This window comes from Pelodiscus sinensis, chromosome 2 (assembly GCF_052426305.1).
Source record: "Pelodiscus sinensis isolate ZL-2025 chromosome 2, ASM5242630v1, whole genome shotgun sequence".
In the NCBI taxonomy this organism is placed as follows: Eukaryota; Metazoa; Chordata; order Testudines; family Trionychidae; genus Pelodiscus; species Pelodiscus sinensis.
This window is the reverse complement of record NC_143053.1, coordinates 100,956,777-101,100,955: the sequence shown is the minus strand read 5'-3', so window position 1 is coordinate 101,100,955 and position 144,179 is coordinate 100,956,777.

The window sequence follows — 144,179 nt, the reverse complement described above, 5'->3', positions numbered from 1 at the left end:
CTGACATTGATATTAAAACCATTAATAAAATTAAAGGTGGACTATCAGAACCAGAATAATATTACAATACTAGCCAATTAGCCTGGCATAAGATGGGATTTTCAGGTCTTCTCTCCTGAGCTCTCTGTCTCTCTCTCTCTTCCTACTGCCTCCCCGCCTCTCTCTCAGCTCTCCTCCACCTCCTGCCTCTCTCTCCATCTCTTTCTTTCTCTTCTCCCCCTCCTGACTCTCACTCTCCCTTTCTCTTCTCCTCCTCCTCCTGCCTCTCTCTCCCCTCCGTCTCTCCCTGCTCCTCTTCCCCTCCCCCCCCACTGTGGCGCTTGGCTGAGTGCTGCCTGCTTAGCCAGGCTGCTGTGAGGGAGGGGCACGGGGCGGTGATGTACACGGCTGGGGCTGGGGCCGGGGCCGGGGCCGGGGCCGTGTACATCACTGCCCTCCCTTTCCTTCCTACCCCAGAGGAGTCCAAACAGCCCCTTGCGCTGCTGGCTCCTCCTTTTAGGCATTCTCCACCAAGAAGCAATAGGTAGAAAGACTGAATTTACCTCTCAGCTGCTTCAAATTAGGGTTGAGGTGTATTGGAAGGGAAGTCTGCACTCCTCAATGCCTGTCCTGTGGATAAAGGGAGAATTTCCTTGTGCAAGATGATTGACACCATAATTACTGTTAACCGAACAATTTTTGCCATCACTAAAATATATTTTTGTTCCACTGTATATATTTCTCTTGCTTCAAATACTTATACATTTAATTTTGGTTTTGATAGTCAGAACAACCAGCCAGGTTTTTATTACACTGTCTAGTAACAGAAGTACAAATCTGCCCATAGATGGAATGATTTACAGCCCATTGATGAGAGTGTAGAGACTAACAGGAAGTTCAGTGAGCTTTGGATCAGACACTATATGAAGTAAGGAGATATATTTCCTAATGATACACCTACAAGGGTCACACTGAAAATTATGAAACTTTAATCTTTTCACAGAGACAGACTTTTAAATAATTGGAGATGAAATCCTGGCTTCAGTGAAGTTAATGGTAAAACTTGTGTTGTCTACAATGGGGCTAGAATTTCACCGGGGCTATTTATATTTTGAAGTACAGATTTTCATAGTCTGAGAGAACATGCCAGGCTGCATTGTTTGTATCATGTATGTGATTTTTAAAAAAATTGACTTACACAAAAATTACTGTGAATGGAAATTCTCTGCCTTGTGTATCACGGTGAAAAAAATCATATTATCTCATATGAAGTAAAATGTTCTTCACTACTCTCATAAAATATCTATTAGCCAACTAAAGTAGATCCCAGCTTTTATCACCTAAACAAGCCAAGGTCATATGTTCAGTTGTTGGATTTAACAGTGAGAAGCAGATATTTAATTTCCCCTGTTCAATAGAGAGGAATGGACATTACAGATCTGTCTCATCTCTAACTTATAAAATAGATAAATCCACTTCTAATGTATAGAATTTTAATTTAAATAATATTTGTTTATGATAAACTTCAAATTCCACATGCAATAAAACAAATGGCAAAATATTTAATTTATTGTTCCAGTTGTTCACCAAAACGAGATTAAAGTACTGGCCAGCCAGTTTTCTTCCCTCAAATTTGGTGTTATTGTTCCCATTTAATACTCGTGGAAAGTTAATAAACTCCAATTAAAGCCCAGAGGAAGCAGACTGAAATAGTTCAGATACAATGCCTTTTTGTGAATGATTTGCATAGAGAACATAAATGTGCAGGAAGAAATTTCAAGCCTATGCCCTGTGTTGCTAATATGCATAAGGATTGATAGCAATCACCAAATGCCTTAAAGAGGATCAAAATTATCTTCAGTTGCTTCTGATCTCATCCAGGGAAGTTCTATTTTGTGTACATGTGGATGAGAACTGAGACAAGAAGACATAAGAGTGACTTACAAAAGTTAAATGCAGTGTGCCCAAAACCAGAGAAGTTGGGACATATTCTCTTCTCAGATCAATAGCCCATGGCTCCAAACTCCATGGCACTCACTTATCCTTGTGCTTATTATATTATATTGCTTAATTCACTTTGGAAGCTAGGGACGCAATCCTGTACTGACAAAGGAGTATGTCTGGTGACTTCAGGTCTTGTCTCTCTTTAATTTCTATGAATTATCTATTAATTTTATTTCCCTGTGTTTAGAAGGACCCATGATAATTTTTGGTTTTAATGTGTGTTCACCCGTCATCGTTTCCAGTCCTTATTGGAGTCAAAGCTTTACTAACATAGCATCCTATTCAGGCACTGGAGTGCTTATTAACTTTGGCTTGCACTGCAGAGTCTTGGATAATATAGTCTCTTATCGTCTGAGTCTGTATCTGTTAGCTGCCGTTCTTTGGCAGGGAGCATGTGGCAGTGCATGAGGCACTGCTGAAGCCATGCGTTAGTCTTTGCATAGAGTCCGTGTGAACTAAAATTGTAGAGAAAGAGGCCTGCACAGTATCACTTCTGAGAAGTCACCTCCTCCCACGTTTTCTAGCCCGTGTACAAATGAGTGGGATGCTCCAGTCACTCTGATTTCTTCATGCCAATGCCTTTTCCTTTACAAGGGCTGATTGGCTTTGCTTTGATCCTCCTGCATTTTACTTGTGGTCTAACATGTCACCTAATATTAACGGAGCCCATAAACTGACCCTGTTCCCACTGAATTTAATGGGAGTTTTACCACTGATTGCAAAGGAAAAAAACCTTTTACCACTGATTTGTTGGAAAAAAACCTTTTGTGCAAGAGCCCTTATTCCTCAAACATGAGGTTTACAGGCTCTTGCACAAAAGGGCTTTTTTCTGACAAATGACCCCATCTACACAGGGCTTTTTATTGCAAAAACCTCTTCCGCAAAAAGGATTGGAAGAAATTATGCAAATGAGCACTCCATTTGCATTTCCTCTTCTGCAAAACACCTGGGCTATGTCTAGACTGGAATGATTTTCCGCAAATGCTTTTAACGGAAAAGTTTTTCCGTTAAAAGCATTTGAGGGAAAGAGCATCTAGATTGGCACGGACGCTTTTCCGCAAAAGCACTTTTTGTGGAAAAGTATCCGTGCCAATCTAGACGCAGTTTTGCACAAGAAAGCCCCGATCGCCATTTTCGCCATCGGAGCTTTTTTGTACAAAACAATACCGCGTTGTCTACACTGGCCCTCTTGCGCAAAAGCATTTGCACAAGAGGGCTTTTGCCCGAATGGGAGCAGCATAGCATTTCCACAAGAACACTGACAATCTTACATGAGATCGTCAGTATTCTTGTGGAAATTCAAGCGGCCAGTGTAGACAGCTAGCAAGCTTTTCCGCAAAAGCAAGTGCTTTTGCAGAAAAACTTGCCAGTCTAGACGCAGCCCTGCAGCATAGACATAGCCACAGGGACATATCCATATTTTCCCCTGTTTAGACTATATTCATTGCCAGAATGATATTTTCGCTTGCAATAATGTGAAATTATTCGACTGTTCTTCCTATTTATGAAGAAAGGCTTATATCCTAAGTAAATTCAGAGATGGAAAGTGTTAATTGAAAAATATCTATCTATTTACTCAGCCCATCAGGTTAATGTATGAGTGCATCCCATGCATTTAAAAATAGAAATAAAATTTTATTTTGCTCTTTTGTCTTATAAAGCCTGAAAGAGATTAATACATTTTAATATATTTATATATGAATATTTGTGTGCTTCTGAAGCCATTTATTGAGAAAAATCAAGGAAGAGGAAGTACCTTTATATTATCTTCTGAAACTCAGTTAAATCTGTTATCATTCTAATCTCTCCAGGGCGTGAGTTCTATAATCTGGGTCCACTTTCTGTGCAATTCCATGAGCACAGCAGAATGCAGCACTCCACTGCTCACCTTGTGGTGGGTAGAAATTTATCTCAACTCTCATCCCCTTATCCATAAGAAACATTCCTGAGGGTATAGGGAACAGAGTCCAAGGGTATGTCTAGACTACAGGGTTTTGTCGACATTTGTGGACATTTGTTGACAAAACTGTACCTGCGTCTACACTGCCGCTGAGTTCTGTCGACATAATGTCTACAGAACTCAGCAGCTTTGTCGATGTCTGTAAATCTCATTCTACGAGGAATAACGCCTTTTGTCGACAGAGTTCTGTCGACAGAAGGTGTTATTGCATCTACACTGTCCTTTGCGTCTACACTGTCATGTCGACAAAGTAGCTTGCTTTGTCGACAGAACTGGATGTAGTCTAGACGCGCTTTATCGACAGTATCTGTTGACAAAAGCCTGTAGTCTAGACGTACTCCAATTGTCCTTAGGTAGAAGTAACGGTCATTTCAATATAGCATCATTGAGTGGACTATCTAAAGAAAAAAAAGGGGTAGTCTTTAAAGATAACTTAGGAAATAAAAACAAAAAAGAGAGAGCATAAGATTCAGGTGTTGAGATACAACACTAACAAATACAGTATCCAATGAAAGGACATGGAAAGAAATCTCTTTTCTTCACCTGTCTTATATAAGCATGCATCACTGCCAAAATCAGCATGTCCATCCACTTGCTCTTCTGTACATCAGCCTTACCACTGACGGGCAAGCCAAAATATAGCAAAAGCTGAAGTAGCGCATGAGACTGTGAACACAGAGGCATTTGGCTACTGATCATTTACTTAGTATTCAGTATTTGGAATCCTTCAGCACATTGTTCATTGCAAAAACATAGATGCTGGATTGATGGAAGTAAAAAACCAGAAAACAAAAAAGAAGACCTTTTTCATTGCCTCATGCTGAATGTTGTTCGATTTGCAACTTTATAGTGGTTTAATTTAATAGCTGAGAGTAAAATAATAATAGTGAATGTTTATAGAAGATTAAAGTAAATTTTGCTTGATGCATGCTCAAGGATGCTATAATTAGAAAATTCAGATTCAAGCTGCCAGTTTGCTGTGTTTTTAATATTTAGATAATTTAGAAAATGACTGAATTTTTAAAGAAAGTTGTATTTCATACTTCATACATTTGCTTTTGATTTCAATAAACTATTAACAAAACATGCAATGGTAGTCTTTGTCTAGGATTAATGCCCTTCTCTCTGCAAAGGATATATTTAGGGCCTGTATATTTTGTAATTCCATTGGTCCATGGAATATGCCATGGAATCTAATCCTTTTTACAGAATTTTTCTTCCGAATTCCTAGTTTCATTGTTAAAAAAGGTTTCAGTATTATGTTGCTCAAAATGGCCCCTGTGTTGGAACCTGGTGGAATGAGAAAGCCTGGGTTCCCCTATTTCATAGCTGCTGGGCAAGGCTACTGCTACTGCAACCAATGGGGAGGGAGATTCATGCCTACTCATATGCCTGCATGTTAGATGTGGGCTAGAGCTACAAAGTTCAGAGCTGAATCTAAACTTTCCCAAAGGCTGAGGTGCTTGGACCTGAGTTTTCAGACTGGGCTAATCTCTATGGTTGATATGAGCAGAAGCATTCCAAAACACGGATTTATGTATGCTAATGTGGAACTTGGAGTTTATTAAAAAAATCACATCAGAAAGGGAGGCTTTTGAGGAATTCAGTTAAGCATGTCATCTTCTCAGCTAGTTTACATATAGCCCATCTCTGGTGCTGAATGGGTGGCATGGGGGAGGGGTGAGGGAGGAAAGGGGAGAACATTTCATTACCTTAACATGTAGGCAAAAAAAGACTTGTATACAAGGAGAAAGCCCCCAGATTAGTTAGCACACCTGTAACGAACACGGGACTATTGTCATTTTCCCTTGTTCTAAACAGACTGGATTCAGCAATTTTGAATTCATGACATTCCCTCTCTCACTGCTCTCTAGCTCATAATAAGGTAGTAGCTTAGCAGCTTTTTTTTTTTTTTTTTTTTTTTTAAATTGGCTGGGAAGGCAGGCAAGCTTTACAACCAAAACAATCAATTTCAAACTGCCGAACCCAATCAAGCTGGGTTGAGAGCCACCCTCTAAATTGAGTGTGAAATTGGGAGATGGAGCGCCCCTTTCCTTCTCTGGAGCTGGCGGAGAAACCATCACTTCCTTTTGTAAGCGGGAGCATTAATAGTTGGGCTGTTCTTGCAGACGTTATGTGCTAACAAAACTATGTGTGCCTGGTTCTGAAGCAGGTTACGGGGGGAAAACAAAGCAAAGGCCATCTGGCTCCACTACTTTGTATGTATAATGTCCAGATACGAATGCTTAATTCACTTGTAAATGTAAGTTGTCTCTCTCTCAGGGTCTGATTTTAATTTGGGTAATATTCCTGTTAATAATAACATCTAATTACAACATCCATTAAAAGTTAGTAACATTAATTTAACAGGGAGAAAATCTAATAGAGTTCTTAGAGCAGTATTGGCATTTTTCCATTAAATTAATGTTACAAACTTTTAAAAGGCTGCCTTAAATAGGCATCGTTAGTGGTGGCAATATTAAAACGAATTAAACTCAGGCCTTTAATATGAGGTGGGAGCCTATTTATAAATCCAAGAAAAGGTGTATGCCATGCCTTCCAATGCTTTTAAAATGTTCAACAGGAAGCACAAAGCAGTGCAAATTTTGCAGTAACTAAAGTTTTCCTCCTAGTAAAGGTTTGGACTGAATTATAGTCTTCTTTTCTTTTCTTTTTTTTTTTACAGTATTTATTGTGTTTACAATAAAATCTTCACATTCCATTCTAGGCTGCTGCTGCTTTTCTGCTCACCAAAAATACCCTGCTGCTCTCACTTTATTTTTTTCTACTGCATCCTCATCAAATTGACACATTCCCTGAGACTGGTCATGGACCTGTTTGTACTGGGCCCTATTATAGGGCTTGGGTGGCGTATTTAAGTTTGGATAAAACACAGCTGAAGGTAGTGTGGCTTAATTTGATGGAGCTTTTTTAAATCCTATGTTCTCGCCTAATTCTTTACCATTCATAAAGTGGTTTTAACATGGCCTGGCCCTATCTATCCTGCCCAGTGAAAAATGCATTAGACACTCGGTCCTGCTCTATACTAGACCAGGCAGATTGGCATAAGGTATACCCATCCAGCTATGCAAAATGCACATGCTCTTGTTGTCTTCCCTTACTCCTTGCAGAATGAGGAGTACTGGACACTGGCAGGGGCTGCCCTCACTGGTTGATTGAGAGGTCTACATTCTTGATTTATAGACCCAATAGAGACAGAAGATGAAAGGATGTGTTGGTGTTAGACATGTCACTGAATGCGCAACAGGAAGGTGCTCAGGAAGTTCTTTCAGGCAGGGACTCTATTTCTGTGGTGTGTTTGAGCAGGTTTAGAACAGAGGTTCCTAGGCATTACCACAATGCAAATAAAACAAAGTAATAATACATACAGTGGTGACTGTAGTGTAACAATGCAAATAGAAGAAGCAGGCACAAAACAAGCTTGCAAAGCACATTTCTTCAGGCTTTATGTACAACAATCATTCTTTGCCATTTCATCCCTTTTTAAACTAACACCATCAAATTCATGGCATATGTGTTATGATTTCAGCTTGTGAAAACTGGTGATCGATCCCCTTTGTTAACTGAACCCTCACTCTGCACAGTTAGAACTTTTTTTCCATTGCTGTTTAGAGCTCTCTAAATTTTTGTTTTCATCATTTAAATTAAATTAAAAACCCTTAACACTAGAGCCAGTCAAATGATTTTTAGGGAAAAAAAACTACATTGTTTGTGATTTTTTGGAGCCATTCCTGGGGATGTATTTCTTGTTCACAAATAGTTACTGAATTCTTTATATAGACAAATTTCAACCAGTGAGGAGAGTGGGAACAATTAATTGTGGCTATTGGATATTTTTGGTGTGCAATTGGTCATCTTGATCACATGAAGTTGTTTCTGTTCCCAAACCAGGTGATAGAAACATTTAAATGAATACCACCATGTTACAAATAATAAATAAATAGCAGAATGATTAATAGCACATGGTTTTGTTGACATGTACATATCCTTGCATTCCTACAGGGGAAATCCATTCCATTCACATTCCAGCTGTGTTCAGTGAGGACAGGATACTGAAATCCACTCCCAATTCAAAACCATGGTGTTGGGCTACTGTATAGCCTCCCCGATATGGGGAAAAGAGCAAGGAAGGAGGTGGTGAACTCAACTCCTTACTCTCCCATGAGAATACTTCTACAACCCAATCTGCTTAGTCATGCACAATACAGCTTGTCTGTTAAGGTCAAACAAAGGGTAGAGAGGGAAGGAGAAAAAAAAAGATGAGGTGGGGACGGGACAAAACAAAACAAAACAAAACAAAAGCCCAATCTATATACCAGCCTGAATACAACTCATTTGGTGGAATTTACACATTTCTGTAAATTAATTAAATTGCTAGATACTGAAGCAATGTACCTCAGCAAAAACTATGCCTTGGAAATCAGGAACAAACAGAAACTTGGAATCAAAACTTGCAGACTTTATTCAGAGTTTACTCAGGCAAAACTCCCAATGACTTAAATGGAAGTTTTGCTTAAGGAAAACCTAATGTCAGATTTTTTACCCCACACTAAAATACACCTTCATGTTTTGCTTATCCTTCTGCCAATCTTAGAAAATTTCAACAAGCAATTATGATTTTTTTTAAATAGAACATTTCATTTCACTGTTTTACCAAGTCTATGTTACTTTGTATGCCTTGTACTATTTCCTCTACCCTTGACAACTTGTATACATTGGGTAAAATCCTGGCCTGATTGCAATCAATGGGAAAACTCCCATCAACTTTAGTTAGACGTAGGCTTTGCTACATCAGAGAAGCAGTGGGCTAGATTCTGAATGAGATTGAGCTCTGACCCACCTTTCTGGTCCTGTGATATTCAGGCCAGCAGAATTGAATTGCCCCCAAACATTATTTGGAACACTCCTGGGAGGGGCCCCATAAGGATTGTTCCTTTGGTCAATGATTATCTGGAGCACTTTAATGTCTTTCAGTCATGTATCCACCTTGACATAATTCCTCTTCACCGCCCCAGACTCCAAGTACTCCTCCAACCACCAATGCAATATGAGCTATGCTGGCTTTACGTCGGTTGAGAATTCCTCTGCTACATGTTTGGAGCAGATAAAAGCTCCCTTTGAATGGCTCTACCAGGATGTAAATTTGACCCACCGTATCAGTTACAATGGTACTGGTAAGCCACAAGGGCTATCTGTGAGTAAGGCTGTCCCTGGAGACTCCATGTATCATCTCCATGAAGAAACACAGAAGCACTTCTCACCAATGTACTGACCAATGACCTCAATCTGCATCCTCCTTTGTGTTTTAAATGCTGCAACTGCTAGTCTGGGCCAAGAGGGTATGTTTAAAAGGGGAAGTTGAAACAACAGGAAAATATAAAGCACTGTAGAGATTTACCTTTTCAGAACTTCAGATATATTCTACTCTGGGATTTTGGTTTGGGTCCATTTCAATCTAGACATAAACAAAAAAGAAAGAATTAGTAAAGTCAGCACCTTGGGGGCCATTATAACAAAGCATCTTCAACTCTCATTTGAGGGGACCTTGTATTCTCCAGGATCAGCCCCTAAGCTTGCATGGATTCTCAGGCAGAACCATCCGCCTTTATCACACATCACTCTACAATACCCTCATACAAAAGTCTGGAATGATGTGAGAAATAACTTAATAATAAAACCTACTGTGAGATTTGTTATTCATTTAAGCTAACGTGCTACTGAATTCCATACTAAAATATAGAGCAACAATGGCTTTTCTTACTGGTATATTACTCAATTGTATTAATTATTGTTTATCATGTGTGTTATTTTGACTACCATCTTTTCTGTATGGAAACAATGATTGTTTATCTGAGTTCACATTAAGACAGCAAAAAAATATGTGTTGTCAATCTTGGTATCATTGTTAAGGAATCATTTCTGACAGCAGCTTCTGTGAGGATATTTTGGAAGGTAAATGATACCTTTACAGTAAATTGACTTTCCGGGGAAAAATACAGATGTACAATATTGTAAAAAGAACCATGATATTTCCTAATGTACGTCATGCTAATTATATTGCTGGTAAAGAATAGTAACAGACTGTATGTTTTAAAATTGTTTGTGGAGACTTTTTTTCTGTTGTTTAAATGCTTCACACTGCATTTTAAAGTTCTTAAACTAGAGGCAGATATTTCTGTGACTAGGGGTCTATTCCAATTTATCTTCTGGAAATAGACATCAAGGGGTCAATGGTACTGGTCATGTGCATAAGATTAAAATGTTTCAAAAAGTGCTTGTAGCTTCCTGCCTTCATTACATGAGTCGGAGTGTTTCCAATTCCCTTTTTGCAGCACAAATCTGATAAGTTTTCAAAATAAACAAAATAGTACAAAAAGGATCCCGCACAAATATTAGGAATAATTTTGATTGAAATTGTGGAACAATATAGTGCTAGATCCTGTGGGCACATAGATGTTGCACTTTTCTTCATTCACAAGAGCAATCACATTGATTCAAAAGGGATCACTCATTCGAGTAAAGACTAAGGATGTGTCTAGACTACAGGTTTTTTTTTTTAAAAAAGTGGCCTTTTTTAAAAAAAAAACTTCCCCTGAATCTAGACTGCTGCCACGTTCTTTCAAAAGTAAATTGAAAGAACGCAGCAGTTTTTTGACTGCAGAAAACCTCATTTTATGAGGAATAATGCCTTTTTTCAAAAGTGCTCTTTCGAAAAAAAGGTGCTTGTAATATAAACTGTGTAATGTAGACTTCCTGGGTGCTCTCTTTCAAAAAAGCAGCTTACTTTTTTGAAAATACTGGTTGATGTCTAGACGCTCTTTTTTGAAAGAGGCTTGCAGTCTAGACATAGCCTAAATGTTTTCCAGATCCAGCCCTTAATAAACACATCCTTTTTTCCCAAAATACAGACCTCAGATTTTGAATTTCAAACTTTGACTTCAGCTTTGGCTGATTTTGTTGAAAGAAAAAGAGGTATACACAATATGAAAATCAAAAAAGACCCTATCTAACTCTTGCTATCTGAATTGGAAATTGAATATGGTCTGAATTCTGTATTTTCCTGACAAAAGTCAGGACATTATCATACTTCAGCTTGGATTATCAAGTCAACTAATTTGATTCACTTTCACAATAAATGACTATTCTTGTGAAAATGTAGCAGTACCAAATGATTTAAATTTCCACTCTTGCAGACACTTTTATAATAATGTTCCTTCTTTTGACTATAGTTCTCTGTGAAATGGTCCCAGAAAGATGATTGAGTGCGGTGGCAAGGGATGATATAAACAGTCATATAACAGCTTAGCAAATCAATCATGATTAACACTGAGTTACTTCCTTCATACAAAGCTCTGAAGTGAAAGATCAAAGGAAAGGATCAGTGGACAATGTGCAGATATGGGAGCAAACAGGTTTCATCATTCCAGGTCTTCCTGAGTCTGAACTAATTTTCTACACCACTGTGTATTAGTGTGTGTTCAGCTTTAGTGGGGAATAAAAATGGAAAATTCCAAGAATGATAAATTGGGAGAATTTCTGTCACAGGTCAAGTATATGCTACATATATGTAGCATGTACATAAGAAAACACACATATATTTATTTTGGTATTTGTGTAATGTAACAGCCCATTTCCCTCTCTTACCCTGCTATCCCAGTTCACCAGTGAGGATAATATCCTGGTTCTTCAATTTTAAAGCACAAGCTTCTTCCCTTTTAGGTAAAGAAGTAGCTACATTTGCTGGGAACAGTTGTGAGGATGAGCCAAAAGAGGCAATGTAAAATGCATTGTGTAAGTATCTGAGGCTCCCAGGAGATCAAATCTCCATATAGATTAGCATGTATTAATCAGCCCCCATCATCAATGGGATTCAGCTTGGTATATCTGATAGCAAAAGTACACACCCTTCAAATCCTGATTCATTATGTATAATAGTAGTAGCTCTTATCCTCTGTGCAGACTACCGTAAGTGACAGACATAATGCAATTGATCTATTTAATATATGCTTGTGATGCCTATGGAATATTCTGGACTTATTTGATAAACTCCAGAACCATGTGATAAAAATATTATTTGATTGTATTACAGTAGTGTTTAGATTCTTCAACTGAGACCAGAAGCCCATTGTGCTAGGTATATGTACATGGTAAGGGTAATTCCGTCTGCAAAGAATTAACAGTCTAAATAGACAAGACAAATAAATGCCAGTAACCAGCTTGACTCTCAGATGGTCTGAGAATTGGGAGAACACAAAAGTAGCTGACAATCCCATTTACCCTCCTTCACTCCCACATTCTTCAATCAGAACTGTGACTGTGAGCTTGGTTCTCAGTCCTGTTGTCAGTTCTGAAGAATTCAAATATTATTGGTGGATTTGTTAATAGTCACATGTTCCCATAAGACACTCAGGAAAAGACAAGAAGGACTATAAACCTGTATATTCATTTCTGAGATAGAGTGGAAAGCAAACAGGCAGAGGATCTCTAACACAATGGGGAAAAAAGCAACAACAGTATGAATCCTTCTTCCTTTGATGGGCTCAGGGAAAAGCTGGATATTTTTCCTAATCAAAGGGAGACCATTACAGAGATTGCTTTCCATGAGCTATTTCAATGTCTTATTTTAAAACACCCTGGGTTGGTATATAACATTTTGCTCCCCTTTAGCTATATCTCTTTTAATTAAATTGTCTAACAAGCAAAAGAAAACAAAAAGACTTTGAACATTGCTGTTGATATTTAGATGAGTAATTTTATTATTAGTTAACTGATAACTTTGGTTTTTCTCTGCACTCTACTGTCCAAACTCATCTATCATTTGGGAGGTAGGGGGCTTTCTAGTAATGTTTCCAAGCACATTAAATTTTTTTCTCTCTACACCCATTTTTGTTTTGTTTAGCAAAATTTAAATCAAATATAATTATTGTTAAATACCTTGCTGCAACAGTACAGCACTGTAATGAAACAGTACTTGAGACTCCTCAGGAGACTCAAAGTTCCTCTTATAAAAGGTATCATACTATATATCTGTTATTATTTTATCTTGAACTCAATGGTCTTGCTGAAAGTTTTTCACTAGTCAGTCTCAGCTCCGCTTACATTCTGGGCGAGATACATTTACTATAAAAAACACAATACATGAATAATCAATTTAAATGTAATTTAAATATTATTATGGGGTGAAGTATAATTAATTTTAAAATCATATTTAGATGTTTTTAGTTTGCAATCTCCTGACTCATTTAATGTAAAGAGAATGTCACGAAATCAGTTAGTGTACATCTATACAGTAGCACGTACCTCGAAATAAGCTATGCAATTTGAACTACGTAAATTGTGTAATTTATTTTGAAATAGATTATTTCAAAATTTGTTGCTTTCTACACGGCACTTATTTTGAAATAAATCACTATTCACTGACTTCCTTAATCCTCGTACAATGAGGTTTATAGAAATTTGTAGTAAGAAGCCCATTATTTAAAATTTATTTAAAAAAACTGGGCTTCTTGTGTAGACAGCACACAAAGTTATTTCGGAATAATGGATGTTTTTCCAAAATAATTCTGCTGTGTAGACATACCTTTATTTTGCATATAAGAGAGGCTTATATTCTGCTCAAAATTGAACATTTTATTTTTTTATATATAAACCATATTTGCCACTATTACCTTGATTACTTCATGAACAGTTTAAAATCTGCTGCTCACAAAAGAATCACACAGAAATGCTAAAGTTCTTATTCACTTCCATTTGCCTTTATCAAACTTCTCTAGCTTAAAAAATTGTGTTACAAATTAGTACACAAATCCTGAATGTTCTTCACAAACAAAAAAAGGCCCCTAAACATTTTGGTTTACTCCTACCATGCACCTGAAGTAAATCCAACTGCTAAGTTTAAAGAGGGATATTTTCCAGTGGTGAATCAATTGCATGGTAATAAATGGTGATTTAGTTGCATAGGTCCATAGCCACAAGACATAATCCCATAATATACCTCTAATAAATGGGGTTAGCAAATAGGAACTGCCAAAAGTTGAAATGTTGCAATTACGCAGAGGCAACTCTAGTATCCACCATGCTGACCAGCTGATACCTATTTGAAGGGATGATGTCATGTTCCCTGATGAAATGCAGTGTTATCCATCTTTTAGACCCTGATTCATACATACACAAACTTATGTTTAACTTTAACTTACTGTGTAGTTTAAATTCAACTATAATAGGACTTATGCCCAAGTTTTATAGGTCAGTGACTTAGCTTGTTCTATAGGCTAGATTCACAAGAGGATTTAGACACTTAACTGCTACTTCAAGTGTCTAAATCCCAAATCAGGTCTCCCTTGGGTTTCACAAAAGCCCTAGGTCCCTAACATTACTGAGCACCTAAGCTTTAGCAGCAAAAGTTTCCCAGACAGCAGTTTCTGTCTCTGTGCATGTGCACTGTTTCTCTACTCACAGTGTTTGGACATCTATGCCCCAGGGCAACACGCTAACTTGCTTATGGAGCCTGTGCTGGGAAGTGTGCTCAGGACTCACCCACAAGATTGGGCCCTATGAATGTGGATAAAGCAGTAGGGGGTGGAGAATCACTGTAGAGAACTCACCTGACTGGAGGCAGATCCCCATTTAAATCCCTTCTGCCAGTCAGGTGGAAGGGTACCTGGAGCATGAGAATCTCCCATATCCCAGGTAGGAACCTTAAAGCACTTGCCAAAAGTTGTGAGGAAGCTCCTCCTGCTTCTTCCCTCTCTGGGTTCTTGCAAAAATGGCACCAAGACAGTGTATGTAGCTGAGAATCCCAAGCAGAGGATGCCCTCTCCTTGCAGACTGGGCATCAAACTCCCTGAGAGGGGCAAAATTTTGTACAACTCCCTAGACAGGGAGATGCCTACCTAGCATGCTAGTTTTTGTGAATCCTATTCTGAGGTGCTTATCTGTGCTCATTCATTATACAGGGAGCCTAAACACTGTCTTTTGTGAATCCCAGTGATTTCCTAGGTACTTAAAAGTTAGATATAGTGACATCTAGGGGCAGCAGGCCTATGTATCATTGTCAGTCTAACCTAGACGTGTTGTTGTGACAAGCACAGGTCAAAAAGTAATAGTTATGAAGAGAAATTGTTGGGTTTTGTTTCAGCAAAGAGAATCTAAACTGAAAATTTGCCATATATAGTGACTGCCATTAAAATGTCATCATTTACTAATAGTTATCAGCAGGCAGCATATAAAATACTGTGGTATTTCTACATGTATAAGAGTAGGCCACAGATTTTAAACTCCTGGCAGCTGGGACTATCTCTTAGTTATAAATTTGTATAGTACCCAGCCTACAATCATGAGCTGATTCCATAATACTGAGAATAATAACACTTTATAAGGGTGCTGTAATTACAGTTTATTTATGTTATAATTACCATGTAATTATATTGTAGTAGCACTTTTTGAGCAATGTAATTACCACTGGATTCCATTATGAGTCTATATGTATCATTCTTGAATGTGAAGTTCAAAATATGAAGTGTGAAACCTGAACTGTGGATCTCTTTATAGTTCTAAATGTACTGAGAGCCATTACTGATGCTCTGGTACTTAATGACTCAGTATTCAAACCAATGATTTGTGGATAGTTGTGTTTGTCCTATAAGTCCAATCCGTGGTTTGTCTTAGAAAGACATGTGACCATGCCATGTGATACTTGAATCCATCTTGCACCTGGTATTTTTTCATGAGTTTGGAACAAAGGGTTCCTGCCCTGGGGGAAAGTCTATTTAAGCAATGGGAAGCAATCAACCTTTGTCTTCAGCTGGCCTTTGAAACTGCTTGTCACACCCTAAAAGGATACAAAGAACTTTGAAGAAGCTATAGACCCAACTCAGAGGAAAGAACAGCTGGAGCTTTTACCTGAAATAAGAACAACTGTTTAGGGAAAGAATTTGCATGTAACAAATTTCTTATTGGATTAGAACTAGTTAAAGCACTTTTCTTCATTTAATTTAGTAACTTACTTTGTTCTGACTGTTTTCACTTGCAATCATTTAAATTATACTTTTAGTGCTTAAATAAAAAACCTTTTATCTATTTTCAAGCTCATTGTAAATAATTGTTACCAGGAGAGGGGGGAAAGAGCAACCACTGTGCATATCTCTCTTTCATTGATGAAGTGGGTGGACCTTATAATCTTTCTCTGTGTAAAAGTTTTACATAGAGTAAGATGGATTTATTTCATGTTTTGGTTCCATTTAGGGGTTGGTTTCCTTGATGCTGAACCTTAGAACTTGATCCTCACAGACCTGAACTGTTTCAGTGTCTGTGTAGCTCTGTGCTTTTTCTGGGGGTGATCAGAGGATCTGGTCCAACAGGACAGAGTGGTCGGGAACCCCGGGAAGCAGGAAAGTGGGCATCAATAGCATGATCAGCACACCAGGGGGCAATCCAAAGGGACTTCCGTGATTCAAACGCATCACAAACACCTCTAGCAATAAATGTCTCCTGCTATATTCTGTTCTTGGCTTTTCTGAGAAGCAGTGGTCTGGTACCAGTTTAGAATCATAGTGACTATTGTGACATAAATGCTTGTCCGTTAGGTGAAAAGAACATTAAGACATTTTATGTAAGCCACTGAACAGTCATCAGAAGACATAAGGGGAGAATTCAGGAGCAATTATGTTGATAACACCTCTCCCAACCTAATAGTTTTATCTTATATACACAGTAAAATGTTTTGTTTTATGGTAACAGCCTCACTTTGCAAAAGCAACATTCCATTGCTAAGCAAATGATTAATGTTTGCGGTCAGTTCAGACTGGGCCAAATCCAGATCAATAATCTGGAAATGAAAGAGTTTCCATCCCACTGACAATCAGTTGAACTGCCAATATAACGTTAAAATAGACCCTATGTGAACCAGGTTTTCTGTGTCAATGTCTGAAGTGGTGATCACTTTCAGCTAAACCTGACAAACACATTAGCATTTTCATTTGCAAATCATCATATGGTTTGGGCCTTTGGGCCCTGATTATCTAAAAGACAAATGCTTTTTTTAACTTCAGATGTCCATAAATACAAGGTCTAGTTCAAACACAATCTGTTGTATTAGATTTCATGACAAGCATAATAAACCTACATCTTCTTTAGCAGCTACATTTGGAATTTTACAGCTGCAGAAGTTATCAGGTCTGGTATACTACACTATCTTCTTAACACATTCATTTATTATGCGCTCCTCTTAAAGAGGAATAAAACTTAAGGTGTTCCCATTTTGGTGTTTCACTTTTATTTTTATATGGCCAAGCACAAATTAACCTGTTTCTATGCTTGATAAAAGATGCTAATAATTTTTAAATGTTCATAAGAATCACCGTGTGTTCATCCTTCTTCAATTTAAGACTATATTTATCTATATTTATTACAGCACACACATTCCTGTTAAAGGAGTTCAACATTTATTACAGATCATGTCAAGTAACATCATGAGTTAATGCAAGCGGATGCACCATAAATGAAAAATTTTAAGAAATAAGTGCCTGAAGACCAAGTAAAATGTATATTTAAAATGCAGTTTAAAAATGATCTATGCACAAACTTCATTACTGCTTAAGAGGAAATATGTAGGAGCTTTTAGCTACTTACAAATAATGCCTAAAGTGTTTGAGGTAGGGAAGAAATGAAAAGGCGCTACATTATTTTAGGTACTATCACTTGAACTGATCTATATCAAAACACAAGTCCATTTACTACATATTATGGCTTGGATCATCTCTTAGAATAGACATACTCATATGAAGAGATATGCATGTGGAAAGTTCCATATGAATGACATCTTTGAGATTTTTTTCTTTGTGGGAATTGAGGAGACAGTCCTCATCACCTTGCTCATGGAATGGCTAACAGTTTAATATATTTTAGATTTTATGGCCAAAACAGACAATTATATGAACAGAATATAATCCCGACTACTAATGTCCTTGGTGCTTTAAAAAGACCAGTTTTACAAAGCTGAAAATCACGATGAGCAAAACTAACAGAGGGTATGTCTACACTGCCACCCTAGTTCGAACTAATGTAGGCATTTGAAGTTGCAAATGAAGCCTGGGATTTAAATTTCCCGGGCTTCATTTGCATCTTGCCGGGCGCCGCCATTTTTAAATCCCCCTTAGTGCGGACTCCGTGCCCGCAGCTACACGCGGCATGGAGTAGGTAGTTCGAATTAGGCTCTCTAATTCGAACTACCGGTACACCTCGTTCCACAAGAAGTAACCGTAGTTCGAATTAGATGGAAAAATGTGGAAACTGATTGCAATCAGTGGAAATTGGTAGTTAGGAATTTCTGGCAATTGCTAATGGGAGGTAACAGTGTCAGTGAAAAATCTGTGGTCAGAGGGTTAAGAATGAAGAATTCTTTAAATTTAGCACAAACAATGATAAACTGACACTGGTAGAGGTTCACTACTAGGTAAGGATGTTAATACTTTCAGTCATGATTTCAGGGATTGTGTTGTACTTTACTCCACAAGTAGCTCCATCTATTTCAGAGGGACTCCTTGCACCACAATTCAGCATTGTTTGGCATCAACTGCAATTTCATATACGTTCATTTAAATCAGTTCATATAGTTGATTTAAAATTCAATCCATTTGCCAGTAGCCACTTTTCTCCTTTCCATGCATGCCATATGAAAATTCTGAGAGTCTGCATAATGTAATAGAAACGGGATAGACCGTAGTCTTTCTGATTATTAGGTATTGCTGTGCTGTGTTTGTTTTAAAACATAAATGCAAAGTAATAATTAAAAGCTATTAAATTATTAAATATAATACTTCAACACTAAGACTAATGTTAATTGGCAGTGGATAGAAACAAACATGCTCCTCTAATTTCCCCTCCCAATCTACTTGCTTCATTTACTTCCCTGCTCTTCCCATTCCTTTACTGTGTTCTCTTAGGGTATGTCTTCACTACAGAGTTTGTCAGAAAAATGGCCATTTTTCCGATAAAACCTGAGTTATGTCCACACTGCAAGTGCATTGACAGAAAATCGAAAGAACAGAGGGGTTTTGCAGTACAGCCTCTTCCCGACTTACGAACCAGTTACAGACCAAGCAATTGGTCGTAACTTGGTTTGTTCGTAAGTCGGACGCCATAAAGTTACATGTGACCACGCTGTTCATAAGTGCGGATCGTGTTCGTAACTCAGAGTCCGCCATTTATGACAGGTTTGGATGTAAATGCGAACCGTTGTAAGTCAACCGTTCGCAATTCGGGGACCGGCTGTATTGGTATTCCTCAGTCTACGAGGAAGAAGTATTTTTGCGAAAAGGCGTGTGTGGACGGGGAGGAAGGTTTTTTTGTGGAAGAAGAGGCCTCCAGGAAAAAGCACAGGTGCCCTGGTGGCCACTCCATACAAAATAATCACAACGCTATAGTTACTATCTCCTGGCCCCTCTTAAAGCTGCAGGCACCCTGGACAAGCCTTGTGGCAGGAAGTCAGACAGATCAGCACCCTGATGGCGGAGCTCTCCCTGTGACAGCCATTGCCAGTCATGTCCAACCCTGAAGCTCCCCGCGAACCTCCTGGTCTTCCCAGGACCCACCCAGGGGGATGAAGAGGTGTTCCCCGTCATGGTCAGGCCCAGAGATTCAGTCCCTCCTCGAGGTGAGGAGGAGATGCTGCAGGATCCCTGGGTCAAGCAGCGAAATGCCAACATTTATGGCTAGATGGCCGCATCCTTGGTGGAGCATGGAGATCTATGGAACAGGTCTGGAGTAAGGTGAAAGAGCTCTGCCAGGGATATGTCAAGGCCACAGAGTGCAGCTCCCGCTCAGGGGCAGGACCCCACAGCTGCCCCCTACTATAGGGAGCTGCACCAAATGTCTTCCCCACCCATTCTGGTAGACTCCGGAGTTGAGACCCCCATCATCATCTGGCTGGAGGTCGCCCAGGAGGAGGAGCAGGAGCAGGAGGGTCAGGGCCAGCTGGCTGTGGCAGAGGAGGAGGAGATGGGCACCATGAGCCTCTCTCTCAAGCTGGTTCCTGTGAGCCAAGACGTCTCCAAGGCCTCCTTGGATGCTGTGGAGGGATCTTCAGGTGAGTGGTCTCATTTTGTCACACACGCAGGATGAGGGAGGTGGGCGCACAGGAGGCGGGGGGAGAGTGTCACTCAGGATGCTCGGGCTGCACACCGTGCTGTTGTCCATGCATGTGCAACCATGTGATGCATTACTGTGTGGCACGTGGACACAGCAGGCAGCCCCTGAACATGCCCAGGATCCTGCTCCAGGCTCAGGAGAGGTCACACACGTTCTGCCATGGGGCAGGGGGGAACCTAAGCAGAGCACCCCATCTGGAAGCAGGCTAGTCACAAGGGCGCAGGCACAACCCCACACAGACTGAGGAGTGTCGCACACAGCATGCAGACATGCCTGCATGTGAGAGGCAGCAGCCGCTCCCACACACAGCCTAGTGACCCGTACCTGTGTGTGCAGACCCCGGGGAGGCCCACACTGCTCCTGGCTCCTCTGCCATCCATGAGGGGATCCCACTGTGACTGAACACTTCCCTTGGCTGCTTGTCCATGGGCCAAGGGGGGCTGGGAAGCAGGCAGCATGGTCCTCTGGGCACGTTGGGGCTCCTGTGAGACAGGGCCTGCTATGCAGTCCACACATGGCCTTGTACCCGGATATCCCCCTCCTCTGGACCGTGGACTGTTGGTCGCCACTCACAGAGGAGGGTACAGTCTCAGGAACAGTGTCTGCAGGGAGGTCTGACCGCCTCTTCCTCTTGTGTGTTCTCCACAACCGGGCCAACTGGGATTGAGGGCTGACCCACACCACCGGAGCCACCCTCCAGATCCCAGGGGACCCGAAGGTGCACCAGGGTCCAAGAAGACCTGATGCGGCAGCATATTGGTGTCCTTCAGGACATCAACCAGAGCCTAGCACACAAGGTCCATGCTGACCTGGAGGGCAGGACAGCGCCTGGGACCAACTCATGCAGCGGTGTGACACCATGTGTAGCATCATGTCACGCATGGTGACATACCCACCTGAGGCTACTGCTCCTGGTTCCAGCCTTCTGCCCCCCCCCACTATGCCCATTCCCCCTCCACCTGCTCTACTACTATGCCTCTGCTCCCTCCCTAGGTGATGCCCATGCCCCTACCCTAGCAATGCCCATGCCCCCTCTCCAAGTGATGTCTATGGCCCCACTCTGTGCTCCCCTGCCAACCCTGACCCTGCTCCAGTCCCACCTCCTATTCCCCCCCTGTGCTCCCCAGACCCTTACAACCCCGACGAGGTCCCCACACCTGAGATGACACCTTTAGCTGCCCACCTTCCCCTCCCAGTTCTGAGCCCCCCTTCCAGTTTTGAAACCCCCCCCCCGCCTACCTTTTCACAATGTTTCATTAATACAGACTTCATTTTTTGTAAAACCGAACAGGTGTGTTTATTGGGGGGTCAGGGAAGGTGGGGAAAGGATAAAGCAGGAAGCCAGAAGCCCCTATTGGGGAGAGTTACTGGGGTCCTTGAGAGAACCTTTCCCTCAGGGCCTGGCAGATGGCAACTGTCTGGAGCTGCTTGAATGCACGGCCCTCATGGCCATCTTCTGCCCCGCACCCCGGGAGGAAGGTATCACATAAAAGTCATATGTGGGTCCTGCAGCTTAGCAGGCCTGGGATGAAAGTTTCCATCCCTGCTGTACCCAGCTTAGCATAGCCTGGGACCCTGCAAGTGCAAACAGCAGCTGCAGGTTTTATCAGCTTTAATCCATGCCTTGAGCTGGGAAGCTACTAAGCAGTAAACAAGTTTGACCTCAGTCTCAGCTCATAAGAGTGACAAGAATGGCATTGAGCCAAGTACACGCATACCCACTAAATAACTGTAGTATAACTAGTGTAGGGAATCTCGTGCTCGCTGAATCTCACCAGGGACCTAGATCTTGAAGGGTGCCCTGGATCCCCCTAGCTGGAGCCACGTCCACTGCGGCAGGGTGCGAGGTGACTGGAATGGGACTTCCCACAGACTGAAGGGGCGTAAGCATTTGCAAGTGCCTGTTACTCTTTTATGCATTGCTCTGCCTATGCTTATTGGCGTATTACTTTGCAGTACTTGTGTAACCATCTGGCAGTATTAAGCCTGTAATAGTAGTGATGTAGTGAGATTAATAAAAGCAACTATCCCTAATTGACTTTTCTTGAAGCGAATCCACAACCTGTTTGGCCCTGCCCCTGTGTGTTGACAGAAGGCCTCCCCGTTCCGCTCCATAATATTGTGGAGGACGCAACATGGTGCCACCACCTCGGGGATGTTGTGCTCCCCTATGTCCAGGCAGGCAAGGAGGAACTGGAAATGTGCCTCGAGGTGGCCAAAGGCGCACTCAACTTGTATCTGGGCTCGATTCAGGGGGTCATTGAATTGTTCCCTGCTGGGATCCTGGTGGCCAGAGTATGGCTTCATTAACTATGGCATAGTTTCATTAACCACAGCATGAGGGGGTATGCTGCATTCCCCGCTATGCACAGTGGCTTGTGTATGTTCCCAACCACAAAGTCCGAACAGGGGGGGAAATGTGCCTGCCTCCAACTTACCGTAGAGGCTTGAGTTCCTAAAGACCTGTGTGCCCTGCGACCACCAAACAAAAATGTCAGTAAATTGTCCCCAGTGGTCAACCAGGGCCTGCAGGACAATGGAAAAGTAGTCCTTCCGGTTAATGTACTGGGCCGCTTGTTGGTCTGGTGCTTGGAGGGGGATGTGGGTCCCGTCAATCACTCCCCTGAAGTTCGGGAACCCCAGGGCAGCAAATACAGCCCTGGTCACGTCCAGGTCTCCCAGATGGATGACTCTCCTCAGCAGGAGGGAGTTGATGGCCCTCGCCACCTGCAGAAGGAGACAAACACACACACAAAACAGAGCATGAGAGAGGGGGTGCCTGAGCCCTCAGGAGGTTCCCACCCTGCTCCCCTTCCCTGCCCCCCCAAACACCCTAGGAGCCACCTCCTATTAGGCTGCTCTCCTCCCCCCCCCCCCCCCAGCAGCACAGCTGTGTGAGAGCAGGATGGCACAAGTCCCTGGGAATGGGGCTTTACACCCACTCCAGCCCCCCAACCTTCTGCCCCCCTCTCCCAAGGATCCCCTTTATCCCACACTCTCTCCCCCACCTCTGCAGGGACTGCAGCCCAAGAGTGCCTTACCTTTATGAGGAGGGCCCCAATGGAGGACTTCCCCATGCCAAACTGGTTGCCCACCAACTGGTAGCTGTTGGTGGTGGCAAGCTTCCATATGGCGATGGTGACCCATTTCTTCAGGGGGAATGGTGGGCTGCAGGTGGGTGGCGTGTCTTTGGAGGGCAGGGGTGATACGGGCACACAGCTCCAAAAAGGTGTCTTTCTACATGTGGAAATTTTGGAGCCGCTGCTGGTCGTCCCACTGCTCCATGACCAGCCAGTCCCACCAATCCGAACTGGTGTCGAGCCTCTAGAAACAACTCTCCACCGTAGGGTGCAGTTGCCGGAGCGGAGCAGCCGCAGCCATAGAGAGGGTCCCCAGAATGAGCTTGGGGTCCAGGTCATGCAGGACCAGGAAGGCAGCTGGCAGAATGTGCTGCAAAAACTGCAGCATGGTCATGTGGTGCCATCACATGCCCAGGGGCATCTCCAGCTCCATGGCACAAAGGAAAAAGCTGTAGCATCCAAAAAAAGAACAGGGAAATCACAGCAGGCGCTGCTGAAGGTTTGCTGTCCCTTGAAGAGGTAGCAAGCACACAGCAGAAGCAGAGAAACGGCTTCCCAGAGGGGTCCCTTTAAGCGTGTGACTCTGCAAGGCTCCGGCACCAGCACTTCGAAGCAACTGGTGACCTAAAGCCCTGGCTGAACTGGTTCCGGGTGGCCTTTTATGTGAGAGAGCATCAGTCTGGACGCTCTCTTTTGCAAAAGCGCATTGCTTTTTTCATGCACTTTTGTGTGTGGACGTGCTCTTGCACAAGAAGATCTCTTCCAAAAAAGGGTTCTTGCGCAAGAAGCCTGTAGTCTAAACGTAGCCTCAATGTTCTCCTTTTATTGTTTTGGCAGGAGACAAACAAATGAAATATACATTAAAAAGACTAATGTTTTCATTAAGATAACAGTCTATATTTGAAAATCATTTTTACAATACTTTGGATTTGATTATATTGGAGGACATTTTAAATAATAAAAATGTGTGACACAGTGGTAATTCAAAGCATTTCCAAACATGTGTGTGGAATAGTTGTCAGGGAGAGGCCTGTGTGTGATGATTATGCTTGTGTCCAAAGGTTGCACATATTTAAAGAGTGATTTTTATACAACATAACATGAGTAAACTTATTTATATTTTAGACAATATTATATGAAAAAATATGATAGATTTCCTAAAGTTTTTCCTTATCATATGATTTGATCAAGAAAACAAGGAAATAAAAAATGGCAATGTTATTATACAAGAAAGAAAAGTAAAAATTTCCCCATTTTCTCCCTCTTATTTCTTTCCTGAGGTCAAAGTCCTTTGGGTCTCTATTATTTAATTCACCCTGTATGAAATTCCAGCAAATGAAACCTTGTCCTGTGTTTGTGGCTAATTATTAGCCAGCTCTAAGCCCTGTTGAGTCAGGTTACAGTGTGGAATACCCATTTCTCAGGAAACTCTCTTTCCTCCCTCAGAAGAGGCCACTCACTGACAATCCCTTCACAGGCTGTGACAAAAGCCTTTCCGCTATTCTTCTTCAGAAGAATATATATTTTACCCTTCTGAGATGAAAAGACGAAGGGGCTCAAGCTAAGAAGAGATGACCAGGAGGCTAGTGACAGCAGTCAGTTGAGATCCTTTCAGAGATGCTCTCAAGCATAAATATTTAATCTCCTTCGTTCCCCCTAGTGTGAATGATTTTTTCCCCTTCAAGTATCAAAACAAAGTTTTTGAAATGCATATAACCCTGATATTTGATCCAGGGCCTCTAAGGGTCAAATATGCACTGACCAGGCTCTTAGAGCCTGCAGAGTTTTCAGGTGGTCACTTTGCACACACCAGGTCATCAATCAAGCAATAATCACCAGGACAAATGGGGGAAGGTGCTGGTACAGATGGCTTAAAAGGCCTGGACAGCTGGTCTACTTCAAGCATCCTTTTTGTAAGTTTCAGCTTTTGGCCCTCCATGTTTAAGGGGAATTAAAGCCAGTTATAAGCTCCAGTAGCTTATCACTGTAGCTGTTTGCTTTTGAAAACAAAACAAATATGCTACATCATACATCCATATTTTGTTTTAGCATTAAAGGTCACATCTTCTCAATTAACAGGCCCAAAAGCTGTTTTGCACTTGTATTGTTATTTGTTCAATTGTATTCATTTGGGATCCTTGCTCTTTTCCTGATCTTGTTCTTTCAATAATTGATTTAGCAGAAAAAGAGGGCAAGGAGGATGTAGAATTAGAGGAAAAAGAGAGAAGTTCACATTTGCATTACTATAGGTAATTTCTCCCAGTCCAGAAACAGACTATGGCAAAGTGCAATGAGCTTCCTAGAGAGAAAAGATACACTCATCTGAAACTGGGCCAAGAAGCTTCAGATTTTGTTTATTGCATAATCATCCTTATGGGTAAGTTAGTAACCATTCTCAAAATGTTGATCGCATCTGTTTATCAAGTAATATTTAGTTTTATTATTAGCTTTTCAAGAGAATAGGAGGAAATGGTTGGCAGCAAAAAGTGTGAAATCATTCTGTCTCTCACCAAGGGAGAAGCAAAATTGACAACCTCCTCCACTCCCAGTATGTCATAACTAGAAATTAGAGCTGCATCAAACTGTTCACTACAGCTGTAAACTCTGGCAAAAGAAAAAGCCCCTCAAAAACTATCTGTCATTTACTTAATAGACTATTTACTGAGAACTGAATATACTGCAATGAAGAAGGGGGCTTTGGAAAAGCCTGGATGAGCATAACAAATTCAGCACTTTCTAGAGGTTAAAAATATTTTAAAGTATACTTCCCTTTTTCTCTTACCATTCTTAGGAGTCACTTGAAAAGACTTCAAATTTTAGAACTTATGAAAATATTGTGTACTGATTTCAATCATCTCTAAGTCTAAAGACACACAATCAGAAATGTAGCTCAGAAATATAGTATGCAAAAATTTGAACCAGAGAGAGATTTGGAAAATTCAAACATAGGAGCTAAAAAGAGATTCAGAAACAACTTGCAGAATGAAATCTGCATTATGGTTTAATTCTATTTAAAACAAAACTGCATTTCAGACTTCTTGCCTTCTCACTACAAGAGAAGGTAGAAGGGCAGGGGAAGGGGGGAGAGAGAGAGAAAACAAGCTTTGAAATACTTCCTGTTTTCTTATCCCCAAAATAAAACAAAAGTAAAACTGCGAGAAAGAGGAAAGCAAGAGTTGTGGTGTTTGAGCTAGACAATTGCCACTTCTTCCTACTTTGCTGGCATTGTTGCTGCTTGAAGTGTCATTGTAATAAGCCCAGAAAAAAAAAGCAAGACATTGTAAAGAAAATACTATAGGACTAATGGTTCTAAATACATCCAGTGAAAGGCCTTGAATGTGACCATGTCCAGTAGCAGTTTATTTCTAGAGTCCATCAATACTATTATATATGGCAACCAGGGAGTGAATGAAGTCTCACTTGTGATGGCTGTATTATGAGCACTTCATAATATTTCCAGCCTTTGCTGGCCTAGCAAGTGGGGTAATAGCTTTGCACCTAGTTGCCATGACAGATCCCATGTGGCAGCGTACTTCATTGCCTCCAGACCACCTCCCCCGTGTGGAAAATATTTTACTCTGAGGTGACATAGGCCAAAAGTTTTGTGGGGGATATATGAGTGACAAAATAAGCTATAGTATGGCAAACCTGGCACCCATTTATATATATTGTGTGCAGTACTTAGAAATGATTCATCCTCTACACGGTGAGACTACAAATTACCATACTTGACCCCAGTGAGTGATCATTATTCAGTGTTTCCTCTTCTAGTACTAGATCCTTCAAGAGGAAATAATCTAGAACTGCTGTAGCGGCAATAGGAATTAAAGAACTTTTGGCAGTGTAGAAGCAGTGTCCATCTCGTTTCAGTTGAACTAAGCTCTTCAGTATTGTGGAGACGGGTTATGAATCCAATAGCAAAACTTCAGAGGGGTGGTAGCAGAGAGGGTCTCGCGTTCAACCTGCGGGGAAAGGGGCGGAAATGTCAAATCCTTTGTCCCCATTACCTGTATCCTCAACCACTGCTACTTTGCTGTTGTTAGGCTGGCAAATTCAGAATCCAACATCTGCAATGCACACCTGGTTAAGGCTGTAACTGAGCCACTGCTGTGTCATGTGCAGATCATGCCAAATGCAGCTGCTTTACTTCAGGTGGGCTAGGCAAAGCCATTAAAGATGCAGACCACAGCATAACAAACCAGGTGGTGCACATTCACAGACAGCGTTGTTTCCCAAGGCATTAACCATGCTGCTTGAAGTTGCCATAGGCTTTGTGGACATTAGTGGTTTAACGAAGCCCTAGAGGGTCTTGGGCCTAGAATAGGTAAAGGCCCTGTAAAAATCTTCCTGGGCAGTCTCCCTAGTTGGGTTGGGGATCCTCGTCATGCCCAGTTTCCATCACAGAGCTGGCCAAATACAGGCAACAGCCTGTTAGTCATGGTAGTTCCACCCCTTCCCCCTCTTTTGTGGGCCTGCTGACTTCTAGGTGGGGGAAAAAGCAAAAGTTCAGGTCAACATGAACCAAGCCCTGTCCTGGGTCATTTAACAGGTGGTGGTGGGGGGAAGTCTGCACTCCAGTGGTGCCAAGGTAGCAGCTCTGTTGGAGCCCTTATTGCTAGGTGGTCGTCAGCCCTTCCCCATCAGACTTACCTCTGGGATTTTCTGAACTCCTTGCAGAGCTGGGAAGTTTCTGGCATAAGGGTTTCTCCAGCTTTTCTGGAAGTTACTCTAGTCTCTCCCTTCTCAGGGCTTCCCTGTTGTGCACTGTAGTGTTTTCTTTTTAACCACCACCCCCTTTATCATTCAAGACTGATAGATCTGGAGGGGCAGGGCAATTGTAGCCTCCCAAGAGCTTTCCCTGTCAGCATGGGTTTTAGATACCTCATCACATACACTCCCCCCCAAATACCAGTCTGGTGAGTTATGTTTTGTGGGAGGCATGTAGTCCTTGTCAGGTGTAGTGTCCATGCCCTTGACAAGTCATAAACATTTTCTGAGCCTTGCTGGCTCCATGGAATCTGTACAGTTGTAGGGCTAGATAGCAGTACATACTCTATTTATGTCGTTCATCATGGGCAGCCACTAGATGGGCATGTGGTTAAAAAGGAGGTCTCTTATAGATAATAATGTAAGGCACCCGCTGCTCATTTAGCAGTCAGGGCCTCCTTTTTAATTACTGAGTATGCATTTTAAAAGAGAAATAATTTCTGGCTTAGGTACCATATGGAATGTTCCTCTCCCAGGAAGATCTGAGAGAGAACTATTCCAAGTCCCATATTCAATGTGTCTGTGGGATATAAACTCCTTTCAAAAAAGTCCTGGTTGAAGAGCACTGTTTTATTGTTCTAAACTCCGTTTCAGTGTTCTAAAGGGTTTATTGCAAGCATCAGACCACTGCACCTTCCATGCGTTTCCTATCCCTCACAAGCTCAATGAAAGGGACTGTGATAGTTGCAAAGCTCAGCACAAAATACCTGCAATAGACAGCCAAATCCAGAAACTGTCTGACTTGCTTCTTGTTTGTGGGCCTCGAGTAGTAGGCCAAAACTTTTACCTCGTCCACACATGGGCATATCTGTCCATGTCCCACCATACATCCCAGGTCTCTGGCTTTATGGTTCTCGATCCTGCACATAGACAGTTAGGCCAGCACTGATGTGCAACTGCAATATAGTGGCGACGTGGCTGCTTCCTTGTCTGTGTATAACCATGCGGTCTAAACAAGCACAACTCTGAAAATCTTACTAACAAACCAGAAGCAGACAAAAAATCCAATCATCCCTGTAAAAAGAAAAAAAATATCAAAACCATGATCATCGTATACCCAAAGTATAAAATGGTACTAGCAGTCCCTGTTATTTTGAATTTAGAGAAGAAGCAACGAACCGCATAGATAAAAAGATAGATGGCTGTAAAGCTGCTTGTTAAGAACAATCTCCACCACCAAAGATAGTCCTCTGCTCATAGATGGAAATAGCACAGCAAGACTGTAGCTTCAGAACATGTAATAGGAAGAATTATAAATACTAAGAATAGGAACTCAAAATGTAGTACATTTGATGGGACCAAATGCTGTTTAGAATGAAAAAAAGCTGAATAAAAATACAACCAAATGGCAAGATGCCACCCATGATGATACCAGGCAACCATGTAGAAAGAAGAGTCAGGCTATTAGTATATTCATCACCACCACTTAAATTGGGATCTCAGACTTATGACCATCTGCATCCCGAATAATTCTACAATCTGACCTACTCCCAGCTGCTGGCATGTGAGTCCCTGCAGCCCAGGGTGTGTGTATGTGTCTGTACTAAGGACATTAAATATCGGTTAATTTCCATTGACTACTCGGTCACTTTCGCATTCCTCCTTGGAAATGTACAATGCAGAACTCCACATTCAGCCTGAGGCCAGTGGGAAATACCCCTGACTCCGGACTGCACGTGGGTGTGCCAGCTTTGACATGTACAAGAGTGCTCAGTGGGGGCTCTTGTGTATTTCAATGCAGACGTGCATTCATGGAGCCTTGGGTCAGTGGGCTCCATGCTGCACTGCCACTTTGAAATGCCACGTGGAGCCTGGGATCAGCATTTGCTTATTGGATAGTCGACTAGTCCTTATCATCCTTAGTCTGTACCCTTCTCCCAAGTCCAGCTCCTGATTCACCCATGCCATCTCTTCCCACCCCTACTCTGCCCTCTCCCCCTATTGCTCCCCTTCCCATAAGTCCCCTCCCCACAGGGACATTACCTCGGGGATTGCCAAAGAGCCTAGAACAGGGAGGTAATAGGGTCAGCAACCCTCCGCTGCATTCACTGTGGCAGCAGGAGCTGCCCGGAAGCAAAGCAATGCAGCAGTCTCCGCTCTGCTGACATCTCCCTGGCCAGCCCAGTTGCTCTGCTTCACTGCAGCAGAGGGAATTGTAGTGCCCAGAGCGGGCTCACTTGGGAGATGATGGAGGAGTGGGACTGGCTTCTGCGTAGCTCCATTTCCCTGTGGCGCCTGCTGCTGCAATAGGTGTGAGGAGACCCAACCCCTACTGTCAGTTTCAGCCTTCCCCGGGCCCCTGGGAAGTCCTGAGTATGGGAGTCCATCCCATCCAGAGAACAGTTGTGACACCACCAAGGGACCCTCCAAAGCGTTGAACCCCTGGTGGCCACACTGAACTTTTCTATGGACAGGATAGCTCTGCACACACCTCTTCCTGCCAACAGGGACATGCCGGCAGTGATTCCGAGTGAGCAGCCAGAAGCTACTCTAGCCCCATTGCGTTATTGGTGGTGGTGGCGGGGCTGCTTAGGGTAGGTGGTTAAATCACCCAGGGGAAGTAGGCAGAGCAGGGGAGAAATGGAGGGGGGGGGGCGCACATCCTGACACACAGTACCAGAAGAACACACTGTGACACCTGTCTCCTCCCTGGAAACCTGTAAGAAGGGGTGCCTGCTGGTCTTTTAGGAAATTTCAGGTAAATTGAGATTAAGATTGAGATCTTAATCTGAATGGTATTAGTGGCACAGACCTAACGATATGACTTCTTTCTGGAGTCAAGGGAATCTGCCAATAACCTTTTGTAAGATCAAGTGTAGATATGAACCTGTTGCCCTGAGATTTTGTAGTAGCTCATTTATCCTAGGTACGGGGTATGCATCAGTTTTGGAAATGTCATTAACCTTAGGAAAATCAATGCAAAATGTCATCATGTTGTCAGTATGTGGTGAAGCCTCATAGTCTTCATCCTAAAACCTATGTGATTCCTCAATCTCACGCAGGACCAGCATCATTTGTAGTTCAGTCTTTATGGTTCTCACATCCTCCTGGGTCAGGGTCAAGTCTCTTTTGGGTGCTTTCCAAATGACTGAGAATATGTAGGAGAAAAGCCTTTATCGGCTGGCAAAGTCAAATGATTTGGTTTGCCCTTAATGTCTCTGCCATTTCGAAATGGCTGGTCCTTATCATTGTTGGAGTCTTGGGGTCTGTGGCAAGGTGAATGGTAAAAATGATCTCCTTATCATGGTAGGTTTTCAGTAAGTTGATGTAATGTATCTGAGGTTCTCTCCTTTCCCCTGGGTTCCATATCTTCTAGTTTATGGGACTAAAATGACACAGTACCTGAAAATCCTATTAATTGTAGATAGACCTGGAGATTGTTTTGGCTTGCATGTCTCTATGGGAATGAGATAGCAAGATGTCTTCATCAGCAAAGCCTAACCTCTAAATTCTATGTAAAAGTTGAGGCTATGTCTACATTACAGAGTTAAAGAGGAAAAATGGCCGTTTTTCCACAAAAACTTGCGGAGCATCCACACCTCAAGTGCATTTTTATGCATGTAAATCTAAAGATTGGAGGGATTTTTGTGCAATTGGTAACCCTCATTCTACGAGGAAGAACACATTTTTGCGCTAAAGCTCCTGCACAAAGAGGCGTGTGTGAACGGGAAAGAGGGTTTTTTTGCACAAGAAGAGGGAAGAGGAAAAAGCACAGGTGCCCTGGTGGCCATTCTGTCCATATCACTACTTACATGCAAGAAAGCATCCATGCAGTCTGGATGCTCTCTTTCACAAAGATGCACTTTTGCATTGTGGATGTGCTCTTACTCAAGAAGTTTTTGCGGAAGATCTCTTCCGACAAAAGCTTCTTGCGCAAAAAGCCTGCAGTCTAGACATAGCCTGATTGTATGCCCCTTGCATGTTTTGTGGTTTTCCATTTTACCCCATCCATCACTAGTAACAAAAATATTATGGAAGCCACAAGACATCCTTCTCTGACACTCTGAGTAACTCTGAAAGGTTATATATTACTTGGCAGGTTGTATTTTCATAGAAGTACTGAATGATCAAAAATTTCAGATTTTTCAGAGATTGCATAGTGAAGTAGCAATTTTAATAAAACCATTTTATACTGTGCCGAAGGCTTTGTGGAAATCTGTAAAATTCATATAAAGTGGTTATTGCCATTTGATGAACAGTTTTATATAGGATCAGCTGCTATTTGATTTCTACATGATTTCTCCTAGCTGAGCCCTACCTGTTCTTATCATAACTTTGAATCTACCACTTTCTTTATTTTGTCTAGAATAAAAGAATAAATACCTCACATACATCATAGAATCACAGCAATGTTGGGGTGGAAGAGACCTTGTCAAGTCAACAAGCCTGGCCACTTGCTCTGATCTAGACCATCCCTTCAGATGTCTTTCCTAGCTGTTTTTAAAAAGCTTCCAGTGATAGAGACTCTACAGCCTCCCTTGGAAGTCTTCTTCAGACCTTAGTTGAAGTTGTTCCTAATATCTAACCTAAATCATCCTTGCTGGAAATTAAGCTCATTACTTCTTCTACCTTCAGTGGTCCTAGAGAACAATTGATCACCATCCTCTATTGAGACAGGCAGAAATTGATTCCCAACCAGTTTTTATACTGGCTGAGGTCTCCTTTCTTTGGCAACTTCTCTACATGACCCTTTTTCTGGGACATGGGAGCTGTCTTCCCATATCTTTTAAAAGGGACCTATCAAAATGTTTACCATGGGCTGACTTATAGATCTCCAGTGGAAGATTATCTGGCTGTGGTGCCTTTCCACTTTTTTTTTTTTTTTTTTTTTTTACCAGTTGACTGGTCTCTTTACTTCTTTTCTAGTAACAGGTCCTGCCTTGACATCTAAAAACTTGTGAACTCTGATACTTATACATATTTATGGCGTACTGAATTCTAAAAGTGTCTGAAGGAGTTTCTTGGGGGACCCCCATTCAGATAAATGGGAGTTCCTGGATCATTCAGAAAATGAAGGCATAAAATATGCTAGTGATCACTATGGTTTTATTTCCAGATTACATTCCAGAAACATCTATAGATATTTCTCATTCATTTTTACTGTTCCTGCTTTCATTGCCTTTATGGACAGATGGACGCTTTTCTGCTGGCAGAAATGACATTTGGACTATATTTCCTATTGGGCTTTGTTCCCTCTTCTGCCACTCCTCTCTCCCTCCCCCTCATCCCCACCGCCTCCCAGACTTCAGTAAAATACACTTCAGTGTTTGGGATTTCCCATTCATCCTTGATTAAAACAAAGCCAGTAAAGTTTCCCCCAGCAAACCATGTGCCTGTTTTAAAGCAGCAGCAGCCACCGGCTATGGTTTTGTTGAGGATGAAAAGAGGGCATCGCAGCTGTAAGGCAGCACAGACGTGTGAAATGGGTTTCACACGCTGCTCAGCTATCAGTGGGGTGGCCATGTATGATTCAGTCTGTATTAAGTCAAAAAAAAGGAAAAGCCTTCAAAGCCATGCCAGCCATCACCTCTTACAAACCCTAAGTACCCCTTTTGATTGCCATTGCTTTGCTGAAAATAACACATTTAGTCATTTGTCATAATTATAAGAGTCCCAATGACATGGAATGCAGGCCCGCCTTTTAATGCTGCCAAGACTGTTATAATACAGCCAGCAGGGGACTGCTGCTGTGAGCAAATCACAACGGCGGTGCCAGTTAAATTCCAACCGAAAGGTCATACGTGACCTTTGTGAGTAGTTCATCTCAAATGATTGATCTGCTAGCAACAAAACTAATAATTACACAGCTCTTCATTTCCATTCGTCTTTGTAACATGAAATTTATCCCAGTGTGAAGTATTCAGGCCAAGTAGGAGTAAATTGGTGAACCATAAACCTACTAAAACCCCACAGGTGCAACTCAAGTCTTCTCTTTTACCCCCTCCCCTCTTCCCACTTTGTGCACATGCTCACACACACAAGCTCTTTCTCTCACGCCCACACCCTCCCTCTGCAGATATTTCCTAAAGACAACCAAACAACACACTAGTTTGGGTTTAGATTTTTGCCTTCTATTTTCTATAAAATCAAAAGATCTTGAGCGTGCTTTCTTCCCATCTCATAAATGTGCTCGTTAGTGCTCGCTTGCATTTTCATTACACATAAAATCTTACAAAACTGGGGGTTGAAATTAACATCTTTTATATGAAGAGCGTGGCCAAGAATATTTTCTTCTGCTTCTCTTTAGGTTAACTAGATATTAGTCTTCCCAGGGCAATTTTGAAACAGATAGGTACAAATGTCTTTTCCTCACATAGAAAAAGACCCTCTGTCCCCAAGAATGAGTTCAGAACCTGTCAGCAGAGTGAGTGCAGGGCTCCCCAGATCGCTGTATTTGACAGAAACCATCAGCTGGAGCCAGGCATTTGCATTGTTCTGGGTGGAACCATTTCATTTTGATGGGCGGTCAGACAGCTTAGACAAAAGATCAACAAGCATTTTCAGGAAAGATCCCATTCTGAAAGGGGAGTACAGGATACACCAGGGGTACCTGGCAAAGCAAAGCAAAGGAGATTGTTTAAATGAAAAAAAAAGTTCCCTCTTTGCCTAATGTATAAAAAGCATCAGAAAACTTGATTTTCAAATGAAATAACATTGACCATCATAAAAGCCCTGAAAGGCAGTCTACTACATTATTACTCTGGGTTTGTCTACATGAACATTTAGTTGGCAGCAAGCATGCACTAGCCTGATACCCACTAACAGGTTGTTAGTGCGCTTTGATCTACTCGATTTGAAATGAAAGTAGACAAAAACACATGCATGCAGGGTTAATGCACATCAGCAGGGCTTACGTGGATAGTTAAGGCACTCACATTATTTCAAAATAACAAAGTGAGCATCCACACAGCAAGTGTATTATTTCAAAATTATTTCGAAATAATGGGTTTGCTATAGTGATCTAATAAACCTGCATTTCAGGAGGAATAGTGCCTATTTCCAAATTGCTATTTCAAAATAGAGCGTGTGTGGACACGCTCAGCTGTGCTTATTTCAAAATAATTGGTCTGCAGGACTTCTCACGGCTGCTCCGGTGGCCACTTTGTCCACACCCCTCAAAACTCTATAATTTCCCTTCCTCTGCAGCCTTTAAGCCCTGGACAGCCTTTTCTGCTGCCACGGCAGACCCCAGTGCTCCTTCAAGGAACCTATGGCTGCAAGCACACCAGCAATCACCTCAGAAGCCCCTGGCCAGGGTCAGAAGAGGGCCCAATCCTGGACTGGTGGGAAGATCATGGCTCTCCTAGAGGTCTGGGGTAAGGAGTTGAATCTCCAGGATCTTCTCCCCTCTCTTATTCTCCTCCCCTTTTCTCCCCCCTCCTGGGTTCTTTCACTAGTCTTTCCCCAGTTATATATTAGCCCAAATAAATATAACAGAGTTTATCGTTAAAAAAGTCTTTTTTATTTGGTCTGCAGGGGAGGACAGGGGAAGGGAGGGGGGAAGGTGTCTGAAACTCTCTGTCAGAGCCTCCCTGATGAGCACAGACCCCTGATGAGTTTGCCGGACGGCAGCAGTGAATGGCTGCCCAAAAGCCCTTGTAAGCTGCTCTGCCTCTGCCCCCAACCCTGGCAGCAAAGTTGTGGAGAACACAACAGGACACTACCACCTGGGGGATGTTCCACTCACTGAGGTCCAGGTGAATGAGGAAACACTAGAATCTCCCTTTGAGGTGACCAAAGACATCTTTCACCACCATGCGGCACCTGCCGAGCCTGCTATTGAACAGTTCTTTCATCGGGTTCAGGTATCCTATGCAGGCTTCATAAGCCAGGGGAGCAAGGGGTACGCTGCGTTGCCTATGATGCAGATGGACATGTTCACCTCCCTAACCCTGATGGAGCAGCCGGGGGAGAAAGTGCCAGCGTGCATCTTCTGAAACAGGCTGGAGTTCCTAAAGACACGGGCATCGTGCACTTTCCCTGACCATCCAACATTAATGTTGGTGAACCATCCCCAGTGGTCCATGAGGGCCTACAGGACCGTGGAAATGTATCCTTATTGATGTAATTGGAGGCACAGTGGTTGGGGGGCCCAGATGAGGATGTGAGTGCCACCAATGCCCCCTCACAGTTGGGTCATCCACAAGGGAAACCAGAGCATGTGGTGTGGTGTTTTCTGTCCCTCAAGAAGGTAGGCAATGGAGACAGTCGTAGAAGGCAGTCCTTTTAAGTACGAGCCTCAGCCTGCTTTCCTGATGCCCTGCCTGGAGTGCTTCCAGTGGTCCTTAAATGCGATTCAGGCACCAGTATGTGTGGACATGCTATTTCAATATAGAGCTGTGCTATTTCAATGGGGATTTGTAGTGTGGATGCAGGAGTTATTTCGAAATAAACTGGCAGTGTATATGGAGCCTTACTGTGCGGCTGATTAGCATGGGATAGATTCACATCCCAGTTTGCTGAGCACTAAATGTTTGTTTAGAAAAGGCCCCAGAAAATTACTTACTGAAGTTTTGGGGAAGGTGGGGAAGTGTACACTTCCATTTATAAGCTAACAGGGAATCACGAAATTTTGAATATCTGATTTATTTAGTCCAAAAGAGAGAAAATTCTGGCATTTGTAACATAATTGCAGTAGAAAACCAGACTACATTACCTGTCAGATTCACCAGTATTTCTGCTTTGAATTACCCATCCAATCCTATACACAACTCTACCGTAAGTATAAAATTATATTTGGTGAGATTCTGTCACTCATTCTGAGTTATATCTTCCTCTATGAGTAGTCCAATTAAAATCAGTCTGCTTGTACAACAAAATAGTACTCTGCATGAGGAAAGGTAGCATAATAAACTCCTATATTATTAATGGGTCAAATCCTTAAGTTCTTACTTTGTTTTTTGCATCATCTTTATTCAGGTAAACTCCAAATTAAGTCAAGTGGGTTTGTCCATTGGTTGAGTAAGGACTGCAGGATATAGCTAGTTGTTAGGTATGTTTGATAAGTGGTTAATTTAAAAGCAGCACTCCAAGTGAGAGAGACTCAACAGAGTATAGCAGATATGGGCACTAGGGAACAGGTCTGATTGATTTTTAAATTAACTCTTTATCACCGGCTCTGATTTTACTGCCCTTTAGCCTTCTGTTTCACTTTTTGCATCATTTTCTTTTTTGTTCCTTTGTAATGACTAAACTTTGCTTTCATTCAGGAAAAGTGATAGCACAATCTCTATGAAGCAGGACATTCAGGCTACATCTATACTGCAAGCCTCTTTCAAAAAAAAGCGTCTAGACTCCTACCAGTACTTTCGAAAAAGCAAGCCGCTTTTTCGAAAGAGAGCACCCAGGCAGACTGGATGCTCTCTTTCGAAAAAGCACAGTTTGCATTACATAGCGCCTTTTTTCAAAAGAGCACGTTCGAAAAAAGGCATTATTTCTTATAAAATGAGGTTTTCTGCTGTCGAAAAAACTGCCACATTCTTTCAATTTACTTTCGAAAGAACGTGGCAGCAGTCTAGACGCAGGGGACATTTTTTCAAAAAAAGGCCACTTTAAAAAAAAAAAAACCTGTAGTCTAGACACACCCTCAAAGTCAAAGCTGAAATTGTCTCTTAAAGTCATCATATAGAGCATGTCTACACTAGAAAATTATTTGGAAATATCTTATTTTGAAATAATAACTGCTGAAATAACTATTTTGAAATAAATTTATTCCTCCTGGTAACAGGAGTTACTATTTGAAAATAACCAGACCTTTATTTTGAAATAATAGGCTTGGTAGAGTGGATGCTCCACTTGTTATTTCGAAATAAGGGGAGTTATTTTGAAATAACTCCTTAGTGTAGACCAGGGCATAGTGTCTAATTAAAGTATTACAGCACCTAATTGGGGTCTCAGAACATGGGGGAGGGAGGAGAAGTTTCATACCATATGTGCTATAATTCACAGAGGTGAATTAAGGACACAGCTTTGGATTTAATTCTAAATCAGATCCTTAATGATTTTGAACCTACTGCACTGTATGTGCTAGTGTTTTATTTTTCTTCAAAAGACAAAGCAAAGGACAATTGTTCATGAAAGCAAAAGCATGGATATCTACCCAGTAAGTACTGGAAATGGTCTATATTTACATAATTTTTAAACACATTAGCTCAATCCAGATAACTGTAGTGCAATTATCAAAGCAGAAACAATATATTGTTTAAATATGAACATCACAATTCTTAAGATATCTGTTGTAATACAACAGAATTCAATTTTCTATAGTAATATTAATATTTAGGGCCAGAGCTTAACAATTATTATAAAATACATGCTGGAAAGAGTCAATTAATGTTTTTAATCAATTCTATATGTGTTCACAGTACTTTTGTTTTCTGCAGCTATTCTAGCAAATGGTGAGTATTTGCAAACAGCAATAATTTTTAGCAAATACTACAGAGTTCTGGAAAACAAACTTCAGATTCAGAATTGTTCAGAACACACGGGAATACATTTGTGAAGGCTAAAGTAAATGATGAATTATGAATTATTTACCCAACTCTGACTCAGGACATATGCTGATTGATTCATCCTCTATGCATCTCCCAGTGATGTCAAAGGAAAATGCATGCATGACTGAGAGCAATCAATGGCCCAGAGTATAAGCACTTTCTAATATAACATGCTACATTAGGTCATGGTAGTATAGTCATAAGTCTTAAGGATCTACATAGATCTAAACCAAATGTGTACTATAATCAGGCTGAAGCCAAACCCACATATCTGGTTGATATGGCTGATATTTGGGGCTTGATATGGCTGATATTTGGGATTTGAGATTATACTCTTGTAAGGAACTCTACTCTTTTTGAATGGACTTTCTACAAAAGCTTTTCATTGAAACAATCCCAGTGGACTATCACCTCCATGATACAGCAGGTCACTGGTGCTACTTCTGAGAATGCTAGTTGTCACTGCTTTGGAAACCCTGAATATTAAAGCCTCTCCCTCTTCCCAGCCATGGGGCCAGATTTTTAACTGGTCATAACTTCACTGACTGAAGTTGAAGTCAGCTGGCTTGTCAATTTATATCAGTAGAAAACCTACCCCCCCAGTATGAGGGCAATCCATGAGCCCGTATGAAATATTTTGTTTCTCTTTATAGTTAACGACAATGAACCCTTGTAAGGATTTTTAATGAAGATGAACAGCAAAGCCTGCAAGTAACTTTTGTGACAGACATTTGGAACGCACCCTCACGAACAAGTCCCAAAGAAAGTACAAGTTCACCTCTTCAGAGAAAAGCTCATTAAAAACTAGCAGATCTCAGTGGTTTTATTGCAAACCAATCAACCTGAACCTGTAAAAGAGTCTGACCTCACCCAGATTCATGGGTCTTCTATTTTTGACTTTACCTGCTAGTGATAGGAATTGATTTCAAAGGCTCTAAAATTAGCTCTGTACATCAAAGAATTGTTATAACATGTCTTAGTAATGTTGCAGTTTTACAGGTTTTGCTGTTCTCTGTGTGCTCCTTAATTGGAAAAGTGTAACCCTCGAATCCAGGAATTGGTGACTGAGTTAACTGTCCTCCTGAAGGGTCGCTTGAAAATTGACTTCCTCATAAGTGAGGCTGTTTCCACAGGAAGCAGGTGGAAACCGGAGAGTACTTCTCATAAAGTTAACAAGGTCACTTTGCTGTGCTTAGGCCTGATGTAATTTAAGTCCCCTATTGGCAGTGAAGGTAGGTAAAACACTTTGCTGTTACAAATCAGCTCTTTTAAATCGGAGGCAGTGATCTTTTGCAGTTTTTAACTCACAAAAAATAGTAGATGAAAACGGCCAAAAAAATAAGAGAAAAGATTTTTACAAGTGTATCTAGAGCTGTGGTGTCCAACACACTAGCCACTAGCCTCATGCGGTTATTTGGATGGTTGAGTATGGCTAGTGGACTTGAATAATGTGGTGATTTGGCCAGTTGAGAATGACTAATTCACAATAGCAGCCACTGATTCAAACTGGTTGGGCACCACAGATCTAGAAGAATATTTAATTTGTAAAGTACAGTAAACAAATGCTTCTTGCATCTGGAGGAAGTAATGCTGTGCTCCTCATATAAACTGTTCACACTGGAAAATATATTATATATTTATAGCATTGCTGACATGTTCAATGCTAATTGGAAATTCAAATGTGTATATAATATATGTGGCAGCAAGCATAACTCCAACATACATCATACTAACATACAAGGAATCCATCAAGAAGGTACCTCGGTGTCTTGTTTTTATCTTTAACATCTTTTTGTCTGTTTTCCTCACAGTTCCACCCTTTCTGCTTCTCGGATGGAAGAAACTGTGAAGTGGTAAAAGGAGGTTGTTCTCATAAAGCTTTGATGACTTGACCATCTGGCTGGGAACTCTCATAAAGGCAGCACTGCAGAGGTTAGGAAGGTCAGAGATTATACAAGCCAGGGGCCAAAGAGGGTCCAGTCACTCCTTCAGCTGGAGCCCAACTCCTATCTGATCAAGTCCATACCTCAGTCATCAATCTCAAAAGAACAGCATCTGAATGGATTGTTGATAAACATCACTTCTCCCTCTCTCTCATTTGCTTTCATAAATCTATGAAACCATAAAGAAAAACTCTCTGCCCGTATCCTGTTGTAATAGCTTCCATCCTTTCCCAGTGCTCCACTCATTAACAAGTGACCTGAAGGCAGGAGAAAAAAAAAAACTTTTGCATAATGGATACTTGATGTTTAGAGACAATAAAAGTAAACAGGCCTGGTTCACTAAAAAAGTGAAAAAAAAAATGTTGTTCTGTCAAACACAAAGATTGCCTGATTATAAAAGTTAGCTGAAGAATCAGTAGATGTTGGTAGCACACTTGGTATTTGAAAATTGTTTTTTGTCTGGAGTATTATCTGCCTGCCTACACACACACACACTCTCTCTCTCTCTTAAAAGATACCTGTAGTACATCTATCCATTATATGTCCACATATGAACGTATCTAAAACCTCTAAATACAAATTTATGTTCTTCAGAGGTGCTAATGTTCCTGGCTATAAGTGTTCAGCATCAGGTTCATGAATTGCAGGCTTCATTAGTCTTAAAATGGTAACAAAGGAAGATGCGTCCTAAAAAGTGTCATCCTTCATCTGAGAGGGCAGTGCCTGACACATTAGGAATCTATATGCTCAATTAACCACTGGCAGGCTCATTTTTTCTGTTTCTCCTCTCCCTCCCCTCCCCCCACTAGCCTTTTCCCCTGATTCCCCACCCTTCTCTCTGACTGGAATCTTCAGTGTTCACCACTGATAGCTCCGACTATATGCAAACGCTCAAATACAAGATGACTTGAGGGATTACTTTTGGCTGCTGCTTGTTTTTATTCTAATACTTTTATGGTGAATAGTCAAACAATTTTATTCTAGTGTTTTGCTTTCAAATGCCAAAAATAGGGCAAAACAAATCCCTTGCTATAAAAAGTTAATTTACAAATTCAAAATCTAACCCCATGATGAACATATTTGGTGATTAAACTGTAATTTGTATTCACCACCCTTGAAATCAAGGATAGTTATTGAGGAAACAGTACTACACCTTCCTAGCCTTATTTTCGGAGAATTTATATGCTAAGGAGTTACTTTTGGAGTTGTTTATGATTTTTTTTTCTGTTTAAAAGACTAATCCTTAATTATTCAGGCAACCTCCCAGAAACATTTTGAACAATGAAAATTTTTGGTGGAGGGAATAAGAAGAAAAGAAGAAAATTTTTGGTGGAGGGAATAAGAAGGGAAAGCCAACAGTTAGGAAACATAGTCAATCAGCACACAGAGTTACTGCCTCTTATGTTACTGGATTTTAAAGTGAGCAGATAGATCATTGATGCACCTACGGGTAGTGTTTGCCCCAAATTCTGTACAAAGTGGGTGATGTGCGGTGTCAAATGAAAGCTTATACTCTACTGATTATGTATATGCTATCCATATGCTTGTATTATTTCTGTATGTGAAGTTATGAATATGGGCTCCATGCTTGTATTGTAAATGTTCTCTGTCTGGGAGAGAGCAATGGGCCTGGACTGCCTATTGTGAGGAAGGATTGTTCAGTAAATAGCTGTGCTAACTAGCACTGCTTCATGGACAATGGCTCTCTGAGTGGCAAATACACACCTGAGGAATGTGTCTGGAAACCTGCAGACTGGCCAGTGCATAATGGCTACTTGCATGTGAAACAGAGCTAGATCACTTGATCATGTGACCAGCTTCAGTTTGGGAGACACCAGGAATATAAACATTCCATGAGACTGTCTCCATCTTGTCTTCAATATTGCTCCTGCTTCCAGATGCAGCTGGGACAGAGAGCTGGGAAGGATTTGCTGACCCATCCCAATACAGGATGTACACCAGAGACTTCAAAGCAAGCAGTTCGTAACATCTATGCTGAAAGCCTGCATCAAGAACCAGGCGATTGATGTATGTAATGTATTCTCCTTAATCTTATTCTCAACCTTTTCTTTCTTTTATTAATAAACCTTTAGATTTTATATTCTAAAGGATTGGCTCTGCATGCTCTTGTGGGTAAGATCTTAAGTGTAAATTGGCTGGGGACTGTGGCTGGTTCTTTGGAACTGGGAGGATCTGTTTGGAGTAGGTGAGATCGGGTTTTATAACCTCTCACCTGTGTGTAAGGCTGGGGGCTGATTGTGGCACAGGGAGAGCTGGGATGTCTGAGGGGTTTTGCTGGACAGATTTGCAGCTGAAGCGCTCTGTGCAACTGGTTTGTGGCCTATTTTGGGAAAGGGCTTCAGTCAAGGACTGTAAGTAGTCCTGGTTTTGAGCAATTCGCCCTGAGCTGACATCCTCAGCAGTGCCCAGACCCAGCCTGGTCTGTCACACTGCCCTACATGGTTACTCCCCCATAAATATTAGTGTACACATGATTAACTGTACAGTCTGTATAATATGCTAATCCCTTCATTCTGATTGGCTGATCTGATTGAAGGACAGTCTGCCAAGCGGTTTCTGAAGAAAAAAGAGGAAACTAGGATAACAGTTTAAAGATATTTATGAGGAAGGAAATGAAGAGCAAGGGTGACAGGGAGAAATCAATTGTGTAGTGTTTAAAAATACATTTGAGTTATGAAGTTTAAGAGAATCATCACATGCCCGTATTTTTTCCTATAGTGAAGAAACTAATCTAAAGTTATTTTTGCACATGTATCTTATTTTCCTCTTTTGGCATTGTCCATGTTGTCTGTATCTTTTTTTTTTTTTTTTTTTTTTTTTGGTCCAGCATGTAACACACATGGAATTGTTTGTTACAGAAAAATAAAAACGTTCTGCAGAAATACAAAAAAATGTTTTGCATTAAAAGTCTTTTAAAACCTAGCCAATAGAATACATAATCCTGTCTGGTTTTGCCTTTCTTTTTGTTTCTTTCCACAAGCTAAGTTGTTACTGTGTGCTGATCTAAGCAAAGTGGCATTTAGGGGCTCATACAAAGCACATTGAATCAATGGAAGGGTTCCCTTCAAATTCTGTGGCCTTCCAATAGGGCCCTTACATACCAAGGTGATAAATATTTTCAAGTACAAGTACAATGTATCGGTGTCTCTCCATTTATTTGCCCTTATGCTAATGATTATAGCAATGTCTTATTAGTCATATGCTCTTGCCTCTTATTGGGTTATTGACACTCAAACTCAGCATTCTGGGAAAGAATTGCTAACTGGAAGCTATAGATGCTTAACAATTGGACAACAACATTACAAATTATCTTTCTCTTTTTAGGCATGGCATGTCTTGGTCTTTAAGTCTTAGGCAGGTCCATAGTTTCCAGGAGAGGAACAGTGTGAGAGGATATATTATAATTTGTATTGAGCTATGAAAATGTAAAATGTCTAGGAACTTCATGCACTCTTAAATAATATATATCACATGTTCTAGGTCAGGTGAGTGGTCTTTCATTAGCTGTGTTATGTTTGCCCAGTGCAATTTTAAGGGGATCAGATCTCTAGCTTTTAACATGTTGAATTATCAAAGCTTATGTTATCTGAATGTATTATTTATGTGAGATCAATCTATTCATAGTGGATCCAATTTACCCAAGATTGGCACCAGATTTGGCCAACACACACCATGGTAGAGATTGCCCTATGATAAAATGTCTACTATAGACAGGTTGCAATGCCTGCAGCCTTCTTTGCGCAAGTATGCCTGTAGCTGGCAGCACTGAAAATGGGGAGCTCTGACTGGGGACCGTGCATGGGGAAGTTACGTATGGGATGTTTTATCAAGACACTGGACAGCGAGTCAAACTATCCTCTCTTTAGGGAAAGTCCAGTGAATGCCAGTTATCAAGGTCTCTGCCTGCCCTCCCCTCTAGTGAATCACTTCTGGGTCCAGCACTCCAGGATGCTGGGATCAAACACTCTTTGTACTGGGCAGCATTAGTCTGAGAGAATCTTACTCCAAATCACTGGTCTATCAAGGTGTCATGAGGTCAGTCTGTAAGAAGCATCTATCTATCTATCATCAGGTTTATCTAGAGCTAAGAACAAAAACAACAGAAAAAATCAACACAATAATTGTGTCCCACCTCCAACTATATCAAATGACAGACTGAGTTTGTGAAAACCACAACAGGGTGATATTTTACAATCTGTAAAACTTTAATGAATAAATGATTTTTTAAATTCTTCATTATTTAATTCGTTCTGGATATAAATGAATTTTTTTTGTGTGAAATTTCTTATTTTCTATATTGCTAATTTTTCTTGAACTATACATAGTTCTTGAACTACACATCCAAAAGTCCACTATAGCTATTAATAACAATTAGAGGTAGCTAAATTCTGAATACAAAATGTACTTATTCAGTAGTGATCCAGTCAAATTCCCAGGGAAGTCATTGTAAGTTTGGTTGGGTTTTGAAACTCTTCTATCGCTTTTTTCTTTATTATTGGCATAAATCTTTACTTTTTTTATAGAGAACAATGCCATGGAGCAGAGTACATTGTCATGATTAACACTGAGATATAATTAACATCTACCTTGTGCAAGACATACTAATTTCCATGTCACTGTTGTGCAGAAGATTATCGATTGACTACAAGCAGAATTCATGCTACAAGTTATGAAAAAATGTTTGCAATGTTTCAAGGAAGCATTTCATAAGCTTCTAATTTGGAAAATCATAATTGTCAAAGCAACGAGATACAAATTCTCTTCTAATATCTGGGTTTCCTGCCAAAAGACTTAACAACTTGTGACCCTGCCACTTGTCACATAAAATTGGGAAAGTGATATTTTGCAGTGTGAGTCCTTGAGAAACAAGTTGATTTGTGTCAAAGAAAACAAGCAGATTACTTACTTAATGCGTCTCTGACATGTCTCTGCTTCTGGTTACAGAAGTTAAGCTATAATTTCCTGTGAGATGTGTGAACAGAAGTAGTTTCAGTCTGAACACTTCATTCTTTTGATTACTGTATAATGCACAAACAATACTTGAAGTATTTGTATGCACACTTGTATTCTGATGCTTATATTTATTATATAAGTATCTACAACAAAGTCTACTTTTTCAAAATATGGCCTGTAAGTTTGCACACATTAATGTAAAATTACTGCCTGTGTATGAAGATATGGAGTAACTCTGCACTAGGCCTGAGTGAAAAGAAGTGATTTGTTAGATACAAATTTGCCTCTTTTTTTTTACTGGTGAGATATTCACAAGCAGATTATGATTTTTCTGAATATATTCATTGTTCGCTTTTATTTATTTAATGACTGACTATCTCAGTTATTTAAAGTTTTAGCTTTAATGGTGATTGGTCATACGAGTAACATTGTTTCTGTTCACTGAATGGATGGCCACATAAATCCTTACCACCCAAACTAAGGATTTAACAAAATACTTCCAGCACCTAAATTTAACAAAAACTCAAGCAGATCACAATGAAAAATTCTTCCTGGTACTTTTTTTGTGGACTAAATTAGGTGTTATCATTCTAGAAATAGTAAGAGTATGGAACTGCTGCCATATGAGGAGAGATTAATAAGACTGGGACTTTTGAGCTTAGAAAATAAATTACTAATGAGGGATATGATAGAGGTCTATAAAACCATGACTGATCTGGAAAAAGTGAATAACGAAGACCTATCTTTCTTCTCATAATACAAAACCTAGGGGGTCAAAAAAGAAATTAATAGGAGACAGTTTAAAAACAAATAAAAGGACATACTTCTGCATACAATGCATAGTCAACCTGTGGAATTCCTTGTCTTGTTGTGAAAAGTCCAAGATGTCCATCACTGGCTATTAGCCAAGATGGACAGGAATGGAGTCCCCAGCCTCTCTTTATCAGAAGCTGGGAATGATTGACAAGGGATGAATCACTTGATGATTACCAGTTCAATTTATTCTCTCAGGGGCATGTGACATTTGCTACTATCGGAAGACAAGGTACTGGGCTAGATGACCTTTGGTCTGACCCAGTATGGCCACTCTTATGCTCTTATGTTCATATCCAAATTTTGATTATCCAAATGTGACATTTACTTATTTAAATGTCTCCCATTTATACTTATTTAGGAACAGAGTAAAGATTAAAATAATCAAAACACGTATTACTCAATTTATCTTATTGTCAGAAAGCCAGGGGAAAAAAACATATCATGGAATCTGACCTCTTCAGGACCAAACGGGGCTAAGCAAGAATGCCAATTCCAAAGTCAAGAACCACTCACCAAGAAGGCCCTGATGCCAGTCCACTTCTGTTTAAATTAGCTGATGAATATCAAGCAAAATGCAGGACAATGTAGCACTTTAAAGACTAACAAGATGGTTTATTAGATGATGAGCTTTCGTGGGCCAGACCCACTTCCTCAGATCAAATAGTGGAAGAAAATAGTCACAACCATATATACCAAAGGATACAATTTTAAAAAATGAACACATATGAAAAGGACTAAGTTTTTCACATATGAAAAGGACTAAGTTTTTCACATATGAAAAGGACTAAGTTTAAAGGTGAGTTTAAAATGATTTACAGGAAAGGAGAGAAATCATGGCACGGAGGTTACCATTAAAATGCTAACATTTGCCAATAGTTATATCTGCGATACCACAGTTCCCTCAGACTTAGAATAGGAGATAGCTGTGGGGTAATTGGTTAGCACAGGGAAACATTATCTCGTTGTTGGCCACCATCAGCATTGCAAATGAAAAAGCAGACTTCAAACTATGGAATTGCAGGGAAAAGTGCAAGAGGAAGCCAATATTAGACAGACAAAGTGAAAAGGCAGGTGATTAGGTGGATATGGCATCAGAGAATTACAGTGGGGTAAGTCTTTGCAGAATATTGGAAGTGAACAAAATTTCTGATTTGAAGTGGGAGATGGGGAGGAAGCTAGTCAAACCAGAAGATGAATGTGATGTGCTTCTATTCCCCAAAGCAGTCCCATCTTGATAGTTTGGACTCCCTGAAATTAAGACAGTAGGAATTAGGAAGACTATAAAAGAGAGAATGGCACTAGTATGACGGGGTGTGTAGGGCGGGGGGGGGGGGGGAGAAGGGAGAATGAATACACCACAAATAAGGATTTCAAGAAGGGTAGGACAAAACTAAGGCTGAAATCTAATAGCATTTCATATGAAGTAGTCAGCAGAATTACAGAGGTAATGGAAGTGGAATGTAAAAGATTTCTGGCCTTGAGAGAAAAATCTGAGTTAAAGAAAGTGATGATAAAATCAGAGAACTAGGATAAAAGTATATTTTACTCAGAAGGTGGACTTCCAACTTTGAAGCATTCAGTAATTCAGAGGTATGGTATAGCTGGGGTGAGGGAACAAGGTCAAAATATAAGAACATATGAACTGCCATACAGGGTCAGACCAAAAGTTCATCTAGTCCAGTATCTTCTCTCTGACAGTGCATTACTAGAGCATTGGGGAAGGGGAGTAGGTAGAACAGGGCAGCTGGCCCTGGTCTACACTAGAGAGTTATTTCGAATTAACAAGGTGAGCATCCACACTATCAAGGTTGTTATTTCGAAAAAAACGGGCTTGTGGTTTTGAAATAATAACTCCTGCTGACGATAAGGAATAACACCTATTTTGAAATGGTTATTTAGCACTCTCACTCCGGCCACAAACCTGACAACTCCACTGCTCCCTTTCTCCTGCAAACTTTAAAGCTGCAGGCACAAGGGAAAGGGCTTGTGGCACCACACAAGCCCTGCCAGCCCCATGCCACACAGCACCCTTTAGTGCAGCCATAGGAGACCCCAGAGCTACCACTGCGCCCCCCACGGCTGCCAGCACCCTCTGAAGCCCCTGGCCAGAGGTGAAAGAGGGCACTGGCTTGAATTGGTGTGGAGACCCTGGATATCATCGAGGTCAGAGATGAGGAGACCGACATTCAGGATCTCTGCACCAAAAGGGGCACCGCCAAGGTGTATTGCTGGATGGCCGCCAGCTTGGCCAGGGAGCAAAGTTCCCACTCTGGGGCAGCACCACACACATGCGGCTACTATGAGCAGCTAGATGGCAACCTGGAAGGGGGGCGGGTCACCTACCTCTTCCTCATCAACTCTGGCCAGGACATGCCTGTTGTGATCCTCCAGGAGGGCAGGGTTGTGGAGGAGGAGGAGCAGCCAAGACATCATGCCTGCCAGCCAGGAGTTTGTCATTAGCCTAGAACCAGTCCCCCTCTCCTAGGATGTCTCCAAGGGCTCAGACAAACCTGGGGAAGGTACTTCAGGTGAGTTCTATAACTTTCCCCCTACACTTGGGGGCAAGCAGCGGGCTGTGAGGGGCTGTTCACTCCTCTCTCAGCTTACTCGACCTGGGAGCTGCACAACAGCCTGTGCACATGGGTGCACATGGAGCACCAGTCCAGAACACTCAGCTCCACGACGCTGTCACACAGGAACCCCTTGGTCCTTCTCACAAGGTTCCTGGAAAGCCCTGCCTTACACCGGCCTCCGTGGTGGGACACCTTCCCATAGCAAGCCACCACAAAGGAGGCTGGAGTCATGGAAACACACAGTAGTGCTGCACAGGGCACAGGCTCATGCCTGCACTCTCACGGGCAGCATCTGCTCCCAGTCAAGTGGTATGATGTGGAGGAAACTGATCTCTAGCATGGGAATCTGCTGGGGGAAGGTAGAGGTGGGGACTCTAGTAGCACTCTCTCTGGCAAGCGGCATCTGCTACTCACATGCACCTCCCCTAAAATCCTTCCCCGTGCTCCAGCAGGTAGAGAGAGACGTTATCTCTCTGTGAGATGCTGCCCATGCTGGACCTGGCTTGTGCGGAACAGGGAAGGACGCCAAACTGCCCTGCCCCCTCTCCCACTTGCAGGTTCCTGGCCTGGTCAGCATCTTCACATGTCTGCTTGTCCCTAGGATATGGGGGGTACTGAGGCTCTCCTGGGATGTCCATCCCATGCAGGAAAGTGCCCACTGTCGATGCAATAGGTGTCCTTGCTCAAGGCACTTCGCCATCGTCTGAACGGAGACCTCGGTGTCAGCTCAGAGATGAGGGCTAGGCTTCATGCACACAGTCTATTGGGATGCCTGCCCTTGTTACTTGTCTTCACAGCTGGGCCAGCTGCAAGCATGGCATCTGCCATCTCCCATGCCATCTTCCCGCAGGTGGAGGTAGACCCATGAGGACCTGGTGTGGGAGAAACCTGAATTTTTTTAAAAAGTGAAAACCTGAAAGCTGTGTTGGATAGTTCATCACTCCACACATGCTACTGTTTAAAGCAGTGAGACTAGAGAGGGAATCAAGCACATCTCAGAGGGGATAAAGACATCACAATCTAGTCTAGAAGTTGCAGAATGCAGCAAATGTTGCAGAGACTCTAAAATTCTCATATCTACCATCCTTGGCACACCAGCAGTTTCCTTGGTTGCAGACATGATGACAGATTTTAAGAAGATATTACTGTGTGTGTGATACAATGATGTATAAAATCTCCTACAGCCACACTGTACCAACAGCAGCCTGAGAACGACAGCATTTTGAAGCTGAAAAAGCCATTTTTAAAAAATAAAATTCTCCCATCATGCAGGAAGGGGCTGAACAGATTTTTTCAACATTTAATTAAAAATCACGTGAGGACTGAGTCTAAATCTGTGAAATTTCATCTAGCAGGGAGAATTTATGTGAAAATGGTGAACCACATTCTGCTATCATTTCCACTGATGTAAATCCAAAATAACTTTATTGTAGCCAATACAGTTTCATTGGGTTTACACAAAATGTAACTGAGGACAGGATTAGTTCAGGGGATTATCATGGAAGCTTGTAGGCAAACATTTGTGAGAGATGATTACAGATTTAATTGTCAAAATCAATAATGATGCAATTATTGGTGTGGCAAATGTAAGGAAAGTCATTCACACCTAACCTGCTGACATCTGATTCCCAATTTCAACCCCATAGCATTCTAACTCATCATCTCCCATGTGCACTAGAGAAGCAGAACAGCTGCTCATCTCATTTCATCTGGAATTCTGCCTTTGTTTTGCCTTGACTACCACAAATCACATAATTACAATGGCCATTCTGTTTGTATCTCAGGCTTACAGAAAAACAGATCCACTTCAAAACTTCCATTTAAAACTGTAGAAAAGGAAATGGAGAACAGCGGAGTTTTTATATTGCTAGCCCAGATTCTCTTTTAGTCTATAATCCAGTTTTACTCATAGTGCTCAAGGTGTTGCATTGAATCCAATGTAACTTGTGGCTATTGTGCTGTATAAAACAAAGAGTGAAGGCCGTTGGTAGTGGAGGTGTAAAAACCAGAGGCAGTATCCACTGTAAGTGTTTATGTATTAACTGGCAGGAAAAGGGCATTGATAGGCAAGGATTGTCAAGATAGCTCCTCTGACCCTTCAGTTTAATCCAAATTAGTAATTAAAGACTGTTATGATTACCACTGCAGTAAACTCTTTGCTAGGCAAATACTTTAAAGCTCTCAGGCTTTAGCTCACCAGCTGATTGCTATTTGGGCAGTAGATTTTCTTCTCATTGCTAGTCTGAATGTGCTCCTTAGATGTGTAGGGGAAAATAAGGCAAACAGCGCAATGGTGGGAAAGAAAATGTTTTAAGCATGGAGTAAGATACATGGCTGATGAAGCGAAATACAAGATTAGAGAAAAAATAAATTTGTTAATCTCAGTTTAAACCCAATATGGTATTGATGTGCTATCTGTCTCTCTGTCTGTCTGTCTGCATATATCAGGAACTGTTTTAAACTGTTGAAGCAAAATTGAGAATGTACACCAAGGACCAAAACAATAACAAAAAAATCACTTCAATATTTGCAATGAGCAGGTGAGGCCTGTCGTTGACCAAGCAAAGCCATTTTGAATAGATTACACTTATAGGAAAGTTCCAGAAATTAAATATATGTAATAGAATTTTTGTTAATGTGTTTGCAAAAGGGAAGTAAAATAATAGTTTTAAATTTGTAGTATTTGAACTTCAAACATTATTCATTTTATATTGAATAATTACCATACATAGTAAATTTGAATCTGAAACTCTTAATGAAGAAAATTAACTGGTGTCAGTTAAATATGAATGCCAAAAAGTTAACTCCTATCAAGTAAAGCTTCTGTAACTCTTTCTGTAACTAATTTGAATTATTTTATGATTTGTAACAGTAAAAATTTTCTTGGCACTAAAATGACAGTTGAATAGGTGACTCAATTTTAATTTTGTGAGCAAATATTTTTTACGAACTCTAATCAAAATAGTCATGACTTTTTTCTGATGAAAAACAAAAATAATTATTTAGACCTTTCACCCAGCATATTCCTGTGTAAAAAGTAGTGCAGTCAGCTAATTTAAGAGGCAGCATTGTTTATTCAAACTTTGTTATCTGTAGGTAATCGTGAAGTATGACTTTATTTTGTACAAACAAATCCACAAAGAAACAAACAAACACTTCAAATTATATAGTGGATAATGAATATATATTTTCATTCTTAAATTAACAATGAGTGTTAGAAAGCAAATACGTTAGGTCCCAAATCAACACTTTTGAGTGTTTTGCTCCTGAATATATCAAATGAACTAATAGAAAAGGGGTAGTGATTAGGACAATGAAACATCCAGTATATGTATCCTTTCCCCTCACAGTGGCAGCTGTGCCAAAAGTGTCAACAGTTTACAGGCTGACTTGTTTTGGGCTCCACAATGTACATATTTAATTGCTTAATTAGGTTTTCCCTTTGACTTGCTCTATGTCTATGAAGTTTTGGAACCTTTAGAAAAGTGAATCTTCAAGGAAATGTTTATGCACACACCTGCATACCTGTGAGAATAGCTCAAAGGACTGGAAATGGGAGGAAAGGAATTTTTCTCACCTGTTTTCCATTTGAACTGCACAACCACAGTATCAGTGACCAATCCTTGTTTGGTAGTTGTTCAGTCCCTTTGAAAGTTTTGGTGGTCTGAGTCCAGTTCCCAATATCATTTAAATAAGCAAGATTGATGTTAACAGGCTTATAGGGGAGTCTAAGAAGTGATTAGCCATGGAGACTGAACCATAGAAGTGGCTCCTACAGGCCAGAGTAAAGAGCCTGGGGGGAGGATAGAGGAAGAAAAACTTGCACTGTAGCTACCTTCAGGGGCAGACTGGCCTGGCAGGATACCAGGAATTTCCCGGTGGGCCATCGTGTCTGCACGCCGTTGCCCCTCACTCCGAGCAGCTCTGCATCCGCGCTGTATGCGGTATGCAGAGCCTGACCCGCCGCCTGCGCTGCGTGCCGGACATGATGCAGGAAGTTACATCATGGGGCATGCAGGAGTTACATCATGGGGAGGGCTGTTCTCAACCCATTTCCCGGGCCTATTTTGATTGCCAGTACACTCCTGGCTGTCTTGGTTGTTGTACTTGATACAGAGATGAAGGGAAACCTTCTGCCTCTGTGCTTTGAATTCATGTAAATTTTAAAATAAAATAAAATAAAATAAAATCCTGCTTGCCAAGCAGGTTTCAGGCTTCCCCAGGCGTGCCTAACTCTAATTATGATGCTAATTACTGTGATTATAAAGAAGGGAGACATATGACTGCTACCTATCTCTGCTGCTGCCCTTAAAACAAATGTAAAGGACAATTAACAACAGATTAGCTACTTGTCTTGGTTTGCCATGTGAGGATGATCATTGACCTTCTCATTTCATCCTCATTAGCGTCTCAGGTCAACAGAACCATTGGTCTTTAATCATCACCCATCATCCCTTGCTTCAACACATGGAAACAAATGATGTGTTGCCAGGAAGGTCAGAGGTCAAATATGAGTTTTGTTGTTGCAGGAGTGCAAGCTAGAGGCACTGGGGTCAACTTTGGGGCAAATCTTTGTGGCAGTCTATTTGAGTAGAGAAACTATTTTGAATGCACGAAGCATGACACCTACTGTGTTTTTGTTTTCTGCTTGCAGCTGGAATTTACTCAAAGATTTTTTTGTATTGGTGTACAAATGCCCAGGGAGAAACAACTGGTGATTTTCTTTCTTTCTGAGAATGAAAGGTTAAGTTGCAGAGCATGGGATACATGTATAAAGTGTGTGGTTTGGGCTTTTTTTTTTCTTTTCAAAGCTGAATGTCGTTCATAAAGTTATGAATGCTGGAAGCTTTTCATGCTGCATCTCTTCATGCTGCTGCTGCTCCGGTGCGACCTTCCAATTTGCCATGGATAGCCTCTGAAGACTGACAGGGCTGAAGACACCCAGTGCCAGTGTAAATGAGCCCCATTCATTTCTTGCCATAGGCATATGGCATGCCATTGTCCTCGGCCACCGAGGCAGAAGTGATGCAATTTGTTGGCATGTCCCGTCACAGCACAAACTATCTATCCCACTGAGCCCCCAGAAAACAACAGAAGCCAGAAAAGGGCAGCCAAAAACTTCACAGCTTTATCACAAGAACACACATGCACACCCCATCCTGAAAAAAAATTACAGTCCTATTTGTGTATCTTTGTCAGGGATCTATATTTTTATTTTCCTCCTACAAGTTCTCAAAAGTTATTGCCTAAACAAAAGAGAAAAGAAAAAGCAGAGTGGTCATAGCTTGTCTTCAACAAAGACGAATTAGGACTCCTGCTTTCTTCTACCTTCCCCTCCATTAAAAAGCATTTTAATCTAAAAATATCTCTAGCAATAAGAGTTCATCACATGCTTTCTGAGTATCATAGTTAGCCAAAGACTACAGAGCTATAAGGCAATCAAATATCATCTCCTTTCTAACAGGAAGGTGCCGGGTGTATTCCTTAGAAAAATGCAAGAAAAAAAGAACCATAAAGCTCTAGGATGGGCAAACTTATTTTGCTTATATTTACACCTGCTTAGGGCACTTTGAGGAGCAATGTTCAATATAGAACTCCAAAATTAGCAAATTCAAGTTACATTTACAAGAAACTAAAAAAAGGAGTGGGAGGGGAAAGGGTGCATCCAGTGAAAATCCAGTGTGACGGTGGAGAATGGAGTGGGCAGAGAGAAAATCAATAGAGAGAGAGTATGAAAAAAAGAATAAAAGGGAAATGGAAGGGAGATAACCACCCCATAACTGACATTCGGTGGGCTTAATTCTGCCGTCATTTAAATCAATGAGAGTGCAATGAAATAAACAGCGGTTATGCCACGTTCGTGTTTCTGAAATGCACTTGAAAACTGAAACAAGTTTGTCAAATCAAAAACAATAGAAACATTTGGATCATAGTAACAAAGAGATGGTATGGTCAAAGGGAGGAAAGCAGTTGATCCAGTATGGTGCATATAGCAACTACCTGTGCTAGTCTGTTTTTTGAAATTATTGTTCCATGCATCCTGCATAATTCAGCATTCCCTTTAATGATGATAAGATGCTTTTAAGTGATTTTATCTTGAGGAAAAGAAAAACATTTATGAGCTTGAAAAAGATTCACAAAACTCCAAAGCGGTTTGAGATATTTCCAAGTACCCAAACTCTGTTGCATTTCTCACGCTTAATGTAGACATGGAAATGTTTTGAACCCACATTTATAGCCACATTTTTGCTCCATTGAAATTCAGATAGATAGAGGTGTTTGCACTCAGATTTCCACTGCAAAGGCTTGCAAAAAGAATGGGTGAATGTGTTTTTGCAGGTGCAAATTGTACTACAAAGTGGGAGACCATCAGTCCAAGAAATGATCTCATTATACCTAGAGTTGGGTCCAGGTTGAAAAGTAAGGTGGAGATACAAATTCAAACACCAAAGGGTGTATTTGGTTGAGCATTTTGTTTCAAATCCATTTCTAATTACATTACTGGGTTTCTGTAAGAGAAGTCATATGGAACATTTAAGTTGTAATGTTCAGGCTTGTTAGATTTAGAAAACAAACCATGTTAGATGTCAGAGTTAATTTCCATACAAACAAAGCATCATGCTCCATATGGTTCAAATTTCCAAATGTTGACTGTAGAGCACCAACCAGGCCAAATGCAAATGTGTGTGTCATGTGGAATTACATGGACAATAATTATTCATATTCTTAATGAATTGGATTTCTGTGATACACTGATTTCTTACTCAAGATTACTTGGAGAGCTTTGCATGGGAACACAGCCTTGTTTGCCTTCTTTCTTCGGAACGGGCAGGAAAATTCAGAATACTGCCTAGAATTAATTCTTTAGAGCTTATAAAAATAATCCAGTACTGCTCCATTTTTTCTCAATTAAAGAGGTCCTACATGCACCTGGATATCTCAATAGTTTGTATGCTCATCACAGTGGATGCTCGGGAAATAACTATAGTGTAAATTACAAAACAGCTTCCATTCGAACTACATTTTTTCAGTTGCTCATAGCTTTTTGAAAGATTCATATTTAAGAGTTAATTTTCCATGCTTGGTCTCTGCCCAAATACAATTTCTTCTGAAAATTCGAGCAAAAAAGATTGAAAAATGAAAATGAAAAACATACTTTTCCCATTACAAAAAGTCTTCTAATTGTGTACTGAACAGCAATGCAAACAAAAAGTCTGGGATCTGAAAAGTAGCCATATAGCATGGAAAAAAGTCTTCAGTGAGGAGAAACACGCAACTTTTTTTCCATAGAATAATGATTTTGACTTGGCTAAGAAAAGAGAATTTGAAAGCTATATATCAGAAGTGGGTTAGGCACTAAAAAATCTTAACTTCCTAAATTAGGAATTGAAATATGACTTAGGTTTCTAAGTTAATGAGGTGCTCACCTGCAGAAAGATACTATGCTGAAGATACACTTTGATGAGTTATTATACTAGATAATAATGAAAACTAACCACCACAATAATATTTATTTTTACTGAATGATAATTATTTCCACTGAAAATACAAGTGTCATGAGAGTGTAATACAACAAAATGTATCTTTATTATGTTTGCAAAATTTCATGCAACCTGTTAGGATAAGCAGATAATTTTTTTTTTTTAGTTAAAAAAACTGTTTTGCAATAGGAGAGACAGTGTGAGAGACCTATTCTGAATTATACAACTATGGAAAATATTTGAATAATCTGTTGAGTAAGGCAAATTGACAATTTATGTTCTCAAATGTTTCGTACACACACACATGCAAAGTGAGGACAGCATCCGCAATGTCACATTCACAGAACTGGACAGGCCAATAGAAAGCTCCCCTCTGAAAGGTACTTTAAAAAGATGTAAAAACTATTTTATACGAGTAATAACAAACTCAGCGCGGTGCATTTCCTCAGGATTAATGGCCATCTGGGGTTTATAGCCCACAGCTGCACCTCAGGCCATCAGCTCCCTCCCAGCTGGTCAGTAATCTTCAGGAAATGCTCTGTGCCGAGGTCGTTATACATTAATTATTGTTCACTAAATAGGAAGAAAAAGTTAAAGAAAAGGTAGGTAGATGAAAGTAGTGAGAATACCACATAAAGCAATTCCAGTTTATAATATTACAGTGAACCAGGTCAGCATCTTCAAAGACCAGCATCAGAATGGGACTTCTTTAAGTCATTTGCCTTGGTACTTTATAACATTTTGACAAAAATAAACCTAGAAAAATATAAAACTAACATGGCACACATTAAATAGATTAAAAATGCTAATAATTGACAGGTTGTCAAACATAACTGTAAGCAGAAAATAATAATTGAGTGGGTGTGTTTCTCATGGGACTCTGCAGGAATTTGTTCTTGGCCCTATACTAGTTAACACTTTTATTAATTTCCTGGAAGAAAACATAAAACCAATATTGATAAAATTTGCAGATGACTCAAAAATTGGGGGACTGGTAAATAATGAAGAGGCAGGGTTACTGACACAGAATGGTAAGGATTGCTTGATAATCTGGACTCAAGCAAACAATATGCATTTTGCTATACCTAAATATAAATGTACATGTGAAGGAACAATGAATGTAGGCCATACTAACACAAAAGTGGACTCTGTCCTGGGAAGCAGTGACTCTGAAAAAGAAGGTTTGGGTATCATGGAGGATAATCAACTGAATATGAGTTCCCTGTGCAATGCTATAGCCAGAAAAGTTAGTATAATTCTTGGATGCAAAGGAGAATTTTGAGTAGGAGTAAAAAGCTAAATTTAGCTCTGGGGTGACTGCTGCTGAAATACTGCGTCCAGTTCTGGTGTCCACAATTCAAGAAAGGCATTGAAAAATTGGAGTTGGTTTAGAGAAGAGTCATGAGGATAATAAAAGGATTAGAAAATGTGCCTTATGCTGATTGAGCCAAGGAGACCACTTTGTCTTAACATTTGGTCTCACTACAAAATATATGTTTGAATGGGGGGGGAGGATGAAGAGAAGCGTATACAGGTAGGCTCCAATTTTCTCACTTTTGCACCTTTTTTCAACTAACAATGGTGGGAAATATTGGTGTGGCATCATGTCAATTCCATCACTGACTCAACCACATGTGAAGGAAAGCCATGCTGTAGAGTAAATTAGATCTACTGTAGTCTATAGTATTACAGTAGTAAAACATCAGTTGATAATGTCCTTCTTACACAAAAGATATTGCATTGAAGGTGATCTATAACTAACTTTGATCTCAATAAGATGGAAAAAGTTGAATTAATCACTGGTCTGGAAGTTAAATATATACTACCCCCCAACCTCAGCCCTGACACTTACACCTGGAGCTTCAAAAGGACTAGTTTCTCAAAGCTGAGGGAAAATATGAGTGAAGTTGCTTGGAGGGAAAAAGTTAGAAAAATGTAAATGAAAATCTTTACAAAGAGTTTATTACATGTCCCCAAAGCCATAATTCTGCAGTTAAAATGTGACAACTTTGGAGCTTTTAAAAAACAATGCAACACTACTAAATTTTGTCTTTAACATGAACACATTAAATGAACAGTAGCATGTACCTTCGTACCTCACTAGTTTGTATGTTCATCAAAGTGGGTTCCCAGGAGTGGGTGTAACTATAATTAAAGTTACAAAATAGCCTCCATTTTAATTACATATTATCAGTCGCTCATTGCTTTCTGAAATGTTCATATTTAAGGCAGACATTTCCATTATTTGTCTCTGCCCAAAGATGATGTCTTTTGAAGGGGCATTTTGGCCCATCCTGGTTCAGTGATGAAGTGAAGGCAGTAATTAAAATTAATGCAATACATAAAAGATGGGAAATGTATAGGGATGTAAATTGATAAAGGTAGTTAAGTCATCAAAGAAATATCTATGACTGTAAAGGCTAAGTACAATAAAGAGGTTTTTAAAAGTATATTAGAGACTAAAGAAGTGTTCCTAATATTTTGAGGCCTGTTACTAGCTGGAGATAGTAAAACTATCAATAAAAGTGCAGAAGAAGCAGGAGTATTGAATAAAAAGCTCTGTTCTGTATTTGGAAAGAAGATTTACATATTTCACAAGAAGATGATGATTGGTCTTTCCAGTTTATTAATAACTAAGGAGGATTGGTCTTCCCAGTTTATTAATAACTAAGGAGGATTGGTCTTTCCAGTTTATTAGTAACTAAGGAGGATGTTATACTAGGTATAAAAATTTTAATCAACAGGCCAGATAACTTGTATTCAAGAGTACTAAAAGATTTGGCTAAGGACATCACTCTCAGCTGATTTAATTTTTAAATAAATCTTGGAAGACTGGGAAAATTCCAATAGGCTGGAATAATGCTAATATGCTAACATTAAAAAAGGGCAAGTGGGAAAGACTGAGATAGCTGGTTAGCTCAACATCAATAAACTACACATTAAATGGGTCAATGACTAGCTAAGAGATCTCAAATGTTAATTGGTTAATAGCAAGTGGGCTATCTCTAGTGGAGTTCTGCAGGGATTGATATTATGTCTAACACTATTCAATATTTTCAGCAATAATCTAGAAGCAAATATAAAGTTGTTGCTGATAAAATTTGTAGATTGCACAGATTGACTTAGTGGTGAATGATAGGGTATTCAGAGACTGATGAAGTCTGTACCCCACGCACATTCTGAAAAGTTTTAATATGGGCCCGAGAGACCAATTAGGCTACCTGGCTGGGCCTGGGGAGTGCACGAAGCTTATTTACAGATGAAACCCTGGAGCTCAGGAGTGGCTATAAAGAGAAGTTTGGAGTGAAATGGGGCTCTGGATTTAGAGTAAGGAGAGACCAAAAAGATCATGCAGGAAGCACAATGGGGAGTCAGTCTTGGGATCCTCCTCTTAATAGAAAAGTCTGGCAAGAGTCTGAGAAACTCAAAGTAGATACTGGGGTAGAGTGGATTCTGGTTGTAATTGGTCAGGATTTGGAATTACAGGGAAAGAGACTTAAAAGGTGTTTAGCAGAGGATATAAAAGGCCAGCCTGGGGGTTCCATTTATACACTTCATCTGGAATTATGTTGGGCAATTCTAGAGGAGAGCACTTTGAATCCTGGTCCTGACAGAAAGGTGCTGAGGACCATAGGGCCCAGAATCAGAGCCAAAGACTCAATGTAAGATGTTGGACAGTTTATTTGGTGCTCTGGACTTTCTGTCCTCCTCACTTCCAACCAAATGAAGACACTTTAAAGTGACCTATCCTGGAAAGTCTAACTAAAGATGCCACAAGTTTCAGGAGCAGATTTTGCCTCCCTAATTTGCACTGAGTGGTATCTTACTCTGCAAGCAGTCCCAGTTTCAAAATAAGGTATTCAACCCAAATGGACTGTGGTGTCCATTCATTAGCTATTTAATGGAGTAAGGAAATCCTATGTGAGGTGGAACTGGAATCTGCACCCAACTGCATCACCAGCCATTGGGCTGTGCTGTAATTGGGTAAAATACTCAACTGTTCATATACCTTTCCAGACACACAGGAGATCTGTATATATGTATATATGTACATCATACTAAGAGCATGTATGTACAGTAGCGAATGAAGGCTTGCATATGGCTTGTATTCTTAAGGGATAGATTTAGCCTTCTCATGTACCTTGGAGGAAGCGGATGGTGCACAAGCTGTACCACCCATGAACCAGCCTGGGAAAAGCACTATGTCTCAGAGACACCCATTTTAGACACAATTCCTTCCACGCTTCCCCCTTGCACCAGGGGAGCTACTTACGTATTTTTGCCCTATTAACAGCAAATTACAACTCCCTCCCCCCGTCTCCAGTCCAGTTGTGTTGACCAGTACACTGAGTTGGGGGGTGGGGGGGGGGGATTCAAGCCTGTGACCTCTTCCTGCTCCTCTCTACGCACCTATTCTGTAACAGGGTTTGGGAGGAGGAAGAGTTCGGCAGCTCCAATTAATCAGATGCAGAGAGCCAGTGTTGTTCTGCGTCTATATGGACACGCAGCACTAACAGTGAATATTTTGTATGTCCCCACTCACAGGTCTCTTTTATTAATGTCTTAATTTTGCTAAAGGTAGGCACCTATCAGTTCATAGGAGTTCCCAATCCTGCCTGAGTCAGTGCAGGTTAGTGCAGCTTAAAAATTTCTCATAGGAACATACGCTCATAAATACAGATCAGTTTTCCCTAGCGAAAACTATAACAGCATATTTTCAAACATATCATAGCTTTGTTTACTCCTAGAGATGTCTGTGTTTTGTACCAGTTAGAGTTAATCTTTAAAGTCTGTAAACAATTTAAAATAAACACAAAGACGTGGCTGAGAACCAGAGTTTTTAATATTTTTTACTATGAAAAATAGATCTAACCTTGCTTCTCCATGCAGCCTATACCTGCTTGAATGAAGTTCAAAGACTGTTCACCAACAGATTGTGGACTAGAGTGAAACACCAAATAGAAAATGGCAGTCATATGAGCCTGCAGTAAATGGACCTGGTGAAGTGAAGAAAAAAAAATCAGAGTTAATTGCTGAAATTCCCCCTTAATCATTTACTTGAAACACAGTGGGAATTCTGGACCATCACATCATAGATTTCTGACACTTGAGCTAAAGGACTAATTCAGGAATATAGCGAATCTGGGAATATAATGAGAAACATTCACAAAGTATGAATTTATTCTAGCAAGCAGTGGGTGCAGTCCAAAAGTGATAATGGATTTTCTGGGTGAAGTATCTGGCTGTTCTAAAGTTCTGCTTAGGAATGGAATGGTATGTTTTCCAGACAATGTGGTCTAGAATAGATCCTAAAAGGCATTCATCATACACAACCAGAATCAGATATGCAAAGGAGCTTATCTCCCATTTCAGTACCAGAAGTCATCCTGCAGGTTGGCATGAAGAGCTCTGAGGTTGCTGGGCAAAACTGAGAACTACGGGTAGCAGCTAAATTGTAGGCTGCATTTTCTGTGTTGTTTATATAATGTAATTGCTGAAGCAAAGCTCTCCTTGTTTTTGTGAGACCCCTCACCATGACGGCATGATACTTGTTTCTTGGGCACAAAAAGAAAGTTGAAGTTTTCTTCTCCATAATCAGAGGGTAGAGAGACTAATTGGGCCTGCTGAAGGAGGACATGGATTCAAATAGTCCCAGCCCTTCTGCAAAGGTGAAACTTACTCTGGAATACAACTGATCCTATTTATATAGAAGTGTAATTCCTCTCCCCTGTATCCATTGGGGGAGGGGAAGGGAGGAGGGAATGGGTGGAAGTAGCACCTGTCACATCTAAGAATTATGATTGTTCATGTCACCTATGGTTTTTCTTCTGGAACTGACTTCTACCACATCAGTTTAAGAGTGGATCATTACTATACATATGATTTAATGAGAAAATGAGGTAATCAATTTTAAACAAATGTATGCGTGATCTTGATGCTGCATGCGGTCAGTCTTATTTAAAGCATTCCTCACTGGTTGGAACAGCTCAGCTATTAGCAAGAGTAGAATGAGTTTCTATATTAAACTACATAAGGTCAGACTGAATCTATCTCCTCCCACTGCTGAAGATGTACTAGATTCTGCCTTCTTTTTTCCATTACAGTGATGCATCAAGTGGCTGCAATAAAATCCCCTTCTCTGAGAATTACTGAATATATAAATAGGGGAAAGCATGTCCCATTACAAATTATTTTAACAAGTTATTCTTGTTTAGATGGAAGCTCTAATTTCTAAGAGACTCTTAGAAGATGGGCAAAACCAGCAACAGGTCATCAATTAAATTATATTTAATCTCAAATTTCAAAAGCCAAAGCAGCTTAAAAAGTTTTTAGACATATACAAGCAATACTATAAAAGGGTTATATTTTTATATACAGTCAGAGAGGGAAGAGGAAGTTAATTTTAAATGAGCATAGTGATTATATTGATGAAAATTACATTCAGCCAAGCTAGAAACCCTGTTTCTAGTAATCCATTTACTGATAAACCTTCAGAGAAGGTATCTGTAATTGAAGCCTTTCCTTAGTGATGGATACTTTTGTTTGTTTTAAACCTGCCTATTAATGTCATTTGATGAGGTTCTTGTGCTATGGGGACGAGTAGACATCATTTGCATACTCAATTTCTAAATGGATTCACAAGTTTTAAAGCAACAACAATAGGCTGAAATATTCTGTCTTTCCCAGTGTCACCATTTTTTCTTATAGCCCTTATCTTTTTAACTGAGCGAAGAGTTTTTAAAAATGCAACAACTGCATGTGCACCATACAAGAGTTGAATGAAGAGTGAGAAAATGTCCCCTAAATATATGCTTGAATTTGAAAACTATTCATATTGTTTATTATTTACACCACAGAAGTGCCTAGAGAAGCTCTTCTGTGCTAGGTGCTCCCCAAACAGCTCTTCTAAGCTAAAATGCTTATGGTCTTGAGTCTAGTCCAGCAATTCATTATGCACAAGCACCGGGTGGATTGCAGCCCAATGTGGCAAATTGCAGGATCAAACCCTGACTAGATAATACATGTCCTTTCTTGCATCCTCTGTCTCCGTTATTATTATTCCCAGTTTGCACACTGAGATCTGTTGGGCTTGCTCTCCCAATTAACTTGTTCCATCACTGACATTCCACTGCTGTTCATGTACATACACTAGACATACACTAACCTTTATGTCCAACTGATGGTACTTACCAATGAACTATTGCATTTTCTCATCACTGAGCTCCATTTACAGCCCACTACTAACCATGGAGGGTGACAGACTTGCCAGGCCTGTGGGAAAGGTGAGGGGGGACAGCTCTGTGCTCCTGGAAGAGGTGGGGACTCTGGCAGTACGGGAGGGGCCGAGGGCATCCAGCCCTCAGAGGCTCCTGGAGTGCACATGTTGGCTCCCCTGCTCCCACAGCTAGCCCTGAAGGCTGCCTTAAGCATGCCGCATGGTGCTCCGGCAACGAGCTCTGGCCACTACTGCTCCTACAATAGGGGCAGTAGCACTTGGGAGCCTTGGGCCCTTTTGAATTGCTGGGTCCTGGGGCAACTGCCCCCTTTGTTACCCCACTACCTCCTTGTTGGTGGGCCTGCTACTAACCAGTTCTTCCAAGGTGGTGTTTAGTGCATCTTTGTAGTCATAACACTGCTCACTCTCTTATGCACAGGATACTGTATTCTTCTATAAAAGTAAAGATATGGGAAGAGGACCTCCCTGAGCTGAGCTCCATATATGGGAGATTTAGTAGTCATGCTACACCTGTAAAAGAAAGCACAGACAGATACTAATTTTATAGTCCTATGTATGCCTGGCAAAGTTATAGAGAGAAACCACTCACTCACCTGCCTGGTTACACCTTAGTGCCACAATTTGTAGAGGTTTATCAATGCTGTCAAAAGTACACAGTAAAATACTTAGAAATAAGAAAGCTGCAACACTGTTTGATAACTCACTGAACATTAAAGTTGTCTGAAGATGATGCTTTTCAGTCCATGATTTTGTTCCATTTGCAAAGTATTTTCAATTATTTGCAAATAATTTTCAATCGGTTCCAGATTCGTTAAGTTCTGTTGTTAGGTTAGTCTGGTTTTAAGGCTCTACGGCAGCTCTCTGCAAGCCACCTGAGTACTCTTTGTAGCAGGTTCATATCAGAAATCATTCATAGCAAGGTAACTTTGGATATTCAACTTAAAGGGCACAGAGATATTACTGTAAATGGCATACATTAGGCTACAAGTTATGTCTGCTCTTTTTGATATCTTGATAGGAAATCAAAACAAACATATTGAGTGTATTCATTTGTTGCAGGCTGCTAGACACACTGCTTTGCAAAAAAAGTGCAGCCACTCTTTTATTATTGGTATTTATCATTTGGTTTTGGTACTGCGCTACTTTGGACCCCGTTGTGCTGGGCATAGTGAACACACATAGTAATGGACAGCTCATGCCCCAAAGTGCGTACTAGCTAAATATGTAACACAGACAAAGGAAGTACTATAGTCATTCATGATAAACAAGTGAAGAAAGTCCACATTCTGCCAACAGCTTTTGTTCACTTGCCAAGTACAATCCCTCAGGAAGAAATTAGAGACACTGGTGAGAAGGTAAAACACTAAAGTAGCTTGTTCCTGAGAATAAGGAAGCGAAGCCCAAATTGTCTGATGGGTAAATATTCCTGAAAAAAACATTATAAACACTATTTATTGTAAGATTTCCAGTATTTCTTTACTGAAGTTAGGATGAATATGATGTGACCTTGGCCTTCATTCCAACAATATTCTGGCCAAAGCAAGAGGCATGACATAAGTGCATTTGGAAAGCAACCAGCAGTACTAATGGGACTATTTTTGAACTTCATAAATATTTGGGTACAGTTTGAATTTGAAGTTCAATTTCAATTTGCTCCAATTTTATCAGAATTGGTAATGAAATGCAAGCTGGTGAATGCAAACTGGTATTTGAAGACTTATATGGCAACTGACTGGCATCATACTTCTTTAAGAGTTAGGTTGGTTCTCAGCAGTCCATGTGAACTTCATTTTCTGTTTTGATTGAAGTGCGTTCTTTATACTCCTGAGTTTCACCTCAAAGGTCAAGTTTGAACAAACCCCAAACTTTCAAAGAAAGATTGTCAAATATCTCTGAGTTTCACATCAAAACACAAATGTCTCCTCACTTTTATGTTTCAGTGTAAGTCTGTCTTGGTTTTCTCAGAATCACTCAACACTCTACCATGCAAATTTGTATGGTTGGAGATTTGTTGCTAATGTTTTACATAGTTCAACTTATCATCCATTACCTACCCCCTTTCTAATGCCTTTCCATTATGTATGTACACTTTCAGGGGCCCTTCTTGGAACAGATTGTCTTTTACCAGATTCTCTATGAAAGGAAAGCCTTTGGATATTTAAAAGACTCCCATCACAAACCTGATTGAGTGCCATTTGTTCTCATTAGAATTCTGATTCTTATTCCTGTTAATCATTTGTCAATGAAAATAACCTATTAACACGCTCACTGTTCTTCCTTTGATCAACGGATCTTGGAATTGAAATAATTTGGAAACCTGATCCATATTTGAGCCTATAGTTCTAAATGTCTATGAATTTCTCATGAGACCACGAACTCTACTTTTGTGGAGTGTGTGGGAAAATTTAACATAGTGTGAAGGAGAACACCTGGATTTGAAAAGCTATTTGATAAAACTAAAGGCAACTTTATCCAACTAAGCCAAGGTATAGAAACCAGTATATTTTACAAATGCTCATGTTTGTCCGTTTAATTGGCAAACACTTTACTTATGTAATGTACAGGTAAATACACTTATGGCCATATCATGTCTTGTATCTGTAAAGAAAAATTGCTTGTGAGCAACATTTCAGCAGCTCTGGGCAACAAAAGGATTGCAATACTTTTTGCAAATCATACTCTTCACAAGTATGCTTGATGAGGTGACTGCAGGAAAGCTGTAGAAACTTTTCCTTCTATCAAACAGTTAATGTGCCACTATGGATTTACAGTCTCACAAGCTTCAGTTCCTGCAGCTCTTCCTGGAATAACTGACTTCCTACATGCACTATTTCTTACCAGAATTTTTGTCAGCTCAGCAACTGGCACTTACACTCACACCTTTTGAAGTCACAAAACAATATTGGATCTTAGTAATGACAATGGTCACAGTCTAAATCCACAAACAATCACCCAAACCTAAGAATTTGGAAGGAGGGTTAAGCATTTTTCACAAATAGATATGTATCCACATTTTATAATGGCAGATAAATACCATCAGACAGAAATAGATTTTGAATCACTATACCTGCTGCTTCTTTATGATGCTGGGAGATAGAGGAGAATGAATTTCTCATGCCAACTCTTCTAGTTTAAGGAGGAAAGAGGAATAACTTGTTCACCTCATCCCAGCCTCATTGCTGGTGACAGGGAAGAAAATTTTAAACTACCAGCTGATCTTTCATCAGTGCGTAAGTATGAAATTTCAAATTTCCATGAAATTTCTTCTCTAGTAGAGAGCAAGAGGAAGAAAAAAAACCCAAGATGCCAACTGACCCTGAGCAGCTGAGGTCACATCAATAGCATTGGCATTGATAATCTGCCTTGATTTCCCTAAATCCAAGATAAGATGGTTTCTAAATATGAACATGGACCAGTACTGAATATGAGATCCTCAACATGCCCATCTTATGCAGCAATTAACTTTTAACTGTTGTATTAGTTAAGGAGCAAGGATAAAAAATGATCAAGCTAATCATTTTTATCTATTTAGATTTTCTTTCTCCCAGTCAGATCTCTGTATGAAATGAATGGGAATTTAGATAATCCCTGCAAGGGAAAGGAGAAGGTGGGGAAGAAAGCAAAACATGGAGATAAAATACGGCCTTTGTTCCCAAAACAAAAATGAGGATGGCAAAACTGAACACATGAAATTGGAAGAGAACCATTAATAACTACATTCTTTATCTTAAAGAGAGAAAAGAAAATGAAAAGAAAAAAGAAACCCAACAAAAACTCATGACCTTGGACATTATCCCTGCATTATCCAGCCCCTTTTCTAAAAGTTGGCAAGACAGTTTGGTTTTCCAACTCTGTGAAAATCTAAAAAATAAAGAAAATGCAGCTACCGTACTTTCTAAGCCCTTGGTAGATATTTTCACTTACTTTGTCATTTTCAGGGGGGAAACAATGGTGGCATCTGTGCCCTGGTGCTAAGTGCTCATTTGCATGCAGAGGCAGAGAGATATCCGTTTATTATCAATTTTATGCATTACTTCATTTCATGGTGTTAAAACAATTACATTCAAAGGGTTCAGCAGTCCACAGCCAAGCTATTCAGTGCTCCAGCAGCATCATATAATAACGTTATTCAGGGAGAGACACATACATCATAGTTTACTGACTTAGAAGTAAAAAGAGAGAGAGAGCTTGAGCGAGAGAGGCAGCAGCCCTTATACAGCTGGAAATAGAATTAGTAAAACATCAGAGTTATTACAATAAGCAGAGAAACTCAGGGCAGATGGAGATAAGATTTATTAACTTCTGACTTACTTTTAAGAAAGTTAGGCCCATTTTCTAGGCAAAACAGTTAACCCTGCCAAATTCACTGCCATATATATCAGCAACTTGTTTTATATAGCACTTTTCATGATCAATATTGCAAAGCTCTGTGTAATCAAAATAAATAGATATATAAAGTACACACCTCTGCTGCAGGGTTTTCTAACACACAGCTTGATATAACAAACAAATGGTGTGGCTGTGAAGACAGCCTTGTACTGAAAGTGTTCTCTACATGTGGTGGATTGGCAATCTGGTCAGCTGGTTACTCCTTCCAAGGTTTAAAGTTTTATTTTTTTTCCTTAAGAGGAATTTACATTTTGGATTGAGTTAAAGAAATGTCAAAAACTGCTTTCTGAGTTGGCCTCATGCCAGCCTTCTCAAAATGATAGAAAAAATGCAGCTCATGTACAAAATACAAATGCATGTTCAGGGTCTTGTTTATTTATTATGAAATTTGCCTCCACAAAGGGAAACTAAACACTAACTGAGCATTTGTTGGGAATTTTTAGAAGTGGGAAAAAAATCAAATCCATCAACTCTTAATAATACTTTATTGCCAGAGGAAAATAAAATCAAAGCTGGCACTATAAAATAAAAAAAGCAATTAGCAACTTTCTGATTGCTATTTCTTTAAGGATCCACCTCAAGAAAGCAATTGAAGCAAGCCACAAGGGAGTGAGGGGAACAACGCCTTTCTGAAACAAAGTAAGAATCCATTGCTACCTAGGCAAATCATAAGTGAGAGCAATTTGAGTGCTAAGGACAACACTTTCCTGCATGACACCGAAAACCATCTGGTTGGGTTCTAAGAATTTCTAAAATGGTCAGTGTTGCCTGCAGATAGGTGGTATGTACATGGCTTACCAATGAGCTAAGGCAGGATTTATTATTTAGGCCTTGATTCAGTAAAATATACCAATTCCAAAAACCATGTAATTTCATGTGCAAGTCCCAGTGCTTAAGTGTTTCCTGTCTAGGGATGGACTTAACAACTTATGTCCTGAATTGAGGCCTTCGTAAGGACACAACTAAGAGATCCAAAATAACTGAGCTGGTGATCAAGATACTCAAAGGGCCACTGTTGAAAGAGCTAAGTAGGTGAGGAGAGCAAGGGCAAAGGAGAATGCTGTTCACCAGTCTAAACAGTGTGCATAAAACCACCTCATTTTTAGAACTAAAGTATCAAGTCTAGGTTTTGTGTCAATAAGATCTAGTTTATATTATTCTACCACACTAAACTTTAGTACAGTGGTAGAAGAAGTCATCCTATTGCCCATCATTTTCTATACATGACTGCCACATACATGTGCAACACTTGAATGTTCAGTGTGTGTGTGCATGTACGTGTGTGCAGGTGAAAAGAACAGCATTGCTAAAGAAACAAGAGAAGTTACACCAGGAATGAATCTAGTCCATTGTGCTCTCATTTATATTAGTGCAATGCCACTGACTTTAGTGAAGCTAAATCATAAAATGTTCAATCAAAATTAGGGTTAATCTGGATTTATGCTGATGTAACTGACAACAAAATTTGGCTCATACTACTTCAGCATCTCTACTTAAAGCAGAGATAACAAGGCAAGTTGTTTGATCTGTATTTGGAATAGCTAAGTGGTAGATTTGACTGTACTGAAAAGAAAAATAACTTTAATAAAGTTATTTTTAAAGGAGAGTGCTCCTTTAAAAATAATAGAGGGCCACTACATTGGCTTTCTTCAAATGCCTCCTTAGAACTCACATTTATCAGGATGCCTACAAACCACTTGACAGAGACTAGGCAGCTGGCGTATTGTGACAGATGTTTATTACTCCAATCATAATCTCCCTGTTACCTTGTGCTCCTTCTCCCAGCCCCTCCCGCCTCTTTGCTTTTCTTCCATTATTGTGTCACTTCACATACTTAAACTATAAGTAAGTTCTTTGGGGCAGGACTTCCTTAAATGTATGGGCCATGCCTAGCAAAAGAGAGTTTTGGTACCCAGCTGGGACCTCTGGGATACAATAATAATTCTATCAGAGTTATTTTGTCTTAATTAAATGTTAGTTGATTTTGGCTTTCAGATTGAAGTAGTGACCCTCTACTGGAAAAGAGGGTGGGAAGGGTGATGAAAGAAGGGATTGTGGCATTTTCACAGTGCTGTCTTTAAAATGAGTGTGTGTGCACACGCGCATGCAGTCTGAGAAAATGATGACATGGAAGCAAAAGAGACCAAGGAAGTGAGAAATGTAGCGCTGTGTTTAACTTCTCCTTTTTTCCCTGCCACCAAATGTGAAGCAATCTATTTAGAATCGCATAATTATTCTGTTAATACAGCATTGTTTTTCTTTGTAGACTCTGTTGCTTTAAAAGAATTATACAGCTTTAAAAAAAAAAAAAAAACTTCAGTAGTTAATTAATACCAGAACCCTGTGTAGTTATTCCCTCTTTAACTCAAAAAGGTCCACATACAAATTACTCCATCCACCAACCTGTATTTAATAAAACTTTATCAAATAATGTGTTCTAGTTTAAGAGGCTTGTAGTATTAATAAAAAGCACTTGTACCACATCTTGACAAGGCTGCTGTTTATAAAATATGTATGTAAAAATCTCCAATCTTTGCCATTCTCAGCAGGGTACAGTCAAACTTTTTTAGTCCATTTACTGTACGTTGCTGCACAGCATGTAGGGCATAGTGCAGCAGCAATAGCAGCAGCAGCTGTTACTATGTTCTGCTCAGACCTATCCTTTGCTTTCAACAGCTTTCTAGTAGTTAAAGATGGTTAAGAAAATTAATTAAGCATTTTACAATACCATGAATGGCCATGATGCCAACCACTCCCCTTTACGTTCCCCCAAAAATACAAGAGTCAGAAAATCAATCATTTATTTACTGAAGGCTACGGATCTTTTGTATGATGGTTTCAGTACGTGCTGATAGTTCACTGACATGTTAAGAGTCAGGTTTCTTAGTGTCCAGTTCTTGAACCAGTTGTGTTTTCTTCCTTAGTTGATTGTAAACAGGGAGAGAGGCCCAGAGATTCTGACTAACCGCTTTGAAAGGGAAGTTAAGTGTCTTGAAGATGAGGCAAGACAATCTCCTAAAATGCTTTCAGTCTGTACGATGCTTACGAGAAAGGGCAGGAAAGGAGGGAAGAAGCCATCTGTATCACTAGAAAGTACATTTCTTTACAAGCTGAGTCTAGCCTTTTTCCTGGAGATTTTTTTTATGTTGGACTCTTAGGGTATGTCTACAGTGCCACCCTAGTTCGAACTAGGGTGGCTAATGTAGGCATTCAAACTTGCAAATGAAGCCCAGGATTTAAATATCCCGGGCTTTATTTGCATGTTCCCGGGTGCTGCCATTTTTAAATGCCCCATAGTTCGAACTACCTGCCTGCGGCTACACACGGCGCAGACTTGGTAGTTCAAATTAAAGCTCCTAATTCAAACTACCTAGTCCGTGTCGCATGTAGCCGCGGGCAGCTAGTTCAAATTACGAGGCATTTAAAAATGGCGGCGCCCGGGAACATGCAAATAAAGCCCGGGATATTTAAATCCTAGGCTTCATTTGTAAGTTCGAATGCCTACATTAGCCACCCTAGTTCGAACTAGGGTGGCAGTGCATTCATACCCTTAGGGTGTGTCTAGACTACAGGGTTTTTTTTACAAACGTGGTCATTTTTCGAAAAAAATTCCCCTGCGTCTAGACTGCTGCCGTGTTCTTTCGAAAGTAAATCAAAAGAATGCGGCAGTTTTTTTGATCATGGAAAACTTCATTTTACAAGGAATAACGCCTTTTTTCGAAAGATCACTTTTGTGGTCGAAAAAGGTTTTCCGCGATCGAAAAAGTGCTCTTTCGAAAAAAGGCATTATTGAACACGAACTGTGCTTTTTCGAAAGAGAGCATCCAGACTGCCTGGAAAAGAAGCGAAAGTACTGGCTGTAGTCTAGATGCTTTCTTTTAAAAGAGGCTTTTTGGAAAAGTATCTGAGAAAGTATAAAGACTACACAAGCAACAAGGAGTCCTGGGGCACTTTATAGACTAACGGATGTATTGGAGCAAAACCTTTCGTGGGCAAAGACCCACTTCGTCACATACATCTGTAGAAGTGGGTCTTTGCCCACGAAAGCTTATGCTTATGCTAACATCTGTTAGTCTACAAGGTGCCACAGGACTCCTTGTCGCTTTTGCAGGTCCAGACTAACACGGCTACCCCTCTGATAAAGACTACACAGATGCTGCTAAGTGTCATGTAATGACATTCCTGTAGAAATATCCTATTTTTGACCTGTAAATACCTATAAATGGTAGATTTTCCATTTTTGATGGTTTAGTGTCAAGACAATGCAGTCAAACACTGTTATTGGGCTAAGTACAAGAGCAATTGGATGAAATTCTGTGCTTTATGTTATTCAGAGGTCAGACTAGGTCAGGGGTGGGCAAAATACAGCCTTGAGTCTGGATCTGGTCCGCCATGCTATTTGATCTGGTCTGTGGCCTGCCCTGCTGCTTCCCTGCCCCAAGGCCAATCGAGACCTGGGAATGGGAAACTGCACAAAATCTTTCGCTGTTCAAAGTGTCTGGTGCTTAGAGGGAGCCGCCAGCCATTTGGAACAGCAAATAGCTTTGCACATTCTCCCTTCCCCCAGGTCCTGGTTGAAGGAAACACCCTTTCTGCTTAAGGCCCTACCCCTTCTGGCTGCCATGAAACAAAGTTGGTGAAGTAGCCCCCCTGCAAAAATTATTGCCCACCCCTGGACTAAAATATGTTATGATCCTTTTTTTGGCCTTAAAATTTATTAAATATTTTAAGTGTTAGTGCTAGTTGCCATTATTCCAGACCTTGAATCATATCAACATCAACAGACAAGCATGTATCTATAACTATAGGCTATTACCATTAGGATTTTATAACACAATTCTGTTTCCACTAAAATAAATGGCCATTCAGTCAATGAGACCAGGATAGAATAGGATATACATATATAGGCTATTGGTCAAATTGTGCACATCTACACTGCACCTGTAGCTCAAAATAAGCTATGCAATTTGAGTTACACAAATTGCGTAGCTTATTTCGAGAGAATTGTGAAATAGGGACGTTTCAGAATAGTGCTCTTACTCCTCATGGAATGAGGTTTTCAGGGACATTGAAATAGTGAACCCGTTATATTTCAAAATAACGGGCTTGTTCAAAAGACGCAGGAATAGTTATTTTGGGATACCAGAAGTATCCTGAAATACTTCAGCAGAGTAGCCATTCTTTGTCAGAGTAAACTATTTCAACTACATTGCAACGAACAGTTACACAAAATTATGGGTATGTCTATACTACAGAGTTCTGTCAGGAAAAAGGCTGGTTTTTTTCAACAAAACCTGAGTAACATCCACACTGCAATCACGTTCTTCTGAAAGTAAATCAAAAGAACAGAGGAGGTTTTCCAGCATTTGTAAACTTCCTTCTATGAGGAAGAAGCTTTTTTCTTAAAGAGCTCTTTTGGAAAAAGGTGTGTATGGAAGAGGAATAGGGAGTTCTTTCAAAAGAAGAGGAAAGAGGAAAAAGCACAGGTGCCCTGGTGGCCACTCCGTCCATTGTAATCAGAGCTTAAAAATGAGATAGCATCCACACTGAATGGATGCTATCTTTCGAAAAAGCAGATCGCTTTTTTGATGCACTGTTGTGTGTGGACACTCTCTTTTGGAAGAAGTTTTTTGGGAAGATCTCTTCTGAAAAAAGTTTCTTCCAAAAGAAGCCTGCAATCGAGACATAGCCTATGCCAACAGTGATCTGAGAATCTAAGAAACATGCATTGCCAAGAGCTATTGGAAGAGTTCTCTGATATTATAAGTTATTTAAATAATAAAAAGAAACCCCAAACATTACTAGAAAGGAATAGTGATTGTATAAAACTTAGCAAAAAGCAACAATAAGAAACACACTAAATTTCCATGCCCCACCTGTCAGAGTTGCAGTGATAACATGGGGTTGTTTCAGAGCACATTTTGTTTACTGCTGGCCAAATCCTGAGGGATGCTAACGTCCCCTCAATTCCCATGGACTAAAATGGGTGCCAATGGCACTCAGCATATTGCAGAATGAAGTCCTTAAATATGCTGTAGTTCAGAAATCTGTCAGCAAAAGAAAAGGAAATGCCATACATATATAGTACATGGATGCTGAGAAACATAAGACAAACAAGAGACAGTCCAGGAATTTATATAAAAATAACCCAACGGTCAAATCTTAAGAAGTGAGGAGAATATGAATCTTCCTTTGTAGTCCATGGGAATTGCAGGTGCACAGCAGGTGTTCAGCTAGTCTCAGAATTTAGTCTTTTGTCAATAAAGATATACTGGCTCATAAATACAATGTAGTTCATGTGGGTATACAACAAATGTTTAGATGAATGAGTCAAGCACAGCACAGACTTCCTCTGATCTTTTGTTTGTTTTGGTAGTTAGCATTAAATAATCATACTAATTGTGAAGAAACATACTAAGGACTTAATCAAAATTGTTTTTATCATGAGTAATTATTTAAAGTGTCCTAAAACTTACAGTGCACAGTTTCCTGTGTGGATAACAAGAAGTCAGCTTTCAGACTGGCCTGCAACTTGCAACGTGAATATATACATACACACAGATAAAGGTATTTGTAGTAGGCAGGTGGCAAGTTGTTAATTCACCCCCTGCTCACTCCTAGAGGTTGTGTGATAAAATAAGCCACATGCTCATGACTTTACTGTGTTTGGTGTTAAAAAACAATGCGATTTCAGGACAAAACCTCCCCCTTGCTAGCAGTTGGCTGAGACATCAAGAACAAGAAGAAGAATTTCCGAGACCTTATTGGCGAACATATGGCAGACTCTGATTTCCTTACTAAATCAGATGATATTACTAGAACTGGGTCATTATGCACACATTGTAATCTATCGTTAAGCCCAACAAAGTAATATTTAGCTAGTGTTTTAATTGTGCTACTGGGATTTATCTCTGCTTTTCTTTAAAAAAAATAGTCAAAAGGGGAGTGGTGAATTTTAATAAAAAAAGGATTGCCAATTTTGACATCATGAAGTCATGTTTATTTAGATAAATTTTGCAAATATACACGTATAACCACAGTAACTTTTTGGCATTAATTAGCAGACATGAATTAAGTTCCTTAATTTTCTTTCTTCCCCTTTCAATAATGTACATTTTCCCTATCTACCTGCACTCAAAACTAAAATAGATAACATTCCTTTCATATAGTCTCACATTTTTGTTCTATAAAGCCCCCAGCCAAACAATCATTACCTATGCTTCTATACAAGTGAGAGAATTGTTGCACTGACAGTGTGTAATACGTACCCAAGCCTTATTGAAAGAAAATATAACATCTTATCCTGAGAATCAAAGGGGTCTCTTGTAATGCCAGTCCATATGGCCACAATCAATTAAAACAAAAATGTAACTTTCTCATCTCCTGTGCTGAATGATCATAGTGCAGGAGTTCCAATGTGGCTGAAGGCGAAGCCTGTGTTTTTATGATCTTCCACACATGGTTTCAGAGGCATGTTCAGGCTGCTGAGATAGGTACTGCTCAGCAGGGAGATGGAGCAGAAGGGGAGGGCGTGGAATTCAAACTGTAGGCCAGTCACCCCGAACCTGTCAGACACACTTATTTTGCAATGTGTTAAGGGAAAATACTCAGACAAATCCCGTATCTGTTTCCAACAGCTGGAGATAAAGAACCCTGTTTTCTTTTCTGTCAGGGTTAATAAAACAAGCAACTTATTAAATAGCATTTTGGCAAACACAATGGATAATGAATCCCATTCTATAGTTAAAGACTTTTAACAATTAAAAAGATTTATGAGCCAAACACTGCAACACATGAGTGCCTAAGGAGTGAATGAGCTCCTGTGTAGCCAATCACTGAATGAAGAGCAGGAGAGATGTACATTCAATGTGCACTTGCCTAAATCAGACATGTTGAGACAAACATGAAGAAAGGTATTCTGGGGGCAAGCAGGAGAAGGAAGAGGGACCTGATAGTTAATGTGCAGCCCATGGACGGCCATAACAAGACTTACATTTCAATCCGTGCAGGATTTTGACTCTTTGATCACTTTGAAATGTATGTGTACATCAAATGCCCTGGCCCCATTGCCCATTGTTCTTCATCAGCTACAGTACAAGTCCAGCGTCTGGTTTGTCAATCATCTGATTCAATGGCTGTTTGCCTGGGAAGCTGCTGACGGGTGGGTGCGGGAGGAAAGGGGGCTGCCAGAGCTTAATTACCGTACCTCATTAAAGGGCTTCTCATTCATATTCAGTAAGGAATCATTCAACCAGACAGATATGTCTTTGTTAAAGAAACTAGAAAACATACTTTAAAAAATGTGTAAACGTATTTACACTTGTTTGGTTAAGGGCTTCTTTTCACTCTATTTAAAAGAAGAGAAAGAAAAAGAAAAAAGGTAAAAAAGGTGGTGGTGGTGGTGGTGGTTGGGATTTGTATTTGTAACCAGACATGCTTTTGGAAATCAAGATACATTTAATTATACTCACCAACTCAAATTTTCCTCTAATTTGTTGTGATTTTGTGTGCAAGATTGAAAGGGTTAAAATGCAGGTGTTTTCACTATTAGAGGTTTGATTCAAAATACATCACTACAAATTCTTTATTTAAGGAAAAAGCAAGTTTCACATAGTTCAGTGTGTAGTTTTATTAAGCATATTTGTCCTAACATGTTTGTATAGTGTTATGTTAAAATAAAATATAGAGCTGGATTCACAGATGATGTAAATCACTGTAGCTTCATTGTATGCAAGAGAGTGCACTTTACTTGAACAGAGGCTCTGGTCCATAGTTTTGTCCTAGTTGGTGATATCCCTTCATCAGTTGATGATTGAAATACTTTGGGGTTTGTTCTTCCATATTCACCTGATATTAAACTTATCTCCCAAATAACAATCAATAACAGAGAAAAGAAAGCAATTACTTTTAAGACTTTTGGCACAAGATCCTAAAACGATTTAGATACAGTACCTTCTCTGGTAACATATACTGCTTCACTGCCACCATTTGTTATTATTAATAAATATTAATATTACAATCATTCACAGACTCCAGTGAGGATTAATTAGACCTCACTTTGGCTTATGCTCTATCTCAGCATTTCTCAAGTGTGGTCACCATAGCCTCAAGCGGCCACAGGATGGAGGGGGCCAGGGAAAATATTAGCCCCTCCCTCCCTGGTTCTCCTGAATAGACTGCCTTGGTGTTGGCTGTTGGGGCCACCAGCAGGGGTTAGGCCTTGTCCTTCTTATGGAGATACCTGGGGCACAACACTGGAGGAGCAAGCAGCTGGTTCCCGGGGCAGTAGGGCTCTGGCTTCTGGCTTCAGTGTCAAGCTCTGATTGCATGACTTCGGGCTCCCTCCCATGGCTCCATCATCTGGCTGCAGGGCTTCAGATTCTGGCTGTGGTGGTCCAAGATCCAATCCCGCCCTACTCACTTCTATCAATCTTTGCCCCTGCTGCCTTCCCCAATCCTTCATCCAGGGCTTAATTTGTCCAAAGGCTTGCCAGGACTGAATAATTCTGCTGTGAATAATGTTACTGGTATGCTTGTTATGTATGTATGGCATGACCATCTCTCTAACTCTGATGGTGCGGTCAGGGAAAAAAGTGCTGGCGTGCATCTTTTGGAACTGGCAGGAGTTCCGGAAAATGTGGGGATTGTTCACCTTCCCAAGCATCTGATGTTGACCTCAGTAAAGAGTCCCTTACAATCTACGAGGGCCTGCAGCACCATGGAGAAGTACCTCTTTCCGTTGATTTGTCTGAAGTGTGGTGGTCGGGGGCCAGGACGGGGTTGTGTGTGACATCTATGGCCCCACCACAGTTGGGGAAGCCCATGGCAGTAAAGCCATCGACAATGGTATCCACGATCCCCAGAGTGACGATCTTCTGTAGCAGCACTTAGTTATGGCCATGGCTACCTGTAGGTGACAGCCCCAACTGTGGATTTCCCCATGCAGAATGGATTCTTGACAGTGTAAGTGTCCGGTGTGGCAGGCTTCCAGAGTGTGATGGCCATGCACTTCTGTACAGGGATGACGAATCACATGAGGGTGTCCTGTCACCTGAGAGTGGGGTGAGCCACTCACAGAGCATGAGGAAGGTGGTCTTCTGCATGGGGAAGTTCTGCAGACACTGCTGGCCATTCCATCCCTGCATGACTATGCAGTCCCACCAGTCTGAGCTCATCTCCCACTTCCAGAACCGGTGTTCTGCTGTGTTCAGATATTGAGGGGCATGTGCAGCAGCAGGAGCACCAGAACCTTCGTAAGCAGGGCCTGTGGTACATGCTGGGGTTCGTCCTGCAAGTCCTGGTCCTGGTCCTGTTAGAGCAATATGCAGGCAGTCTAGAAGTACTGCATCATGAAGCACAGCATGAGGCCCGTGGGCCTGGAGCTGCTTTGCAGCAGCTCTGGCTCCATACTAGGAGTGCTGTTATGTCTGCAAGGGCAACCAGAGTACATTGTGTCCCTTTTGTATCCTGGGATGAGATAGGCAGTGGAGGAGTGGCATTGTAGACACAGCTGTAGAGAGGAGCCCCTGAAAGCATGCGTCGCAGCTTTCCTGACCAAGCAGCCACAGGAAACATCCACCCTCTTGGTGCCCTCCCCAGAGTGTTTCTGGGTGATCTAAGTCTGAGGCAGGCTCCAATCAGTGTGGACATGCTATTTTGGAATAATTCTTACTAATGTCAATGCTTCCCCATAGTGGGGACACTCTATTTTGATTTTGTTAATTGGGAATTACGATGTCAATTTTACTTATTTTGAAATAATTTCCTAGTATAGACATGCCATTGGTGACTAATAATAATTTAATTTTCCTTGTTCTGCTTTTGAGTTTGTATTTGTGGAAATAGAGCAAGCCGTGAAGAAAGAGATGTTGAAGAGACCTGTTTGGTCTGGTAGGGAATCAAATTTCCCTGTACCTCATTCTCAGAAATGGTTGAGTTGTTTTTGCAAGAAATGAAAAATAACATTCAGACTAAGGCAGAAATATGGCATGGAAATTGTACCTTGAATGGTTAAAGTTGGCAAAGCTATAAGCAATCAATTATAGGGTCTTATAAAGGAAAGTGTTTGGCAACCGTATCTATCAGCAGTGCTGTGAGGTCCATCTATAATAAAGTATAACAACAACTAGTAAAATAGTCTCTCTTACTGATCACCAGTCACAAAAAGTTCTTAATGTTAAAAAGTATCATGACTTGACACCAGAGAAAGTACAGTCCTAGCCACAACCACAAAGGCCTAAGTGGAAAACTTGTCTTCCTGAAGACACAACTCATCTCTTTTGCCCGTTGGTGAGACTTTTCCATGCTACAGCCTATTACAAATCATTTTCTCTCAACACCTCCTCCCTCCCCACACACACGTTTCTAACTTGGCATCTAAGCTTTGTATGAACAGGACTTGCTATAGGTTTTGATTTTATATGAAAGGCACTCATATACCACAGTGAAATTGAAGACAGAGGTATAAGCACTAGGGCTATGTCTAGACTGCAAGCCTCTTTCGAAAGAGGCTCTTTCGAAAGAGAGCGTCTAGACTGCACGTTGAACTTTCGAAAAAGCGGCTTGCTTTTTCGAAAGAAAGCATCCAGTGAGTCTGGATGCTCTCTTTCAAAGAAGCCCTATTTACATTGAAGAACGCCTTCTTTCGAAAGAGGAACTTTCGAAAGAAGGCGTTCTTCCTCGTGAAATGAGGTTTACCGCCATCGAAAGAAAAGCCACGTTCTTTCGATTTAATTTCGAAAGAACGCAGCTTGAATCTGGACGCAGGGGAAGTTTTTTCGGAAAAAGGCTACTTTTCCCGAAAAAACCCCTGAGTCTGGACACAGCCTAGGTGTTAGCACCTCCTCAAAATTGTAAAACAAAAGACTGTTGTATACTGCATTACAATGTGCTTTAAATTACATCTTAATCTTCAGTTGCCCAACCATGAAGATGTGTGGCAGGGCCAGATATAAAATTCTACTTATAATTAGTGATGCTGGTCAGAAGAGGAAAATGACTTGAAGATTCGCCATACGCCTTCATTTTACTCTCAGTCAAAGACATCTTAATATCTTTCCTATTGACTTTCTCTCCATTTGAAGAAAACTTTGTTCTAAACACAAAGATGCCTATTTCATTCTCTTTTAATTAAATGGAGTTTGGGTGAAACAACAGTTTGGCAAATGGGGACTGAAGCTGGAAAGAGACATATTTGTGGTTGGTGTGTGGATAAGAAATAGCCAACCAAAACACAGGGATCTGTATTACGGATTTTGACAGATAATAATGGTCGGTATACCAAATCAGAACCTAATTCCCAATAAGAATGTAGGCAGTCCCATAATTGAGATAAGCGCATCCTAGTAGGTTAGTAAGCTGGGTGTCTTGTCCAGCTCAAATATCTCCATTGTAGCATTTTTAACATCTAAAACGTAACATCATATCCACCAATAGAACATACTACATATTTATAATGTGATCAATTTGAGTTCCTATTGGGACCGTAAGTTGGAATTTCCTGATATTTGTGCTTTTAAAACCTCAATTACAGCACTATATTCTACACAGTTTTGCCTTGAATACATAACAGATGTTTATATTGAGATGAATGCTTTGTGGAGCCAGAACTGTCATCAGACCTCTCATAATCACATTTTCACCTATGCATATGGTGTACACCTGTGGCTTGATGGAAATGCTCTCGGTTGCAATGTGGGAGGTTCAAAGTTTTTTATTCCCTGATGTTTTTTTTTCCAGTCACCCTTGACATGGCTCTTATATGTTTTTATATTTTTTTTTGTCAAGCATGTAAAACAAATACAGGAATACAAGAGTGAATAGTGTCTATTTTAAGTCTTCAGCATTATGTGCAGAAAAATCTTTTTATCTTTAATATAATATACAATTTTAAAAGCATAATTTGAATGTATGTTGGAGCAGGCCAGGACAAGGCCAGAGGAGATGTCATAAGACAGAGATGGATTTTACAAAAATACAATAGGAAAAACAAATCCAGAATACAAAGTTAGAGGAATATAGGACACATGTGGGATTTTATGTTTATCTATTTTTGTAAAACAAATAGACCTCAAAATGTGCTGCCACAAAACCACCCTATTTTTCATTCTTCATGTACAGACACACCCAATTCACTGTTAGGGATTCTGGATAGTATATTCCAATAGGCAATTTTCTGTATAAAAACATCTATAATTAGAATTGCTATAAGATGCAATTTAGTACACTGTGTCCTAACAATGCTGCCCTTACGATAGTACAACATATGACTTCATTTGGACTTATCCCACATTAGGGCTGAACTGAGCCTGGAGCTGGCTGCAAAGGAAAATGAAATTGGATTTACTAGTGAATGTCTCTTCAAAGCCAGCTTTTAGTAAAGAAGGCCATACAGAAAGAAACTATCTAATCTCAGTTAGGTTAATTAGATTGTACCCCTTGCATGGGTCCAAACCCTTACACATGGAAGATTTATCTTTGCTGCAAGCACACTTATCTGATACCTGTTCTGCTATGCTGATTAGGTAGCTGCTTATGCCTAAAACCAGCATCGGGACACATCAACACGACATGGAAGATAGACTCTGCTGCAGTTGATTTTCCAGGGTTTGATTTCATGGGTATAGCATAGACTCGTTAGATTGAACTCAAAGGGTTCCCCCGTTGGCGCCCTCACTCCTACTCATTGCAACGAGAAAGGGAAGCTGACAGGAGTGCTTGCTGTCTTCAACAGCCCACTGTGTGAAGGGGATTTGAAATATGTTGACTCCTGCTACGTGATTTACATAGCTGGAGTTGTGTATCTTATTTCTAACTTCCCATATTGATGAGGCCTTGATGAAGAAATACATACAGAGTAATAGTTAATTCTCCTATGTAGGACACATCTACAGCATGCAGGATACTTCAATATCCAGAGAAGAAAAGTTATGAGAAGACAAAGGGTCATAAATTCTGAAAAAAGAGGGAAAGGAACCATAAAAGGAAAAAAAACCTAGAAGAAAAGACAAAGTAAGAAGAATTGAATGAAGCACAAAGACTGCAAAGAGGAAAATACAAACATAAGTGGATGAACCTTGCTTTCCTGCCCATTCTCTTGACACCTTCTCTGAACCACTATTGCTCCTAGTGGCTGGAAGTGGTCCTTGCTCTTGGTATTGCTCTTGGTCCTTGAGGTGCTGCTGCAGCTCGTGGCTTGAAGTGGGTTCCTTCATATATAGAGTTTACAGTTTGGTTCAATTACTCTCTTCCTCCTTCCCCCTGCCCATTATACAAATTGTGCCAATACGTCTGCTATTTCTACTAGTGAAATGGGGTCTGAGTTGCATTTGGGAATGGCTGAAGCAGTGGACACTGCCAATTTCATCTAGGTCATGAATGCAAATAGAGTATGCCCTGCCATTAATAAATGATGAAGTCTTGGTGTATTGCAATACATTTAGAAACTGCATCCTGAACTATTGATATTTTTCCAACTGGAGTATTTTGTCATGATATTCTGGACCATGGGGATCATCCAAAGCCTACTAGAGTCAGTGGGGTTGTTTCCAGTCACTTCAGCGGATTTTGGATCAGGTGCACAGACACAAGCACATTACACAAAGCTTATAAAGTAAGGCTATGTCTACACTGCACCTCTCTTGTGCAAAAGCCTATGCAAATTAAGGTCAGATTAGCATATTGCTGCACTTCGTTTGCATAATTAATTAGGGGCTAGTTTTGCACCAGAGGCTTTTGCGCAAAAAGCCCCTCTTCATTTTTTCAGGAAAAACGGCTCTTTGCGCAAAAGGGGGGTTTTGTGCAAAAAGGAGCCGTTTGCACAGCTCTTTTTTGCACAAAATCCTCTTGTGCAAAAAGGCCCCTAAGTTATGCAAATAAAGGCCCCTTAGTTATTCAAATAAAGTGTGGCTATATGCTAATCTGTACTTCATTTGCATAGGCTTTTGTGCAAGAGAGGTGCAGTGTAGACACAGCCTATGATTTAATTTGCTTAGTTCAAAGACACTCACTACTTTTCTTTTTAAGTGACAGTAGACATCTCTCTGCTTTGATGCAATCACCCTCAATCTAAAACAGGCTTTTTGTACAAACTTCTGATTTATTATTTTATAGTAAAGGCAGTCCCCAGGTTACATACAAGATAGGAACTGTAGGTTTGTTCTTAAGTTGAATTTGTATGTAAGTCGGAACTGGCATCCAGATTCAGCCGCTGTTGAAACTGACCAGCAGCGGCAGAATCGGACACGCCTGGGGCAGAGCAGCTGGGGTGCTGCTGAGTTGGTCCCACAGCGCCGCTCCTCGGTGCTACTGGACCAACCCGGCAGCACCCCAGCTGCTCTGCCCCAGGTGTCCCCAAGTCAGCCGCTGCTGAAACTGATCAGCGGCTGATTCCAGGAAGCCCGGGGCAGAGCAGCTCTGCCTCGGGCTCCCTCTAGTCAGCCGCTGATCAGTTTCAGCAGCGGCTGACTTGGGAACGTCTGGGGCAGAGTAGCTGGGGTGTTGCTAGGTTGGTCCAGTAGCGCTACAGGCGCCGGTGAGAAAAGCCTGCTCTGCTGGGGGGGAGGGGGCGCACGAGCTGTGCTCCCCACCCCCAGCAGACCAGGCTTTTCTCACCATGGAGGATGGGTGCGGCGGGACCGCGGCGCGTCTCGGCGGTCCCACCGCCCGCGTCCTCCATGGTGAGAAAAGCCTGGTCTGCTGGGCACCCACTAGCTGCGCCCCCCCCAGCAGACCAGGGAGACGCGGGTGGCGGGACCGCCAAGACGCGCCGCGGTCCCGCTGCCCCCATCCTCCGCGGCGAGAAAAGCCTGGTCTGCTGGGGGGGGGGGGGGTTGAACCCCGTTCGTAAGTAGGGATCCGACATAAGTCGGATCCACGTAACCCGGGGACTGCCTGTATTCAAAAACATGCTAGGTCCTTTACAGTACAAAATAGTGCAGTATCTTAGAGTAATACAATCGAAATTCATGCAAAACATAATGAAAGGACATCAAAAAAGTGGAGTGAGTCACGGAGGAAATATTTGAGTAATTATTCATTTTTAAGTGTCATATGCCCAATTTTATCTACAGACTAAAATAAAGTAAACTAAGTAATAAAATAGTTCATGAATAAGTCACATTTGCATACAAAAAGTTTGCATGCTGCATGTTGGTCGTTAGCCAAATAGAGCTACACACATTTTCTTCAACACAGATCTCAGAAGTTTACAAGCAAGTTGTCAATTTCCTCCAATTAGATTAAATATATCTCTGTAAATGCAATTACTTCAGTCCCACTCTAAAACTTTTTAAATGATTATGTAAGGAGGTTTGCTTGTCAGGGTTAGCTAGTAAAATGCATTCTGTGCTCTTAAGCTTCTTTTGTGTATGAACAGTTGCGCTGGGGGAAAAACACATTTACTAAAGTCATCTCTTTCAAAAGGAAATCTTACAATGACGTCTTAATAGCATGGTTTTATATGGCAGAGCAAATTTGGTCTATCCCCAGAGGCATAACAAAATTTGATAAAGGCAGGATCCCTTTGATGGTGCTTATCTGTTTGGTATTTAATTTGCAACTTGTTATCCATTATTCATGATGTTTGCCAATGTCTGCTCTGTTTTTCATATATAGTCAAATTAACTTTTTATTAGAACTTGCATGGGAAAGAAACTAACTGATATAAAATATTTTGTATTTTAAAACCCCATTTTTGGGCCTAATCTCAAGGGCAGGGAACACCCAATACATGACAGTAAGGGTATGTCTACACTACAAAGTTAATTTGAAATAACAGCAGTTATTTCGAATTAACTTTAATAGCATCTACACAGCCAAACCGCTATTTCGAAATAAATTTGAAATAGTGGAACACTTATTTTGAATTTGGTAAACCTCATTCTATAAGGAATAACACCAAATTTGAAATAGCTAATTCAAAATAAGTGCTGTGTAGACACTTATTTCGAATTAGGGGGCCTCTAGCCCTTCCCAGTTTCCCCTGGTGGCCACTCTGGGCCACACCAGGAAAACTTCTCTCCTCTCCCGCAGCCCTGGGGCCCTTAAAGGGGTAGACTCTGGCCACTGTGCATGTGCAAGAGCCAGCAGCTACAGACCCTCACCCAGTGGCTACACAATGGCAGCAAGTGGCAGCCAGCCATCCCTTGCCCAGTCCCCCAGCACCCAGGGGCCAGCCAGGGGCCGTAGATGGCACATGCCAACCTGGACTGGTGCGGAGATCATGGAACTCATTGAAGTGTGGGGGAGGCCCCCAATGTCCATGATCTCTGCACCAGTTGGAGGAATGCTGCCGTCTATGGCCACATAGCACCCACCATGGCCTGCAAGGGACACAGGCGCATCCAGGAGCAGGTGCGCCTGAAAGTTAAGGAGCTGTGGCAGGCATATGCCAGAGCCACCAGGGGTGTTGCCGCAGCAGGGGCTACCACCTGCCCCTACTTCCTCGCCCTCGACCGATCCTGGGGGGCGGGGTGGTCCACACCAGCCCGGGGGGCAGTGAGCCGGGAGCTGAGGGCCCTGACCCAGGTGCAGCAGAGGGGCCACCACCAGCTGTCCCGGCACTGGAGTCGGCAGGGTCGTCTGGGGAGGCCATACCAGGTAAGTGCCAGCACTGTCCCCTACTCAGAGGGGAGGTGGGGAGGGAGACCAAGGACCGCGCATGTGGGCCATGCCTCCCATGGACTACGCAGTTACCTGTGCACATGCGGGCACATGTTGTGCCACCCTTGGGCAGGTGGCTCCAGCTGCATGCCACACAGGGCGCCCTACCTTCATACACCCCCTCTACACAGGGGCAGGAGAAATCTCTCCCCCACCTCGGCCGGGTGCGGTCTTGGGGCAGCTCCCACTCCCGGGCAGAGCTGGACATGCCAACCATCGCCTCTGTGCAAGCACATTGGCTCTGATGGTGCAGGGCATGGTCGCCCTCACCTCTCGGGGGGGGGGGCTGGGCATCATCTACTGTGTCCCCAGTCTCTTCTTTTTCTACAGCCACGCCAGCTGCTCGTGCAGGGCGCACCACTGCACCCGGGACATGCTCCCGCAACCACGGCCTCAGCAGGACCACCACCACGTGGCAGGGGTACAGAAAGCTGCACTTGCAGGCCCTGCGAGCCCAGACCCAGATCATGGAGCAACAGGTGCAGGACAACCGGGAGTTCCAGCGGGAGCTGCTTGCCCAGGGTAATGCCATCTGTCACCATGGGCGTGCTGCCCCATGCCGGTCCTGTGCCTGCTGCCCCCCCAGCTACTGTTCCTCCTCCCACTCCTGCCCCCCCACCTCTTCCTCCTCAACCTTCACACCCCCACCTCAACCTCCGCACCCTCCTGCCCATCCCTCCTGCCCATCCCCCCAACTGCAGTGCTGGGAGGCAGTTGGCCCGGAGAGCCCCCCACCCCTGAGCACTGAGCTTCTTCTCCCCCTCCCCCTTCTTCCCCCTTCCAGCTCCCTCCTCTAAGTTTTCCCCCTCTCCTCTCCTCTCCCATCCTCTCTCCTCCCCTCTCCCACCTCCTTTCCCCAGTCTCCCCAGAGGTTCATCCCTCCCCCCCCAGTTGTGTTTAATAAATAAAGTTTCTATTTTTGAAAATACGCATATTTTATTTGATATCAGGAAGGGGAGTCTAGGGAAGGGTAAGTGGAAGGACGAGTGGGAGGAATGGGGCACAGGCCCCCAGTGGGACAGACCGGAGAGACTGTTAGTGCTCCTCAGGGTGGAAGCTCTGCCGCAGGGCCCCCTGGATCCTGACAGCCCCTCGATGGTCCTCCCGGATGGCAGCCTGCAGACAGTGCAGCCATGCTGCTGGCAACGTGTCCACGTGACGCAGCAGAGTCCCTGGGGGCAGGTCTGGTTCCATTTTGCAGAGTGCCATGGTGTCCCAAGTGAGGGCAAGCAGAGCACTCTGAGACACAAATGCTTGGCTGTCCCTCGGCGAGGTAGACCAGCAAGCAGAGAAACCTGAGAACTGTCTGTCCAGGATGGGGTGGGGGGGTCGGGTCCCTTAAAGAACAGACCTCGGATAGCCTGAGGTAGCAGCCCCACACCCTAAGTCCGACCCTGATGCCCTGCTGGCTGGTTCCAGCCAGCCTTACCTTCGATTCAGGGTCCACTCAATGTGGACGCGCTATTTCGAATTAGAAAAACGCTATTTCGAATTAGTTTTTGTGTCTGGATGCATTATTTCAAATTAGCTAATTTGAAATAAGTTCATTTGAAATAGAGCTGTAGTGTAGACATACCCCAGGTTCCAAAAACACTCCTCATCCTGAATGAGTAAAAGGATAGGAAGATGTTGAAATTAGTGAGCTCTGGGTTACACACTTGCATATTCTGTTGCAGGGCTTGCGGCCCATTTGGATTCTATGTAAGCCCCGCAAGACATTTTGTTTACCAATGCCCACACGCAGGGTTGCCAAATTCTGCTGATTTCTGTTTGTATAGTTTTTTTTTCTACTGGTTTCACTAAAGTGACATGCACATAGGGCAAGGGCATGTGAAGTGAGATATGTGCTGAGAATGCACTCAATGTTGGCTGGTACTCCCTCTGCATCCAATGAAAGTGCTGCTACCATTCAGACAATACACCCACAAATTCTAGGTATGCAAGTAGAGTGAGCAAAACTACCCTGTCTCAGGAGTCTGTCTTGGTTACGACAATCTTGTGGCCCAGTGAGATGAAGAAGGACCATTCATGTGTCCCTCTCACTATCCTTGGTTGCCAATTGCTGAGTTGAGAGGATTCTGTGTTTTGTGCATGAACAATGGGATATTAGTGCAGAAAACACGAGCATCCATATATTCCATTGTGCCTCTGAGTTGCATCCTCAACAGAGATTAAACCCAGAAAGAAAAATTTTGGTTTTACCTAGAGTGATCAGATATCCCAATTTTATAGGGACAACCCCAATATTTGGGGTTTTTTTCTTATACAGATGCATACTACTCCCCACACTGTCCCAATTTTCCATTTTTGCTTTGTGGTCACCCTGGTTTTACCATTCACTTCAGTGCAGCCAGGATTTCAGCTAGGAACTCTAGCTCCAATCCATAGATCTCTCAGGTATTTAGGCATCTGTATATGGATCTTTCGGTGCCTAAATACTTTTTATAAGCTCTGTTGGAAGCAGGTGCAAGCAACTATTCTCTGTGGATCAGCTACAGTGAAGATGGTCACAAACACAAAAAGCAGAGATATGTTGTTATGCATACAATTACACTTATCTATATAAGGAAAATTGCAGATATGGTTAATTTAATATCAGTCACAGAAATGTTAATTGACTTAGGTCTTGTCTTTTTAAGAAAGGGCTACATACATGTTAGCAGGTTTCTGGTACCTTTGGAATTTCCATGTTTGGTTCTATTTTTTATTTAATACAACTTTTTCTGGGTCATCTATTTCCATAGTTGGAAAATTGCAGTTAATGTAAATTTCCCTTAATATCAATTGACCCAAGCCCGTAAACATACTAGAAGAAATTACATTAACATCAACTGTCATTGACAATAAAGGCAACTCTAAATGGTTTATGAGCTATTGATTTTTTTTAGCCTTTACATATAATTTGAGTTTCCTCAGATTTAAAAAGCCCAGAACTTTTGCATATCTCAAAGACAACCAAAATGTTTAGAGATGATCATACATGCAGTGACTAGATGAGAATGTAGCTATATTAAAGATGGTATTCTTCTTCTATGAGATTCATCACATACTATGCTAGTATTACTAAGACACATGAGAAAATGGACAAAGCATGACCAAAAATTGAACTTGCATCCCTTGTTACGTTTATTTTTTCAGCCATTGCAAATTTTTCTCTTCTATTTACATTAAGAAGAGAGCCACTCTTTTCTTTAAATGTAAATTTCTCAACTCTCCATCTGCTCTGTTGAAAAAAATGCTGTAAATCTAAGTAAAAGACCTTTGCTGGTTGCCCTGTTAGTTTAGCCAGACTTATGCTACTATTCTAATGAGAATAGAAGAAGTAATTCCCTGCATTTACCTTACCTGATTTTGAACATACTTCTGCGATCTTCTGTAATCCCAGGATTACTGGGACTCTTCTTACTGATGGAATCTACACAAGAAACCCAAATGGATTTTCTTTCCTCAGTCTTTTCTGCACTATGATGTTTTAATCTGTGGTGTTTTTAGTTACGACTTGGATTGATTTGTTCTGCTTTAACTGTAGAGATGAAAGATTTTAAGTGTATATAGTGTATTTAATACCAGCAACAACACTACATCTTATTAAAATGCCCACGTCCCATAATTGTTGCTAGATTACAACATTAAATTTGTCATCTATTTTTGGTAGGCTTGACAAGAAGCTTAGATCTATTGCATGAACAGATTTCTGTCTAACAAACAATACTACATGTTAGACCCAATATAAAGACGCATGTACTTACATTGCCCAGAATGACTCTCACCTGCATGCCCTAGATAGCAAATTGTTTGCAATTAAAATATCTGTTGACAACATCGGAGAACTCTCTTCTGGTGGAGCTAGGGAGTAAATTGAGGGGAAAATTAAATTACAGAGAATACATTTTGATGATAGGTAATTTTTCAGGAGACAATTACAATATAACAAGCATTTTTGGATAATATCAAAACAGCTATCTAAGCAACTGTTTCGGGATTTTCCTAGAAAGAAAATGTGTGCTAATAGTTCTCCTCTCTCCCACTATTATACTGAAAATGAATGCTGTAATATAAATATCTTGTCTTAATTTTAAGTTAAAAATAAAAGCATATCGAGTTAAAATAATATTGGGTACGTCTACACTTGCCCTCTAGTTCAGACTAGGGAGGCAAATGTAGCATACCGAAGTTGCTAATGTAGCATGGAGTTTTAAATATCCCATGCTTGATTAGCATATTCGTGGCCGGTTGCCATTTTAAAATGCCGGTAGCCTGAATTAACTCGCCGCGTGTAGACACGGTAGTCCGATCCAAAACCCTTCCCTCGAATTAACTGTTACTCCTCCTGCAATGAGGAGTAATGGTAGTTCGAATTAGGAGCTTTAATTCGAACTACCTAGTCTGTGACACATGTAGCCGCGGGCAGGGAGTTTGAACTACGGGGCATTTAAAAATGGCGGCGCCCTGGAACATGCAAATAAAGCCCGGGATATTTAAATCCCAGGCTTCATTTGCAAGTTTGAATGCCTACATTAGCCACCCTAGTTCGAACTAGGGTGGCAGTGTAGACATACCCCTTGTGTGAGGAGTAAGGGAAGTCGGAGGAAGAGTGTTCTATTTCGAAATAAGTGCTGTGTAGATGCTCCCAATTTCAAAATAAGCTATTTTGAAATAAGCTATGCAATTGATGTAGTTCAATTTGCGTAGCTTATTTCGAGTTAAGCCCTGCTGTGTAAACACACTTAGATACACAGAGAAAATGCAAATTCACACTTGGCCAAGGAATGACTGCTACTCTGTTACGATTAGGTAAAGAGAGCTAAAATTGGGGGAGAAAACTGCTTAATTATCATACTATGGGACAAAATTTGCAGCCTCTTAGTTCTTCTAAGAGAGGCAAGAGACTTTGGGTCACATGAGGTGAGGGAGTAGACATTTGGGTTATTCTTCTTTTAGGGGATGACAGAGTACAGTTCTCCTTGAGCTACTGAAACATGGCTCCACATGACCTGATAGAGAATTATTGCTGGAGATTGAATGTACGTGAGAAAGCTGCTTAGACAAAAATTTTAATTAAGTTTTAGTCACTAGACAACATGTTTTGTTTTGTTTGTAATCATACTCATCTCCTTTATTCTTTCTTAGTATTATTTACATATGTGTTATTCTTTAATAAACTTATTTTATTTCAAAACCATCCCAGTGCTGTGTATTAAATAGGGGGACAAGTCTTCAGCTAGCCAAACAGAATAGTGTGTACCCGGTCTCTCTGGAGGCAGCAAACTCAGTAAGTCTGTGAGTTTCCAGGGAGAGGGATTGGACCCTACAGAGAGATGTCTCTGGAAATGATTGGGCTCACTGATTGTTACCTGCAATGCAAGGTTTGGACTGACAGTCCTGAAGTGTTTGCTGGCAAGGCAGACAAGCTCTTATGTCAGGGAGCTGCCACTCAGCTTAGCAGCAGCAAAATTCTCACTTACTGAGGCTGAGGGTGTAAAACAAGGACTACTCAAGTAAGATATCACAATATTTAAGATTTGCTAGAGTATCTCAGTACTGAATAGGTAAATTAGCTCTGCCTGTTAATTGGAAGGTTCTGCTCTACACTTCTTTCAGATGGTAGAAAGATCTGCTTTGGCTTTGGTATTTGTCTTCCTCCTCCTGATTGACTTCAGTTATGAAGGGAAATATTTAGAAAACATGGGGATGGCCTTAATTCAGTCAGATTTTAGATTAATCTAACTGTGAACATTTGGACTACAAACTTGACTGAAGCACCCAAGCATGGAACCCTGAAAGTCAAAGCCTCCAAGGCCCACTTATCCAGTCAAAAAATGGAGACCTGTCTTTTAACTACTGCATCATATCAGAACAGCTTGTATTTCAAAGACTCGGCATGAACTCCTCTAGTGCAAGCAACAGATCACAAATTATTTGCAGAAAAATTTCAAACTATTGTGATTAGTTCAATGAAAAAGCTCAGTCTGCTCACAGGGAATTCACGAAAAGAAAGTAAGATGCATTTCTTTGAAAAGGTTATTCATTCTGTGTTTAGTTTTTTTTTTTCTGTGGTCAGACCAAAATGGATGGGACTTCACTATAATTCCTATTGTTAGTGGATGTTACTACCACTCACTAAAGGCCAGATTCTGCCATTCTTACTCATGCTCAGTAGTATCTGAAACTGCAATATTTCCACGAAAGCACTACTCATCTTGAATAAATGACAGAATCTAGGCCTAGTTCGTAGTGCCAACTTGCTCGTTGTTTTGATGCCTGGAATACCTGGGCCCCTGTTCAGTAGCCATCTTTTGAGCACCAAGGCAGGATTTGTGGACCCACAGGCTGTCTAGACTGGCAAGTTTTTCCACAAAATCATCTGCTTTTGCGGAAAAACTTGCCAGCTCTCTACGCTGGCCACTTGAATTTCCGGAAAAGCACTGACGACCTCATGTAAGATCGTCAGTGCTTTTCTGAAAATACTATGCTGCTCCCATTCGGGCAAAGGTCTTTTTCCAAAAGACTTTTGCGCAAGAGGGCCAGTGTAGACAGCACAGTACTGTTTTCCGCAAAAAAAGCCCCGATCGCGAAAATGGCGATCGGGGCTTTTTTGCGGAAAACCATGTCTAGATTGGCCACGGACGCTTTTCCGCAAAAAGTGCGTTTGCGGAAAAGCATCCTTCCAATCTAGACATGCTTTTCCGAAAATGCTTTTAACGGAAAACTTTTCCGTTAAAAGCATTTTCGGAAAATCATGCCAGTGTAGACGTAGCCACAGTGTTTGGCTACGTCAAGGAATGCAACACCAGAAAGTGCTGAGATTTGACATTGGGAAGGAAAGGAGCCAGGAATACTTGAGCGCTTTATTTGTTGATGGGATTGAACTGGGTAGGATATGAGCCCTCCTTAGGCTTACTCTAAAACTAACCATTTCACTTTATGAAAAAGGTATTTTCCAAAGGTCTTGGTTTTATTTGTTGTTTACATTCATCTCCCCTCCAAACGAAGGTGTTTGATTGTACCCATATTTTAATTGCTTTTTTTTTCACTTTTCATCTTCATGTCCAGGAAAACCCATAACAAATTACATATTTTTCCTCTAATATATGTTATGCTCATCCAGCACCACTCCAGCATTCTAACTTGCCTGTATTTTAGGTACAGTAGACTTCTGATAATCCGGAACCTATGGGACCTAGGTGGTGCCAGATTATCAAATATGCCGGAACTATCAGGAGGTACTATAAACTGGTTATATATATACTGTATACATTATATACTGTATATAAAGTGTTCCTAACCCTTTTTATTGTACATACTGTATACAGTATACTGTAATGTTTTAGTTTTTTAAAGCCTTTTTTATCCTTTTTGCTCAGTTCAGCTGCTGCCGCTGTTACCTTGTGACTCATTTTTTGCCGAAGTTCACTCACTAGGCTCTTGCCATTTTGATGCCGGACTATCAGGAGTGCCGGACTATTGGATGCCGGACTATTGGAGTTTTACTGTATATTGGGGTTTATTGCTTAGCCAATGTGGGTGCCTCACAAAGAATGGTCTGTCAGGAACTACAGTACCCCAGTACTACCAATGCTTTCCAAAGTCTCAATAAACTTTATCTACCAGGTGCTTTTCTGTCATACTGGGTGATACGGACAGGGACTAGAGATTTGCCATCATTTTCACAACAGTAAATTTCACTGGTTCCAAGCTTGCTGCAGTTTCCTTTTTATTGCAAATACATCAAACTGTCTCTGATATATCTAGCATGTCAAGGCCGAAGAAGGTTCACACATCAGATGCTGACTTTCAGGGGATGTTTTGAGAAAGGGGGAGAGAGTTGACATAAGGTGCAAGCAGTCATTCAGAAACACTTAACCCATGCCATTTTTATGAGACTTTTAAAAAACAAACAGACAATGGGTGAATAGCTTAGTGGCATCAAGAGATGTGGCAGTGTGCCCCTCTAACTGAATTTAGTTGATTTTAGAGGACCTGCATCTTGATTGCTCTGTAGATGTCCTTCTACAACCCTTTTAACATCTAACCTCTTTATGCTGGAGCTGCATGTTTTGTTGCTCTGGAGATCAACTGGAAATTAATGGTTTAACATCTCATTAATACCAATTTTTATTGAAACTTGCAATTTGCTTTTTGGGGGGGCAGGGGAGAGGGTCCCAATAACTTTTGTTTTCTTGTACCTAAATCAAATTCCATGACTCATCCAAGATGAAAACTTTACCATGTTTTTGAGAAAAAAAAGTGTAATTGTGAATATCACCAAATTCATAGCATGTGGAACTATTTTCCTATGTTGTATTGTAAAGCTGGATTTAAAACTGGCATTTTGCAGCTTTTAATGTATGCTCTCTTTTCTACTCTTCATTCTCAGTCTATCTTTCAACCACTCGTGATTATAGGCTTGGCGCTGATAACCATATATAAAGAAAAATATAGCTTTTATATGACTTAGGACACTGTTCTCTTTCTCTGTTAACTATCTATTCAACAACTTCTTGATTACTGAGCCCAGTAAAATGAAATTTCCATCAGCTGGACAGTATAAATTTTATACTAAAAATTTAATGTAGGCTATTTCTTTATTACAACGACTGTATTCAAGAAGAAAGTGAAGAGCAAAGTGTGAATGTGATTTATACAAAGAAGTCAGAAAAAGTGCCAATGAACATTTTACTAAAAAATAAAAGGGTTTTCTATATTATATTATAATTCTTCCTTTTTTCCCCAATTTCCTGTATAAACCTGGTGTACATCTGTCAAAATAAATTGAAAAGGAAAGCCTACAAATAGCAATAAAAAGGCAAAAGCCTAAAGCAGCTTTGATATAAAGTTAGGGTGGTCATTTGCAGCTATATTTTCTATATACGGCTGGCTAGGGAGGGCATATCTGGAGTTCAGGGCTTCAAGAAAAAATATGATTGTTCTCCCACTGTCTGATATTAATCCATCTTTGCTTTCTATTGCCTCCTTTCCCTATTGAGAATAGAAAGAGATATCCTTGAAATGAAAATGTCTCTCATGATAAGTGTAAAAGGAAGAAGAGAATAACAATGTAAAGACTTTTTCCAGGAAACTCTGTTTAAGTAAACATACATGACATGACCAAAATTAGTTTTCCCCTCTTTCTTTATTAATCTGTTAATTACCTAAGGTCTTTATATAGGGTAGTATCCCAAAATGGGAGGAAATATTTATAAGGAATCTAATTGACAACTTCAATAGGAGAATCTGTTCATCATTCATTCTGGGCTAACAGTATTAGTATAACATGGCATTACACTCTCTTTCTAGGCTCCTTCATATACACAAAAAAGGAGAAAGATATCATAGAATACAAAGAAAGTTACCATTATTAAACTTGAATGAAGTCAAAATCTCATTGGTTATTCTCAGCATCTTGTTTCACACCTTGTTTTCATTTCATTTTATATAAATGCCAACCAGCATCTTCCTGAGCTGACAGCTGCTCCTCAGATAAAGAAATTGAAACAGCATAACACTTAATTACTTCTCATTTCTTCTTCTCTATAAATCTGAAGCTGATGGTGTCAAATTTCCTAGTTTCTGTGCTCTCTCTTCTTTACCACTCCCACCCCCCATCCACTTTGCAGCTAAGAGGTCTGAAGCTCAGAAGCTCACATTTCTTAACTTCTGCCATTTCCTTTTGATAAAGGTAATCCTGTTGTTACCACAGAGGTATAATCTGAAATGAATAAGGCAAAGAAGGAATTTCATAGCATAACTAGGGATAAAGTGAATATATAGTCGATTCTTGTTATGATCGTATAGGTTAAGGACAGAATGGCCTATCCTCTAGTCTCACTTTCTGTATAGCACAAGCCATTAAAGGTCACTGTTACCCCTCTATGGAAACCAATAACTTGTGTTTGACTAAGGCATAACTCGTGTTCCAGCTAAAGCATATCTTCCAAAAAGCCATCCCATCTTGGATTTGAAGACATCAAGAAATGGGAAAAGTAATGACTTCCCTTGGTAGTCTGTTGCAATGGTGAATCATCTGCACTGTTAGAAATAAACACCTATTGCTAATTGGAATTTGTCTGACTTCAGCTTCCAGTTATTGTTCTTGATATGTCTTTCTCTGCTCAATTAAGGAGCCCATTAGCAACCAGTGTTAAAAATATATTAACACATAAAATAGATTAACCGTATAAATATAGTCAATGAGGAACAAGGGCTCAGCAGCTAATCAATTCTATGAACAGTTGTTCATTGCAGAGACTTTACCACACCAAGATCCTCCTTGTGTGGATGCTAGTGTTCTGCAAAATGTTTGCAATGAAATTTGAAACCATGCTGTAGGTAATCATGGCCATACCTCCTGGGCTATCTGTGAGGGAAGCCTGCAGCTCCTCACTGTTGTGACCTTACCCCTGAAACTTATTGGCAGTTTTTAAAGCTCAAACTGCTTGACCAGGTAGAACATCAATGAGTCTCTGAAGTCTGTCCCTCAGGCCGAGTGGAGCATCAGCTGTCAGGCTCTGGCCTGTGGTCAGGGCAGAGCTGCAAAGGGCTTATTCCCCAGATCTTCCGTTAGAGCAGTGCAACAAAATGTCTGTGAGCTCTACTCCTCAATCAGGGTGAGGCATCAGAGTTAGGGGCTGTGGCCTTTGGTAAGGGCAGAGTCCCAAGATATATAAACCTGGACCCTCAGTCAAGGTGGGGCAGCAAATAGTTAGGAGGCTCTGGCCTACAATCAGGAGAGACCAATAAGGCAATCAAGGGGCTCAGGCAGAAGTGAGCACTACATAGTTTAGCATCCTAGTTTAGCAGATTTAGACTATTGAAGGCCACCTGGCCTAAGATGAGGAGGCTGACACCCCAGGTTTGGGATGGTAGGGGTAAAGGGATCTGGGGCTATCTGATTCCACTGAGTCACAGCCCAGGGCCCTAACAATAGCAAAGTAGCAGAGATCCATTCACAACACACTGAGGCTATGTCTGCACTACCCCCCTAGTTTGAACTAGGGGGGGTAATGTAGTCATACGGAGTTGCAAATGAAGCCTGGGATTTGAATTTCCCGTGCTTCATTTGCATAAAGCTGGCCGGTGCCATTTTTAAATGCTGGCTAGGTTGGACCCCGTGCCGCACGGCTACACGCGGCACGGACTAGCTAGTTCGGATTAGGCTTCCTGAACACAAGGCGTACATCTAGTTCGGATAGGAAGCCTAATCCGAACTAGCTAGTCCGTGCCGCGTGTAGCCGTGCGGCACGGGGTCCGACCTAGCCAGCATTTAAAAATGGCGCCGGCCGGCTCTATGCAAATGAAGCCCGGGAAATTCAAATCCCGGGCTTCATTTGCAACTCCGTATGACTACGTTACCCACCCTGGTTCAAACTAGGGGGGTAGTGTAGACATACCCTGACCTAGTGTGAGGCCAACCCTCAACCAGATGGTAGTCTAGTTTCTCTGGGATACTTCCTGCATCCATGGGGTGTGGTACCTCTGTGCTGTAGGTGTCTTCCATCTCCCGGGGTCAGTGGTCAGTCACATCTACAAATGCTCATCAAAATCTCAGTCAGGAGGTGGTCCTGGGAGCTCTGGCTAGTACTCAGCGGCAGAGTCAGCACCCTCTCAGGCTATGTCTACATTGGCGGCTTCTTGCACAAGAACATGTCCACAGTGCCAGTGCTTTTGTGCAAGAGCATCCATGGCAGCGTGGACGCTCTCTTGTGCAAGGAAGTGCTGATGGCAATAGGGCTTTAGCCATAGGGCTTTCTTGCACAAGAAACCCCTGCCGTGCGTCCACACTGCCCTCTTGCGCAAGAACTCTTGCACAAGAGAGCTTACACTTGTTAGAAAAGAGCGTAGCTCTTTCACAAGAAGCCCTCTCTTACCACGCTTTACTGTAAATCATCTTGCGCAAGAGCGGGTGGGCAGTGTGCACGTTCTGCGGAAGAACGGCCATTCTTGTGCAAGAACCTGCCAGTGTAGACATAGCCTCAGTGTCTTAGTTGAATGGCAGCCATGAAAGGTCTGGCTCTTCCCCAAAGCAGCAATGATCTCCCTCAGTATCTAGCTCTGACAGCAGGGGGAGGAGGAAGGTGTCTATCTTCCTTGGTCAACTGAGCTGCAGGGCCCACCTTTTAAACTTCCACTTTCCGTCCTGGCCTCAGCACTTCTGGCATGATGGATGTGGTTTCCTGACTCTGGAGCCCAAAGGGCAGGTTGTGGTGTTCGTGGTCTATCTCTGAAGGAGGATGCACCTTATCGCTACACATGCAAAGTTGCCTATTTCAGGTTACACTGAAAACTCATATCTCAGGACAAGTAACTAATCCCTCAAGTCAACTGAGTCCAACCTGCTGTTAAAGTGAAAAAAGGTTAATTTTATAGTTTCATGTTAAGAAAAGGCCTTCATGGTTTCACATGATATTATCATTAGTATCTAATTTGCAGTAGTGCCATGATATTACCGATGAATTGAGCCTCAATGTGAAAGGAAGACTTGCATGTCCCCGTGACTCTGAGAGCAATTCTGGTAATAACAACATTCTAGTAGGGACACTGATGCCAGACAAATTAAAAGATAGGTGCCATACTGAAGGCAGTCCACCATCCCTCCTGTTAGTGGATGGGGAAAGGGGGTAAGAAGCCGCTCCTGTAAATAACAAAGTTGTTACAGAAATCTGCAATGCTGCTCAATTCAGGACTCTCAGTCCAATTCAGTTTTATTCAGCTAGACCTTGATGAGTGATAATGATGATGACAAATGCCAAAACCCACAAAGAACCTATTCAGCTGATGAATTGGCTCTTTCTAAATCCATTACCAAAATTAGTACATGGAATGTCCTGAAATTATGTGAGCCTGGTAAAGACGTGCAACTAACAACAAAAATAACAATGTTCTGACCTCTTTATGCCCAATGGTAGATCTAGAACATCTTCTAGTCTTCTGCTAGAGGCTAGTGCCAGACTCCTCATTGGGAATGAACAGAACAGAGCAACAGAGAGATCCAGTCCCTGTTCTCCAGCCCCAGATTCTGGCAGTCAGACACTCAAGGACACCGAGAGCATAGGGTTACATCCATTATCATCCATTATACCTCCATTAACTTATACGATTCTTTTTTGAACTCAGTTATACTTTTAACCTTTAACTTCCCCTGGCAACAAGTTCCACAGGCTGACCTGGCACTGTGTGAAGAAGTACTTCCTTATGTTTGTTTTAAACCTGCTGCCTATGAATTTCATTGAGTGACTGCTGATTCGTGTGTCATGAAGTAGGGTAAATAAATTTATAAAACCACTCATGATTTTATGAATATCTATTATATCCCCTTAGTCACCTCTTTTCTTGAGCTGAACAGTCCCAGTCTTTTTAGACTTTCCTCAAATGGAAGCTGTTCCTTCCCCCTTCTCATTTTTGCCCTTCTCTGTCCTTTTTCCAATTCTAATATATTCAAGATGTAGCTGTAGCCTGGATTGGTATAGCGCCATTATGATATTTTCTGTTATCTATCTCTTTCCTAATGATTGCAAACATTGTTAGTAGTTTTTTGACTGCTGCTGCACAATGAGCAGATGTTTCAGAGAACTATCCATGAAGTCTCTAAAAAAATCTTTTTTCAGTGGTAACAACTAATTTAGAACCCATCATTTTGTATCTATAGTTGGGATTATGTTCTGCAATGTGCATTAGTTTGCATTTATCAACTTTGAATGTCATACGTCATTTTGTGGCTCAGTCAACCAGTTTTCTGAGATCTGTTTGCAATCTGTATTGAACCTAACTACCTTGAGTAATTTTGTATCATCTGCAAACTTTGCCACTTCTCTGTGTTTATCCTTTTTTCCCAGATCATTTATGAATGTGCTGAACAGCACTAACTCCTGTAGAAATCTGTAGGGAACTCCACTATGTAAACTGGCTATTCCTACCCCCTGTTTCCTAACTTTTAACCAGTGACTGATTCATGAGAGGACCTTGCCTCTTTTATATTCTGACTACTTGTATTTATTTTATTTATTTATTTATGAGACTTCAGTGAGGCATTTTATCAAAAGCTTTCTGAAAGACTCATTACACTGTACTCACCGGATTATCTTTGACCATATGTTTGCTGACCCCTGAAAGAATTCTAATACATTTCTCAGGCATAATTTCCCATTACAAAAGCTGTGTTTATTCTTCCCCCAACATATCATGTTTATGTATATGTATAATATTTCCATTGTTTACTATAATTTCAACCAATTGCCTGCATCATCTCTGGAGCCTGTTTGTTATTATTATTATTTTTACATTACCTATTTGCCTGACTGATTTAAGTGAAAGGTTATAGACCATTAGTAATTCCGCAATTCAATATCTGAATTGCTTCAGAACATTTGGGTGAATATCATGTCCTGATGACTTATTACTGTTTAATTTACCAATTTGTTCCAAAACCTTCTCTACTGTCACTTCAGTCAGGGACAGAGTCTCTGATTTGTCACCTGAAAAGATTTGTTTAGGTATGGGACTCTCCCTCACATCATCTGCAGTGAAGACTGCTGCAAAGAATTTATTATAATTTCTGCAATGGCCTTATCTTCTTTGGATGTTCCTTGGATATTCCAGCCAATGGCCCCACAGATTTTTTTTGGTAGCCTTCCTCTTTCTGATGTAAAATGGACAGATATAAACTAGCTATAGTAGGACTAAGTGATATGAGAACATTATGACAAATAACTTTGTCAACTGAACATATCCTTCAATATTCTGGACTATCAAAGGCCTAAGATGCAGAGGCATGACATAGTTCTGATACTATTAAAAAGAGTAGCCAAAAGTCTTATATAATGGACATTGGTTTCATAAAGAAGTTTAACAGTACAATTTACACCCAAGTTCCACAATGTATCCATTCATTATTCAGTGTTATGCTCCAACAAATTAAGCTAGTCAAGAGCAAAAAGAAAACATTTGCAAATAGCTAGAGAACATAATAGGTTAGATATTGATATGTCCTACTAAAAATGGGCTATGAATGCTAAAATAGTGAACCACACTAGCAGGAAAGTAATAACAGGAAAACAAAGACGTAGTGAAATGCAATGTGATTTTTGTGTGTGTGTATGTGGGGAATAAAAGACCTGGTCACCTAACAATTGGTCACAAATGGAGAAAGAACTTTAAATTATGCATAGGATGCGTAGTCCTTTGGATGGGTGTTCCACGACCACCACCCCCAAAAGAAGACGATGGGTGTTGGTGGTCGGGGACTCCCTCCTAAGTGGGACTGAACCATCCATCTGCTGTCCAGACCTGGAATCTCGAGAGGTGTGCTACTTACCGAGAGCTCGAATTCAGGATGGGAATGAGAGGCTTACCAAACTGATCAAACTTTCGGATCGCTACCCCTTTCTGCTTCTCCACATGGGAACTAACGATACGGCCAAGAATGACCTTGAGTGGGTTACTGCGGATTATGTAGCACTGGGAAGAAGGATCCAAGAATTCAGAGCAGAAGTGGTGTTCTCGTCTATCCTCCCTGTTGAAAGGAAAGGACTGGGCAGGGATCGTCGAATTGAGGAAGTAAATGCATGGTTGCGCAGGTGGTGTAGCAGAGAGGGCTTTGGTTTCTTCGACCATAGGACTCTGTTCGGGCACAAGGATTGTTAGGAAGAGCTGGGATCCACCTAACAAAGAGAGGAAGGAGCATCTTCGCTGGCAGGCTTGCAAACCTAGTGAGGAGGGCTTTAAACTAGGTTCGTTGGGGGACTGTGATCAAAACCCTGAGGGGAGTGGGAAAGTTGGATACTGAGAAGAAATGCAAAGAGGAATGAGCAAGAAAGGAGGACCCCTGATTCGAATGGAGAAGATAAGGTGATCAACTGGTTATCTGAGGTGTTTGTATGCTAATGTGAGAAGCCTAGGCAACAAACAGGAAGAACTGGAGACCCTGGCCCAGTCCAAGAAATATGATTTAATTGGGATAACAGATACTTGGTGGGATGACTCGCATGACTGGAGCACTGTCATGGAAGGGTATAGACTGTTCAGGAAGAACAGGCAGGGGAGAAAAGGAGGAGGAGTTGCACTATACATAAGAGAGCACTATGATTGCTCTGAACTCCAGTACATAGAGGGAGAAAAACCTGTTGAGAGTCTATGGGTTAAGTTTAGAGGTGCAAACAACAGCAGTGATGTTGTGGTTGGTGTCTACTACAGGCCACCAAATCAGGTGGATGAGGTAGATGAGGCTTTCTTTGGACAACTGAGAGAAGCTTCCACATTGCAGGCCCTGGTTCTCGTGGGGGACTTTAATCACCCTAACATCTGTTGGGAAACCAATATGGCAGTACACAGGCAATCCAGGAAGTTTTTGGAGAATGTTAGGGATAACTTCTTGGTACAAGTGCTGAAGGATCTGACCAGGGGCCCTGCACAGCTTAACCTTCTGCTCACAAACAGGGAGGAACTAATAGGGGAGGTAGAGGTGGGTGAAAACCTGGGAAGCAGTGATCATGAGATGGTAAATTTCAGGATCCTGAACAAAGGAAGAAAAGAGAGTAGTAAAATACACACCTTGGACTTCAGAAAAGCAGATTTTGACTCCCTCAGGGTATGTCTACACTACAAAGTTAGTTCGAACTAACGTCTGTTAGTTCGAACTAACTTTCATAGGCGCTACACTAGCGCTCCGTTAGTTCGAATTTAATTCAAACTAATGGAGCGCTTAGTTCGAACTAGGTAATCCTCATTCCACGAGGATTAAGCCTAGTTTGAATTTACTAGTTCGAATTAAGGGGTGTGTAGCCCCTTAATTCGAACTAGTGGGAGGCTAGCCCTCCCCAGCTTTCCCTGGTGGCCACTCTAGCCAACACCAGGGAAACTCTACTGCCCCCCTCCCGGCCCCGGACCCCTTAAAGGGGCACGGGCTGGCTACGGTGCCCGTGCCAGGTGCAAGCCTGCCAGCACCCAGCCAGCAGACCCTGCACCTGGCACGGATTGAGCCACCCACCCGATGCCCCCCAGCCCTCCCCCTCTTCCCGGGACCAGGCTGGCGGCTCCTGGGAGCTTGCCCGGGACCGCAAGAGGCGGGTACCCGCCTGGGCTAGTGCAGACATCATGGACCTTGTCCATGATCTCCGCACTAGGCACAGGAAAGTGGCCAACTAGGGCAGGAGAGCTGCCAGCCTGGCCACCCAGGAGCAGGTGTGCATGAAAATCAAGGTGGTCCACTGAGACCCCCGACCCTGAGCCCTGAGCTTACAATGGCCGTACTGGGTCAGACCAAAGGTCCATCTAGCCCAGTAGCCTGTCTGCCGACAGTGGCCAACCCTAGGGACCCTGGAGGGGATGGACCGAAGACAGTGACCAAGCCATTTGTCTCGTGCCATCCCTCTCCAGCCTTCCACAAACCTTGGGCAGGGACACCACTCCTACCCCCTGGCTAATACCACTCCATGGACCCAGCCTCCATGACTTGATCTCACTTCCCTTTAAACTCTGTTCTAGTTCTAGCCTTCACAGCCTCCTGCAGCAAGGAGTTCCACAGGTTGACTCTTTGCTTTGTGATGAACAACTTTCTGTTACTAGTTTGAAGCCTGCTACCCATTCATTTCCTTTGGTGTCCTCTAGTCCTTCTTTATGGGAACTAATGAAGAACTTTTCTGTATGCACCCTCTCCACCCAACTCCTGCTTTTATAGACCTCTATCATATACCCCCTCCGTCTCCTCTTCTCTAAGCTGAGAAGTCCCAGTCTCTTTAGCCTCTCTTCATATGGGACCTGTTCCAAACCCCTGATCATCTTAGTTGCCCTCCCCTCTCCCAGCCTCTCTCTTCCCCTCTCCCACCTGCTTTTCCCAGTCTCCCCCAGTTTTGTTCAACAAAGACAGATTCCGTTTTTGAACACAATTGTCCTTTATTTTGTACATCAAGAAGAGGGGCTAGGGAAGGGTAAGTGGAAGGAGGTGAGGGAGGAATGGGGCACGAGCCCTCGATGGGGAGGACTGGGCTTGCTCTGCGGGCTTCTGGGTGTGGAAACTCTCCTGCAGCCCTCAATTGCCCCCTCTCCCCAGATGGCAGCCTGCGGCAAGTGCAGCTGGGCTGATGGCCGAGTGGTGTGATGTGCCCAGTGTGGGTACTCTGGGCACTCCAATCCAGGACTGCTTTGCAAGCGGGGCACCCCTGAGAACTGTCTGTCCGGGGTGGGGGTCGGGACCCTTTAAGCGCAGCCCTCGGCTAGCCTGAGACAGCATCTCCACGCTCTAAGTCCTCCTCTGATGCCCTGCCAGCACTGCTTCCGGCCATCCTTAAGCCCGGTTCAGGGTCCACTTAATGTGGACATGCTAGTTCGAATTAGCAAAATACTAATTCGAACTAGTTTTTAGTTCTAGACGCAATAGTTCGAATTAGCTTAGTTTGAATTAACTAATTTGAACTAAGTTAGTTCGAATTAGCGCTGTAGTGTAGACGTACCCTCAGAGACCTGATGGGTAGAATCCCCTGGGATGCTAACATGAAGGGGAAAGGAGTCCAGGATAGCTGGCAGTATTTTAAAGAAGCCTTATTGAAGGCACAGAAAGAAACCATCCCGATGAGTAGCAAGAGAGGCAAACATGGTAGGAGACCGGATTGGCTTACAGGGGAAATCCTTGGTGAACTTAAGCACAAAAAGGAAGCTTAAAAAAGTGGAAACTTGGACGAATGACCAGGGAGGGGTTTAAATGTATAGCTCGAGAATACCGGGGGGTTATCAGGAAGGCAAAAACGCAAGTGGAATTGCGACCGGGAAAGGATGTGAAGGATAACAAAAAAGGTTTCTACAGGCATGTTAACAAGAAGGTGGTGATCAGAGAGGGTATGGGGCCCCTACTGGATGAAGGAGGTAACCTAGTGACAGATGATGTGGGGAAAGCTGAAGTACTCAATGCTTTCTTTGCCTCTGTGTTCACAGACAAGGTCGGCTCCCGGACTAATGCATTAAGTGACACAAGATGGGATGAAAATGGACAGCCCTTGGTGTGTAAAGAACAGGTTAGGAACTATTTAGAAAAGCTAAACATACACAAATCCATGGGTCCGGACTTAATGCATCCGAGGGTACTGAGGGAGTTTGCAAATGTCACTGAGGAGCCTTTGGCCATTATCTTTGAAAAGTCATAGAGATCGGGAGAGATCCCAGATGATTGGAAAAAGGCAAATGTAGTGCCCATCTTCAAAAAAGGGAAGAAGGGAACTATAGGCCCGTCAGTCTTACCTCGTTCCCGGAAAAATCATGGAAGGGATCCTTAAGGAATCCATTTTGAGGCACTTGGAAGAGAGGAAAGTGATTAGGAATAGTCAGCATGGATTCACAAAGGGCAAGTCGTGCCTGATCAATCTGATTAGCTTCTATGATGAGGTAACCGGCTCTGTGGATATGGGAAAGTCAGTGGATGTGATATACCCTGATTTTAGCAAAGCTTTTGATACAGTCTCCCACAATATTCTTGCCAGCAAATTAAGGGAATGTGGATTGGATAAATGGACGGTAAGATGGATAGAAAGCTGGCTAGAAGGCCGAACCCAGCGGGTAGTGATCAACGGCTCGATGTCAGGATGGTGGTCGATTTCTAGCGGAGTGCCCCAAGGTTCGGTTCTAGGACCAGTTTTGTTCAATATCTTTATTAATGACCTGGATGAGGGGATGGATTGCACCCTTAGCAAGTTTGCAGATGACACTAAGCTAGGGGGAGAGGTAGATACAGTTGAGGGCAGAGATAGGGTCCAGAGTGACTTAGACAAATTGGAGGATTGGTCCACAAGAAATCTGATGAGGTTTAACTAGGACAAGTGCAGAGTCCTGCACTTGGGACAGAAAAATCCCAAGCATTGTTACAGGAAAAAGACCTGGGAGTTACAGTGGATGAGAAGCTGGATATGTGTCAACAGTGTGCTCTTGTAGGCAAGAAGGCTAATGGCATATTAGGTTGCATTAAGAGAAGCACTGCCAGCAGATCCAGATATGTCATTATTCCCCTTTATTAAGCTCTGGTGAGGCCACATCTGGAGTATTGTGTCCAGTTCTGGGTCTCCCACTACAAAAAGGATGTGGATGCATTGGAGAGGGTCCAGCAGAGGGTGACCAAAATGATTAGGGGGCTGGAGTATATGATCTATGAGGAGAGGCTGAGGAAGTTGGGTCTGTTTAGTCTGCAGAAGCGAAGAGTGAGGGGGGATTTGATAGCAGCCTTCAACTTACTGAAGGGAGGTTCCAAAGAAGATGGAAAAGGCTGTTCTCAGTGGTGACAGATGGCAGAACGAGGAGCAATGGTCTCAAGTTGCGGTGGGAGAGGTCCAGGTTGGATATTAGGAAAAACTATTTCATTTAGAGAATAGTGAAGCACTGCAATGGGTTACCTAGGGAAATAGTGGAGTCTCCATCTCTAGAGGTGTTTAAGTCTTGGCTTGACAAAGCCCTGGCTGAGTTGATTTAGTTGGGATTGGTCCTGCCTAGAGCAGGGGACTAGACTTGATGACCTTCTGAGGTCTTTTCCAGCTTTATGATTCTACGATTATGTAGATAGCCGGAACAGGGCAGAAGACAGAACTAACCAGGTAGTAGTAATAGCTAATGTAAGAATAAAAATAAGAAAAAAGAAGAGATCTGAATGACAGAGTTGCCCACATTATAGCATCATCAAATTAAAACATATGACAACACAACAAGAATTACACTAGCAAATAGATACCAAGTACATGAAGATGAAGAAAATGGAACAGTGGAAATCAAATGGAAATGAATAAAGGTGACCATTGATAAAGTGTCAACATATATTGGTCAAAAAACTTGAGGATGTTAAGATTCAAGAAGAAACATGACTACACATCTGAGAACACATAGTAGAAAATAGAAAAAATACAATTAAAGACAAAATCAAGCAAGAAAAATAGCTTGATTCCAGCAGATATGAGGTCAAAAAGAGTGCTAGGACTTTGAATGAAAGACTTTGGACAAAATGACAAGAGATGTATGGACCACTGCAGTACATAATGACATCAAGATACTATACAAGGTCATTATTGGGTTGTCAAGAAAACAAAACAAAACAAAACAAAACAAAACAAAAAAGCTACATCTACGCTGGCCCCTTTTCCGAAAGGGGCATGCTAATTTTAAACTTCAGAATAGGGAAATTCACGGGGGATATTAAAATCCCCCACGGGATTTAAATAAAGATGTCCGCCGCTTTTTTCCGGCTTGTAGATAAGCCGGAAAAAAGCATCTAGACTGGTCCGATCCTCCGGAATAAAGCCCTATTGAAGTAGGAATAAGAGATCCTCCGGAATAGGGCTTTATTCCAGAGGATCGGGCCAGTCTAGACGCTTTTTTCCGGCTTATCTACAAGCTGGAAAAAAGCGGCAGACATCTTTATTTAAATCCCGCGGGGGATATTTAAATCCCCCGCGGATTTCCCTATTCTGAAGTTTAAAATTAGCATGCCCCTTTCGGAAAAGGGGCCAGTGTAGACATAGCCAAACAGTTCAAGACAATAAGGCAAATTAACAATGAAAGTATCAGAACGGTTACATTTACTACATACTGCCATGGGCCATGCCATGGCTTGAGGTGTGCTTTTGCCCCGTGCACACCATGAAACCATTTTTTCTGGAGTTTATATAAGGATGGGATGAGCGTTCTGTCACAAGAAGTGCTTGAACTCATGTTCAAAGTTACCAGTTTAGGCGTATGTTTAAATGGAAAGGAAAGGCCAGATGAATTCAATGTAAAGGCAGTGGGGAAGGCCTGCCAAACCACAAACATAGGCCTACAGAGCTTCCAGGTAATGAACTCCACACTTTTATCCAAAAACAGCTTTAACCAGCTCCTGCAACACTTACTCATGATCTATTGTTGACAGAGATCTTGAAAAGTCCCACCCCAAGTGTTTGACAAGTAACAGCTTTATGATTATATAGCCAGGGGGAATTCCAGGACGTGTCCGGGAAATTGTGTGGATCTGCTGTATCTGCCTTGACCATTCCTGCTTACTGCTCTTGAATTCCTGAATTACACCTTGCCTCCCGATCTCGACCTTGAAACACGACTCAGACTCTAATCCATGGTATTGACATTGGCCTGGAACTTTCCTGGGAACTCCTCTGCTCTCAGCTTCAGGTTTAACCCTGGCTCTGATCTTTAGTCCCAACTATCCTTATTAGGATCCTGACCACTCAGACCACCTTCTGGCCTTTGGTGATGGTCTCTCCTGACCTAGTGCAAACCATATGTCACTCACTCCTGGTCCTGGAATCAGTGACAAAAGAGATGGTACTTTTGGAAGTTTCCATTCAGGACCATCAAGAAGCCCTTTGGTTTAGGATGTTCTTCTTGCCCCACTATGCCATAATACTCATGGGTAGCGGCTCATGAGTTGCACATACTTTGGCATGACCTTTGGCATGCCTGCCTGCATGCACCATCTGACAAAACCCAGACAAAAATGCCCTGCTCCTGGCTCCTAGCCATCAGTCAGGTGGGACTACCACTAGAGTTGATTTTGGCACTGTCCCCCGAGTAGCATGCTTTGCATATGGTGATGTCTTCAGCAAGAAGAATGCCAACACCCTACAACACCAGAAGGATACCCATTTGAGCTGCAAACAGCAGCCATGGTGCCACAGTTGGCCATATCTACTCAAGGGTAGAATCTGAGCTGTTTTTAAAAAAATCTCCACCCAGCTTTGTGCAAACACCTTTGTGGGATATAATCTTTGATTTTAAAAAAACAGGCTAAGCACTTTAGAAAAGATTTAAGTCAGCTGTTCACAATTATAACGATTCAGACTATGAATATAATACAATCTTTCTACAGATGGTGGCTCTTTTCTCACTTGCCACAGAAAAATGAAGAGCAGATAAACATACTATCACAGAGGGAGCACAGCCCCACTTGATGTACAAAATCTCTCTTCTATGTGTCTGACACACCACAGTCTCTGTCTTTACTGAAAAATCAATTCCAGCGCAACTGGTACAGATTTAAGAGCCTGCCTGAGTACATGATGAGCAACAGAACTACACACCCATGAGTAACATGCTAGAGAAAATTCTTGATTTCAAATAGGCTCAAGACCAAGGAAAACATATACTAAGTCTTAAGAATTTTATCTCAAATTGTGAGAATTCAACATGGGCTCAAGTGGAGCAATGAGGTCATGGGTACATGCCCCCTCAGCTGCTGTATGTAAATACTTGATGTCTGTGGCAACCAGTCAGTCATGTATTCCTCTATCCTAATCCTCTGCTATGCATGTGTCAGGGTATTTTGTTCAAATTCAGCTCTCAGGCTCATTGAAGATGAACTCACCCTTCAGCAAATGTCACCAATAGCACAACCAAAGCGTTTTCTCATGATGTGTGCCTCTGTCCCCTGCAGTGGCAATAACTTTTTGCATGATCTCAACATTGACATTAATAGCGTGTGCTGTAATGAAGATGTGATGCAATACAATGGGGTATTTATCTATGTCCTCTTTAAAGTCTACTTAGGCTTTAATGCAGATTTCTCAGAGGCACAAAGGCCAAGAGGCTGAGCACGTCAATGGTTTTAAGAACCAGAGGCTTGGATAGTACTCAGCATCCTTAGCTCCCATTAATTTAATTTTATGTTCAGCACCTTGCAGGATCAGGTCTCAGTGAGACAAACACTGGGAAGCAGCTGCCTGACTAACAACCCTTTGGGTCAATTTACTATCACAAATGCAGCAATGTAATTCGGGAGAATTGCTTCAGATTTACCACAGTTTAAAGAAGATCAGAATCTGGTGTGTTAAGTCCAGTCATGTGACAGGAACCTAGGGGAGAAGAGAAAGTGCCAGCAAATTAACCATTTCCAAAATACAAAAAGTTAGTAATAAAGATGCTAAATAGTTACTTTCTGAACTGCCTCATGTAGGCAATGCCATTTAAGATGTGAAAATTATTTAATAAAGTTGAAAGATTTCTAAGGAAAAGGAAATAAGGAACTTTATCAATTCTAGTCTCTCCAGCTTTGTTGTTTGTATTTTTAAAAGAATGCACAATTTCATGCAACAAAAGTAATTTCTAGTTTGACTAAACAGAGAATCATGCAGCATAGGGCCAGGCAGGACAAACATCTAAATGAAGGAAGAAAAATGCTCACACTTTAAACCAAACAAGTGCATAAAATACATCTGCATTACAAGCTACCACAGCTTGAAAGTGTGGAAGTCAATATTATTATCTGTGAATATGCCAAATAAATCAAAATGAACTCACAGGAAATGTATACTTCTCATGAATTGACTCATCGGTCCATCAAAGACATCACTATATTTTCCAGTTGCCCCATGTAGATTTGTCCCCACTACTTTCTGCCTTGAAAATTTTCCTCTGCCTGTCTCAGAAGGATATCTCATAAGCAGATAACGCAGAGACACGCATACTGTGCTTCATGAAATATATTAAACCTGAATGATGCAGTATATAACACAACCAAACCTACCTCACAAGCCCCCATCTCTTCACTGAGTTGCTCAACTTGTCTAATAAGTATAATTTTCTTTATTTAAATTCATATTAATATTTTCAGATGATCGCCCCACATTTTACATTGCTACTGTGTTACAGGTGTTTGTATTGACAATAAGAATGAGCACTCACCCTGCAGAAGTTGTTAGGGAAAAACTGGAGACCTCATTTAATTCAAACCCACAACCAATCTGGATTAGTATCAAGCTATGATGTCAAAAAATCATATAAAATATAATGGAAATTTAGTAGGCATTAAGCTTGTTGAGTGCTATAGAAATATAATAGAATTAGTTCTATATAAATTACTCTAAAAACCAAAGTTAAAAAGGGCCAACTTTCTGAAATATTTTGTGCCATCCAATGAAATTAGATATAAAAGACAGTACATTGTATTAATGATTAGAGAGCATTTCCAAGAAGGAGAAACCTACCCTAATCCTGATCCAGTTGGAATACTGTTTGGCCAGTCCCTAATAGGAATATAAAATTGCCATAACAGACTAGACTAATTTTCAGCCTATTCTAGTATTCTGTAACCTGCTGTGGCCAGTACACAGTACTTCAGAAAAAAAGGTAAAAACCTCCATAAAGCATCCCGTTAGTTACACAGTGCTGTAAGTGGACGTAAATTCATCTCTGACCCCACAGGCAATCAGCTGATCCCCTAAAGTACAAGATTTGACTACCATGCCATTATCTTTGATTACATAGCCACAAATGTTATTAGTAGTCACAAAAATATTCAGCCCTTTTCTACCGCCAACTCCAGTAATTGTCTCAATGGCCTCCAGTGACAGCAAATTCCACAATGACTATGCTCTGTGTAAAGAAATGTTTCCTTTCATTGGTTTTAAATACAGTGCTCTTTAATGCCACTCAATGTCACCTAGGCCTCCTATGATGTAACAAGGTGAAAAGCAGAAACAGGTGAACTTGATCAGATGAAATAAGAGTCAAGCTAGTCAAACATTAGAAACACAAAATAAAGATTTTTGAGGTTCCCTGAACTGTTTTCCCCATTACTTTATATTGGTGCTTGCATTTGCCTTTTCCAAATCTTGTGAGAATCACACAAAAATGTGAAAGTGCTGCAAGAAGGCCAGTTTTTGTGAGATTCCCAGACTTGTTTGCAGATCAGAAAGGATCAGAGAGCTTGGGTAAACTCGGGAGGCTCCAAATCTCTTGTTCATCATTTGTCCTCACTAATAAAAATGATACTATACTATTCTGACCATTCCTTTCTTAACAGCAAACCATATAATAAATACTGTTTGATTATACAAAACATTTTTGAGGTTTAACAGTTGTGTGTTAAGATGTGCATCTGTCACATGGTGGTTAAACCTCAAAAAACATGTCCTGAATAATCAGTTGTTCATTTAAAGGGAAATGGTCAATGTAAAAACTATATATGCATTTTAAAAGTTTCATCACAATTGTTAGTTATAACCCCTTCATTTATTACTACTGAAAAAGTACACATCTGATGTACTTTTAAACATTTATGATGCCAATTGTTTTTTTTTCCTCTGAATTTAATAAGGAAAAGCTGAATGTATGCAGGTTGTGAGCAGCAGAAACAGAACTGGAATGGCTATTTTTCCACTTGCTTTTTACAGTTAGCTTCACTTTCCAATTTGCATATACAACACCCACTGTACAAATACAGTGTGGTAGTATTTTGGTTACTGACATAGGGAAGAAACATGCAGGCCCCCAAATCCTATGTTGCAATTTTAAAAAGCCACACAGAATCATTACTATTTATCTTAGATGTTGTCAGAGCCTTTATTTTAAACAAAGCCTAAATCTGGTGCCTCAACCACTTCACAACATCCCCTTAAACACACAAAATTAGCCTATTAAAACTTACTGTAACTCCTGGTTACAGTAAACGTATTTAGGATATCTTGTTTTAAGTGTTACCATTAGCTCTTTATCCCTTTAATAAATATAGTGACCTTTTTCCAACTTCTGTGAAAAAAATAGATTGGAAGTTTCAAAGTTATTTTAACACTAAATAGTTAGGCAACCACTGCTACCAAGGCTATTAATTTTGAAATGCCAAAGAATAACAGTTAAGTGCAGCTATGGGGTGCCCCCAAAGAAAGAGAACTTGTATTGCTATCTGAAGTCTTTTTTGGTATGATTTAAAGCACAAATTAAGATCCCTCACCTCTCCTTTCTGATTTTTTAATCACTTTTTTAGAAAATAAGTCATTGGCCCTCTGCAAAGCTCACATAAGTTTGTCGGTAAAATGTTGTTGACTGGTTTTCTTCTTTTTTTTTTAAATTCCATGGAGAATCTGGTTGAGTTCTGCACAAATTAAAAACATAGAGGGAACACTGTTCAGTTTCAAACAGAAGGGAAGTTGGGAGGGCGAAGTGGAGTTTACTGTATAGTGTTTTTTTTTTTAATTTGCCTTGATGGAAGTTGACAGCTCAGCCTGTATTTCAGTTCTGTCTAAGGGCAGTGAAATGTGTGAGAAACCAATACTCTGAAAATTCTCATATGCATATGAAAAATCATGGTATGAAAAGGGGCCAAGGGATTAGGACAAGATAAATTTATACTAAGCTTTACACATTCCATTGACAAATTTGCTGTTTTTGCGTTGTTGCCTCCGACCTCCTGGTTACCGAGGGGATGACATTAAACTGGGAGAAAATGGCTTATTATGTGTGATAAATTCAAACAAAGATGACGCACTTTACCCACCAAGTATATCTAAGAAATTGTGAGGAAATGTCAAGCATTTCAAAAGAAAGCTGCCGTAAATTCTGATGCCGGAGACTTTAACGAATTTCTGCCAGAGTAGAAAGGTCTCTTTGTTTGGACTCAGCTGACACTCAGCGTGTGGAATATTATGAGCTAGGGGGGTCACATAAAAGCTTAAGGAAAAAGAAAGAAAACTGTGGATGTGACAAACTCAGGCACTAGAGGGCTGAGAGCTGGCAGGAAGACTTTGCTTTGACAGAGTTCAGATTGCACATGGAAAATAGGCACTCACATTTCCAAAAGATTCAGATACAAACATTAGATCTTTTAGTCTTCCTACCTCACTCTCCATCCATCTGTAAATTTTTCCTCTCTGGATAAGATTGTTTTTGTGTTTTTTAAAAAATGTACTCATATTTGCTTTATGATTATAGAAAGAAAGAAAGAAAAAAGAAAGAACAACCCCCCCCCCCCAAACCTCTGTCCTGCTGATGTTACATAATTGATGAACAAATGATCACATGTTGTGTCCCTGATTTAGGTCAGGAGGTGGCAGGAGGAGGAAGTGCTGTCAAATGTTCGAAAGAAAAAGGAGGTAGAGGAGTAGCAATGAGACCCCCTGCCACTGTGGCAAATTAGCTATTTCACAGTGATGTTTACACTATATAGTGCTTTTCACATTTTGACCTCTTGGGTGCAGGGGAAGACAGAAAGGGCAAAAATGACAAAAATGATAAGCTAATACTCTCTCACTGCAGTGAAAAGAAAACTGCAGCCCCGGTCCTGCCTCTGTCCTATCAGCAGTTGTAGATAGTGAAGGGTGGAGCTGTTGGCAGCGTCTGTGCACACTGTAGCACATAGATGCGACCTTTTAAATACCCCTTTTTATTTTTAAATGTTACCTTTGAGAGGGGAAACAGCATGACAAGATGCACTTATCTGACATATTTACAGAATATGTAGTTAAATAAATCAGTAAGTAACTGGCAATTCATTACTGAGAGAGATTGCTTTACATTTACAACTTTGTTTTAAATCTAAAATATCTTCCTACTTGTTTATTTGAAGGAAAACAACAATAGTACACCAAAAAACCAACATTCCCTCCCCAAAAAATCATTCCAAGGTGAAGGGCATAAAACCCTGTACCTGCCACAAAAGGTCACTTACACAAATTGCAGTTAGCATGATTTTAATGGTTCCTGCAAGCAGGTAATGTTCTGAACCTGTTCTGAAGAGAGGACATGCACACTCCATGTCCATGTCTAAAATCCAACATTCACTGCCTGGGGTTTGGCATTGTTAAAGTAAGGATGCTGGAGCATAGATTCCTCTATCCAGGGAACCACAGCTGACTTCTTTACATTCACAGAAGTCAACAAGTGCAACTAAATTTGGAACTCTTAACACCTGACAACTGAATGGATCAAAAGAAGAGCCTCTGACTTTGGATTGTGCAAAATTCAGATCCAGAACTGAATTTTACAGCATGCACCCTTCTGAAAATCAAGGAAAATTAAATCCAACACAGCACATTGCCATGAAAGGCAAAGTTTTAAAGTTGCCTCAACCCTGGCTCCAATGTTGTGCCCATATATTTAGCACACACCATTGTTTGCCTTTCCCAAACCTGCATTTGTACTTGTATAGAGGCATTTAGTCACCTACTCAGTCTTTGTGCTCTAATGCCCAATTATTCCCACAAATATGTTTTGCAATTAATGGAAATGCATTGCAGAAACACTGTCTGAAAATCTGCACCCATTTCAAATCCAAAAGGACCTACAACACGATTAAAATAATATGGATCAGAACCACACCTGATTCTACAAAAATGAAGTAGTTCAGAGTCAGGCAAAAATGCCACTCTATCTGACAGTCATTGATGACAATGGGAGCAGTTATGTCAAGACTGAGAAGGCTTTTGAAAATCCCATGTGCAATGACTAACAGCAATCCTACCAGCATTCATCAAAATAATTATAATTTTCCTTTTCTGCTTTATAAATCTAACATTTAAAATATAATGATAATAATATATTTATAAGCATGTTTGCCCATTCAAGAGTTTGTCTTTTATATACTATTTCAACATAGTGTCATTCTCTGCTCAAGAAAATTCCCTTACCACTTTTATGACTTTATAGATATCTGAAATCTGCCTATACCCGAAGATGAATGAGTGTAGAAGGAAGCATAACTGAGTGATATTTGAATGTTAGCTTAAATGAGCCAATAATCTCCACCTGATTTGTACAAATCCTCAGTCTATTTTGACAGAAAATGGTTCTTGTTCAAATTCTGTTAGCTAAAGAAACTTTTAACTCCTTCTCTAAAGGAAGACTTTATATAATAACCCGTTTCTCAACATCTTTAAACACTGGAATATTATTTTCAATTCTTTAGTTCAGTTCCAGCTCCACAACTGCAAGAGCAGAAACATCTGTCATTTTTCTCTCAATCCAACAATCCCTAAAGAGCCTTGTCCTAACAGAAAGAGACAAAAAGGCTGATTCTTATCAACATGTACAGCAAGACTGTGACCAGAGTGTTTTATGCAAGTCAGTCGCTTTGGCATTCGTTCACTAAATCCCTCTTGATCAACAAATTGCAGTTAGGCAGAGTAGGTCTCATTTTGGAATCGACAACAATATGTGCAAAGACTCAGACAACTTCTTGAACCAAAATTAAGTGGTTTCTCTAAGCCAAACAATATTTGTCATTCATTTATTTTATTTTTTGTAACAAACAAGAAACATATTGGGATTTTCTTGGTATATAATTCAGAAAGATACAGCTGTGATGCAAAATCTGCAGAAATATTCTGGGCAAATTGGGTAATGTGGTATCATACCTTTGACGGGGTCATGGAACTAGACGCATCCCTGCCACTAGACCTCTGCATGGAGCAGGGCAAGTTGCTCCCACCCCGGCCGCGGCGAGAGCAAAGCCAGTGGCAGGAGCAGAGCCGGTGAATGGCAACCCATCCCCAGGCTGCGCAGCAGAGCCGGTGAGTGACTGCCCATCCCTGGGCTGCGCAGGCGCGTTGGACTCCGGGCGCTGCAATGCTGACACAGGCGCAATGGGAGGCAGGTCAGGCAAGGACACTGGGGGCAGGGAAGGGAAACGGTCTCCGGACGCTGGCGCAGGGGGAGGAGCGGCAGCCATAAAAAGGGAAAGATGAAGAGGACAAAGCGGGGGGGGGGGGGGGGAGGCAGGGATCGTGGAGGAAGGACTGAGGACAAAAGAGCAGAAGGCAGTAGGAGAAGCCAGGACGCTCAGGGGTGAGGAAGTAGCCCAGGGCGGCCGGACAGAGAACCGCTTGTGGGCTGACGTGTTTAGGTGGTTAGCCCTGTCAGCCAGGTGGGTGGTGTCCTGACGGAGCACCCCCACCTTAGGGCCCTGGGCTGGGGCTTGGAGAGAGGGTGGGCCCAGGCCCCCTCAACTCCCAAGCAGGGTGATCGTGCAAAGAAAAAGTGTTCACGACCACGCTGACTGAGGGAGTGTGGTTGGGAAGTCTGAGACAAGGACTGAGGAGAGGGGGGGCCCCAGGGTAGGGGGATGGACCCTTTCACAATACCATTTTCATCATCCAAAATATTTGTTTTCCTAAATATCAGTTCCAATTATAGGACACAAATTATGTTGCAAGACCCAAGGAGTACATTGCACTCCTTTCCTGTACTCATGGAATGAGAGCTGTGTCCATGGTCAGGTGACAGAATTATCACCATATTCGGCTTAACGGGTGATAGGGATCCTGAATCTTACCTTTGTGGTATGAACAGGAGTGTGCAATAAAACAGCATAGGTTCACCAAGGTTAACTCCCAGTGGGTTGTTGCCACCATATTTACCCACACCTCCACATATAGGGCAGTAACAGCGATTTGAGGCCATTGGGAGCTGTGATCCCCTTCATACCTGCAGAGGTACAAGTAAATACGACAGTGTAGGGGCCTACCAGGGGCCATCCATGGCAAAGCGGATCCAGCTCTTGGACTGGTATTTGCCCAACCCTGGGTAAGAGTGTTCGGCCACAAAATACCAGGGATATCAGCAGATGGGTGTGGAGTTTGTATAGTGCTATGAAGAAAATGGAGAGAAAAATCTTATTGATAAATTGAAGTGGGCTACTCTCTTCCATGAGCACTTTTCTGGAGAATATATACACATATATTATTATTTCATTTCTTCAAACTTCTAACATGTAACTATAGGATCTCATCTTGTGCTCTGAGTGCTTATCCAATAAATTAAAAATAAATGAATGAGTACCTACGAATTAATCCATCCCAAACTAGCTCCACCTTAGCCTCTTACAGAAGATAGGCTTTGCAATATGTGTGCAAGGTTAACAAATCTGGACTCTGCTGGATTAATGCAAGGGGTGAATTTCAAAACTGAAGAGCCCTCACAGATAACACCCTTCCTGCAGCTCTTTGATCTAAACCATTGCTATATATCACAGGAAGACAGGTAACCTGGTTACATACCCGGTAATGTGTTACCATTTAAAACGAACATCTTTAATTCCATCCAGAAGTTTATTGGAAGGCAATGCAGACCATGTAGTACTAATCTAATATGCCCCCTATTTGCAACTACAGTTAGTAAACAGGCTAAAGCATTCTGCACTAGCTTTGACATACTAGTAGTCCCAAAGTATAGCCCCTAGTGGAGTGTGTTGCAGGTGACAAAAGCACAAATAATTGTGTCAGGTAGAACTGAGAAAATCTTTATAGTTAAACTGTAAAATTACAAAAAAAAAGTCATTTTAGGCCAATAAAAAAATAGGGTATGTCTACACTTGCATCCTAGTATGAACTAGGGATGCAAATGTAGGCATTCGAAATAGTCAATGAAGCAGGGATTTAAATATCCCATGCTTCATTAGTACGATCTCACCAGCACATTACTCCAATCAACAGCTGTTTCAAAAGTGAAAGTGCGCGCCGAGACATATTAGTTTGAACGAAGGGGTTTGGTTCAAACCAGAGCCAGTCCAAGGTATGGGCGAGGCAGGCTACCGCCCGGCGCACTCCATTGTAGGGGGCGCTGCGCGGGGCTCCTGGGCTGGGCAGGAGCCGCAGCTCGCATGCTCCGCACACCCAGGGGCGGGGCCGCTCATGCACCGGGCGTCCAGGGCGGGGGCGTGCATGTGTTGCACTCCCGGGTGCGGTGGCGCACTCCCGAGGGCAGCACCGCACTCCCGGGGCACGCGAATGGCTCGGGCCAGCCCTGGCTCCAACTAATGCGTCCTGGTGCACACTTTCACTTTCAAAACAGCTGTTGATCAGAGTAACGCCCTGGCAAGATGATACTAATGAAGCGTGGGATATTTAAATCCTGCTTCCCTGACTATTTCGAATGCCTACATTTGCATCCCTAGTTCAAACTAGGGTGCAAGTGTAGACATACCCTTAGAGAAAAATATTCAATACCATGTAAACAATTCATTACAACATATTTGACACAAACTATTTCGACATTTCAGTTTGAAACAACTGTTTAGTGGCAAAATCTTCTTTGAAGTCAATATTTTTAATCACAATGACTATTTGAAATGACATTTTGCATCTCATTTCATTTTGAAATGACATTTCATGTTGGCATGTTATTTCAAACCAACATTTCATTTAGATTCTTCTCTCACACCAGAGTAATTTCCTTGATTTCTTGATTTATTTCAGTGGAAATTAAAAAAAATCAAATCTTTGATATTAGTGCAAAGTGCACTTGAGAATTTTCCAACAATGGGGAAAATGTATTCATACATCTCTTGCATACTATTATTAAAAATGCTAAAAAGGATTTTACTTATAGTTACCAAAATATTCACTTTTAGGCTGACATCTTTTTATTTTTTTACATTTGAGCAAACATGCGCACACATATAAATGTACACCTCAAAAGCTCAAAAACTTTGGTTCATTTGTAACCATCATAAAATATTAAAATTCTTAATTGAACTGCATCTGAAATACCTGAACTTTTGGGGTCAGCATATCCAAAACAGCAATGAGGAGTCCTGTGCCACCGTGGAGATATATTAGGTCATAAGCTTTTGTGGGTAAAACCCACTTCATCAGATGAATTGGAGTGGAGTTTACAGAAGCATGAATATATATATATAAGGACAACAAAAGAAAGAGGGTACATGATGGTGAGTGCACATACGTTTGCTTCTGTATATGTGCCCTGGAGGGTCAGCTTCCACATGCTGGCACAACACCTTCATCAGAGAAGGAGATGAACAAGTAGGTGTCAGGGGAACATATTTTATGGAGTAATGAAATAATCAGATCAGGCCAATGGCAAGCACAGAATGTGGAGAGAAACAATTCATGAAAAACTAGAAATAAATAGCTAGGACAGGAGACGGGGTAGGAGTGGATAATAGCGGGTTAGAGGAGACTGCTCAAGGTTATGAAGGACCAATAAGAGATGCTCAAGTCATTGATTGTGCTGCAGGTGGAACACATGCATGCTCAAGATCCTTTGTACCTACAGAGAACTGCTTTTCATGCCCTCCCCGACCCACATTCTTCAAACATTCCCAGCAAGTCACAATACCCTCGGCACTCTACCCTACGGACATTTTCCATAACGACAGATGAACTTACAGACATCTATGGGATCCTCATTTCAGAGAGTGCTGCTCACTATCACGTCCTTTGTAAGAAATGTTAATCTTTGTATTCATAAATACAATGCAGAGCACAGTACGCTGCTATGACCATAGGAATATTTTTGTCATCAAAATCTAACTTGCCAAAAAGGCAGCACAAGCAACCCTTTAATCTGCCAAAGGCATGTCCTATGGTCATTCTAGAAATGCTGAGTGAGTTGTTGAAGTGCTTCTTGCTGTTTTCTAGGTTTACAGTGTAACACTTCATAAGCTACAGGAATAAAGGGGTTGGTTGGGTTTCCCAAGATCACAATGGGAATTTCCATATCTCCTATTGAAATTTTCAGGTCTGAAAAGAAAGACTCTGCATGTCTATGCAAGCCAGCATTCCTGAATATATGCGTACCATTCACATTCTGGGGCCTAAATTGGGATATGTGTTTCATCTATCACTCTGCCAGTTAGAAAATCCCATTTCCACAAAACCATTCACTATTTCACACATTGCCCAGAGATACAGTACTTATAGCAGAAGATAATTAATAGCCCTGAATACTGTCATCACTGCAATTCCCATGATAGACTTTCCAACTCCAAACTGACTAGCAACTGAGTGGTAGCAGTCTGCAGTTATCAGCTTCCATGCAGTGACCACCATCTACATTTCTATTCATCTTTAATTCTGGTGTCCTTACACTGCAATACAATGGCGATCTCTCCACGTGCAGTTCAAGGGCGATGGCTTTCCAAGACCTGTTCAATTGAATGCTGATGGTGCCCCCAGTCAGCACTGGTATTCTTCACAGCTGCAAGGAGTCAGGGAAGCCGATTGTTGTGTTTGCTCCCATCAGCCTCCCACTGTGAAGACAATGCCAAGCTCAGTTTAAGGAATGACACCTCTAGCTACATTATTTATACACTATTATACACAATTATACACTAGTAATGCAATACAGAAACTACCAGTAGTCATGCCCCAATAGTAATGTTCTGAGGCTGAACTAGAGGAATCTTGTTTCTAAAAATGAACAATGTTTTAGAAATTTGAACATATTCATGTGCAATTTTTAATTCATTCTCTCCAGACAAACTCACATTCTTTTGTGTTAATGTTCTCATCTGGACATGCACTCAAAATGTACTGGCATAATGGTCGGAGAAAACAAATTTCAAAGTCATATTCATGAGCAATCACATAAATTCAGCTTTAACTTGGCACATTAAGTATATTTTGCTTGAATTCTATGGCCTTTTTACATTAAGAAATATAGCTTGGACTTCAGATGTTTCATATCAATCCATACAGTAAGATATTTGAAAGGATGAGACTATATGCTCAGGCAACAAATACCTTCACTTTCCATGAGGGAAAATGTAACTAAATTCACACTAAAAACTATTCACCCAGAAATTATTCACTCAGCTATCTGCTTACTAATAGAATCATTCCTTTTTTTTATTTTATATTGTACAGATGGGTCAAAACCATCTACTTTGGATGTGTATCTGAACTTCCCTAACACTTGGGGGTATTTGAATCTAGGAATTTGGTGTCATCTGTTATGGATCCACCACTGTAGTCAGTCTGAGACCTTCTAATGACTTTAATGGTTATTGAACTGGTCTCATAGTAACCCCCAGTGAACTTTATCTAAATTTGTTCTTCCCCTGTTTTGAGTGTGTTCTCCTCCTACTTAAGGAGTCTCATATAGAAGTCTATTGATGTGGATAGCTCTTTCTTACCATTAATGTTGAATACATTTTGCCTTAGAATTAGGAATGGCTATACCAATGTAAGGTCTAGAATATTCTTTGGAAATATAGGCTCGCATGTGAATGGTGAATGGAATGGAAATAATGTGCTATAGAGCGAACCTCAGCATCAGCAGATGATTTTCGATAATTCACATCTTATATGGATTCACTGTCTGCTCCTCCCTAAGGATACATCTACACTATGTGGCTACTTCTCCTGAACTAGCTACCTCACATCTACACAAGCTGCCTGTTATTTCAAAATATTTTTTGAAATAGGGGCTGCACTATTTTACCATCTCGGTAAACCTCATTGCACAAGGGTTAAGGGATGGCTCAAAATAGCATATTATTTCAAAATTTGGTGCTGTATAGACACACCAAATTTCAAAATAAGCTATTTCAAAATAGATTTGAGGTAAGATATGCAATTTGCAAACATTTTGAGGCAAAAACATCAGACTGCAAATTCCATTATTTGAACTCCTCTGGATAATATTAACTTTGTAGTTGCCTACTAATACATTCTGTAGCCTAAGAAAAGCATATGTCAAAATCTATGGTGTGCCATTTATAAAATTATTGTTTACTGAATTTTCCTATCATTTACATGAAATTAAGGGCATTATACTTGATTTTCCACATGATCTCACAAATATTGCTGCGAAAAACACCACTTAAGTTGTTGCCAACATGTACACCTAAAGTCCTCCAAAACAAGTTTCAGATTTCCCCTCCAACTTTTAAAATCTTCCTGTCATCTCATCAACAAAAATGAGTATTAGAACACATTAGTTTGAATAACATGCTTTGCTTGCTCTATAAAAATAAATAAATAAATAAATAAATAAATTGATATTGTATCTACATTGTCATAAAATAAAGTAATATATTCTGAAATATATTTACAAATCAAGCCTATAAAATAAAATGTTCAATCTTAGTGTTGTCGTTATAGGAGAGGGAATGGATTTATAAAATACTAACATTGTACAATAATATTAATCAATATGAATCTTACAGCTTAACTAACAGTTCTGAAGTTGAGTTTAATTTAATTTCCTTTTTATTTAATTATATATACATTTTCACCTGTCACTTTTAAATTTAGCAATGAGTTCCACAGTGTGTAAGCTTTGTTCATTCATGTGATTAGAAGTTGAAACATGATTCCTCATTTAGCATGTAAATAATGCTATCCAGTCAGATTGTACCATGCATACTGATGGATATCTAAATGTACTATCAGTAATGTTTTCAAAACCAGGGTGAAACAAGATACTGCAATATAAGCAAAATTGCACGTGCAGATTGGATATTGACCTGCACAAAATTTGAGTGTAGAATTTGATCTAAGAAATTTGTAGACCAGGTATGGATACTTTGAAAATGTTACAAATGTGTGTATTGTAATTATGTTAAACAAAAATCGTTTTCCCAATCAAGTTAAAAAACAATGTTATTATCAGGTAGCTTAATTGAAAGTTCAATGTAAAGGGTAAGATTTTTCAATGCACTGGAAAAGATGTGGCTAAATAATCTTCATTGCCTGGAATAGCTCAACCAAAAGTATGTAACTCAAAATGAAAAGGTCTACTCTGTGATCCATTGAACATGATAAAAGCCACAGCAAGAAATGTGCGTATAGTTATTGTTTTATTTTTTACTGTTTATAATTTTTTTACTGTTTATAAAATACAGGTATGCACAGTGCTTTCCAATTATATGAAACATACAAAGAAGAATTGTCAAGTGACTTAAAAGTATACTGAAAGTTAATGGGATTTGGGCTCTTAAGTGATTTAGGTGTTTTTGAAAATGCCATCCAGAGTCAATTGTATATTTAATCTGAATTGGGCACTGACAATGCACAGTATATAAGTTTATCACCCTTTTTTCGATGTGAGAAATTTTTTGTGCCTCAATGTTTAATGCTCTCTAAGTTATGCATTCTTTCGTTGTTCCAGGAATACAGACTGATATAGTTGTCTACAAACATCTAAAATCAGTTTCCAATGTACTTAGAAATCCTTCCAAACAAGCAAGGATGCACCTGTGGGGGAAATCATGTTCTAGTAAAACCAGTTGCCTATATTGGTTGCCAATATTCACATTCCTAACTTCATAATTTGCCTTCTGAAAATGTTCTCCAGAAGACACATTACATTATCTTTTTCCTTGAATAGTTTAGTGCACATCTCAGATAACTTGATTAGACTCCACAGTGAGGTGATATTTATATGTTAAAACTAACTCTCTGAGGGTATGTCTACACTACCCTCCTAGTTCGAACTAGGAGGGTAATGTATGCATACCGCACTTGCTAATGAAGCCCGGGATTTGAATTTCCCGGGCTTCATTAGCATAAGCGGGGAGCCGCCATTTTTAAATCCCCGCTGCTTTGAACCCCGTGTAGCGCGGCTACACGGGGCTCGAACTAGGTTGTTCGGACTAGGGTGCCTATTCCGAACTACCGGTACACCTCGTTTCACGAGGATTAACGGTAGTTCGGAATAGGACCCTAGTCCGAACTACCTAGTTCGAGCCCCGTGTAGCCGCGCTACACGGGGTTCGAAGCAGCGGGGATTTAAAAATGGCGGCTCCCCGCTTATGCTAATGAAGCCCGGGAAATTCAAATCCCGGGCTTCATTAGCAAGTGTGGTATGCCTACATTACCCCGCTAGTTCGAACTAGCGGGGTAGTGTAGACATACCCTGAATGATCTCTGGATGATGGTGGCCAGTTAAAGGGGAATAGGAGGAATGTATGAAGATTTGTGTAGTTTTTATTTAAATTAGTAGTAGGAAGGCTGGCAGTAGGAGGTTGGAGAAGTTTTTAGAAATAAATGTCTTTTATCAGAAGGATAGAATAAAACTTCATCCTCTCTGAACTCTAGGACATTTCTGATAGCAACCTAGATCCAAACATTATGGTTTAGTCCTTCTCTGGAAAGAGACGCAAACTGGAATCCTGGTCCTGAACAACATTTAACCTAGCAGGACCCCATATTGCCCCAGTTCCTGAGATGCACTACACTCTGCACCCAAATTGCCCCAGCAACTTAATGATCCTCAATTTCTTGTCCCCAGGATTGCTTCAACCCCAGAGGCTCCAGTCCCTTCATCTTTTGCTGGCCCAGACCCCCCACTGAGGGTTTCAAATTAATCCCAAAGTTTACTTTTTATATTTCTTCTGGAAGCGAAGGCCCAGGGCTCCTATTGTCTTTTGGGGTAGATAGCTGGACCTCTGTCTACAGGGACAGTTTTTCTGCTGTGCAAGGGCTACTTCTGCTGATGACACTTCCAAGGAGAAGACTGACTCAAGCAGGTTGAGTATTCCCTTTGGGAAAGAAGCTCAAATATGGGTATGGATGCCCTCTAGGTATCCCCAGGGCCCCACCTGTTAAATGGAATACCCAGCAATCAGCTTCTCCTCCAACTGCATGTGGAAATAGAAAGAGAAACTCTTTCTCCTCAGTTGCTTTTCCCCCTCCCCCGCCCTGGGGGTTAGGTTTTATTACAGAAGGGAGACATTTGGAGGTATCCCCTCAGCCAACTTGGTGCCTTGCTGCAGCTTTGCTTGTAACTTTGTACCCCTCCCATCTATGGCTGCTGCTGCTGCACCTCCAGATGTGGAATGGAGACATCAGTATACCCTACTCCCAGGCCTGAGTGCAGACACAATCCCAGTTCCATCTATTTGCTAGGCCTAAGACTGTGCCCTAGCTCCTGTCCCTGTGTTCCTCAATCCCAGTTAAGGACCTCTTGGTACCCAAAGATCCAGACATTCATTTAATTGGGTGGTAGATGAGGGATGACAGCAGCAATTGGTTTTGTGGAGGGGAAAGGAGTTTTACACAGCTCCAGTTGTGACAGATTTCACTGCTGAGAGAAAGTAAATAGTCTGCATTCAAGAAGAAGTGGGAGTAGGCCTGACCTAGTGAAGGAACTTCATGTACAGCATGGTCCCACTGCTTGGATGGACCATTTGGGTATACTAGTGGTTTCTTTTTCTCATAATGGAAAACAGCCATTCATGAAGCTACACAAAACTTGGCAGTTGTGATCTAGGGACAGTTTGGATCTAAACTGTATAGCTTGGTCCCATCTTTTTGTCTTCTGTATCTAAAATAGATAGTTTGATAAAGCAATAATGTAATTAGCATGATTAACATTAATAGGCATATAAATAATTGATACTCTGATTCTCAGTGCCAAATTTATTTTATTAAACCAGTCATTCTGTAATGTTACAGAAAAGTACAGCATTTTCTCCTGTCAATGCTTTGTGTACAGTTCATTCCACAGTCAAGACCTTGTGTACCTGTTTTCAACTTGGAAGGAATTTTTATCATATGCATTAACTCCTGAAAATAAGGGGTTTTAGTGGAAATGCTATCTTTAAATTAATTATAGTAGTGCTGGCAGGCACCATTATACTAGAATAGTTTATGAAAATTCCCATATAGCAGTAGATTACATCAATTTGTAATATGACTTTTTATGTTATGTTCTACCAATACTCGTAATTTTTAATGATGTCAATGTGACTTACATAAGAATCACTGTGGAGGACCCAGGGAGGCAGCTGCAGAGGAAGCATTAGCATCCATTGTGAACACAAAGTTGAAACTGCACTTTAGTTTGGGTTCTGTGCAGCAGTGTAAAATCTGCTGCATTCAGGCATGTTACACATTCTCAACCACACCTCTCTTAAACTTTCCTCGTCCTGGCTCTTTAAAATACATCTTGTCCTACAAGGAATACCACTACTGCATGGTGAATTCCAGTGAATGACAATAAGTTCTTACCTAAGACACTCCTTCACTGTAGGATAGATGGAATATTAAAGGGATGAGAAGACTGCTCTGTCCATTTTCCAGCATCCTTCATTGCAACATAACTTTCTAGAATCCAACATTTCTATCTGTCTAATGTCTAAGGTGCCCAATCAGCTTGTATCTAAGCATACAAGATTCTGCCTCCCTCCTTACACATATAGAGAAGAACAACCTCTTTGCTATATATTCAGATAACTCGAGTGACTATCTATTTGTATTAGTAAACAGTGAATTATTGCCCTTCTCAGGCCAAATTCACCACTGACATAATCCCTATGACTCCAAGAATGCTGCGGGGAGCACATAGAATAGTAGCCATGTCTACACCCTTTAACTGGGTGAAGTGTGCCCTCCCCCAGTGACACATCAGTTATACTTTCTGGTGCAGGTGGGGATGGAGGCCTCTGGGATATTTTATTCAATGGGCTATACTAGACTCCCAAGATGAAATTCTGGCCCCAATTAAATCAATGACAACTTTTTAATTGACTTTTGCTGGTGAAATTGTGCCCCTACTGTACATGTCCCAGGAGGATCACAAAGACTGAAACTATGCAAAGACTGAGAGAAAGGCTTTTCCATCTTCTTCCTCCCTCACCATATGCATGCATACATACACACATACATACTCAAGAGGCCTAGGACAAATCTACCCCTTTATTGTTCCCCAACAGGCCCAAGGGTGAAGACTTTAAAGGCCTTTTTTATACTTCAATTCAATGACTGATCTTGACTTCTTGCTTAACCCAGCCCTCTCACATATGGATTTTCCTGTTCTAGTTCCACATAAAATGTACACACTATGCTAATAATAAGAATATGATATTATGTTTAACACAGAAATAGTACCCGCCCTACACATCAGTAACCCCTCCACATCTCTGCTATGAATTCATCAAAAAAGACAGTGACAAAACCTCATCTATATTTATTTTTATTAACTCTTTAGAAATAAAAGATACCCAGAGGATGACATTAGTATTTTTTAAACCAAAACTATAGCCAATGTCCTCATGTGGATGGAATTGTACAACTAAGCATTCAGAAAAACCCCTAAAAATATACATTTTTGGATTTTTCCCTCCTAGTGCATTAATGTATGAAATTGGATTAAAGCATTCTGCCATTATTTTAGAGATAAACTGTTAAATGTTTTATACAGGAACATCAAAACCATATATGCTTCAAACACCAAACATTTTTAATGGCTTTCAGATAAAACAATTTATTTATGCAATTAACAACAACATGCAATTTCTAATAATTAGCAGATAATAGTTATCCACAAAGTACTTTATAAAATTGCCTTCTGAACTGCATTCATTCTGTAGAGAATCACTGAAAATTAGACTATAAAATTACTAGAAAATGTACTGCCTTAACAAGAATTTTCTGTGTTCAGTTCCCACTTCAAATTTACGGGCTTGAATATTTATAAATATTTGGTTTCAGGGAAAGACATCAGGCCCTCTAACTTTATCTTTACACATAGAAATTAAAACTCCAGCAGTTTTTCTCTGCAAAATAATATTTATATCACATTTTCAGAAAAAAATGTGGAAAAGTATCTTCATATTACAGTCTTTCTATCTACAAACATCCAAAATTCATAAGCTTGACTTAAACATTATAATAAACGTGGAGTCTATTTTTGAGCATTTAGGGTTCACGCTTTTAAGCTTTTCTTCACAATTATGAAGGCTAGAAATGGTTTCCTCTGAAAATCTTAGTTCAAGGAAAAAGCCCCACCAAATATAATGAGACTTACAATGAAATCATTAGAGTTGGCACCAGTGATTATTGGGACAGATTTTTGTCCCTGGTTAGGCCCATTTAGAGTGCATCCACACTGCAGGGCTTAACTCGAAATAAGATACGCAAATTGGAGCTACGTCAATTGTATATCTTATTTCAAAATCACTTATTTCAAAGTAGGGAGCTTCTACACAGCAGTTATTTCAAAATAGAGCACTCTTCTTCTGATTTTCCTTACACTTCGTACAATGAGGGTTGCAGGAGTTGGAGTAAGAAGTCCTCCAGCTTGACAGTATTTTGACATTATTTTGAAATAACTGCCTGCTGTGTGGACTAAGTTATTTCAGAATAGCACTAGTTATTTCAAAATAGTGTTGCAGTGTAGACGTACCCTTACACAGCTCCTGTTGAGTACACTGTCTAAGATGTAGTCTAAGGCCCTCCAACACAGTCCTTGATAGAGGCAAAATAGGGCCAGAGGGAATGATATGGTGAGTGGCCAACACGTTCTGTAATTCAATTTATGCCAGTCTTAATTATCTGGTATTAATAAATAATACAACTTTTAAAAAATAATAATTTGCATCCATGGCTGAATAAACAAGTTTTGATTACTGCATGCTCAGATACCCTGGATCAGTGACATGTCTTGATTGTTGGGCATATCTCTTCTTGCAATACCGTGTGTTATATATTGTACAATTGGATCTATTGTACACCATTCACCCCAGATAGAGTGAGTGACAGAATTCATTCTGAAACATGTTTCCTAGGTATTCAAGAGAACACTAATCCAAAACTGCTTCAGACTTTGAAGGGCACACTTTATTTATATATTTATTTGTATTTCCACAAAAAGAAAATATTCTTCTCGCGTCAGCATTGCAGTGTGCCTGCCAACACAGGAAGGTCGTGAAATACCATCCTTTCCTAGAAAGGAGTGTCTAATAAAGCCAACAAAAACAGATTAAAATGAAATATTTAAAACAAAATAAAATGTTTCTTTGAAGAAGATGGCAACAATGATGAGCCAATGGTACTGTTTGGAATTGAGGCATTTACTGGTTTTAATTACCCTAGACCTTCTCTGCATTGAAAACTTTGGTATCTGTCCACCTACAGGTTTGATCCAAAACACAATGTTAATGGTTGCTTACATTCATGAGAGAGTATGTCTCTCCTTGGTGAAAACACCACAAAAAATACTGTTTTCAGAGCACTTAACATTGAAGATCATGGAAGCAACTGAGAGATTTCCTGTCTTGGCAGCATGAGTCATCATCTGGAGAGGGAATGGGGGAAAGAAACACAATGAAAAAAAAATATATATATATATACACACCAAAAAACAAAGAAGAAAGATGTGAAAAGAATGCCATAGAAAAAAAGAGAAAAGGGTAACAAAGTTGAGTAGGAAAGATTAAAGAAAGACAGTTACATGACAGAAGAACACCACAATTTGACATTGTTTTTGTTACTAAAAATTAGATTTGACAGAAAATATTGTCTTGTTTATTAACAATGATTCTTGATTCCTCCATTACTAATCGGAACTACTCTGGGTTTGGGCAAAAGGAATAAAAGTCAGGCTATTCAGGGGAGGAAGTTCTCCCATTAATATAGGGATCTGTCATCATTTCCTTTCTCTTGAACCATACAAACATGCATTGCTTGATAACCTTTACATTCTTCCAGCAACTGCTATGTTTTCCCAGTTGATACCATGTCTGGAAAAGTCAGAATGTGTTTGAGCATTCTTGGAGGCACATAGAGACTGATTCTTTCTAGAAGTTCTTCTGGAAATAAAATGGCAACTACAATATAAAATAAAGTATTAAATTTCTGTATAGTCTTATCTAAGCCTGAATGTCACAAGGAAAACAAGAAGTCATGGAGTCAGGAACTGCTTTGTTGCCTGTATCATACTTTGTTTCACATCAGTGCACAAGTTCTATTGCTACCACAGGGATTTTCACATACAGAGAACCAACTATTCATGCCCATCTCTTGCATAATAAATGAGCATTGTGTGTGTCATTCCAAGATAGGGTGAGAAACAATTTCTCCTCTAGTCTGGTGGTTTGGCACAGAGTGGTTGCACACCCATAATGCTGTCACCATTACAGCTCACCTGCTGTAATCGTAGCAAGCTACCTGTTTTCACATGCTCAAGGATTTAGGCCTCTGGATTCCGTAGTGGCAAGGGAAGTGAGATAATACCTCTTATTGGACCACCTTCTGCTTGTGAAAAAGACAAGCTTTTGTGTTTACACAGAACTCTTTTTCAGCTTCTCTCTCTCACCAACAGTAGTTGATTCAATAAATGTATTAATTTACCCATGTCCTGGGTCTAATTTACTATCTAATGTCCTGGGTCTAATATGGCTACAAGAACATAGTGATCCCTGCACTGGCAGATCAACTAATTTGGCATTCCTGAAACTCCCTCAACTCACCATCACTGTTTCCAACCCTTCTACAGTGCCACTTGGAGACAGATGCTGAAACAGGGCCCTGAAGTGCTCAGATACCCACAGTCTACTTGGGTGGCTTTGTGTGGCTTTTCATGACCACAGATAGGGGGTTGGAGTGAAAGCATCAAGGGTAGCATTTGGCCTAGATTGAGGCCACAGTAGTGTTCTGAATGCTTATGACATAAAAAGCACTTCTGCTTAGTCAATAATTGTGTAATGGGCTGCACTCATTTCTCGCAAGTGTCCCTGGATGAGTACGTGTTCCTGTACTAATTCTCAATTTGTGGTGGTTTTTTGGTGACTCAACCCTCTGGCTGAGTTACACACAGTTTGCATGTGAAATCAAACAAAGCAAACCCCTTCCAGGGTACAAGTCCAGCTGAGGACTCTCTCAGTGCTCTCTGTATCATCTCTCTCTCTCTCACACACACACACAGTTTGTCCCCACTGTGGAATAAAGCAGTAGCCCAGTAACTTTGCCCTCTCAGGGGCTTTCTGACCCTAGCAATTCAGCTGGGTCACTATAATTCATTTCCTTTCTCTGAGGCGCCTCACTGTCCAGATCACTTCTCAGAATAGCTAATCAGAATTGGGTGGATACTTGGTCTCTAGGTCCTAGCCCAGGGACCCTGTAGATAGCAGCTGTCTGCAATGTCCCTTTAAATAACTCTGTTGCTGTTATAATTCTTTGGGACCCTTCCTCATGACTCCAGCACTGTTTTTACCCGTACCTCAGGGCCCTGTCCCAATGGAATCCCAGCAGCCAGCCCAGAGCACCACTTGCTCTTCTCCAGCTCTAGAAAGGAATTACACTCCCTCTGGCCCTGCAATTCTTCTTATGCTAGGCTGCTGGGCCCTGATTGACCGTGTGCCACACAGCTGCTCTGGGCAGCTAGGAGGACCTCTCTATTGCTCTTTTCTGGGGGCAGGTGTGAGAGAGGGCTTCAGGGCCTAGTCCATCCCATCACAAATTGGTTTTAAAATGACAGAAATGTGGGAATCTAAAGAAGTCATAGTCTCTTCCTTCTATTACCTAACATGTGCATGGTGTATGTGTTCTCTGACAAAATTCAAGAAAGAATTATTTTGATAAGGGCAGCAGCAATTCAATAAGCTATCTTAACTTTATTGGAAGATCATCAAAAGTTTTTCCTTTCCTTTGCAGTCTTGCTTATAAGCTAGTATCCAGGGTTCAAACTGGGCGAAAACATTGCATAATGATCCACATACCATCTATTTTCTTCTCTGTTTTTGCTATTTTTTTCAAGAAGCAGTGGGGATATACTATATTCATAATTATATCCTTTAACACAAGCACTTTTAAATTCTGTTCCAAAGCTGTTCACAGACTTTCCTAGTAACAACTCTTAGAAGCAGTAACATTCTTCATTTTTTTTTCAATTTCACATTCATGCACAAAAAACTCTGCGTTTTTTCCTGTTCTCTCTGAAAAATAAATAACATAACTGACCCAATGTAAATAGTCTGGACAGCCAAATATGCTATCCTTTTTGGCACCTGCAGTTAATACATGACAGAGAATTTGACTTATACATATATTCCTTTCTTCTTCTGAAAAGAGTTTTTCAGACTTTTCTTATGTTCCATATTCATATTGGCATTCCTACTACAAAAACTAAAGAACCCTGCACCCCAGCAGGAAGAATTGCTTGATTAAGGTAAAATATATCTGTCATAACAGAGCTATCATTGCACAGTGGCATTTCTATCATTCCAAGTTATGCTTGGCCCAGTGACCGATCAAGAAGTTAAACAACTGACGGATACAGCTTATCTCTATAGAAAAAGTCACCAGAATTCAAGGCATAATGTAAAACAATCATTCCTGGCAAGTGCAGCAACAGTATCTTTCAGTAGGATAAGTACAGGTTGAAACTCTCTAAACCAGGACTGTCTGGTCTAGCGGCATACATAGTCTAGCAAGACCACAGATGTTCCTGGACCAGAGTACCCCAGTGAGGACTGGGGCCAGGAGCACAGCAGCCAGGAGCAGGGATAGTGGCAGCAGGGCTGGCAGCAGCGGTATTGTCAGCCATGACATGTCAGTGGCTGGGAGCTTGGCTCCACTAGCAGCACAGGAACCAGCAGGTCTGCCAGGCCTGGGAGCCCAGCTGGGCCAGTGACAGGTAGCCTCGTAGGGATCAGACCTTGCTGGGCCAGCAGTAGTGGGGCCAGCAGTCAGGAACCTGCTGAGCTGGGAGCCACGAGGCCAGGAACCCAGCTAGGCTGGTGTCAGGGGAGATAGTGAGGTAACTGGTGAGCAGGCCAGGAGTGGAGTTGGGCTGGGGAGCTGGTGGCAGGGAGACCAGAATTGACCTCCTCTTGTCTGGCAAACTCCCTTGTCCAGGACCAATCAGGCCCCGTCAGTTATGGACTAGGAGATCCAACCTGTAGTATACTTAGTCATATAGCAATTACTACTAAAGTAGCATAAGTAAATACACATACACGCACTTGGGTCTATCTAAGGCAACCCCAACTTTTACTCCCTATGGGTATGTCTACACTACCACCCTAGTTCAAACTAGGGTGGTATTGTAGTCAACTGGAGTTGCAAATGAAGCCCGGGATTTGAATTTCCCGGGCTTCATTTGCATGTTGCCAGGCGCCGCCATTTTTAAATGTCCGCTAGTTCAGACTCCGTGCCCGCGGCTACACGTGGCTCGAACTAGGTAGTTCGGACTAGGCTTCCTATTCCGAACTACTGTTACTCCTCGTGGAACAAGGTGTACTGGTAGTTTGGAATAGGAAGCCTGATCCGAACTACCTAGTTCGAGCCATGTGCAGCCGCGGGCACGGAGTCCGAACTAGCGGACATTTAAAAATGGCAGCGCCCGGCAATATGGAAATGAAGCCCGGGAAATTCAAATCCCAGGCTTCATTTGCAACTCCGGTTGCCTACATTAACCACCCTACTTCGAACTAGGGTGGTAGTGTAGACATATCCTTATATAGCATATTATTCTTGCCTAGGAATGACATCCTCAAAGGTATGAGTTTAGAATGAGATGCTGGGCACAGTGTAACACTGCAATGACAATTTAACTGGCTTATCATTGGTTTATTGATTCTGTGATCTATGCAGAAATTACATGAACCCTCTCCATGTTCCTCACTTGGATACCACTTTCCTTCAGTCCTCCTCCATTTGTTCCAAAACCTCAGACCTTTCTCCAAATTATCACTTAAACACTAATCTCCTATAAGGTTGTCTCACCATGCAACTTTCTTTATTGCTATTTTTTTACCTGCCTTACTTTGAGCCTTGACACAATAGGCATTGCTATATGATATTTCTAGTCACCATTAAAGCTTATTTCTGTATTTAAGTCAGGACGATACTGATTTTCATTAAGACATTTTTACAAACCCACCTGCTTTTTAAAAAGCTGTCATTGAATCTTTAATGAACAAAGTCTAGAAAGCTTTAGCTTTTCATTAAAAAAAGACTCCATCATTGGCGCCACTCTACGAGGAGTAACGGTAGTTCAAATTAGAAAGCCTAATTCGAACTACCTACTCCGTGCCACATGTAGCCGCGGGCATGGAGTCCGAACTACCGGGGCTTTAAAAATGGCGGCACCCGGCAAGATGCAAATGAAGCCCGGGATATTTAAATCCTGGGCTTCATTTGCAACTTCGGTTGCCTACATTAACCACCCTCGTTCGAACTAGGGTGGTAGTGTAGACATACCCTAACTAAATTAAACAAAAAATGCTAGCTCATCCTAATCCCTGTTCCATGCAGGGTCTTAGCCTAAATAGTTTTTTTAAACATCTCTTTCACAAGTTAAACAGCCTCCTAGCTTGGGCCCGATGCTTCATCCTGCTCAGTCTCAGATGTTTCCAGTAGCCATCTTAGGGCATGTCTACACTAGGAAACTATTTCAAAGTAAGTTATTTTGAAATAATAATTCCTGAAATAACTATTTTGAAATAATGTGTCCACACTACAAGGCACCATTGAAATAGTGCAGCATTGTTATGAAATAGCGCATCCACATTGGTTGGAGCCTGAATCACATTTATAGTCCCTGGAAGCATTCCAGGGGAGGGCATCAGGAGAGCAATCACTTCCTGTAGCTGCTTCCTGAGGCTGGCTAAGATTTGTGCTCCTCTCTACAGCCGCATCTCACTCATCACTTCTCTATTGCCCACTCCCTCACAGGACACCAAACTCACACGGTGCCCTTGTGGATGCTAAAGCACTGACACTGTGGAGCTATTACTGCTGAAAAGCAGTGCCAGGCTCCCGGGACTCGTGCTGTGCCTCATGGCTCACTTCATCCAGACTGTCCACATGGTGCTTCTGGACCACGACAACCAGCATGGACTTGGGGACCTCTTCACCCAGGCCCTTGTACTCATGATGCACCAAATTCCCCTTCATCCTCTGCACACCATGGAATGCTGTTTCTGGTGGCAAGACACCAGTTCGAACTGGTGGGACTGCCTTGTCCTGCAGTGGTGGGGGGACCAGAAGTGACTCCAGAACTTCTGCATGCAGAAGGCCATCTTTCTGGAGTTCTGCAAAAGGCTCACTCCAGCCCTCAGGTTACAAGACACCCGTCTGTGACCCCTAATCCCCCTGCAGACTGTTGCCTGCCTCAGGTACCTCAGGAGACTTTGGGAGGCCCCACTGCCATGAGTTGGCAGGTGCTATTGGACCCTGGGAGGGAGCTAGGAGGAGAAGCCAGGCATGTGGGTATGGGTGCTAGGAGTTGCAGGGTAATGCTGGGAGTCGGAGAAGGGTGGGTTCTGGGAGGTGGCAGGTGGACTGCTCCATATGACCATGCACTCCTTAATGGATGTTATGGAGGAGCATGTGACATCGTGCTAGTGAGACAGCTGCTCCCACATGGTCTCCTGCAGCTCCCGGTCAGCTTGGCACTCCTCTCAGTCAGCGACCTGCTACTGGCACACCTCATCAAAGCTGAAGATGAGGGAACAGAGGCAGCTCAGGTATTCTCATGCCAGGTCCTAGCGGGTTTGCCTCTGCTTGTGGATCATGAGGATTTGGGTAGATGGTGCTATAGGTGGTGAACATGCCATGCCTGCAGTTGGCCCAGCTGTGAAGAAAAGTGAAAAGGGCAGTCATCCGAGGAGACATGAAGCCTAGCCCTAATTCTGAGCCAATACTGAGGTCTCGGTTCAGACGATGGTGATGTGATTTGAGCAAGGCTATCTGTTGCCTAGACAGTGAGCACTTTCCTGCAGGGGCATAGATGTACCAGGGATGCCTAGCTACCCCCACATCCCAGTAACAAGGAGAATTGGGAAGGTGCTGGCCAGGCCAGGAGCCTGAGGGTGGGAGGGAGGCACCAAACAACTCAGCTTCCTTCCATTCCTGCAAATGCCAAGTCAGGCACTGACAGCGTCCCACAGAGAGAGAACTTCTATCCTTGCACACTGAAGTGGGTGTATTGGGGGAGATGTGTGAGTGTTGCAGATGCCACTTGCCAGAGTGCGTGCTACTGGGAGTCCCTCCTCTGCCTCCCACCAGCAGGGATCTGTCTGCTCTGCATCACAGCATTTGACTAGGATCAGATGCTGCCTGAGAGTACAGGCATAAATACATCTGTGCTGTGGGTGGAATTGATGTGTGTTTCCATGACCTCAGTCTCCTTCGTGGTGGCTTATCGTGGGAAGTTTTCCCACCACAGAGTCCAGAGTAAGGCAGGCCTGTGTAGGAAGCTTGTGAGAAGGATTGAGGGGTTCCTGTGTCAGAGCATCCTGGAGTTGAGTGCTCAGGACTGGCACACCATAGGCACCCATGTGCACAAGTAGTTGTAAGCCCAGGCCAAGAAGGATGAGCAAGGAGCATGCAGCTCCTCACCGCCCGTCATCTGCTCCTGCATGTATAAAGGGTAAGTTACAGAACTCACCCTCAGTGCTTTCCCAGGTTCGTCTGAACCCTGGGAGACATCCTATGGGGGGACCAGCTCCGCACAGATGATGGCCTCCTGGCTTGCAGGCATGATGTCCAGGCTGGCCTGCTCCTCCTCCTCCTCCTCCTCCTCCACAACCTCAGTCTTGTAGAGGCTGATGACAGACATGTCCTGTCTGGAATTGATGAGGAGGAGGAGAGAGGTGGCCAGCCGCCCTCCCAGGATCACATCCAGCTTCTTGGAAAAGCAGTAAGTGTGCAGTGCTGCCTCAGAGCAGGAACTTTGCTCCTTGGCTTTGGTGTACAACTGCTGGAACTCTTTGATTTTCATTCAGACCTGATTCAGGGTCTGGCTGTGCCCCTTCTTGGCTAGCCTGGCAGCCTTCTGGCTGTACCCTACTGTGTTGCGCCTCTTGGTACAGAGATCCTGGATGTTGGTCTCCTTGACCCAGACCTTGATGAGATCCAGTATCTCCACCCCAGTCCAGGCCAGTGCCCTCTTTTGCCCCTGGCTAGTGGCTTCAGAGGGTGCTGGCAGCTATGGAGGGCATAGAGGTAGCTCTGGGGTCTGCCATGGCTGCACTGAAGGTTGCTGTGTGGGCTGGGGCTGGCAGGGCTTGTGTGGTGCCCATAAGCCCCTTCCCTTCTGCCTGCAGCTTTAAAGTCTGCAGGAAAAGGGGAGCAGTGGAGTTGTCAGGGATATGGCCAGAGCGGCCACAAGGGCAGCTGAGAGAGACCTTTGGGGGCCAATTATTTTGAAATAGCAGCTGGGCATCTACACTAATGCTATTTTGAAATAACAATTTCAAAATAAGAGTTATTCCTCTTGATTAGCAGAATAATGGCTACTATTTTGAAATAACCAGCCCATTATTTTGAAATAACGGGCTGGATAGTGTGGACAATCCCTTTGTTATTTTGAAATAACTCCCAAGTATAGACCAGGACTTAGGTAATAAGGAGGGGGTATCTTCTGGCATCTGGCAACTGCCCTGTTGTTTGTTTTCCTCCCTTTTATATCCCTTTTGCCCAAGATAGAAGTTCTTTGTGTTCAGTTAGAACTTTTTTCACGCCAAGTGGAACAGTATAGGATCCAAAATGGATTTCAGCATCAGGTGGTCTGGCCACATGACCTTCTGGGGCCAACCACTGTTTGGGCCTACAGAACAAACACTACCATTTAGAGGTCATTGGTTTGAGTACTTGAAGTACCAATAATAGGCCTCAATAACAAATGTAGAATTATAAATAGATTCACACTTCATATTTCTAAGTTCACATACAGGAATGATACATGCACAAAAATAGGATATATAGACTCAGTAGATTGTAACTGTAAATCTCATATAAATCTTTCAGTTATGCATATTCATATCCATAAGCCAATTTTCATTAAACATGGGGGTCATGACAAATGTGATTATGGAGTAGGAGCTTCATGCAGAGTTTCAATGGACTCTATAATTCCAGAATGAACAAGATACACGTTTAGCTTTCCCTAGCAAATACAGTTCGGGGTGTCAAAATTAAATTAATGACAAATAGCTTTAGGGACCCTAAATTAGATTTGCAATTTAAAAAGGAGAGGAAAATGCGGAAGGGTTGAGGGAATCTGAATATAATATGATATATTTTATTTTTATTCTACTTTAAATAAATTGCATTTAAATGAAGATTTAAAAAAATATTCTGCTCAGAGTGTTAGAAATCCATACCCCAAAACATTGTCCTAGCACAAATTCAAAGATCCAGACAAAGGCCAGGTAGCAGGCTGTAGTCCAGATTTCTCCATTGGCTAGACTGATGAAGAGAATGAATAATTTCTGTCAGACTGTTGTACTGTACTCTGAAGGCTTCTGCAGCCTGATAGTTATATAGTTCTCCGTTGATCCAGTGTATTCCCATTATGTGGAGAGGGCATTATGGTGGCCAGCCCTGTCCAGTCTTGCTCACAGTTAAATAAAGAGTCACTGAAAAGCTTGGCTTGGCTGAGAAGTGGAAACAAATCATATATATAGTCCTCCATCTCTATACTCCTCCTCTCCCATCTTGCTCAGTGTAATTGCAGTCACACATGGTGATTGCTGCAATTAGGGACAGATGTAAAGGGCTAGCTTTGCCCCCAAATCAAAGTTGTTCCTTTGTAATCTCAAGCTAAATGTTTGTCTCCTTACCCTTTCTTATTTTAATTCTTTAATTTTTCCTTATGATTTTCAAGTTGTCATCAGTTACAATTTCATTATTATCTTTTATAGTATTGTATTTCACTTCCTTTTTATTTCTTGTCTGTCTCTATTTAAGTTTTTATTTTTCTTGCCTAGGTTTTTTTTCTTCTTTTCACTTGTTCTTTATCTGCCTTTGAAAGTCTGGTACATTTTTTTATTGCATTCCTGATTGTTTTCTTTTAGTTTTTTAAAATGTTTACATCTAAACTGTATCCCTCTTTTCATTTACATTTATTTGATATTGATATCACTGACCTTGGCTAAGCTCTGTTTATGTGGAAATATCATATTTTACAGTTTTTTCTTATTTTCCTTCTCTATCATGACAGCAAACTTTTGTTTTAACTTGTCTGCTGGATCGCTGTGTGTCTACTATTTTTCTAATTCACATCCCTTCAATTCTTTCCAATACAAAATTACAGACTCAGAAAAATAATAAAAGAAACATAAAAATTCAAGGGCAGACTCTTTTTTGCAAAGACTGAAATTCATAGATTTGAAGCAAGAACTTAATAAAAAATTAAAACAGCAAAGTTATAATCGACTTAATTGACCCATTTCTTTGAGTGAAGGCAGTGACACTGGTGTATTTTATTCTATAAACAAACATGTTCATAATTTGGCACCAGAGTATTTATATTCACAGTTTTCCAATACAGACAGTAAATAGGCTCTTCACACAAATTCATTTATTAATTTGCCTAGAGACAAAACTGAATTTCAGGAGGGAGATTTTTGGGATTGTAGCCCTAAAGCCCTGGATTTAGCTCCTAATTTCCATTCAAACAAAAGGATAGCATGGTACAAATAGAAATCTTGATCAGAGGATACAAAAACATTCAGATTGGGAGCAAAGCCAATGCATTTATGCTCCCATACCAAGGGAAGACAACCATGTGGCTTGAGCTCTTTTAGGGACCAATTCTGGATACCTTGCTTTAGGAAAGATGTGTACAAACTGAAAAGAAAGTCCAGAGGAAAGCAACAAAAATGATAAACAATTTAGAAAACCTGAACTCTAAGGAAAGGTTAAAAAGCAAGTCATACTAAGTCTTGAGGGAGGCGTAGCCTGTTGTGCATGTGGTCCTACTGGACCAGGCTGTTGGTCATACAGCCGTACACATCGGCATTCCTGCACCTGGTGTGGAGATCCTGGAAGATAGCCTCCGCTCTCCAGACTTCAATGAGATTGAGGCTCTCCGCACCAGGCCAGGAAAGGGCTATCTTCTTCTGCCCTTGGTCAGGGGCTTGGGAGCTGGCTGCCAGCTCGCTAGAAGTCCTGGGGGCTTGGTGGGAACATGGGGGTCTGTCATTGCTGCACACAAGGGTGGTGCTTTGTGGCACTGTGTGAGCAGGACCTATGTTGTACCGCAAGCAGTTTCCCCTGTGGCTGAAGTTTTGAAGCCTACTGGGGAAGGGAAACTATAGAGTTTTTAGGGGTATGAATAAAGTGGCCACCAGGAAAGCTGTGTTAAGCTCTAGAGGCCAATTATTTTGAAATAAGCACAGCTGCACCCTCCACACACAGCCTATTTTGAAATAGCAATTTCAAAATGGGCATTATTCCTTGTGAAACTAGGGTTTATTATTTCAAAATAAGAAGCCAGTTATTTCAAAATAATTTTGAAATAATACGCTTACTGTGTGGATGCTCGCCTTGTTGTTTCGAAATAGCTCTGTAGCATAGACATGCCCAAGGGAAATTGTGAAAGCCTTGATACTGGAAGTTTATGAGATTGGGTCAGACAAACACCTGTCAGGTACAGTCTAGGTTTAGTTAGACCCGCCTCATTACAAGGTCCTTTGAGCCCTACATTTCTATGGTTACGTTTAGACTACACCTCTCTGTTGACGGAGAGATGTAAATTAGGCTAGTTGAAATTGCTAATGAAGCAGGGTTTTAAATATCCCATGCTTCATTAGCATAAACATGGCCACCGTTTTTTTTCAAAACGGAGCTTTTTTGAAAAAACAGCAGTCTAGATGTGACTCTGTTGAAAATAAACCTTTTTTCGAGAGATTCTGTATTCCTCAAAAAATGAGGTTTACAGGATCTGTCAAAAAAGGGTTTATTTTCGACAGATCTGTGTCTAGACTGTCATTTTTTTTGGAAAAAGCTCCGTTTTGAAAAAAAGTGGCGGCCATGTTTATGCTAATGAAGCACGGGATATTTAAATCCCTGCTGCATTAGCAATTTTGACGTGCCTAATCTACACCTCTCTGTCGACAGAGAGCTGTAGTCTAGACACAGCCTACGATTCCACAGTACTGTGGGTTGCAGAGGTCTGAGTGGAGAATGGATGCCCCAAGATGCAGGAATGCTCCCAGGTGTTCCTGGGCTTTGATCAGATAAGAAGCCATGCTGAATTACCTCTTCTGCACATTCAGTATTACTCCCCTTCAGGAGGGAGGAGTTTCATTTGTAATCTGCAGCTTCAAAATCAAAGACATTTTGAATCATAGACATTTTTGCCTGGAATGGGATAATAGCACTGACTGCCTATTTAAGAAATATTTGGTCTCTTAAAGAAGCTTTCAAAGCCTGGTAAATGGGAAATGAACTGAAGTTGTGACTATTCAATGGAACATAGGATTTGTCACACTGGATCAGACTATTGGGCCATTAAATCTTTTATCTGCCTTTTTAGTCTGAGCATGGTAAATTATATTATTTGTTTTGGCTTGAAGTATGCTTAGGAACACTGTTGTGCTCCAGAAGGATACTCAGGAAAATAAAGTATGGATTTTACAAGACTAAACTGAAAATCAAAATGTAAAATAACCACATTCTGTGCTAATAGGTACATACAAATGTGCACTCATTCCATTGAAATCAATGGAGTAGAACCAGTGTAAATAGAGATCAAACAAAAACAAAAAAAGAATTTGGTCTTAGACTTACTATGCATATTTTTGAATCTCTAAATAATTTGCAGATTTGGACAGACTCTTAACCTCAGATACATTCCACAAATCACTCCCTGGTCTGGTACCCTCAGGGAATTTGCCACATCAGGGGAGGTCCCCTGCCACCAGCCACCCGCCACCCAGGATACTGCCCCTCCCTCTTGCTGTCTCCACTCCATTCCCACTGCCACTGGGCTCCAGAGCTTAAGCATGGCACGCTGCTGCCAGATGGCTGGGATTCTCTGGGAATGGAGCTTCCTAGCCATCGCAGTCCCACTTCTGCCCCACCATGTCGAGGCTTCCTGGGGCAGGGCTCCGCTTCTGTCCTGCCTGGGGTTTCCTGGGGACTAGGCTCCATGGCTGACCCACTGGAATGGGGCTTCCCAGGGAGGGGGCTCACTAGCTGCTGGCAGCCCCTCTACTGCCGCACCCTGCAAGGACTCCCCTAGGATAGTGCTCCGTAGTTGCCCTGCTGCTGCTGCGTTGGGACAGGGCTCCATGGAGATGGGGATCACTGGTCTCACTGCTGCCCTGCTTGGCCGGGGCTTTCCAGGGATGGAGCTCACTGGTCCACTGGACTCCCTAACTGGCTGGCATTCCCAGGCACCAGGGCTCTCTGGTGCAGCAACATCCGTGACCCTGCTGGACCTCGGATGTTGCCAGACCAGAGAGTCCCAGATTTAAAAGGTTCAACCTGTAGCTGATTTTTAAATATGCATCTAAATGTTCATTATGAATTGAAGATAAAAATCCATCTCATACTGTCCTTTCATTATTTATTATTGCCTTGTTGCATTCATTGAAAAAGCCAATAAATAATTTTGTGACTGTAATTACTTCCTTGTTTCCTGAAGTTAGGAAAATTAGTGAGATGGCTTTGTTCTTTATCTTCTAACACAGCTGTTTCTGTTTGTGCCTAGTAATGTCACTGAGTACTTAAGTGTACTACACTTTTGGTCCTGACATGCAGTAGAAGAAATTGAATATAACATATTATGGTTCCTTTAACAATTGTGCTTTGCAACACTTTTCTTTTAAAAGTGGATATTCACTTACATAAATACACATGAAGATTAGAAAGCCCAAAAGGAAATGTTTCTAAATTACATGGCATTTCCCAAAACACCATATCCATATCAGTAAAAAATTATATTAAATTCTATAAAATATTTCCAAAATGTACAGCCAGCCCATACAAGCAGATGTGATTTAAAGTTCCAAATCCTGATACCTACTTCACAGAGGTGATGCCTATGCCCATGTATAGCTCCACTGACTTCAATCATAAGAGTCTATCATGTGCAACCAGTTGCAGGATTGGGACCTTCTATGCTGAGGGCATTACAGGGATTCCATATATTTGGATTATATTCATAGCTTTGCCACAGAATATCCTTGGATTTACAATTTCATTTTATCTTTGCTTCAGTTACCCAGTCTGAACTTAAATATACTTACAGTAGTGGGTGAAGTGCATTGAGATTTGTGAGTGAAAAGAATCCTATACATGCCAAGTATGATACAGAGGGCTTGATCTTTCAACCTGCCTGTGTTCTGTGGTGAGTGGAGTCTGGAGGAGGGGCCTGCTGAGAGCCAGCTGAACAGGGGCAGAATATCAGAAAACTGTGGTGCTTTCCTTCCTTCCCCTTTCCTTGTACCAAGGTAAGGAATGTTGTTGTCAGAGGAGGAAGTGGAGTATCCTATAGCAGATTCTGAGAGATCTGCACAGTGAATTTTCTGTTAGCCACTTCTGACCATGCTGTGCACTGAATCCATCTCAGAGTGCAATAGGTCCACCTGGCCTATTTTCTTAATACCAGTTATTTTCTACTTATCTACATGATATTTTTAAAGCTTCCAATATGTTGACTGGATTTCTTTGGTTGTAATTGGCCATACCTTTGCTCACTACTTCCTGAACAAACTACAAGTATTTAATAATTATAAACGTTACAACAATATTTTATATACAAACAAGAAGATTTTCCTATTATTTTCAGGAACAAAGTTAAACTGAAAAATAATGGATGTGTATTTAATGCTTGCTATCTAAATATATGAGTAGGTGCAATACAAAGTGCTAGACTGTAGAAGGTTTGGAGCAGTGTAGTCATAGGATGATCACTGAAGAGACTGTTCATCCCCATGCATTAGCAGTATGGTCATTGAAGTTGGAATAGCAACATCTTACACAAGCCACATCCTCTGTACCATAGCTAGAGGAAGCCTAAACCCCAGGTATCTAATGAGGCAATTACACTGACAATATACTCTGCTTGCTCTTGATATTTAGTTTTACCCCTTTGCCAGCTCCCTGTGTGGAAATGCTTAGTCCTGGGGACAAGAGATGATGGACTTTATGAGTCAATGATCTTAGTTTTTCTTCTTCACACAGTACAAATACTCTCCAGGATGAAAAAATAGGTACTGCTGCTATTTCTTCTCTTGTCTTTTACATATTTCCATTTATATAAGAAATTTACATAGGTGGTGATGGCATCATTTTTTAAAAAATATATTTTTCTTACTTCTGTAAGTGATTTTCTGTCCTTCTTCCAATTCCTTTTCAGGAGATGAAAATTTGCATATTCCTTCTCAGTCATGAGGACCAAAATTTTCCCTCTCTCGCTGTCATCACTGTGACACTTTGCCCCTATTTTTTATGGAAATACATTTTGACTATGAATAAACATAACTCAAATAAGCTTTATGCAAAACAGAACAAGTGACCCATCATTCAAGAGCCTGTGATCCCCTGAATATGTACATTCTATTTGTGTACATGTATCATCCTTGTATGTGAAGTTAGAATTATGAAGTGTAAACCTGTTTATTAATCTTGGTCTTCTACTGAAAGACATTAGTGGTACTTAAGAGATTTAATGGCCTGGTATTAAAGACAATGATCTGAAAATGGTTTTGTTTTTCTAAAATGTGG